The sequence below is a fragment of the Phodopus roborovskii genome, unplaced genomic scaffold (genome assembly GCF_943737965.1).
Source record: "Phodopus roborovskii unplaced genomic scaffold, PHOROB, whole genome shotgun sequence".
NCBI classification, from domain to species: domain Eukaryota; kingdom Metazoa; phylum Chordata; class Mammalia; order Rodentia; family Cricetidae; genus Phodopus; species Phodopus roborovskii.
This window is the reverse complement of record NW_026126515.1, coordinates 7,991,821-8,134,268: the sequence shown is the minus strand read 5'-3', so window position 1 is coordinate 8,134,268 and position 142,448 is coordinate 7,991,821. Positions and strand designations below refer to the sequence as shown.

Sequence of the window (142,448 nt, the reverse complement as noted above, 5' to 3'; positions counted from 1 at the left end):
GAGCAGCCAGTATTGAGAAGAAAAACATCTTCCCTCTCTGCACAGAGACAGGGTTGTCATGTGGAACATACTTTCAGCGAGCCCGCCCACCTCGCCTACCCCACTTCTGTGTCCCTGGGCTTTGATTAAGACTCATAGAGTCATTAAGCGCTGGAAAGACTGGGTTATTTCTCTATGGCCAGAAATAGATAGAATAAAATGAAGTCAATGCTAAGTCACCAGTAATTATGAGGAAGTCCTTCTGTCCAATGAATTATTTCTGGTGACCACTTTAAAGGCTTAAAAAAATACATATTTCTTTTATTTTATGTGCATGAATGTACACTTCATGCAAACCTGGTGTCTGAGAATTCAGTAGAAGGAGGCAAGGGATCCCCTAGAACTGGAGCTGCTGTTGGTTATGAGCCAAGATGTGGGTGCTGGGAGCTGAACCTGGGTCCTCTGCAAGAGCAACAGATGCTCTTAACCCCCAAGCCATCTCTCCCTTTTGTTTTTCCAAAGAGACAGTATGAAATTCTCAGATGAGTCCCTCCTTTGCTGGCTGCTCTTGCATGGATGGAATACTTCACAAGTACGTCTCTTCTGTTAGGAATTCTCATGCCTGGCTGGATTTCCTACCCTGTGCTGGAGTTGTAACAGGGTTGTTCCAGAGCTGGCCTCGAAGGTCTAATGGGCCTTTCTGTGAATGCAGGGTCACTCACAGAGTCCAGTTCCGTGTCTTTAAAGCTAAAGGGGCTTGCAGGGCAAACAGCTCAGCTTCACCAGAGATAAGTTAAGTCAGGGCAGGGAGGGTTAATGGAATCCTGCATGGTACTGAGGAGGGGCTCAGGGGACCCAGCTTGGAAAACCAAACTTGAATTGAACCAGTGACTGCTAGGTTTCATGGTTAGGCAACAAACCAAATTGATCTAGAGTGGGAGGTCAACACCGAATCCTCTGGTAGTTTAGGGCTCCTCTGATCTGGCTGTAACCCAGAGTGTAGAACACAATGGCCAAGCATTGTATCATCCATTGGTGTCCATTGGTGTTGGTCACCCTCTGCTTCCTATAGTGCTGGCCACCCACTACCTCTTATTAGTAGTGGAGAATCAGATCTACATTACACATAGCAGCCAAAGGGCTAGAGAGATGGCTCAGTGGTTAAGAGCACTGACTGCTCTTCCACAGGACCTGGGTTCAATCCCCAGCACTCACATGGCAGCTCAGAACTGTCTGTAACTTCAGTTCCTGGGGATCTGACACCTTCACACAGACATACATGCAGGCTGAACACCAATACTCATAACATAAATAAATTATTTTTTAAAAACCAACAAATAGCAAGCAAAGTCATAGATACAGCCATCTATTGCTGAATCTGCTAACTGGGTCAGTAATTGAAGGTGTGGCTCACATTGGGTCCCCAGGGGCTCTGCACTCCTGCGCTGTCATCATATGACACTCCCTGATGCTGAAGGAAAGGCGAGAAGCCTGCAGGCATTGATGCCCTGCCTGCACATTTCATCTTCCTTTGTGCAGTGTAGTGTTGATGAGCAATGAGGGTGAATGCATAAACTGGAGAGTGATTGATTGGTTCCTTTTAGTCCCAATCTTTACTCTTCCCCGGTTTTCACCTCCCTGGATCGCTGAGAGCTTAAAGCCAGAACCTTAGGCCTTCCTAGTGGAAAAGCCTCCCTGGGCAGAGCTGATGAGAATGCCCTGGGTGAGAGGTGAGCACAGAGCCAAGGTCCCCAGGCATCTGCCCACCCAGACACCCCTACCCTCTTCCTTGCCCAGCACAGTAACCACTCCTGGTAAACGTGTGTAGTGGCAGAAGATACACTGTAAAAACAAACCTATGAGCTCCACATACAGCAATTCAGAAGATCCTGCTGTGCCGGCTTCCTTCATCCCCAAGCTGTCCTGTTCCCATAGCAACTGGCCTCCCTCCAAACCAGAGCTTACTGAGGGCATCCCAATTAACTCCTTCTAATGTAGCAGGGCCTTTGTCCACATGGCCCAACTGCTCATAACACTGATGTCTAGTCTAAGACAGGGACAGGGTGACATTGTGAGCAGAAGTGTAGCCTGAGAGTATCGAAGCCCTGGGTTGAATCCTTGGGAGTCACCTGGGTAAAGTTGGATATTCCAGAAACTCAGCCTCTTGCAATATGGGTAGGAGAGTGTGCTTGTTCATATGGTGCCACACGGGAGGGAAGGGGGTGTTTAGTGATGTTTGGGGATACTCAGCCTGCAGGTAGTTCAGGTCACATGAGGCCAGGCAGTCCCCTGCTGCTGTGCTGTGCCTGCCAGGCAAGGGAGGGCCCGCCACAGACACACAGAGCTGAGATTCATCTGGAAAAGCGGAAACTCACAGGCACTGAGACAGCATCAAGCCTGCAGGTTGCCCAGGAGAGCCCCATCAAACGTTCCATCTTGAACCGACCCACAGCCAACCTGGCAAGATTCTGGACTTCCAAATAGAGGGATTGAATGAACCCACCAAGACAAGTCCTGGAAGTTGATGGAGAATCGGGGACCACGAGAGAAGGTCTGGGCAGGGAGAGGAAGGTGAGGTTGAGGCTGGGTTCGTTGGAATCACCTAGCAATGGGGCCACTGCTGTCACTGCCCAGTGCTATCTGCTCAAATCATGCAAAAGGCCCCTGGGGGGGGGGGTGGCAGCAGAGCCACTGCACAGGGCAGAATTCAAGGCCCCTGGTTTTGGAGGGCTAGCAATAGTGAACAGGGTTGGGAACCAATAGTCACAGCTCCTGTCCTGATTAGACAACCCTGATGGCTTCCTCTGCTGTGGACGCAGGATCGCAAACCCTATGATGCCTCACACACACACACACACACACACACACACACACACACACACACACACCCCTCTGTCTCAGCTCCATCCGTCTTTTCTCTTCACTGTCCTCTGTACTTCTCTGCCCCAGCCTCTCGGCTTTCTTCTGTTGTCTTCAAACGACTCTTCCTTCTCGTCACAGCTCTGCACTCAGGACAGAAGTCTCTTCTTGGACTCTTTCCACTTCCTTATTTTACCAGCTATGGAAAACACTTATAAAAATCCACGGCGGTGGCGCACATCTTTAATCCCAGCACTGGGGAGGCAGAGGCAGGCAGATCTCGTGAGTTTGAGGCCAGCCTGCTCTACAGAGGGAGTTCCAGGACAGCCAGGATTGTTACACAGAGAAACCCTGGATCAAACAAAACATAACAAAACAAAAGAAGGTGGGGTGGTGGTGGGGTGGTAGGGATCCAAACTCTTCATTTTGAAACAATTCCAACTTTATTTATTTTCATTTTGGTGGTACTAGAGATCAAACCAAGGACCTGGCATGTGCTAATATACTAGCTCTCTGAAGTAATCTCAGACAGAATTGGGGATGTAGTTAAATTAGTAGCATGCTTGTCAACCATGTAGGAGGCCCTGGATTCAATCCCCAGCACTAAATAAACCAAAGGAGAAGCCATAAAAATGACCCTTGCCTATACAATGAGTTCACAGTCAGCTTGAGTTACATGAGATCTGTGGAAGGATGGAGAGAGGGGGAGGAGGGGAACAGGGAGGGAGGGAGGACAGAAAATAAGAAGAAATGAAGGCGGGAGGGAGAGGAAAGAGAAAGAAAGAAGGAAAAAAGAAAGAAGGGGGGCTGGAGAGACAGCTTAGAGATTAAGAACACTTGCTGCTTTTGCAGAGAGGACCCAGCTTCTGTTCCCAGGACCCACGTGGTAACTCATCATCCCTAACTCCAACTCCAGGGGATTTAAGGACTTAAGACCTTGCTGATCAGGCGTGGTGGCACAGACCTTTGATGCCAGCACTTAGGAGGCAAAGGCAGGCAGATCTCTGTGAGTCTGAGGCCAGCCTGCTCTATGTAGAGAATTCCAGACTAGCTAGAGCTACATAGTGAGACCCTCTCTCAAAAGAATCTCAACCAGCCAAACAAACAAACAAAAAGCCTGTGGTCACCAGGCATGCAAAGGGTGCAAACGTGCATGTGCAGGTAAAACACTCACTTGTGTAAAATAAATCTTTAAAAAAAAAATAGAAAGGGAGAAAAAAGAGACTAGAAGAGACAAGAAGTTCTCCGTTTCTCCAAACATTAGCGTGTACTAGGGTTTGTGCAGATGCACTGAGTCCTAGAGCTGATGTTGGGGTGATCACTTCTCAGCTCTGTCTTTAGGAACTTCACCTGCTTGAGCATGGTAATGAATGGGAGTATTTACAGCTCAGATGTTAGCTTTAGGACTTTTGTCCCCCTAGAGGTTTGGGTGTTCAGTTTTCATCAATCTCTCTTTAAATAATTTCCTCTCTGTATATATAGGGGTATATATAATATATACATACATATTCTCTTTTAAAAAATCATTTATTTTAGCCAGGCAGTGGTGGTACATACCTTTAATTCCAGCACTAGGGAGGCAGAAGCAGGTGGATCCCTGTGACTTCTACAGCCTGATCTACAGAGCAAGTTCCAGGACAGGCTCCAAAGCTACAGAGAAACCCTGTCTTGAAAAATGTGTGTGTGTATTTTAAATTTTATGTGCATTGTTGTTTTGCCTGAGCGAGTATCTGTGTGGGTGTTGGGTTCCCTGGAACTAGACTTGCAGACAGTTGTTAGCCAATATGTGGGTTCTGGAATTGAACCTGGGTCTTGTATAAGAGCAGTCAGTATCCTTAAATGTTGAACCATCTCTCTAGTGCCTACACATATTATCTTCCTGATCTGTTTGAAAGTAGGTTCCCCCAAATCATTTTACCCTTAAATACCTCCATATGTATTTTTCAAAAATAAAGGCATCCCCTTTATAGTACCACAATTCATTTATTAAAACAGAAAATAAGTATGATGACAATCTGTCACCTGATGCATAGACCTCATCGGAATGTTGCCAACTCTCCTTCTAATGCCCTTATAGGGGAAGAAGAAAAATGCTCTAGTCTGGAATCCAGTCCAAGATCCCACATTTCATTAGTGTCTATGTCTCTCTAGTTTCCCTTAGTACCATTTAGTCTTTCTTTGTCTTCTGTGACCTTGACATTTCCTGCAGAGGACAGACCACTGATTCTCTGGAACACACTTCGGGTTTCCTTTGCCTGTGTTCCCTCACAGTCAGATTCAGGTTCTGCATCTTGGAGAGGCAACAACAGCATACAATTTCTGTCATGGCTGGCTCAGTGAATCCCACTCAGAGGCCACTGTGCTGATTTACCCTACTGCAGGTTTCAGAACTTGGATCGCTTGATAGTTGCTACTTTTCCCTGTTGGAGAGATTCATTCCCCCATCACTTTGTAGTTATCGTCTTCCTTTGGGGGTGGGGACACTTTGGGATGGAAACTATTTTGCTTCCTATCACTCATTACTGGTTGTGTATTCTTTATCCAAAATGCCTGGGACCCAAAGCATTTTAAATGTTGGAATTTTTAGGATTTGGGGACACTCTCAGAAACTCTACTGGCTGAGCACCTGTCGTATAACTTTCTTTGGAATGACCTGTACACATATCAGTGACTCATGAGTCACCAAAGAACCTGCCACTCAAGTGGAGCTTAGTGAGTCACTGGGTTTGTTGCAGTCACCTGCAGGAGCATGGGTGACTCAGGTGGCAACATCAGGAAAAAGCCCGATACAGCATGAGTGATCACAGGGAGGCACCTTTCCCTGAAGGGAAGGTTTACTGCTAACATCATGATGGAGGGGCATCATGAGTCTTGTAACTTTAAGCTCTCTCTCTCTCTCTCTCTGCACATTGGTGTTTTACTGAGGGTGTCAGGTCCCCTGGAACTGGAGTTAGGGACAGTTGTGACGGCATGTGGGTGGTGGGAATTGAACCCACGTCCTCTGGAAGACCAGTCAGTGCTCTTAGCCACTGAGCCATCTCTCATGTGAGTTCCATGAGCCTTCCCACCTCCCTCCTTTAGATCTAGTCTGTAATGTTCCAAGATCCAATAGTTGTTTTTTTGTTTTTTTTTTAACACTGTCATGACTTTTAAGACTTAAGATGCACTTCTGGTGATGCTCGCCTTTAAACTCTGTTCTCAGGAGGCAGAAGCAAGTAGATCTCCACAACTTGAAGGCCAGCCTGGCCTATAAAGTGAGTTCTAGGCTGGCTGCACAGTAAGAACCCTGTCTTACTCACTTCTCTTTTGTTTTGAAGACATCATGACCAAAGCAACTTATAGCAGAAAGAATTTCATAGAAGCTTAAAGTCTCAGGTGGTGAGACTGTGACCGCCGTGGTAAGGAACGTGAGGGCAGGCAGGCTGTAGCTGAAAGAGAGAGTGAGCATGGGAAGAGAGAGGGGAAAGGCAAGGGGGTGGGGGAGATTAACTGGGAATGGCCAGACACTTTAGAAACCCAATACCCCACTCCTAGATACCCACCTCCTCCAACAAGGCCACACCTCCTAATCCTTCCCAAAGAATTCCACCAAGTAGGGACTAAACTTTTAAACGTATGAGCCTATGGGCTATTCTCATCCAAAACCATTACAGATCCTGTTTCAAAAGAGAAACAAAAAAAGATGCATTTCCAGTCTTGGGTGGAGTATTTCAGGGTTTGGGTTTTCACAGAAACACACAAAAGTACGTGTAATAATTTTTCTTTTTTTCTTCTTTTCTTTTGCTTTTTCGAGACAGGGTTTCTCTGCATTGCTTTGGAGCCTGTTGTCCTGGAACTAGCTCTGTAGACCAGGCTGGCCTCGAACTCACAGAGATCTGCCTGCCTCTGCCTCCAGAGTGCTGGGACTAAAGGCATGGGCCATCAAGGCCCTGCATAACATTTGTTTTGGAGGAAGAGTGGAGTAGGGTATGGTGCCTCATGCCTAATTTAATCCCAGTGTTCAGGAGACAGAGGCAGACAGATCTCTTTGAGTTTGATGCCAACAACCTGGTCTACAGAGCAAGTTCCAGGACAGGCAGGGTTACCAAGAGAGAAGCCTGGCCTTGAGAAGCAAAGCAAAACAAAAACAAACAAACAAAAATAAACAAACAAACAAAAAACCACCCCAACCCTGCAAAATAAAACAGCTTCTGGGTAACTCCATGATAGAGTTCTTGTCTACCATGCACAAAGCATGAAAACCCAGATTTCAATCCCCAGCACTATAAACAAGAAAACAAATGAGCATTAGTTGTGTTCACAACACTACTTCACAAGTGCTTTTCCTTAACACCCACCAGAATTGATACGGAGGATTTGGGCACCCAGGGGCCCTTCCTTGTTCCTACTTGCTGAATGTCCGTCCCATGAGGCACACCCCTATCTATCTTGAATTCATACCTGCATCCTCTGCACTGCAGGTAGCATTCGGTAATGATTTATGGAAAAAGGATTGAATTAATTTAATCTTCAGGATGAGCCAATAAGGAGAGAATGGCTCTCCCAGCCTTACAGACAAGGAAACTCAACCCCCAAGAGCTGAGATTTGTTTGCCATTGCTCTACCAGTAAGCAATGGGATCCACCTAGTTAAAACTCAGACGGATCAGATGCCAGGAGCCTTGTGCAGGGCTTCAGCAGAGGAAACGATGTTAGTGGTCCCTGAAGGAGCATCTGCACTCTTAGAAATTAGGGCAGCACAAATGTGATGTGAGAAAGGGCACAGAACGGGGCTGGTGTTGCAAAAGTAGCTCCTAGGTGGGCGGGTCACTCAGTTCATCCTTTGTCACAGCCTCAGAACCAGCTGGCAGACTGGCCCTCTGCAGGGAGGTGGGGGGGGGGGAGGTGAGGATGAGGCTAAGACAGCAGCAGCCAGCAAAGTGGCTTGGCCCCACCCCATGTCTTTAGCAGGTGCCTCCTGTAGTGTATGGGACTGTCTGCTCTCTTTCTCTCCGACTTCCCCAGCCTACCTCAAATCCTCTGGAACATGCCCACCAGCTGGGCAAAGCAGTGGTTATTTTAGCTTCATAGATAGGGAAAGTGATCTTAGAGGGCTTAAATACTCACCAGAAGGTAAGACCCTCAGTTTGGCCATCTGGGAGGAATGGATTTGGTTTCTGCAGCATTTGGATGTTTTCCCCAATTTAGGCTTCTGCAGCCCTGCCAGGCACTTGTGTAGAGATCTGAGGACAACATTGGAATCATTTCTTCCCCTTCACCTTTATGTGGGTTTTGAGGATTAAACTCAGATTTTCAGGTTTGTTCAGCAAGCCATTTTTACCCACTGAATCATCCCACTATCCCAAAACTTGAACTTCTAGGCTTCGGGTTCATAGCCACTGTGCACCACGACCCAATCTCTGTCTCTCATGGTCTCAGACGTTCTCTGTCTGAGACATCTGGTTGTCATCTTTCCTTTTTCTCCACCCCCCCCCTTGTAGGAAAAAAATGTATTTTTTTTCTTTCAAAATTTATTATACCCCTGTTTTTGTTTTGTTTTTTGAGAAAGGGTTTCTCTGTGTAGCTTTGGTTATCCTAGAATTAGCATTGTAGACCCGTCTGGCCTTGAACTCACAGAGACCTACCTGCCTCTGCCTCCAGAGTGCTGGGATTAAAAGTGTGCGCCATCACTGCCTGGCCAAATATCAGACTCTTTTCCATGCAGTGCTTTGCAAGGAAAGCGTCTATGAGAAAAGCTTGAAAGAAGCCTCCATGTGCAGGAGGGTGGGGCTGGCCAGGCTGCACCTACTGAGCCTGCTTTTCTGTCGTGGTAGAAAGGGGAAGGGGTCAATAGGCCTTTGTGGGAGGAGTTGGTGGAGTGCTTGCCTAGCAATCATGAGTTGTGGGTTGGACCACCAGAACTACATAAAACTGGGTATGGTGGTACAGGCCTGTAATCCCAGCACTCCAGAGGTAAAGACAGAAGGATTAGACACTCAAGGTCATCTGTATAGCAAGTTTAAGGCCAGCCTGGGGCCCATAAAAGCAAAACAAAATAGTCGAGGAATAATCTTTTCCTACACTATGAAGATGTGTCTTTGCCAAAGCGTCTTCTGATTTGTTTAATAAAGAGCTAAATGACCAATAGCTGGGCAGGAGGTATAGGCGGGACTTTCAGACTCAGAGAAGACTCTGGGAAGAAGAGAGGCAGAGAAGCCAGCCAGACCCAGAACAGAATGGGATAGAGGTAAAATCCACATGGTAGACATAGATAAATGGGTTAATTTAAGTGGCACAAGTCTAAGCTATAGGCTGAACTTTCAAAATTAATAAGTCTCCATGTTGTTATTTGGGAACTGGCTGGCGGGAAAGAAAAAGACACATTATACAAAATCACTACAAAAAAGGGTCTTTCTCCTCACCCCCCCCCCCATCCCAATTTCTAAAGCTTGTTCGGAGGGGTTCTGTGAAACAGAGGCAACAACCATGTCTGTTCGGAGTTAGGGCTTATCCCTGGAGTATATCTGGGACCTGTTATCTGAGAGGGGCGATGAAGGTCTATTTGGCAAGCAAATGGTTGTAAAGACCTGAGAATAGGCAGGAAGCAACCTGCCCAGTGATGCCAGGCCTGCTCTATGGGGGCGGGCTGGGAGTGTGTGTGTGGTGGTGGGGAGAAGGTGTGGTATCTCACAGGGAGAGAGTAGGGAGTGGCAGGGCAGAAGGCAGCCCAGCAGGAAGAGGTTAACCCCCACCTGGTGGTCAATACCTCTGTCCTGCTCTCCCACTGCCTGTCCCAGTCCCAGCCTTGAGCAAGCAGACAAGATGGAGAGAGGCTGCAGATGATTCCAAAATACTTCCATGCACTCAGACACTCCTGGGTTTGCAGGAATGATGAACGCCAGGAGCACTGTTTAGCCTGCTGTCCCTGGAGCCAAAACCCCTGGGAAGGCCCTTACTACCCAGGACTGGACAGGCTAACACGTTTCTTAAAGGTGGCTTTAAACAGCTCTGCCTCCTGCTGAGGACACACAAACAGCTTCAGAGAGCTTAAATTCATGCCTACTTGCAACCTCAAGGACCTGCAGAGAAGCAAGCACAGATATGCATTCTCCCTCAGACCTGTGAGCATGCACAAGCCACAGCACATCTGGGGCAGCTGAATACCTTGTACACACACACACACACACACACACACACACACACACACACCACACACAGAAATGCAGAAAAATATTAAAAAAAATTTTTTTTTTCCTATGCACAAATGTTATGTGAAGTTTCGCTTGTTTGCATGGTGGGTGTGTGTTGCCATCCATGATGTGGAGGCTTCCTCTACTGCTCTCTGTCGTATTTGGGGGGACAGAATCTCTCACTGAACCTGGAGCTCATTGATTCAGCTGGCCAAGCAATCCTGTCTTCACCTCTCCAGTGCTGTGCTGGGATTTGATTGGCAGTTGTTTGCTGTCTGGCTTTGATGTGAATGCTAGGAGTAGAACCCTGGTCCTCAGACTCTGGGTAGTAATGCATTGCTGACTGAGCCACCTCTCCAGTTGACTTTTAAAGACAGGATCTCATTATTTACTCCTTGCTGTCCTTAGACTCTGGGCAATTCTGCTTCTGCTTCCCAGATGCTGGGTTACAGGCACCTGCTACCCTGCCCCCTTTTACCCCCACCCCGAGGTGGGGGCCTTAAAATGAGTGTGGTGGCTACTGTGGGTAATCTTGGTACTTTGGAGGTATAAGGGAGTTAGATCGGAAGTTCAAGGTCATCTCCTGAAGCTGATGAGTTCAAGGTCAGTCTGGACTCTGTGTGTGTGTGTGTGTGTGTGTGTGTGTGTGTGTGTGTGTAGTGATTAGTAATTTGGTCCTGCTGTTAGAATCTTAGTACACAGGAGGATGAGGCAGGAGTATTGCTACTTTGAAACCAACCTCAAACCATAGCAAAGCATAAACCTTGGACTATACACTATTATTTTGCTGCAAGCTTTCTGCCTTGGTGTCTTCTGCTTGGTAGACAGCAACTTCATTCCCGAAACTGTACCAAGGGTTTCTGAGTCCCATATCCATTTCTAGGAGTTCTGTGGTCTTCTGCCTGCTGCAGGGTTCAGGCAGGATCCCTTCCTAAGGTAGCTAAGGCAGAGCTCAGTCCTCTGAAGACTTGTTCTTTAGTGGGAAGGGTTCTATCCCACACTCCCCCCCCCCCCAGAAGCACTCTAGGCCCCAGAACTTCATAATGATAAGTCCTGCAACCCTTGATATTTTCCCCATTGTGAATGGGGAATGTAAACAGAGCTTAAAGAAAGTGTAAATAGTGCTTAAGCAAAATGTTATCCTCTGTGGAGGGATTGGCTTCCCGTTTCCTGTTTTCCCAGGTGAGATAAAGGGGGGGGGGGCGTGGATTATGGCCAACAAAGTGCAAACACTATCAAGAAAGAAGAAAGGAAGGAAAGAGGGAGGGAGGAAAGGAAAGCTAGATGGATGGAAGGAAAGATGGTAGGAAGGAGGGAGGAAAGGAAGGAAGGAAAAGAAATAGAAGGAAGGCCAGGAGACAGGCCCCCCTCTGGCGAGGCTTGCCGTTTAAGATGGTGGAAGGGTGGGCCGGTTAGAAGGAACAAGGGTAATGAAGGGTTATTCATTTCTCCTGTGCTGAGGATTGAGCAAGGAAAGTAGGAAGGTGCAGAGGCAACCACCAGGGCACCTAAAGCTGAGGCCTCTTATAAATCCAGTTCAGGGCTCACTCTCAAGGGAATTCTTTTTGTTCTGTGTCTGGAAGCTTCCCTGGCCTCCTGAAAGCATATCACACCTCAATCACACCCTTCTCCCTAGAAGCTGCCAGTCTCTACCCGGTTCTCCTCAACCACCACACCATCCCTGCTGTCCCTTCCATCTTGGCTGCCTCTGGATGATGTACTGAGCTTTCTCCAGCAATGTAGTGTCCTACAATCAGCTAGAATTCAGCTTGCCCTAGAGGAGTCATGGGATTCTCTCCTCCCTTCTCTATTTCCAACTCCTCTTGCGGGAACTCAGGGGTCTTACCTTTTGTGCAGAACTGGCGGAGGGGGCATTCTTGCCTTCTTTGTGACAACTTGTGACCACATTCGAAGCCCCTGTGTTTTAAATCACTCCTGTCCACCTCCTTCCCACTGTGGCTCCCAAGTTACCAGCACAGCTGTACCCTGTCAAGCTTCCAACTCCATACCGTGCAATTATGTCATTGCAGTTTGAGCCCCTCAGAGTCTTTTCATCGCCTACAGGATGAAATCCAAATACCTTAACAAGTCCCTTTGAATCTGGTTCCCTCTGGCCTTGGGTAGTCTCAAAGCTCCTGGCCTTACCTCTACCCTGCAGGCTCCAGCTGGCCTCCTCACAAAAATGGCCTTACTTACAGGCTGCTCCCTAGGCTTGGAGCAACTGTTCCTTTCTGTGCCTGCTAATGACTGACTCCAGTCACACATCAGGCCTGCATCCAGTGCAAGGGGTCTCTCCTATGAGAAAGCCTCCCTGTGGGCATTGAACTAGAGGACTTTGTCCTCTTGATGTGCAGGAACTCGGCCTCCAGCCGGAAACACAACCTGTTGGAGGAAACTAGAGAGTAGAGCACTTGTGGAAAGTACAGACAGAGAAGAATCAGAAGTTCAAGGTCAGCCTGGGCTACCTGAGATGCTGCTACCTTTAAAAATAAAGGGCTGAACACACAGATCGCTCAGTTGGTAGAATACTAGCATGTAGGTGCAGGAAACCCAGGGTTCCACGTAAACTTGATATGGTGGTCACACCTGTAATTTTAGCACTGGGGAGGTGGAGGTAGGACAAGCAGGAATTCAAGGTCATCCTTGACTACATCAGGAGTTTGAGGCCAGCAAGGACTACGAGAGATCCTGATTCAAAAATCAACAATAATAAAACGTTGGCTCTGTTTGACTTCTGTACACACTATGGCATGTATAAATACACACACACAGAGAATAAATGTAAAAACTACAAACATTTTTTTAAAGGAGGCTGGAGAGATGACTCAGTGGTTAAGAGCATGCGTTGCTCTTGCAGAGGATCAAGATTCAGTTCTCCAAACCCAAAAGGTGGCTTACAACCATTAGCCCCCCCCCCAGTTCCAGGGGCTCTGAGCCCCCCTCTTTCTGGCCTCCAAAGGCACCAAGCACACACTGTTGAATTTAGCGGGGGCCCAGGACTTGGCAACCGGCATCCATTGGTTGAGCGCCCTAGTGCTCTCTGCTCAGCGATGCTACCGAGAATCGAGAGTGACCAGAAAGTGAAAGTTACTTGAAGGTGAGAGAACTAGGCGAGGTCTACGGAGGAGGGGAGGGGGAAGCCTGAGTTCCACACAGCCCAGACTAGCGCTGCCCTTGGGTGGCTCACGTTGCGCTGGGATGGGCGTAGGCGAATGGGCGGGGGTGAGAGGCTGGCGGAAAAGAGAGAATGACTTCTGTAATTAGTCATCCCCCTCCACCCCACCCCCACCCTCAGGGTGAGAGGTGGGTTGAACAGATTTGCACAAAAGACAAACAGGGGCTAACCGCGGCTGAGGCCACCTCGGATCTTCAGGCCCGGTAGCGGTAGCAGAGCTTTCTAGTTTTTTCTATCCTGCCCCACTGCCTCCAAGGTCCCCACCAAATAGTGGAAAGTGGGAGGAGAAAACGACAAGGCTTGCTTTTCTGACGCCTCCCCGTGCCCTCTTCGTGGTCACCTGAGACCATGATTGCTGACAGGAAGTTCTTGGGAAGCGCTAAAATCTGAGACAAGATACCAGGTGAAAAGCTTGTGCCAGGCAGTTAGGTATGCCTGGAGACTGGGGTATGATCAGAGGCGTTCGAGACCCAAACACATAAGGATATTGGGCTAACCTGGGCTTCAAGAGACCCTGTCTGTAAGTAACTATATGATAAAACTGTCCTCTTAGATTTTAAAAAAGTCTTACCTCTTGTTAATGGAAGGAGAAGGAAGTAACGTACATCAGGTGTGAAGAGGAAGGTAATGATGGCCACCTGCTTGCCGTGGACCCAAAGTTAGGACAAAGTGGCGTTCTCTATCAAAGGCACACTTTGGCCTTCAATCTTTTTTCAAAACAGTAATTTTTTTAAAACTTTTTTTTGTTTTGTTTTGGTTTTTAGAGACAGGATTTCTCTCTGTAGCGTTGGCTGGCCTGGAACTCTCTCTGTAGACCAGCCTGGCCTCAGACAGAGATCGGCCTGCCTCTGCCCGCATCACCCTACCGCCCCATCCCTGGGTGCTAGGATTAAAGGTGTGCGCCACCATTGTCCCACATTTTTTAACTTTTAAAAACCATGATTCAGCGTTAAATGTGGTTGCCCACACCTTTACTCAATTTCAGTGCTTGGGGGGCAGAGGCAGGCTTATCTCTGTGAGCTTGCGGCTAGCCTGGGCCACAGAGTGAGACCCTGTCTCAAAAGGACAATCTGAAAAAAACATGATTGACACTTAAACAAATTTCACATTTCAGTCTGTTAGGTGTTCTAGATGAGGTTAGCCATTCGCACATATGTACAGTGTGTACCTTCAAAACAGCTCATCCCTTTTGAACCTGTGACTAGACTTGGGTTTTTCTGGGTTTTGTTTTCTCTTGTTGGGAAGGGAACCTAGGGCCTTGCGAATGTTAGAAGAGCATTCTTCTGCTAGGCAAATGCCCAGACCTGGTCAGCGCCTGTGAGATTGCAGGTGTGTGTCACTACACTCAGTGTACGTTCTTTAGTTATTTGTTTTTGTTTTCTTTTTGAGAGAGGTTTTCTCTGTGATCGTCCTAGCTGTCCTGGAGCTCTTTCTCTCTCTCCCTCTCTCTCTCTGTAGACCAGGCTGGCCTTGAACTCAGAGATTCACCTGTCTCTGCCTCCTGAGTGCTAGAACTAAAGGTGTATACCACCGTCACCCAGCCTCAGATGAGTCTTAATTTACTGGTGAATGAAACACCTTCAGGAGGCTACAGTGGCCACTTTCCCTGAAGAGTTCTACCCTTTTACTCATGTTATACACCAGACACAGGACCCACAGTCCCCCAATTGCCTCAGGTCAGCAAACCTGTTCCCAACACACACACACACACACACACACACACACACACACACACACACACCTCTCTCTCCTACCCAGGGAGTCTTTTAAAGCAACAGCCCTAGAAGGTGGTGAGGTTTGTGGCTGTTCATATATGATGGACTCACAGAGTTTAGGAACAGAATTCAACTATAACAACTTGATAAGGAATCAATAAACTGGACTTGGTGGTACATGCTTTTAATCCCTGTACTTGAGAGGCAGAGACAGGCAGATCGCTGTGAATTTGAGACCAGCCTGTTCTAAACAACAAGTTCCAGGACAGCAAGGGCCACACAGAGAGACCCTGTCTCAAACAAACAAACAAACAAACAAACCCCCCACCCCCAAGAAAGAGAAAAGTGTAACACGTAACTGTAAGTCCTGGAGTAGGTGATTCCAGGGTTGGCAAATGCTCACGTGGCCCTCAGGGTTTATTTCCTTGTCACTGCCAACTCTTGCAAATGTCTTTTTGCTTTAGTGGTAGTGTGACTAGAGTCAATGACACGGGCCTTCTGGGTAACAGGGGAAAGGAAGGGAGGGGCTGAGGTTTCAGCCGGCTGGTTGGCTGGGTGAGTCATTCACTGAGTGGCTGGCCCCTTTCACCCATGTAAGGACAGGCTGTAGCCGCCCACTGGCTGCCCAGCTGTGTCTGGACAGAAATGGGCATGTCTGCTCTGCAGCAGCCCCACCCGTGCAGGGATAACCCTGAGTCGGGGAGGCCAGAGATCTACACTCACTTCTTTTCACTAGTCTCAGGCCTCCGATTGGAAGTGACCGCTGGGCCCACCTGTGAATCCAAGCCCATGCAAAACAGACTATCCAGCAGCCTAACTAGCCTTGGGGAGGATTCTGGGAGCAGGAAGGGCTAAAAGGTCATGAAGCAAACTCTCTGGTGCTCCCTCTCATGTTGTGCTCCTTCTGGGCCTCTTTCCTGAGGACCAGAACTCCTTAAGTTGGTTCCCTTTTCTGATGTGGGTCTGTTATCCAGTAGTTTCCCCAGAGAGAGTTGGGATTTTGGGGGTGGTGGGAAGATTGCCCCTGGCGTCTAAGTCGAGGGAAACACCTAAGAGTACAGGCTGGGCCAGGATTCCGGCACAATGTGTGAGCTATCAAAAACCAGGTTCTTTGCTGGGTGGTGGTGATAAAAATCTGTAATCCCAGCACTCAGGAGGCAGAGGCAGGTGGATCTCTTGAGTTCCAGGCCACCCTGGTCTACAAAATGAGCTCCAGGACAGCCAGGGCTACACAGAGAAACCAGTCTTGAAAAACAAAACAAACAAAGAAGATGAAAGATTCCAGAGAGCCTGTTTTACTGAGCAAGCCAGCTGTCAGGGAGATTGCATTTATGCCTCCCTTCATCGGGCTGGGGGAACTGTGCTTCTGCAGCTCTTCTCCCCACCCTGCTGTCCTCCATCCCTAGCTCCGTCATTTTGGAAACCCTGGCTCAGAGAGGGGTGGTGTGACTTGTCCCAGGGTCACATCAATCCTCAGCAGTAGACTCATGAGCTGAGTACTCCTGGGTTTCAAGCTGTAGCTAGCTTCCCTTGCCTGGACCTCTGCTTTGCTTCCTATTGGTTCCACCCTGGAGAAGTCATTGTCAGTAGCCTAGATGGGAGTGGTGCCCAGGCTACCCAGCTCTTTGCCTTTGACCTACTCGTATTCCTGGCTGCCAGAGACAGTGCTAAATCAGGTCGCCTCTCCTCTCTCTTCCCAATGGCTGTCCTTCCCTGCCCTAAATGCAGGCCATCTCTCCCACCTGCTTGGGTTCCCAGCAGCCAAAGAAGGGTACTCCGTGCTTTTGTGCTTGGGTGCTAGTCCTTATCGCCTGGCTGCCAGCCTGACACACTCAACAGTTTGGGGTGACCAGGACTTTAAGAAATTACAGGCATCCTCTACTATGTAGGTTACACTAGACTCATGGGGTGATGCCATTACTGCAAAGCCTGTGAAGGTAGACTGATGACAGTCACTGCTGGCAAGTAGAGCTAGGAGTTAAAGGCACATGCCTTTAACCCCAGCACTTGGGAGGCAGAGGCAGACTGTGTGAGTTCGAGGCCAGCCTGGTCTACAGAGTGAGCTCTAGGACAAGCTGCAAAGCTACACAGAGAAACTCTGTCTCAAGAAACCTAAAAGAAAGAAACCTGGGTTTGGCTGCTTCCCAGAGCCCGTACATTTAGCCCCTGAGGACCTGTGTGTAGTGTTCTGAAGGCAAAGCAAGCTAGGGCCAACAGGGGAAGAAAATGTGCTACTGATGGCCTCGAGAAATCTCAGGGTCACTAGTGAGTCCAGGTGAAGTCTGAGGGGAGGTGTTAAGGAAGCACACACAAACACCAAGTCACCCAGGTGACACACACAGAGGCTGACAAAGGTACACAAACACTAACACCGCAAACACCGCATGCACATACTAATGGACACACATAGATGGGGCTGCAAATCAAACACACAAAAGTCAGACACAGACACCCACGCCTGCCTGAGACTAACACCAGACTACAGCCAGACCCAGACACCATGGAACACACACACACATCCTGGAGGGAAAGGAAGAGTCGCGCTGCCTCATTTCCTGGCCTGTCCCCCAAAGCAGAGGGAAAAGCCTTCCCCAGAAGTGCTGAGTCAGCAGCGGGTGACAAATGAGCCTTGGGCGGTGGAGCGCGGTCGCGCAAGCACTTAACATGCAGAGTGCGGGCTTGCCAGCGCCGGCCCTGACCAGCTCGAGGGAGCAAGGAGGCGCGGTGGTCCCCTGCCTGCCCCGGGGAAGGCCCAAGGAAGGAAGTGACAGCCTTTGACTTTGCAGCCCAAGGTCACTGGGCAGGCGATGCTAGACAGCTTCCTGCTGGGAGGTGGGATGGGCTCTGGCTAGATGGAGCTGGACTGTAGCCTGGGCTGAAGGGGAAAGCTAGAACAGGTGAGGAAGGAGAACTGGGAGTCTTCCTCTCCAGTGTGGGGCAGTTGTCAAGAATAGACCCTAACTAGGTACTTGAGGCAGGAGTGACCTGGAGGGCGTCCATCCAAGAATAGGCGGGGCTTGGGAAACCTTGAGATCCGTCCTGAAGCCACCACCCTGGAAACTAGGACTAAGGCACATGGCAGCATGCCTGGTCTGGCTCGTTGTCCTTTTTGCCCCCTAATTTATTCTTCCTGGAGCAGCCAGCAAGGCTTTTTCAGAACATCAATCATGTCATTTCCTCTACCCCTGCGCTTGGAATAAATTCAGCAGCTCATAGTGGGTACTGCATCAAGACCTGAAAGGGAGGCTTATAGAGTGGCAGGGCTAGGACACCGCATATGAACCATGCTTGTCGCAGCACCAAGCCTAACCCTGCCTGGTCCTGCCAGCGCTTTTGCCTTGGCTCATGGTCCCATTCTGTCCTGACCAGGATCAGTGGCACTTCCCAAGCAAGACATCCTGTGGCCATTTACCTAAAGAGGTCCTGTTTGTAAAGCCATAGTCTATGAAACGGTACACACACACACACACACACACACACACACACACACACACACACCTATCTGAGACTGTTCTTGAACCTCTCATCTGCCTGCCTCTGCCTCTATCTTCTAGGACTAAGGTCTCAGGCATGAACCACCACACCTGGCACATTGTTCGGTTTCCTTGATGTCACTCACCATTGTCTAAATTAATTTGAAAAGACACACAACTTTTTTTTTTTTTTTTTTAGATAGGTTTATGTAAGCCAGTTGGTGGTGGCACAGGCCTTTAACCCTAGCCTTTGGGAGGCAGAGGCAGGCAGATCTCTGAGTTTGAGGCCAGCCTGGTCTACATAGTGAGTTCCAGGACAGGTTCCAAAAGTTATTTAGAGAAACCCTGTCTCAAAAAAAAACATGAAAAAAAAAAAAAAGATAGATTTAACCTGTAAGGGAACACAGACCTTGAGACCACAGAGGCCAGAAGAAGTTGGCCTGTGTGTGTGTGTGTGTGTGTGTGTGTGTGTGTGTGTGTGTGTGTATGTATAGGACTGGTTGTGGCGTGAGACATAGCTCTAGGGTATCAACTGCACCAGGAAAACAGCGCCAGACCTGATGAGAATACGCCAAGTTGCTATTTGTGAAAAACACAAAACTAGGTGTGGTTAACTTGGGAAGCTGAGATAGGAGGATTGCCATATATTTGGGGCTAGCCTGGGCTACAGAGTAAGCCTTTCGTCTCAACAAACAAAGGGGAAAAAGGAGAACACAACCTTCTGGGCCTTCGTAGGGAACCCGGCAAAGGTCCTGGTAACTGCTGAGACAACGGTGTACCTCTGCGTCTGCTGTGCTTCCCTTCCAAGTTACACCAGGCGTGCCTCAGTTTTCCTCTTGGTGCACAGGATTGAGAGGGCTCTGCTACTCAGAAGTGGAGCTCCTAGGGAATCTGGGGAGACAGAAAACATGAAGTATTTTCATCTTGGCTCTCTGGCTTCCTTGGACTGGGAGCCCGGAAGCTTTTTTGGAACTCGTCGCTGGCTGGAGGGATAGGAAGGTGCCATCCTTTGTGTCTGTGCTGAAATTCACTCTTGTAGACAAGGTGCTCAGAGACTGCGTTCCCCTGTCTCCTAAAACCCAGGAGGTCACCAGGAAACAGTCTTTCTGATGCTCACTTCACTTCCTGTCTGTGAACTGAGGTAATAGATTCAGCGAGGCACAGTGAAGGAGGCCTGGGGAGGAAGCAGCCTGGGGGTGGGGCAAGGTGGAAGGAAACATGCCCTGCTAGAGGGAACACACCCTGCTAGAGAGGATGCAACCCACCCCTGGCCCTGGCTGTCTAGCTGCATTCCCAGCTCCCTAGGCTTGCTCTGTGGCTAGAACTCCTTCTTCCACAGCCGTGGGCAGGGCAGGAGGACTGGATAATGAAAGGGTGGCCTAAGGCCACTGCTCACAAGCTCTGTCCTGACTCAATCTCTCCATGTGGGTGACAGCAAGGGCAGAATGCCTGGCAGCTAGGGATATCCCCACATGGGTCACAATGCTGTCTCTACCAGGATATCTCTCTGAGGGACTAGAGCAGAGTTTCCCAGTGTCACCACAGGCTCACAAGTGGCAGCGGAGAGAGGGGAATGAAAAGAGAATGGTGGAAGTGGCCCCAGCCAACTTCTAGCTACACCCGCACCAGCCCAGCTGCCAGATGTTGAGCCAAGCTGGTAAGACTGGGGTAGTAGTGGTAGGGACTCAGAGTTATAAGGCAGAAGATAATGGTCAGACTTCCCTCAGCCTCTAGTGTTGGTGTTTAGTTTTACACCAGGGTCACTCGTGTAGCCTAAGCTGCCTCAGCCTCCTGAGTCCTAAAATTTGTGACCCACCATAATTAACATCATTCATCTTTAGTGAGCAACTTCTTCTTCTTCTTCTTCTTCTTCTTCTTCTTCTTCTTCTTCTTCTTCTTCTTCTTCTTCTTCTTCTTCTTCTTCTCGATGGTTTTGGGTTTTGTTTTGACACAGAGCGTCTCTGTGTAGCCCTGGAACTCACTCTGTAGACCAGGCTAGCCTCAGAGATCCACTTGCCTCTGCCTCCCAAGTGCTGGAATTAAAGACATGAGCCTTTAATTTATAACCACTGTGAAGCAGGCCCTGGTACAGACATAGTTTCAACAAAGACTTTAAAATTGGGGCTAGAGGGGCTAGAGAGACTATGAATCAATGGTAAAGAGTGGAAATTGTCGAGACCCCCAAGTTGGAGTCCTAGCACCTACATCAGACAGCTCACACTGCCTTTAACTCTAGCTTCAAGGTACCCCAAGTCATAAGCCACTGTGGGATATAATCATGCATACATACCCCCACATAGATGAGTATACACACATATATAATTAAAAATATTTTTTTTCCTGAGAGAGGGTTTTTCTGTGTAGCTTTGGAGTTTGCCCTGGAATTCCTTTTGTAGACCAAGCTGTTCTGGAACTCACAGAGATCTGCCTGCCTCTGCTTCCTGAGTGGTAGGATTAAAGATGTGTATCACCACCAACCCCTGGCAAAAAATAATAAACCTTTAAATAATTGGGGCTCAGCAGTTAAGGAACATGTACTGCTCTTGCAGAGAACCTGGGTTCAGGTTTCAGCACTTACAGGTCAGCTCATAATTGCCTGTAACCACACTTCTGGGGAATCCATTATGTTCTTCTGGCCTCCAACGGCTCCCGCAGGCATGTGGTATATATGAATTCAAGCAGGCAAATACATGTACACATAAAATAAATAAATAAATGGTTTAAAAATCTTTGTCCTTTTGGAGCTTCCAGTATAAGAAATAAAAGACAGTCAAAACCCAAAGTATGTGACATAGTGTATCAGATGGTGATAAGCCCTATGGAGAAAATAAACCAGGGAAGGAAGGTAGAGGTGCTCACAGCCAGAATGGCTGAGAGTGTTGACAGGGAAAGCATCTCACAGAATCATTGATCAGGGTTGACCAGATGGCTCAGTAGGTCGAGGAGCTTTCTGTGAACCTGCCAACCTGAGTTGGATTCCCTGGGAACCACATGTTGTCCTTTGACCTCCATGCATAGATATTGGTATACACACATACAAATGAATAAACTAATAAGTTTGATTGAAAAAAAAAAAAGGAATCATTGGTCTGCCCCAAGATCTGCTGGTGAATTACTGCCATCTCCATGAAGGATGTTGAAGCTGGATTGAGAGAGAGAGAGAGAGAGAGAGAGAGAGAGAGAGAGAGAGAGAGAGGAAAAAGGAAATAGGAGGGCGGATGACGAGCCTTGCAATGGTGGCCATCTGTTTTCCAAGCTGAAAATCAGGACACGCTCTGAAAGGATTTTCCTGTTGCTAGAATTGAGAGCTGCCGTCTGGGAGAGGCGGTTTGGATGTTTGCCTGAAGGGTGGTATTTTTGAGACATTCCAGTGGCTTGTGGGGCCCGTGAGACAGTCCAAGGGTAGGGCATTGCCATGGGAACCTCAGCCTGGCCACTGGGCCAGGATCCTGGTGCAGGGTCACATGGCCAAGACATTTCATTGGTTATGAATCTGAGACACTAAGGTCACAGAGATAAGCCTGAGCCACTGAACAACCTACACGGAGGTGCATGGAAGGAAAGAAGAGTGGGTATAGCCCACAACAGCCCATGTTCTGGGCCAATCAAGAAGAGTGGTCTGGTGGGCTCCAGGAAGTGCCTGGGGTGCGCTGTGAGGAGAAAGTCAGACTTTCTCATAAACTGAATATATACTTGAGCTCCCCCTCTGTAGCACTTTGATCCTAAGTCACGCAGAGGCCATCTGATTGCCTGTTCATCTATGTGGTGGTTGTAGATAGTGGCTCCCCTCTCCGGTTATGCCTCCAGCTGAGGCAGGAACTGGCTTGTGCATGGCAACTCCTTAAAGAATAAGGCTATTGGCTGTTTCTGTCTACGCAGTAGGAGACCGAGGGCATGCCAGGATGGAGGGCTGGGCAGAATGGAAAGAATCAGACGGCTTGGGAAACACATGACCCAGTCACCCAGGGCAGTTACAGGTTCCCAGCCAAACCCCGGGTTGTGGGTTGGGGCATTGTCAGCAACAAAAGAACAATACCCTTCGCTAAAGGCCTCTCGCTCTGCTCCAGTTGCCAACATTGTATCCAAATGTCCTGGTCCTTCCAGCCTCCCATACTGCTCTCTGTTTGCGAGCTGTCAGGTGCCTTCAGGGTGTCAAGCCCCTTGCTTGAAGATGCCTTCTGGTGAATTTAGCATTGCCCTGAAGTTCATTTTAAAAACATTGCTTTTAAAGACAGGAAAGAGGGGCTGGGCTGGGAAAGGTGGTAGAGTACTTACCTAGCATGCCAGAAGCCCTTCGGTTCTGTCCTCAGCATGGCATAAATGCGGTGTGGTAATGGTCTGCAGTGCCAGCATTCACCCTAAAACTACACACCAAATTCGAGGCCAGCCTGAGAAACATGAAACCCTGTCAGAAAAAAAATTAGAAATTCTTTAAAAGGGAAAAAGCCAGAAGGACCAAAGGCATCTTCTGTCTGTCTCCCCCAACTCTCTGACTTCCACGGCCTGAGTTTTCTCTCTGAGGCCTTGGCCATGGCAGAGCCAAGGAGAGCTGGAATCCAGCCCAGCTTTTAGCAATAATTCACTGTGTGACCTTAAACTTCCTCTTTGGGGCCTCCTTGCCTTCATTTGTAAATGGAGGGGTTCAGAACTTTCACAGGTCTGATCTTGACCTCTAAATGATCGTGTTCCTTGATCTTTTTTGCTGGCTCATTCATACTCAGCATTTCCACTTCCTGACATTTTTTTTTTTTTTTTTTTTTTTTTTTGGAAAAAGATGTGTTTGTTTACTGTCTGTCTTACTCCACTTTGGTTCCTTGCTCCCCAGGGCAGGAGATTTTGTTTGTTTTAGTCACTGTGAGATTCTTGCCATCTGCATTAAAAAAAAAAAAAAAAAAAAGACATGCGTTTGTGTCTGTGTTCTGGAAGGAAGTAGAGATTGCACACTTCAGAGTCCAGAAGAGGATGTCAATAAAAACACCTTTTCTAGTTGTGGAAAAGGTAAGAGCTCTCCCCCTGGAGAAGTTTCTGGGGTCTTACCCCTGAGTGTCAGAACAGTTACTTGACGAGAAAGCACCATGCCCACCTGACCCAGCTGGGAAGCAGGTGAGGACTCAGTGTACCCATTCAGACCTCCTTTGCCTTCAGTCCCTGCTTTCTTCTGGAAGGCCAAAAAGGAAGGGCTGGGATGGAGGGGTGTGTGTGGAGGGGGTGGGCAGACAATCACACACACACACACACTTCGCCTGGTAAACATGTCTGCCCCTGTGCCGGTGTGTACACTACTGGCCAGCAGGCTGCCTACATGACTGGAGAGGGTGTTGGGAACCCCTTCTCTCTAACTGGAGCGGCTCTAAAACTCTGTCTAAATCCAATTTGAGGCAGCAATTCTGGTTTGCGAAATTACTGTGAAGATGGAAATAGAGCTAGATTGAAGGGAGTTGGGGGGGTGAGGAATGTATGGGTGGGGTGGGGAGGGTCTAGAACTGGCTTTGTGGCGCTACCAGCCCTCGGAGAGACGGCTTTGAAGTTCAAGGTCTGAATTCCTACTCCACCATTCTTTGCTGGGCCATCTCAGGCCGGCTTCTCGACATCTCTGGTCCTCTGTTTCATCCTCTATAAAAATGGGGGTGGGGATCGAGAGGATGGAGAAGTTCTGTGAGGATTTAAAGAGCATCTGTGCACCAGGCTTAGCACAGAGCCTGGACACACCGGGAATGCTCTGTTATTATAATTAGAGACCAGAGGCCACCCCCTTCCCTATTCTCACTCCTCAGGGATCTCCACCCCCTCTCCAGTTCCATTTAATTCTGAGTGTTTTAGGTCATTCTATGGCTGGCCGTCTGCCAAGCCTCTGACAAAGACAGGAGTTCCTGCTCATTCATCCTAATGCAAGTTCCTGCGTTTATGATAATAGGGGAAATGCATGAAAGGGCTCACTGCCTGTGGAGGGGAAATCGGCTTAGAATTGAAAACCGAGCCCTTCCTAGGCTCTGCGCTCCCCTCCCAGCGCTTTGGCTGGGCCGACAGAAGGGAGGGTGGCTGGGAGGAGCCGCGAGGGGAAGAGGGAGGTGAGGCAGAACTCACTGAAGGGGACCGAAGGGCTGGGAGGGGTCGGGGGGAGAGGCCCTGGTTCGCCCGGTGAATGGGTTTCAGGGTGGCTGAGGAAGCCTGCCAAAAAGGCGGAGTGAAAAGGCCAGACCCTGTGAGGCGCTGCACTAGCGGTTTCCATGGAGACCCCGGCAGCCTCTGGGCCCCGGTTCTGGCTGGCTCCTTGATGGGGCCTCGTCTGCCACCACATGGTTACTCAGCTTGAAAAAGAGGCAAAGAAAATCCTAACGGTTGTCTAGGCCCAGTCAGTGCCACTGTGCTCGGGCCACAAGAACCGGCACCGGGGTGGGGATAGGGGTGGAATCCTGGAGCCGGTGGATATAAGGTGCATATCTGGTCTAGAGGGAGCTAGGGCTACTAGGCAAGGGGTCTGGCAGGCCAGGCCAGGGTCTGGGAGAGTTATTGGCCATGGGTGAGAAATACTAGGAGTGCGTGCGTGTGCGTGTGTGTGTGTGTGTGTGTGTGTGTGTGTGTGTCAGAGACTTCAGATCCCTTGGAGCTGGGGTTATGGTTGTTGTGAACTGCCTGATAAGGATGATAAGAACCAAGCTTGGGTCCTCAGGAAGACCAGTTACCTAGCTCACTGGCTTCAGCAGGTAACTATTTAACATAGAGAAAACATTAGTGAGGCTGAGAAGATGCCACAGGAGATAAACCCACCTACCCCGGGACTGAGGACCTGTGTTGCATCCTAAGGACCCATCTGGTTGGTGGAGGGAGGCAACTGACTCCTGAAGATTGCTGTATCTTTGGTGAACACACACAGTAAACAAACAAACAAACAAATGTGATTGGCGGGGGCAGGCTGGAGAGATTTCTCATCAGTGAAGAAGAGCATTGGTAGTTCTTCCAGAAGACTTGGGTTCTATTCCAATCACCCACAAACTGCAGTCCCAGGGGATGTGACACCCTTTTCTGACCTCTGCAGGCAGCAGGTGCATACATGGTACAGACATACATACCAGGAACAGACATACATGCTAGCAAAACATCTATACACATAAAAGTAAAAATAAAGGTTAAAACATTAAGAATAAAATGAAAGATTAAGAAGAGAAACTGTTAGTATTCATCTCATCTGTTGCTGAAGGAGTCCCTGCTCCTCCTTTATGCAGCGAGCCCCTCCCAAGGCTGCCTCACAGGGTAAGCACTTTCTGAACATGGGGGCCGTATGGGGATATGGCTACCTGGTTCATTTTTTAATGGGGAACTTTATTAGACTCCTCTGAACCATTCCTATCTTCCTCTCCATACATAGTGGTAAAATGGGGGTGGGGCAGGGTTTCCATAAGTGTCCAGGCCTGCCCTGTGTTCATAAGCCCCAGATGACCTTGGCTTCCTCTCCTAGTAAACCACTTATTCAAATTGTCTTCCAAAGACCAACACTTTGCACACACATGTCCATCCAGCTACTGGGAGGCAGAGGAAGGGAGTTGCCTGGGCTACATAGGGCATCCTATGTAGACTAGTCTGGGTAGTTTATGAAGACATTCTTCTTGGGAAGTAAGTGTGTGTGTGTGTGTGTGTGTGTGTGTGTGTGTGTGTAAGAGAGAGAGAGAGGGAGAGAGAGAGGAAGAGAGAGAAGAAGAGAGAGAAGGAGAGCACTGGAGATATGTAGCTCAGTGATCAAACACTCACGAAAGCCCGGGGATCAATAGCCACTACTGAATCTGGGGGGGGTACACTTAGTTCTGTAACACCCTTAATGCCACATGTGTACTGCTCACTTGCTTGTGGGTTAGCCCTGGAGGTGGGACTGGAGGCCATGGAAGCAGGGAAATGAGGGACCAGTGAACCATCTGAACTGGCCAGTTTTTCTTAAATGCGTATTCCCCCCTAATGGGGCTCAGGGAGCCCTAGGGCATTTTAATGTCTACTTCTCTGTGTTCAGTGAGATGTATTTGAAAGCCCCCTGGGGCCTAGGCAAGAGTGTTCTTTATCACCCATCAGATCCTTCCTGGTACCCAGAGGTGCCATACTCCATTAGGATGCTTCAGATCCAGCCAAAAGTAAGACAACAGGGTTCCTGTGTCCCTATGGGTGTTTTATAGTCAGGTATATGCAGACCACTGCATAAATGAATGAGTTCATGGAATGAGTGAGTGGCTGGAGTGTAGAAAAGTCCTGGCAGGTTGGGCATGGTGGCTCATGTCTGTCACTGCAGCCCTTGGGAGATGAAGACAAGTGGGCCAGTGTACACACACACACACACACACACACACACACACACACACACACAGAGGAATACAGTACAAAAAGAGTCTAGGAGTTAGAGGAGATCATCTTCCTAGAGGGCGACAATTGGGCTGGAGAGATGGCTCAGCCAAACCAAAACAAAAGAAGGTAGCATTATAGGGGAGATTTGAAAATTGACATGCAAATAACTGCTAGACAGTTTTCCAGGAAGCGGGGAGCCACCATACACAGAACATGACATGCTCTTGGAAGGCCGCTGGTCCGGGGGTGGGGCCAGGACAGATGTTAAAGGGCTTTCTGGCCCATGGGGTGGAGTTTGGTTTTTGAGGTAAATGCATTGTAAAACCCTTGTGAAGTTTGCCCAGGGGACTGACAGGATGTGGCAATGCTCTGGCTTCTAATGGAGAAAGGGTAGGGGTGAGGTTGGCTGCAAGCAGACCTCTGGAAGAAGAGAGCAGATGGGAGGAGGTGAGAGGTGGAATGTGTAGATGGTGAGGGAGTTGGAGAAGTAGAGGCCAGGACAGGATGGAACTGAGGGACAGGTTGTGGGCTGGTGTATGGAGGGAAGAGGTCCCTACTGAAGGGTCCCAGCACATGATAGACGAAACAGCGTCCACACTGTCAAAGCAAGCCTCCAGCTCACCACAGAGCCTACCAGGACACAGCAGTGGATGGGGTTGGGCACAGGTGTCTGACACAGTGTGACGGGAGTTAACATGTCAGCCGGTTAGGCATGTTTTCTGTGTGTTTGGTGCTTTTGCTCTTGTTTTTGTATAGATGATCTCATGTGGCCCGTGCTGGTCTTACGAAAGCACAGGCTGGCTTTGAACTCCCATTCCTCCTGTCTCTACCTGAGATTTTAGGCATATGTCGCCATATTTGGTTTTAGCATGGCTTTTGAAGGTGCTTCCTGGAAAGTAGTTCCTGGTCTTGTGTCCCTGCTTCGGCTGGGTCAGCCTCTGATGACTTTGGCTCTTTCCTTACAGTTTGAAGCCTCAGTTTCCACAGCTGGAGCATGTGCATTTGGTAAGAACGAAGGAAAGCCAGGCTGTAGTGGCATACACCTTTAAGCCCAGCACTTGGGAGGCAGAGGCCGGGATGGCTTTCTGCCTTCCTTGGTTGAGGGTGGAGTGGGAAGGGGATGCATGAGCTCAGCAGATGCAGTCCAGGCTTCCCAGATTGGGAGCCCAGCTGAGAGCCGGAGGGAGAGGAGGAGAAGATGAGACTGGCTGGGGCCCTGGGGGGGGGGGAGACTAGGAAGGCTGAGGCTGCCAGGCTGCCAGCTGACCCTGTTATTTTTAGCTCTGGAATGTGCCTCCGGAGCCCCCTGCTCTTCTGTTCATCTTGCTTTTAAATCCCGACTCCCACTGGCATGTAGGTGTGGGGGAGGGAGTCAGGACCTGAGGTTGTCATATGGGGAAAGATGGAGAGGCAAGAGACCAGTTGGGGTGGGGGTGGGCCCTCCCTTCCTTCCCCATCAGCACCCCAGAGCTGAGCTGCCTTTCTCTTCTTTCTCGTCTTTCCTTTTCCTCTGTTACCTTCCTTTGCCTTTTTGGAGACAGACTTTCAGGGTCCTCCTGCCTCAGCCCCTAGAATAGTAGAGTTGTGGGCAGGGGCTATACACAACACCAGGCTCTTCTCCCTGAGCTTTTTAGTTGATAGAATGAAGACAGCCCTGCTCTGGGAATGCTTGGCTCTCATTCAGTTGTACTGTGATCAGCCAGGCTCCCCATATCTCTTCCAGCACCTCCCTGGTCAGGACACACTGTGGGCTCCTAGAACAGAGGGACCACTAGGCTGGACACAGTTGGCTTGGAGCCTCCCCTCTCTGTGACGTTGAGACCAATACACGCACGAGATGCTGACTGGGAGCTCTCTTGACCCTGGAACACTGCTCACTGAGTACCAGGCAGTCCAGCTGCTAGGGTCAGTCACACAGCAATGGTGTTCATGGGAACAGAGGGCCCTGAGTATCCAGGGCTTTTCATTGGTTACTTGGATGAAGCCACACCTTTGTCAGAGGGCTGACTCAGTCAATGTCAGACCCGGGAAAACTCTTCTCGGGGGATAACAGACTATTATTCACTGCCTTTCTTCCTATCCCCTTCCAGAAAGTCTGCACTAATGCTAGAAGTGAGGGATTTCTTTGGGGACAGTTACCTCCTGTCCCCAGTTAGTAGACAGTAGATCTCAAGGGCACAGATGCCAACCTGGTGGAGGGTAGTACTACTCAGATGCTCTCTGAGGACTTTCTCAGGGAGCCATGCTGCCTCCTCCTGCCCTCTCCTTCAAGCTGGCTGAGCGCTGTGGAATAGGCAGTCAGCACAGACCTCAGTTGTCCTGCTGTGGAGGGAACAATAGGAAGATTCTCACTGCCCATGCAGCAGTGTGTCTAGAGCTGGACACACACTCCTGATCCAGAAATGACTCGGAGGGCTCTGTGAGCCATGTAGTGGGCATGCCCAGGCCAGCTGTGGTAGAGGAGGGGGTGGAGAAAGCCATCAGGACAACCTTGTGTCCCTGGCATGGGGCCAGAGTCACTTAGAGGGAAAAAAGGTGGCAGCTGCCACATCCCGGGAAAGGCATTGACCTTTAGAAGAAGAGACAGAAATAGCCCGGGGTGGGGGTGGGGGGATGGACATGCCCCTATGTGGGAGAGAGATCCAGCATGGCAGGGCAGACCCAGCACTTGGCAGGGAAGAGCCACCTCAGCAGCTCTTGTGTCAGATACCCCACGGGCTGGGCCACATGCCACTTCCTCAGTTTCCAGCCTCCATTCTGCAGGTGGGTTTTGTTTTACAGCAGAGGAAGTTGAGTCTGAGATGGAAGGCCACACTTAGAAGAACAGAGCTGGGCTGATTCAAACCCAGCCCTTTGCTCAATGGCCACTGCCTTCCTGGGATGCTCGGAATACAGGGACACAGTGACACAGTATGGAGTCAACAAATGACTCTGTACTCGAGCCTGGCCTGACCTTCCTTAAAGGCCAAGTTCAAATTCTGTGGTCTAAACTTTTTACCCAGAGATATGCTACCAATTTTCTTTCCTTCAGGAAAGAAGCAGAACCAGGAGTTCTACACACACACACACACACACACACACACACACACACACACACGCCAAGCTCCCGGTTGGGCTGAACCCTAGAAACCCTTCCCCTGAGGCTGTGGCAAGGACAAACCGGGGGAATGGCCCTAGCCCAGGCTGATGTCTGACTAGTGCGAGTAACAGGCTCAAAATAACCTGTGAGGATGGGCTGGCTGGTTCCTTCCCTCCCCTGCGGCTCCCAGCCTCAGCAGCTCCAGCTGTTTCTGCTTATCTGAAGCCAGGGAGGCTGGTTGCCTGGATACCAGTACTGCTGATTAGCAGTTGGGTCCTTCAGTGGCAGACAGAGTTGCAGCATCCCCAGCCAGCTAGGCATGGCATCCCTACCCCAGCAGCTCTGGCTCTAGGAAGAGTTGGGGACTGCCTTGGGGATGCTCTCTGCCAGTAGTCCATCTCTAAGGGGCACTTTGCATTAGAGGACCCGAGGCCCCTGCCTTTTGCTGCTGCTGTGACTGAGTCACATTAATCTCTTTTTAAATTCTGATGTTTTTGTTTATGTTTGTTTGTTTGTTTGTTTTTTGTTGCAGGATTTCATGTAGCCCAGCTGGTCTGGAACTGCCTATTTAGCTAAGGATCCTCTTGTCTCCCACTACCCAGGTACTATGATCACAGGTCCTTGCCACCATTTCTGGCTGGTCATTTTGACATCTCTGAGGAAATGAAGAGCTTCTAACTCAAAGAACTATTTACAGAGTAAATTCCATGATTGAATGACTGAATAAACATGAGGTATAACTACCTCCACCAGCATAGTTGGGCCCTGTCTGGAACCTCTTTGTCTGTGTTGCAGAAAAGCTAAGGGAGGCTGCTGGATAGGGAACTTTGGAGCCAGTTGAATGGCTCTCACTGCCTCCAGGGAAGGAGCTATATATAATAGAACTTATGCCTGGCTACTCAGGACTAAGCGGCAGGTGGGTACAATGGGGGATGCCATAGGAAAAATCAGCCAAGACAGCAGGCCACTCATCTCAGTAGGAGGTAACAGGAGAGCAAGGTGGGCATCCATCCTCATAAAAGTTCCAGCTTGGCATCCATTTCCTACCAAGGGAATGGGTCTGGCTGTGGGGCCACAAGCAGAAGACCAGGACATGGGGGAGAGGGGAGGAGAACAGGGCTCAGCACTGCCAGCTGTCACAGCCCTGGGGCAGGGACAGAAGACGAGATCAACGGAATAGAAACTTGACCCAGAGAGGCAGGCTCTTCTGATATGCTCAGGTCTAGTGGTTCTTTCCATGTTTGAAAATGAACTAGACCTCAGGGGTAGAGGAGGCTGGGCAGCTGGGGTTGGCGAGTAATGACTTTGCTTGGTGAAATGAACTTTTCCAAGTTTATCGCTCAGCTCTCTAGAGCCCCTGTCCAATGTGCCAGGCTGGTGGGGTAGGCAAGGGGACAGACAAGAAGCAACAGGGTAGTACGGGATATGTAGGGACTCAAAGGGCTGGGAATAGGACTGGATATCACTCACCAGAGCCTCTACCTTTTCACCCCTGAATGGGGTGGTGAGATTAGCCTGTGCCTGGTTGGTATCAGGAACCCATGAATAATGCAGGCAGGAGCAATGCTTCTAGAAAATGGTTGCCATTTCATCAAAGCAGTGAACGTGCCTCGAATACGAAGTGGGCCACAGCAGCAGAGAGAGCTTGTGCTGCCCTTGGGACACCAGGCTGAGGGAGCTGAGGGAGCTCCGCCTCTGTGTGACATCTACAGCAGCCCTGGGCGTTCAGCTGGGCAGAAATCACCAAATTGCCCTAGGCAGGACTTCTATAGGAAGGCAACAGCATCAGCAGGAGAGGAACTTCTTCAAGGAAATGGAAATGGAGGGGGCTTCCAGAGATGGGTGCTGCGGGGGAGGGGCCACACATGGATGAATAATACATCAATGGATGGATGGACTATACTTGGCAACATAACCAATTGAAGGCCAGCCTGGGCTATACAAGATATTGCCTTAAAAATAAAAATCTCAAAAGGAGGGATTCGATTACTCATGGATGGAAAAGCTCTCCCCATACTGATAGAGCTGCTTTGCCCCCAAGAGGCAGGAGAGGAGCTCTTGACAAAGCCCTCAAAATGGCATGCCTACACACTTCCCTTGAGTCACACGGGAATCCATGGGAGGACTTTTTTGTTTTGTTTTTTTGAGACAGGGTTTCTCTGTGTAGCCTTGGCTGTCTTGGAACTCTATAAACCAAGACATCATCCAAGTCAGAGGTCTGAATCTGCCTCTGCCTCCCAAGTGCTGGGATTAAAAGCTTGTGCCATCATTGCCCAGCTACGAAGATAGGTCTTAATAAGACAAGAGTGACTTTGAGTACAAGCTAACTGTGACATTGTTATCGCATTGCCACAGAACATCAAGAAGCCTGTGTAGAACTTGGTATCCAGACTCAGTGGTCCCATTGTAATTTGGGGATGGGGATGCAGAGCGTGTTCTATGCCATTGGAACTGTCTGGGTGCACAGGGCTGACAAGGCAGAGAGGCCCTAGAGAACTTCAGAAAACACAAGTGACATTCTTGATGATATGTTGGAGGGCAGGGAGAAAGGAGCATCAAAGGCAGTCCCCAAGTTTCTGATGTGGAGGGGGAGGATGAGTTTCATCTGGGAAAAAAAGCTAGCGCCTCCGAAGCTGGGTAGTAGTGTTGCCAAGCTGGACCCTGTGATTGTGGACAGACAGGTGATCCTGCCTTCAAGGCCACCAGAAAAAGGAGGGGCCAGATGAAGAATGGATTATGGCAAAATTACCCCAGCTGGGTCCTTGGCTGTGGGTAGTTCCATCACTTGGGCAGAAGAGTCTTTATTAGTTTTGATTCCTGAGTCTTCATGAATCCAGGCCATCTGGAATCTTTTCTGTTTGCCTGCAGGTGAACTTTTGGGCTGCTGCTGCTACTACTGTGTATACAATTTCCCAAAGGAATGCCCCTGGAGAGAGACTTCCTCCTCCTCCCATGTCCTCTGCTGCCAGCAATGAGCCCTGGGGGCATGCACATGTGGGTGCTCCCAGCAAACTCCCATGGGTGCCCTGGAGCGTTGCTTCAGGAGATGGAATGGTACAGGTTGAGTGTAAACTCTCAGGGGGCTTTCCTGTGGTACCTAGCTCGTGGCAACACCCCCAAACAGCACATGCACAAATTCAGTCCAACTGCAGAAGCTGAGAACAGCTCAGAAAGGCAGCTGGTGACTGGCCTAAGCTAAGGAAAAAGTGAGCAGAGATGGAGTGAAAGCAAGAAAAGGCTGTTTGAGGAAGCCAAGAGGACAGGAGAAGTTACAAAACAGTGGGAAGATCTGAGGGAGGTGGCTCTGGGATCTGTCAGGAGGCAGAGGGTCCCAGTGACTGGGGAAGATAGTCGGATGCCAAATCCAGTAGGAAGTAGAGGAATTCAGGCCAAAAGAGCGCCTGAGGGTCTAGCAGATAAATACCACTTACGTTTCGTTCTTGCTATACTGACGATGCTCTAAGGAGGCCCTGAGATGCTGAGAAGGAACGCAGTCCAGATGGTGCTCCCCAGAGTGGGTGGAAGGCAGAGGCAGGACAGGCCCCCCAGAAAATAGCCTCCTGGTTCAGTCTAGAAGGTTGTGAGTGTCGGGAGCAGTGTCCTGCACAGGGTGGGCCCTAGGGAGAAGTCACAGCTATGCATGCAAGGAAGGGACGGGAACAAGAAGAGCAGGTGTGCAAAGGCTGAGAGACAAAAGAGAGCTGGGCCCTGGCTGAGCGCTCTGGTGGCAGTTGTGTGCATGCACCCGTGTGAGCCTGCAACTGTGTGCATCTGCATAAGTGCCTGCGTCTGTGAGCACGCATCCATGTGCGTGCATCCATTCGTGTATGAACCTGTGTCTCCTTGCATGTGTGTGTAACCGTGTACCCAGCACAACACGGTGAGGAATGAGACAGTGCTGTATGTGGTCCTGCGTGCCCTGAAGACTTGCCTGCAGCAGGATGCACAGTATAGTGAGGTATATGTTTACGGTGGAGATCAGAGCTGGCAAGCAGCTGCCTCAGAAGCCAGTCTGGAGTCCTGCAATGACCTGAAGATACCCAAGCTCGTGGACCAGACATTGCTCATTGACTGCTTTGTCAAGTAATTAGCTTAGCACCTCGACCCTGTAATAAAGCCTGCCATCATCCCACTCTTCAGATTCAGACACCGAGGCCCCAGAGAAGGGAAATAGCATTGCCCAGCCCTTCTGTCCAAACAGGGAAGCAAACCCCATTGTCAGGATGGCGGGGAAAGACTGGAGGGTGTTAAAGGGGAATGGTGAAGAACATGTCTTAGGTGGCTGCAAAGCAAATATGAGGGACAGGTGGTTTCATGGGTCAAACAGTGCTGCTATCCACTTGGAACTCAGAATTGTGATCATGTTTGGAGACAAAGCCTTTGTGGGGGTGAAATTAGGCTAGGATGAGGTCACAGTGGACTGGGGTGGACCCTAGTATGGAGATGGGTGTTCTTCTACAAACAAGGTAATCTCAACACAGAAGCATAGCAGGAAGACTATGGGAGCAGGAAAGACAGGGGTTTGGAGTCAAGCAAAGGCCCAGGGTTGCTGGCAGGCAAGAGGGAGGAGGAGGGAAGGAGGATGAGGGAAGAGGAAGGCTTTTACATCCTGCAAGCTGAGGGTGGCCTGGCCAGCCCCTTGATGTCAGAGGAGCAGGTTCCAGAGCAGAAATGCCTGTTCAAGCCACCAGGTCTGTGACAGTCTGTTTTGGCAGCTTTAGGACTCCATTGCATCCTCCCCACCTCAAAGATCCCGAGGCTTGCAGAGTAGGGCGGGGACATGCCTAGCTCAGTCAGGTACTATCTAAATCCAACAGGGGAAAGGAGGGTGTGCTTCTACAGGAGGCAGGTGAGCTGATGTGGCAGGCCTGTGACAGCGTGCTGCCGGTGATCATGGACGGTCTTGACAGGAAGAGGGAAGAGTCTGAGACGGCAAGCAGAGCTGGCAGAGCAGAGCTCAGACAGGAAGGACATGTTCAAAGCTGATGGAAGGGCACAGAAGCAAGGGCAAGAATAAAGGAGCAACGGAGGCAGCCAGAATAGGAGTGGTGTGGTGTGCTGCATACCACACTGAGCTGTCGCACGGAGCGGAGCCTTGCAGCAGGGCATGAAAGCAAAGCAGTGTTTGGAAGGTGGGGTAGGAGGATGGGGGATCTGAGGGGTTTGTAAAGTCTCATTAGAAGCAGGCAGAACTGCTGTGGTGTCAAGGACTTATTTAGATCTCACAGGTGTCAGATATACCCCTGTGCTATTATTTATTGTTCTTTGTAGAGGTAATTAAAAAATAAATAAAAAATTATCGGTAGGAGTGCTTTGCCTGTATGCATGTGTGTTTGGTGCCTGCAGAAGCCAGAAGAGGGCACTGGATTCTCTGGAACTTGAGTTACAGATGGTTGTGAGCTACCTGGTGGGTGCTTGGAATCGAATCCAGTCATCTCTCTAGCGTGGACATTCATTCTCTCCTTTTTCTTTTCTCTCTTTCTTTTCTGTTTTGGTGCTTACTTACAGGGATTCTTCTGTTTTGTTTTTCGCGACAGCCCTGTCTGTTCTGCAACTTACTCTGTAGACCAGGCTGGCCTCAAACTCAGAGAGCCACCTGCCTCTGCCTCCAGGATGCTGGGATAAAAGGTGTGAGCCACCAGCACCCCGCCCTGAGTATGCACTCTTAAACCTTGGGCTCTATCTCTAGTCCCCTCCCTTTGAAACAAAGTCTCATGTAGTCCAGGCTAGCCTCAAAGTTGCTGTGCAGCCAAGGACGATGCTCTTGAACTCCTGATCTCCCTCAGTGCTGGGATTACAGGTGTGCATGGCCACACCTCGTTTGTGAGGTAGTGGGAATGCTGAACGCAGGCTTCATGTATGCTGAGCAACACAAGGAATCAAGCCACACCCCAGGCCTGTATTTGTTGCCAAGCACCAAATGCACTTCCCTTCACACATATCTTCCCTTCCTCTCCTGGGTCTTCCCCACCCTTGGCCTTCAGCCCATCTCTGTCTACTCTGGTGGTGTGAACCCCTAGAAAAAACCAGGCAGCCCTTATACCTGATGGCAGAGGGGAGGGGTTTTGTCCTAGCTTTTTGTCCCCTTTCTGGGCATTTCTTTGTTCTCTGTGTTTGTCTCTCTGCCACCAGAATTGGCAGGATCCACTAGCTAGGATGAGCCTGGCCTGTCCCTTGCTTGCTTTCTGCAGCCTGACTGTCCATCAACAGGGGAGGGCATAAGGAAGACCCCTCCATTCCTATAATCCAGGATAGTGACTGGCTCCTCCTACTTGCTAGGACCTTCTCTCTGCTCCATTTACCCTGTGTCTGGGTCACAACTTCTGTGTTGGCTGCAGGTGGAGGGAGGAAACCAAGAAGCTTGCCCTTGGCTGAGGACAAGGATCTGCATGACGTCTTCTTTGACCTTGAGAATGCTTTTGCCTGCCCTGCCTGGCAGGAGACAAGCTGGAACTTTCCCCTCTGGCACTGTCTGTCCCAAGGCAGCTTCCAGACATCTCTCAGGCACTCTGTATTCTCTTAATGAGTCAAATTCCCATCTGAGGCCTGGGGGACAGGGTGAATGGGACACAGGGATGAGGGTGCCAGCGCTTACCTTCAGGGGGCTGAGTTACTAAAAGGATGGATGCCTGTTTTGGCTACTGGCCTGTGTCTATGTACCCCTGGCACCACTGTCAAGTCCAATGCAGGGCATATTCTAGCATCTTTTACTCTTGTTTATCCCTTAACTGGGGACAGCATTTCTCTCTTGTTCAGGCTCAAAAGCTCTGGCTTCTCTGTCACTCCAAATGCTGCATGATCACTGGGGATTTACTTTATTTCTCTGGACCCCAGCGCATGACAATATGGGTTAATCAAATAGTTCTGCTGCCTGCTGTAGCATTTAATGAGAAAAATTGCTTGACTCTGAGCACTTCCAGATCTTGTTTCCCCTTTTCCTCTAAGAAAGAAGGAAAGAATATGCATCCTTTCCTTTTTGTTCTTGTTTGAGACAGGGTCTCGTACAGCCTAGGCTGGCCTCAAACTTGCCATGCACCTGAGGGATATCTTGAACTTTTGATTCTTCAGTCTCTACCTCTGCAATCTACTAGGATTACAAATATGGTCCTAGGGCATGGTACCTGACAGCCAAGGATTTGCAATTGAGCTACACCTCCAGGCACTCTCCCCAAAGAAATAAAAAGAATGTAATAAAAATTACTACCTAAAAACAACTGCTGTGGCTAGACATGGCTTTTAATCCTAGCACTTGGGAGGCAGAGGCAGGCAGATATCCAAGTTCAAGACCCATCTGGTCTACATAGGAGTGAATTTGGGGCCAGCTAGTGTGTGATGTAGTGAGACCTTGTCTCAAACAAGCCCACAAGAAAGCAAGTCTGTCAACTGTGAGTGTTTCAGGGTTGGCTCTTTTCCTCTCTCTGCCCGTTTGCTCTCCTGCAGACACTTAGGGTTCACAGATGACCGGAAAGCACAGCTTCCCCTTTCTGCTGATAGTGGGAAGCATGGGAAACATTCATACCACACAGTTAGTTGCCGGACCCTCTCTCCAGCTCTGTCACCACCCATTTCCTCCCAAGACAGAATGCTGCCTTTTCTGGCCTATGTCCTTGCATTGGCAAGAAGCGAAGCGCACGGTGTATCACTGGAGAGGTTCCAGGGCCCACACCTGGGCTGGCTTTATTCTGGAAATTGACTGCATGCCTAGCAGCAGAAGAGTAGTTATTACTGAGCCCTCTTCTGGGGGACTTGAGGCTGATTGTGTCCCCCTGCCTCCCTTTGTGGAGGCTAGGAAGCTTTTGGAGAAGCACCTCCTGGGCCCAGAGAAATAGTCAAGGATGCGACTGCCCAGCCGGGAGGAGGGGCCTCGCTGGCTCCCATGGTGCTCGGAGCATCTCAGGGTCGTTTCTTCGCACCCCAAGAGTTCCAAAGAAGGAGGGGGTGATGAGGGGGTTGAGGAAGCATGAGAACGTGAGAAGAGAGAACCATCCTAGTTTCTATAGCAACCACACATGTGAGCCAGCTGCTGTTGCCATGGAAACAAGGAGAGCCTGCTCAGAGCCAGAACTGTCTCAGGGGAGACACAATTTTTGAAAGGAAAAAAAAAAAAAACAAACAAACGAAACACAAAAAACAACTAATAGCAACAGAAACCCAAACCTTTGATAAAAAAAAATAAAGAAAAGATAATAAAAAGCCACCGTCTCTGGGCCGTGTTAGTACTGCTGCATGAGGTGACAAAGGAGAGGAGGGGAGGCTGGCTGAGGAGGGGGTGTGGGCGGGAGCATTTGCTGCAGTAGAGGGAGATTTGTTGAGTCAGTATTTCAGAGCTGGGGAGGGGAGCTCTCAGATCACCCCTGTTGATCGATGGGGGAGGCTGGAAGGGAGGAAGTGGCTCGTGCCAGGCCCCAGGGCAGAAAGAAATGCATGCAGGGAAACTGGTATCCTTGGAAGGAGAGAAGGGCCATTCAGTGTCTCCTGCTTGGGGTCATGTCAGGGAAAATCCAGAGTTTCTGAAAGACAGGGCTCTGTACACCATGGCAGGGCCCCATGGCACAGGTGAGCTGAGCACCCAAGGGTCATCCTGGGCAGCTCTGCGGCTGTCATCTTCATGTGTTTATTTTTGTTCACAAAAACCCTTGCCCAAACATCACGGCAGATGTGCCCATCCTTTCTGTAAAGATGAGGACTAAAGCCCAGGAAATTGCTCCCAGAGCCCCCAGCCTGTGTGGAAGAGCCTGCAGATAGACACCAAAGGGGAATTGGGTGAGGGGGGGGCAGAGGGGGACTAGGGCAGTGGCGTGGATAATGAAAGGTCAAGGACATGTTTGGGGGACCTGCTCTAGCTGCTTCTTTGTCCCTGCTCTTCTGTTTGCATTCGGGGTTTCGTGAGGTTCCCATTGGAGCCCCAGAGATGAGGGCGAGGAGCAGCAGGGACCACACGGGTGGACCGATGGCTTCACTCTGCCCTCAGCTTCCAGGAGCATTGTGTCTCCTGCCACAGCCCTTCACCTCCTCATTTCCTCTTCCCCCAGCTTCTAAGGTGCAACCACGTGGCTGAGTTGCCATGGAAACTGTGGAGTTCCATTTGAAAGCACTGCTCAGTGTAATCTGAGATGGCTGGAGGGGTGGGGGTGGATGGGTGGGGATGGCTGCAGGGGCAGGGAGGGGGGAGCATTTGCACCTTTTAAGTTCTCCCAGCTCCACTCTTCCTAATAGGAACTGTCTGGCCTCTCATCATCGCCCTTGGGTCCTTTAGTAAGCCATCTCCCGTGGTCCTGCCACAGAGCCCTTTGTAATCTCCAGACCTTAGCGAAGGAACAGTTACCTCCATTGCATAACTCAGGGTGTGTATAAGAGGTGGGAGAGAATCTTGGGATTTTTCGTGCAGAAAGGAAGTCACACCAGAGACCCAGGGCTCCAGAGATGGCAACCTGAAGCCTACGCCCACCTTCTGTATCTCCTCTGAACAAATTCTGGCCATTGGCCAGGAACTGAGGCAGGCTAGGAACTGAGGTCCACAGGAGACTAGAAAGCTGGGTGTGATTTTAAGGGGGGGAGGTTAAGTTTACCACGCAGCTCTCCCAACCCCTGCCCCTGGGGGACATGCATGTTTAGGATCTGTCTTTAGTCATGCCACAAGGCAGAGTGAAATCATTAGCCACCCTGTAGCCCCTCCCGCCCTTCACCCTTCACTGGGGCTTCTCCCAAGGCCACATAAACTCCCAAGTGAAGTCCCAGGGCAAAGAAACAGCTAGAGCTGGGTGCAAAGATCTGCCCTCGGCTTTCCACAATCTCTGTCACTGCCATGGCTACTCCAAGTGGCATCAGGTGTTAAGAATTTTGCTACCACCAAGCACTTGAGGTGAATGGTCTTTAATCCCAGCATTCAGGAGGCAGAGACAGGAGGATCCCTGGGAGTTTGAGGTCAGCCTGGTCTACAGAGTGCCAGGACAACCAGGCCTACACTAACCCAAACCAAACTAACCCAAACCAAAACAAACCAAAAAAGAATTCTTCACTTTGCTGTGTGACTAGGGTCAAATTGCCTAGCTTTTCTGTGCCTCAACTGCTTCTCTCCTCAGATAGGGATAAGAGGGAAAAAACTACCCCCTAGAGTGTCGGGGGAATTCAAAGACAGTGTATTCAAAGTGATGAGTATACCACCTGGTGTCAACTGAAAAGAACGTGTGATCACAGTTATTTCCAAGACTCCTAAGAAGCCTCCCTTTCCCAGGGAGGGGCGGGGCTAGGAGCTGCCTCCCACCCAGTGCCAAGAATGCTCCATACCTTTATTCACTCATCTTTACCATAACCCTGTAAAGGCTGGCCCTTTTAAGTCCCCATTTTACAGATGTGGATGCTGAGGAACAAAGGGTATTGGACCCAGCGTTAATTAAGAACATTCAGGATCAAGATTCAAACTCAGCCGGCTGAGTTTTGTTTTGTGCATGGCATTGTGCTTCACCCACAGAGACAACCCCTTTCCCGGCCATTTAAGAATTTCTTTTATTTTTTCTTTCTTTCTTTCTTTCTTTTTTTTTTTTTTTTTTTTTTTGTTCTCTTCGAACCTTAAAACCCCCACACTGGGAGGAGGAGGTTGCAGGTTGCAGGTAGTTTCTTCCCTAGTGGCAGGGAAGGCTAGGGACTCAGTTTTGACCTGGCTTAACCTGGAATTCACACAGCAGGCGTTGGGAGCCAGGCAGGTGTCTGTGGGAGGCAGGTGACCTGGCACAGGAATCTCTGGAGGTGAGAAGGGGGCATTCCAGGCGGTTGTTGGGGTTGGCTGACTTTCCATTCAGCATTGACCTTGGTACTGAGGCTCTAACAGACCAGGACTGGTGAGGGCTTGATGCATGGTCTTGACCTGGTTTTGTTTATCTGGAGATTTCAGGTGTCTTCTGTAGGTGAGGGGAGAGATGAGGGAGGAAAGGGGAGAGTAAAAGGTGGGTGGGTGGGTGAGGGGGAAAAACAGGAGGGGAAGAGGAGGAAGTGGAGAAGGGAGCGAGAGAGAGAGAGAGAGAGAGAGAGAGAGAGAGAGAGAGAGAAAGAGAGAGAGAGATGGGGGTGGAGGAGGACAGGGAGGGAGGGAGGGAGGCAGCCAAGTGTGATTGTGAGCTTTGAGAAGAAAGGATGAGAAAGCAAGAAATCCGCTTCACGGGAAGGATGGGCGGGTGCGGGGGGGGGGGTTTGACTGGAGAGTGAGAAAGAGGAGGGTGAAAGGAGAGAGTCAGGGAGCTGGAGACCAGGATGAGAAAGGATGAGGAGAGGCCTTGAGGGGAGCAGCGAGAAACAAAGGCTAGGCATGCACCTTCTTCACCAAGAGAAGTCAGCAGGGCCAGAGTCAGCATGACACAGCCCTGGTGACCTGGCCCACCGGCAGACAAGCCCCTCGTGGCTTAGCAGTTCCCATCCGGGTAGGGGGTGGGGTACCACCTTCCCGAAGGCCCCGCTTTCGGGTGATTGTCTCCCCTGCCCCGCCTCTCCGTTTTTCTTGGCTGGTACCTGCCTTCAGCGTTCTCCGTGACGGGTTTTTAAAAGCCTTCCAAACAGGGAGCAGCCAAGTCACTGTGGAGCAGAGGATGCCAGCCCGCCTGAGGGGTCTCCCTCTTCCCATCTCCAAGGCCTGGAACCTTTGGGAACCAGTTTCCCCTGAGTAGAATGTATTGAGAGCTTAGCAGGGGTGGGAGGCTTGGTTTTATCTCACTTAATCCTCACAGAGGCTCTAAGATGTCAGTGGGATTCCATTGTGCAGAGGGGAAATGAGAGCTAAGGAGGTTAGGTTATTTGCTCAAGCTTCCCTAACTAGGAGGAGAAACACCGGGGTTTCTGACTCCCTTTATCCAGGGAGAAAGGTTGCAGCCCTCCTAGCGTTCGAACCCAGGGCAAGGGTGAGGTAAGAGAATCTGAGAATCACTAACGATCTGGTCTGTCTGCTGTCTCAATTTCCCCTGTAGGAACATGCAGGATGAGGAGGGGCTGACCAAGGAAGCCAGGACACAGGTTAGCAAGGCCACAGTAGACGGTGGTTTCCTGGCAAACAAAGGAAGCCATTGGTTTTCTTCCCAGCACCCCACCAGAGACTTTGGGATGGAAATAGATGGTATTAAGACTTCTTTCACTGGGTTTTTGAGACCTTGATTTCAAAGTCTCTCTCTCTCTCTCTCTCTCTCTCTCTCTCTCTCTCACACACACACACACACACACACACCACGCCATTATCTCTAGAACCATCTTACACAGCACACAAAGCATGCCTGTCTTCGTTGTGTAGGGTTGGTGCTTTGCTGCTGGTGGAAGATGAAGGTCAGGTGCCACCTGGATACACAGACAAAGAGATGTCACTTTTGCCCTTGAGGCACCTTGTGTGCTCTCAGGAGAGTAGCAGTAGTTTGTCACCACCATGGCCAGGTTCTCAGGCCTCCCCCCTCGGACTCAGTGATACCTAGGGGTGTTTCTGAAGACCCTGCAGGTGCTATGGGCTGCCTTGGCCTTGCCTGGCAGCCAGTCCTGTGCCCTTCTGTACCCCACTTGTTTTCTGCACCACCCCCACCCCGGGCCCTGATGAAAGTGTGGGAAGAGGCTTTTCTTTGCTCCTTCCACCCCTTGCCCAGATGGCAGCTCCCCTTCCCTAGGGACCAGTGATGCAGCAGCTTGGTAGCCATGGTGATGGCCCTCCTTTGGGTTTCCTCTGGACGGGGAAGGTTGGGGAGAGTGTGGTGTGCGCGCACACTATGCCTACTTCCAGTTTCAGGTGAGGAGGGCTCATGGAGTGGAAGAGCACCCTCCTCCCGTGGCAGCTGCCTCCACCCTGGTCAGTCTGGGACAGCAGAGAAGGCCAGAAGACAGAGGGACGCTGAACAGAAGCTGTCCCAGAAGGAAAACTGGAGGTGGGGGGTGGAGATGGGGGCCAGTCCACTTGATACTGTTAGGATAAAGGCTGGGATGTGGTAGGGAACAGAGAAGGGAGCCAGGAGCCAGGACCAGTGCCTGAAGTCGAGGTTCCAGAGAATCTGAGGAGGAGGCAGGGAGGGGTGGGTTCCTTATTTCTGCTATCCCCAGGGGGTCTCCTGCTGCGCTTCCCCGGGCCCAGAGAAGGCCCCTCTGCTCCTCCAACATGATCAGTAATTTCCGGCAGACATTTGAGGTCCCTGACATCTGCATAATGTGGGCCAGTCTCTTAGCAACGGGGAACAGCTGTCTGGCATTTCCAAGATTAAACTGTAACTTTACACGGTCCTTGCCAAGGGGAGGGGGTGGGGGAAGGGGGTAAACACTGCCTCCTGGCATTTCCAAACTCATTTAGCTTTTATTCATTTCCTGCCTCCAGTAAAAAGGCCAGGGATTTGGGCTGGGCTGGGCTGTTACTGCCCCTGCTGACGACAGCCATCACCATGCAGAGAGGCTGGTGGCTGGCTCTTCCTTAAGATCTGTTTGAGGGATAAGGGATATCTCCAGCGCTTTGTTTTGTTTTTGTTCTGTTTATTTTTTTGTGGGTGCTATGGATCTGGCCCAGGGAGGGTAGGTGGAATCTGAGGAGAAAGCTTAATCCAAGTCGACTTTAGCCCGATTTCATTTCATCTAGCACCTAGTGTCTGTGCCGACCTTGGGCCCCCTGCCTCAGTGTCTGCCTCTTCATCTCCCATCCCTAAGAGACAGAGTCGGCTCTGCCACTCCCGAGCATGCTGTGAAGGTGAACTTGATGCTCTCGGGCAATGACGTCATGATGAATCTTTCTTTCTGTTCCTCCGGCCACTGTCCCCTGTCATGTTAGCAACCTCAGGCTCAGCTATGGCTCAGGTTGAGCCACACAGTCTACTCCCCTGGCAGCCATCACCTTGAACTCTGCTCCCAGGAGCCCTGGGCAATGACCCCTTTGCCCTGATAGATGATGGAAGCAGAGCCCAACATCCCCTCGCTGGGCCCTGGGCAGCTGGCAGGAGGTGTCCTCGTTCCCTGGCCTGCTTGGGCCTGGCAGCTCCTGTGTCCAACCCCTCTACGCTTGCCATTTGGCTCCAGCTCCAGAGCTAGTGAACACGGTGTTTTGGTTCTGCAGCAAGAAGGAAAAATAAAAGGGCGGGTGTGGGGCGGGGCTGGAGGGGGAAGGAGAAAGAGGAGGAGGGAAAGCCCTCTGGCCGCCTGTGCCGGCCAGTTCCAGGAATGTGTTCTCGGCCACCAGTGCCAAAGCTGTGACCCAGGCGCAGCAGCCAGGCCAGGCTAGGCCTGGAGACCTTCCCGGGAGAAGGGAGAGGCCAGGCCAGTGGCTGGGTGGCTCCTCCCCCACAGGCCCTCTGCTGACTCATCCCTGCTCCAGCTGGCAGAGCCTTTTCTGGGGATGGCTGTTGCTAAGAGTCCTGGGAGATGAATGATTGCTTCTCCCTCGAGCTTTGTGAAAACATGTTTGTAGACTGCACGCAAACACACACATCACTCCCATGGGCTTGCACGCCAGGCCCGGCCTTCTGCACGCACACATGTGTCTGTGCGGTTGAATTTTGTGTGTACACAGAGTGCCCAGACGTATTTACCATACTCACTGCCTTCCCAGGGTTGGTTTGTTGACTTGTGAGTGTGCTCATTGTGTGTGGACCCGATTATCCCCGCCCCGCCCCAATAGCTGAGTGAGGCCAGGCCTTCCTGGCAGTGGCCTCAGCTGCTGGTTCATGAGCCTGCTTTAATCTGAAGGCGTTTGGGGCTGTCTTGAGACATTCTTGGCCTCAGTCCCTCCACCCCTCCCTAGGTTCCTCGTTTCCTTCATCCTGCTGCAATGATCTAATCCCGTCTCTAGAATACTGCCAGGTTTTTTTTTTTTTTTTTTTAAATGTCTGGTCTGGTGTTTCAAGGCCTCCCTGGGAGTTGAGTTGTTGGAGAGCTTTGCCTGGTCCGGACTTAATTTGCCAAGTGGGGTCCAGGGGAGCCCCAAGGGCATCTGTTTCCTCAGGAGAGAGGGCACCGCTTCAAGGACTCGGGTGTGGAAAGTGCTGGGCTCTCAAGCTGACACCAGCTGGAAAACGTTTGTTCTTTCCCTGGGCTGGGCTGGGCCTGGTTCTGGGTCTGTCTGAAGCTCATGTTTAGGGCTGCGTCCTAAGTCACTGCAGCCCAATTGTAAGCGTGTGAGACCTGAGTCACACTGGGCTCTGACATCTTGACTGCCTCACCTGTTGAGACTGGGCAGTTTATTGAATCCTCCAAGGTTTGAACCGGACTTTGTGTGTTTTGGGGCACCAGACCGTAAATTCTAATTTATTTATTTTTGTTTTGTTTTGGAATCAGGGGTAGCTCTGGCTGTCCTGGAACTCACGATGTAAACCAGCCTGGACTAGAACTCACAGAGCTCTGCTGACCTCTGCTTCCTGGATTAAAGGTGTGAGTCAGCACAGCTGGCTCCAGTTCTTTACACATATATTTTTTGTTTCTTAAAAAATTGGATCAAGCGAGATGAGATGGCTCAGCAGTTAGGAGCACTTGCTGCTGCTCTTGTGGAGAGGCAGAGCTTCGTTCTCGGTACCCACATGTCGGCTCACCACCCAGTTCCAGGGAATCTGAGGCCCTCTGCATCTGCGGCACGAGGCACACATGTGGTGCACATATATACACACAGCCAAAACAATCATACACATAAAGTAAAAATGTGTGCTTTTAAAAATATCATTATATATATACATATATATACATACATATATAATGTGTATGTGTTACTGTGCACATGTGGAAATCACAGGACAACTTTTGGGAGCTGGTTCTCTCTACCCTGTAGGTTCTGGAGGTTGAACTCAGGTCCTCAGGCTTGGCAACCAGCATATTTTACCTGCTGAACTATCTTGTAGGCCCTGCCACAGTTCTTGAAGGAGTGGATCGAAAGCCTTTGGCGTACTAGCAAGAGCATAGCCCACACTTACTCTGTCTTCCTCCCTCCTTCTCTCCAGATCAGCCAGACTGATGGGGAGCATTTTTAAATGGATTCACTCCAAGGCCAGACACCCCCTCCCCCCAATGCTCTATCATGGTGCCACAAGTGTCTGTAGGGAAAGCTTGGTCCATACCGGTCCTCAGGAGATGAGCTGGGGCTAGCCTGGAATCAGCAGGCATTTTAAAGCTTCCATCAGCCACAAGAGAAGTATCTGTGTGGAGGGTTCTTATCCCAAAAGGAAAACAAGGCTGGCTCCACAATTTCTGCTTGTTTGAACATGCGATGACAGGGACAGCTGAGGCGGGGGTGGGGACTTTGGAAAGTAAGAGTGAAGCAGATGAGAAAAACAGCAGTAAGTGTCATAAACAGAGCTGCTCGCGCCTATCAACACTAAGCATCTCGTGGCCGGAGTTGTCTACTAGATGCAGAGTTACCAGAGTACTAGCAGTCAGGAAAGTGGCAGAGGACTCTACAGTACGGTGTCCCGAGGACACCACGGTCCTCAGTCAGGGTCATCAGCCTGCTGCCCAAAGGGATCTTTGCCAGAGCCCTAGGACAAAGCAGAGCACAAAGCAACCTGCCTGCAGTTCTTGCTTCTGCCTGCAGGTGGCGAGAGCTAAGAGTTAGCATTCTGTTGAGCTTGGGAATCAAGCCTAGGGCTTCAGGGGGCCAGGTGTGGGCCCTAGTAGTAGTCTCTGGATGAAGAGGGTTTACCAGGGTCTGCTACTGAGGATGCAAACAGAGAAAGATCAAAACAATACATATTAAAAGGAGCTTTAATAAGATGAATTCTCACCAGCCTCCACTACGGAGGCAGAGGAAGTCAGATCTCTGAGTTCGAGGCCAGCCTAGTTTACAGTTTCAGGACAGCCAGGGATATAAAGGGAAGCGCATCTCGGAAAACAAAAACAAAAACAAAAAAAAAAACAATTGGAGAAGGTAGAAGCCAGCACCTGCACCTTAAGTATGTCCCTCATGGCCTGTGCTGGTCATCCATAATGGGGGTCACCCCTTCCCCACAATTATCCCAGGAAGGAAAAAAAAGACGATCTCCACCTCTTTCCTTTCCTTGTGTGGGTTGCTTTTAATTCAATTTATTTATTTTGGAACAGGATCCATGTAGTCTGGACTGGCCTTGAACTCCTGACCCTCCCCACTGGACCTCCCAAGAGCTGGGGTGGCAGGTCTGAGTCGTTTTGGCAGGCTGATATCCCACTGCCTGTGGTGCTTCTGCCCCTGACCTTTGGAGGTTTTACCTACCAGGCGAAGGCAAGCCTCACGGCCAATTTCATTAAATTGTCTGTGCACCTGGCTCTTGCAGCTTACAGGGTCAATCCCTTGAGCCTGTCTCCTCCCCTTCTGTAGAATACAAGCATCACAAGCCGAAGTTCCTTGGCTTTTCTGACATGCATCAATTCTGAAATATTGCTTTCTTCCAGGTTTCCCAAACACAAGGTTGCAGGTGTTATAGATCTGTCTGGCCAGTCATGCACATGCAGACACATATACACGCACACACATGTACCTACATTGTACAAAAATTTGAAGAGTCACAGATATACCTGTAACTTGGGCAGGACTTTGGAAGCCATACTGTGTGTGTGTGTGTGTGTGTGTGTGTGTGTGTTTACAAGTGTGTGTATGTCTGCCAGAGAAAAACCACCTTGGGTGTCACTATGAATAGCTGTTCACATTACCTGTTTTGAAATAGGGCCTCTCACTGTCTTAGAGTTCCCCACATTAGCTGGCTAGCAAGCCCCAGGACCCACAGGTCTCCCTTTGCCTCAGCTCTGAATTACAAATGTCAACTATTGCACAAGGCCTTTTGTTCGCCATGGGTTCTAGAAACTGAACTTCAGGATCTCCTCAGCCCATCTCAGATTTTTGTTGCAATTTTAATGGTAGAAAGTAACTGGTTCTGATGTCAAAATGCTGTTTCCTGTGCGTATTTTAAAAGCCTTATGTGAGATGCTGTATGTGTGTTTTCTCGTTCTCAAATCCTTTTCGTTGTCATTGTTTTGTTTTCCGAGGTAGGGTTCCTCTGTCCTCTGTGTAGCCCTTGCTGCTCTGGAACTTGCTCAGGCTGGCCTGGAACTCCATGTGGAGATCTGCCTGCCTCTGCCTCCCAAGTGCTGGGATTAAAGGCTTGTGCCACTACTACCCGGTGACAGTGTGGTTTTTGATAGACGATCAGTTTGAATCATCGAGTTAACAATTTATTTCAGTAGGGTTTTTTGGTAAAACGCATCTAGCATTCTGTGGATACCTTGCAATCTGGACCCATGATCAGTCTCCTGTGGTCTTACAATTATCCTACTTATAAGTGGTCCCTCCCTGCAGGGTAAGGCACACTGTGTTCCTTTTTCTGTGTCTCCCTCACCACACCAGCAGGAGGCAAGGAAGACAGACTTGGGGCCTACTGCTTTCTGGGTGACATGCCTTCACAGGTTAGCAATGGCCTCTGACCTAGCCTGGCTTTGAGCCTGCTCTGTTTGGTTATAAAGGGCCAGGCTAAGCAGGCTGAGTGGTATTTTGGGCTGCACGGCCCTCTCATAGCTTTTGTGGGGTAGGTTGGGGAATTATTACCCAGTCCAGAGCTCTCACTGAGAGTGGGAGGGAGACTCTAGATCCACAAGGAGCGTTTGGAGCTGAGAAGGTGTGCTCAAATTATCCTTCAGACACCCTTGTCTCACTTGAGTAGGAGATTGAGGCTCCCATTGTCTTCAGGCCCATACATCAAAGCATGCCTTTTCTCAGGATGTATCTGCTGGCCCTGAAGCTGGGGCCAGGACCACTACTCTGCACAACCAAGTCTCCAACATCCTGGTTCCAGTCCTCAGAGTGGATGCTGGGGGTAAAAAATATATATAGAGAGATATCTACACACTCACACACACACACACTCACTAGCGCCTATCCCCTGCATCTTGCCATCCCACAGTGCCACCCAGTGGACAGGGAGCGCTATAACAAGAAGGTCTCAGAAGCCCTATAGGCCATTGGCTGAGTCTCTCCCAGAACCCTGGTGGCTGCTAGCTCAGTCCACACCCCTGGGTTCTAAAATCTACCATCGACCTCTGATTCTCTATCTCTTACTCTAGCAAAGATTCTGGATTTGGAGCCAGATGAGTCTTGCAAACATTCAAGGCTTTGTTACAAGGACTTTGGCAGGGAGGAATGGGAGGCTGTTTGTTGTTGTCTGGGCCCTGAAGGCCCAGTTCTCGGGCACTGGAGTTATGGGAGTTCTCTAGAATGTCTCTGCAGGGCCCTGGGTATTGAGCCCCAGTTTCAGCACCCGGAGATGTGTGAAAACAAAGCAGTTTCTCCTGCCTTCCTGGGGTCACATGGGCACCCCTGCAGCCCTGAGCCTTGATTCACACCCTTCCCCTGGGACCAGTCAGCTGACTCCTTGCAGCATTCTCTACAGCAGTACTGAGGTGCTGTGTCAGCATGCTTTCAGAGCACAGGGCCAGAGGGGGAGCACCTGAGCAGGCCTGTCACCTACTTTCTGTTTTCATGACATGCCGGGGACAAGCCCACACAGCTACGAATATAAACACAATCTCCCCAGAGAGGACACAGTGACAAGTGACAGTCCTGGTAGTCTGGGACAATCTGGGAGTACTGGCATGTGTCTAAGCTGGGTAGTTCCTTTGGGTGTCCAGGTGAGGGTAGACAGTATATCTATGACGTCTTTGCTTGATTTCTCATAGCAAAGGATGCTGGATTATTTGTTTGTTTGTTTGTTTGTTTGAGACAGGGTTTCTCTGTGTAACAGCCCTGGCTGTCCTAGAACTCCCTTTGTAGACCAGGCTGGCTTCAAACTCACAGAGATCCACCAGCCTCTGCCTCCCGAGTGCTGGGATTAAAGGCGTGCGCCGCCGCCGCCGCCGCCGCCGCCGCCGCCGCCGCCGCCGCCGCCGCCGCCGCCACCACCCGGCAACCTTACCCACTTCTACCGCCAGGGTAGCTCACTCCTATTGTGTGACTTTGGCTGCTTAATCTCTCTGTGCCTCAGTTTCCCATCCGTATGAAGGCTATGTCACAGGATTGTACAAGGATTCAATGTGCTGAGACAAGAAAAGTGTTAGAACATTCCCTTTCCGTAGTCATTGCTGGTAGCTGGAGCCTGAGAATTGCTTCTCCACCCCCACAGAAGGGAGTGCATGGAGCGGTTCCTTCCCTGTGGCATCCATGTATGTGTCAAGTCGGGCTGCCATAACCAAATATTTTGAACTGGGTGGTTGAAAGGAGGCAGGGAGTCTGAGGTTCAGGGCAACTTCCTGACTCACAGATGGTCCTCTTCTGTCACGTGCCTAACTGGCTTTTCCTCCTGCGTGCATGGGTTGAGGAGGGGCTAATGTGCTCTCTTCTTAATGATGCCATTGGCTTGCCTATGACTTCATCCAACCTTAACTCCCTCCCAGAGGCCTTGCCTTCAAGCACAGTCACATTGTGGGTTGAGGCTTCAACATATGAAGTCTGGGCTGGGGCTGTAGCTCAGATGGTAGAGTGCTTGCCCAGCATGCAAGCAGCCCCAGGTTTGATGCTCATCAGTACAATCCCAGCACCACACCACATAAACTAGGCATGGCTGTGCACACCTGTAATCCCAGCCCCGGGGAGGTGGAGCTGAGGGGATTAGAAACTCAAGGCCACCCTCAGTTATATGAGGAGTTGGAGGCTAGCCTGGGGTACGTGAGACTATCTTAAAAACAAAACAAGATAATTCCGGGGGTAAAAGCGTTGGCAGTCAAGCCTGACAGCTTTTGTGGGCTCCAGGATCCTTGAAGCCCACGTGGTATGAGAGAAGTGGCTTCTGTAGGTTGTCATCTGACACATACACACTAATTAATCAAGTAAGTAAATTAAAAAATGTAAATGAGAAAACAAAAGAACCCAAACAGAACTGTAGACAAAACCCCCAGACATTAATGAACAGAGTAATGCCATTTAATCACCCCACAGGAAGAAGAGAAGAACCCTGAGGCCAGCCATGGCATGAATACCCATGTCCTTCCTGGCCTTAATGGCTTGAGGCAGTGAATGATGCCAACTAGATGGATGGGTATCCACAGGGCCTGATGGGCTAGGCATAAGCGCACTCAGTGCAGGCCCACTGGATGCAGATTTCCCCTGATAGGGTAGCCCGAGTGCCAAGCCCATGGTGGTATGCACCTGAGGTCTTCCACCCCTTCTCCAAGCTGGGGGCACTTGCCATGTGTTCTGTTTTTCACAGTCCATCTTGGGGCTAATAAACTCTCCCAATTATAACTTTAGTATTTTTGCAGTTCAGTGTGGTGACTTGTGTCTCCCAAAGGCACATGATTCTTTTATTTTTTATTTTGTTTTTTCAAGACAGAGTTTCTCTGTGTAGTCCTGGGTGTTCTGGAACTTGCACTGTAGACCAGGTTGTTCTTGAATTCATAGAGATCTGCCTGCCTCTACCTCCTGAATGCTGGCATTAGAGCCGTGAGCCATCACAGCCCGGCTTCAAAGGTATATGGACTATATAATGTTGGTCCTTCCAGTCACTGGAGATGTGACTTTGAAAAGGATACTAGGATCCAGGGTCAGTCCTCTCCCTCTTTTTTATGTCCTAGCCGTGAGGCAAATGATTTTATACCCAGGGCCTCCATGATGTGGTGTCATGGGCCCAAAAGCAATGGGGTCAACTGATCCTGAACTAAAATCATTTTTAAAAGATTATATTCATTTTTATTTTCTATGTATGCACGTTTTCCTGCATGTATGTTAGACTATCATGTGCGTGCAGTGCTTGAAGAATCCAAAAGGGATCACTAACAACTGGAGTTATAGGTGGCTGGGAGCCACCATGTTGGTGCTGGACCCTGAACCCTGGTTCTCTGCAAATGTAGCAAGCACTCTTAACTGCAGAGCCATGTCTCCAGCCTGGACTGAATCCTTTATGTAAGTTGATTTCCTGAGGTATTTTGTTACAATAATGGGAAGTTGACTAACATGCCAGGGAACACTTAACTGTTAACTGTCTCTATTCAAAACAATGTCACTTAGTGACTCACTTAACAGAAGGAGAAGGAGGTCCTTTGACTGGGCAGTCTGGACCCTTGCCCATCCTGCACTTTTGGAAAGGGGTGGGATGCCATGGCTGAGTAGTACAGGAAGGGGGACTGGAGAAAGGAGAGGGACAGGGAGCTGGGTGTGTACAGCCAGGGCCACCACACTCCTGTCGTGGAAGCTTGCCTGGAAGGTCCTGCCTTAAAGTCAGAACTCCACGCAGGAATGCAGTCCATCCCACTGGATTGACAAGCAAGAGGACTCGGGCCAAGGCCACACTCAAAGTCATCCTCCATCCTCCTGAAGAGGCATGACATCATTCCTGGCTCCATCTCTAATTATTCGACTCAAGAGCCAAGTGCAGTGGTCAAAGGGTTGTCTGAGAACTCCCTTCCCCAGAGCATTGCTGCAGCCAGCCAGGGGGGTGAGGGGCAGGGGCAAGGATTGCAGCAGGCTCCTTACAGATCCTCAGTCTTGGTTAGTTCTCCTTCGTAGGGTTCTGTGTTAGGAGCCACCCCATCCTTCCAGCCCCACCCCCTCTGCCCAGTGAGGCCAAGGAGACTCCAAAATGGCTGGCTGGCTGTGGAGCCAGGAGACCACCAAGCAGGTGGTGGGTCTCCAGATGAAGTCTGTGTGATCTCTGCGGGGATCCGAAAGGTCTGCTCATCTCCTGGGGCTTGCAGTGGGCTTTGAGAGCCTGGAGCATCTGATGCATATGGATGCCTCAACCCAGACTGGCATGCCTTCCTAGGAAGGGTGTTGAATCCTACCTGCCTGATCAGCTCTCATCACTAAGTCCCATCCTCAACTAAGTCCCTCTCCCAAGACATCATGTTACATCCTAGCATGAGGTCCTAGCACACTTTCCGGAACTTGACCTGATTGGGGGTGGTGAGGGAATAAAGAAAAGACAGGCAAACGGACACAGACAGAAAAGCTGAGATTGGATGGTCTGGGACCTCTAATGGGGATGTTCCCAGAAGTTCAGCCTGTATTATATAGAGTTGAATGGGGAGGTGGGGCTATTGCATACAGATAAACCAGGAGGCGGGGCTTACGGCATAAAGACTAACAAGGAGACAGAGTTAGCTAATCTCAGTAGGAGTAATCTCTGTGGGGAGCCACCTTCAGGCTGTGCGTTTCCCAGGGGAGAAAGCTGCCCTCAGTTTCCCCAGGAAGGCTTTTCCATTTTCCTCAGAGCCTCACCCTAGAGGGTTGGGCGTGGGGTGGTTTTGCCATTTTCTCATGGTCTGAAGCCATGGAGTCCTTGACATGGCCATGGCCATGTGAGGAGCTCACATTCACTCAGGGTTCCCTCTGCTCCCTTCAATACCAGGTTTGACCAGAGAAAGCCGGGTGTGGTGGCACACGCCTTTAATCCCAGTACTCAGGATGCAGAGGCAGGTGGATCTCTGCCAGTTTAAGGCCAGCCTGGTCTACAAAGAGAATTCTAGGACAGCCAGGCTGCTACACAGAGAAACTCTGTTCTGGAAAACAAAACAAAACAGTAAAAAAGAAACAAAACAAAACAAAACAAAACACTCCTTGCTGATAACCTGAGGCCCTCATTTACATTTGGGAATCAGACTGTGTGCCGTGTGTGTGTGTGTGTGTGTGTGTGTGTGTGTGTGTGTGTGTGTGTGTGTGTGGGTGGTTAGAAGGAAAATGGGAGAGGTACTATCAGGAGGTGTGGCCTTGTTGGAGTAGGTGTGGTCTTGTTGGAGGAAGTGAGTCACTGTGGAGTCGGGCTTTGAGGTTTCATATACTCAAGATACTGTCCCAGTGTCTCAGAACACTTTCTGTTGCCTGCATATTAAGAATATCAAGATGTAAAATTCTCAGCTCCTCCAGCACCTGTCTGTGTGCCACCATGTCCCACCATGATGATAAAGGACTAAACCTCTGAAACTGTAGGCCAGCCTATTAAATGTTTTCCTTTGTAAGAGTTGCCTTGGTCATGGTGTCTCTTCCCAGCATTAGAAACCATAACTAAAGTCAGGTGTGGTGGTGCACATCTTTAATCCCAGCACTCAGGAGGCAGAGGCAGGTGGATCTCTGTGAGTTCAAGGCCAGCCTGGCCTACAGAGTGCATTCTCTTAACCACTGAACCATCTCTTCAGTCCTTTATGTAGATATTTGTAAGACAGGATCTTGATATGGAGTCCAGGATGGCTTCAAACTCACGACAACCCTCTTGTCTTAGCCTGCCAGTGTTAGAATTACCACCGTGTGCCATTGCACCCAGCTATTGCACTGTATTGTATTGTACTGTACATGTTGTATTTAGTGTGTGTGTGTGTGTGTGTGTGCACATGTGTGTATACATTTATGTTGTATGTGTGTGCATGGCATACATATGTGCAGGCTTTCATGCCTTTCTACACACATGTGGAAGCCAGAACAAAACACTGGACATCTTCTCCTACCACTTAGGCCAGGCTGGCGAGAGAGCTCTCAGGATCGGCCAATCTATGGCCACAAATGCTGGGGTTACAGGTTGGCACAGCGATGCCTGATGTTTTATGTGGGTGCTGGAGTTTTGAACTCAGGTTCTCATGTTTGTAGAACAAAAAGCCCTTACCACCTGAGCCAACTCCCCAGTGCCTGCATTTAATTTTTTTTTTTTTTTTTTACAATCCATCTCTCCATGCTGTTTTGCAATCTGCACCTAATTCCACATCTTGACCATCTTTGTAAGCCTTTTAAAACTTTTTTTTCCTATGAAGAAATGTCAGCAGCTGCCCAAGAATCCATAAATAAACTTCTGTTTATCTAGCCCATCCACTGATGTTTTGTACCTCATTCCTGACCTTGTTTGGATCCTGGCTCTGTTGACAGATAGCTGTGTGATAGCAAGAAAACTCTGTCTACTATCTGAGCCCTTCTTGGCTGGGCAGTCTGGTGCCCCTGTGCCCTTGGGCATTGCTTTGAAGATTGTTCTGCTGGTGAATGATGTAGCCCTTGGCACAGTGCCTGGGCTAGGTTTTCTCAGTGTGACCCCTCAATACCTTCCCTACCGCGTTCTTCTGCTGGCTTGGGAGTTCATCGTAGCTACTCCAATGGCCCCAAGGCATGACCATCAATTTTATTATACAAGTCTGTTGCCCAGTTCCCAACAGCATATTAGCCTTAAGAGCATCTGGTGGGGATTGGAGAGATGTGCAAGCCAACTTCTGTGACTGAGTTTGGATGTGACTCAGCCCTCTGAGGGCAGAGCTTCCCTGATGTGAATTTACTAGGCCAACAGGAGCGCCACCCTTTCCAGTTTGTTTGTTTGTTTGTTTTTTGAGACAGGGTTGCTCTGTGAAACAGCCCTGGCTGTCCTGGAACTCACTCTGTAGACCAGGCTGGCCTCAACTCATAGAGATCCACCTGCCTCATCCTCCCGAGTGCTAGGACTAAAGGTATGTGCCACCACCATCCGGCAACCCTACCTACTTCTAACAAGGTTATCTACTCAGGTCCCTAGCACATGCAGAGCCATGAGCTACCCCTTGGCATTTAGAGATGTGGCCTTTCAGGATAGCAGACATATTCAAGGAGTTTCTTACACTGCCACAGGCCAACTTTCTGGAGCTAATCCTGTGAAGATCCCACCCTGACTGTTGAGACCAGCAATAGGGCCCTTGCTCCCCAGCCAGGCCTCCTGTCTGTCCAGCCATTGGTGTGGGACACAGCCTCCACCTCCGCTAGTCCCAAACTGATGCCTTTGGTGACTAAGGCTGCTCTCCGTTTGGCATCTGCTTCCAGCAGCTGGGCTGCAGACCCTGAATGACTCCAAACAGGAAACACATGTAAAGGGCTCAAATGCACATGTGTGTTTTCTTACACATACCCCCACAACCACTTACTCTCAAACGCCCCCACACCCCCGCCCTCACTCACACGCTCAGAGGCCTAGGGCTGTGCCAAATAGCAGCTCATCTCCCTGAACTCGGATAGCTGGTTAAGATGCTCTGAGAAAAAAAGGGGAATGCACTTGGAGACTCCAGGCTGTGCCATTTTTTCATGTCTATAAAAGACTCCTCTGCTCTTGAAGGGAGGCAGAGAATGTCACTAGCCTGTGACACACCATGTATTTGATTGTCTGTCTCATGCATAGGGCTCTGAGAAGGATAAGAAAGACATTATCAATTTTTTTTTTTTTTTTTTAAAGACAGAGTTTTCCTGTGTAGCCCTGGCTGTCTTGGAACTCTCTCTGTAGATCAGGCTGACCTCAAGATCTCACAGAGATCTGCCTGCCTCTGCCTCCAAAGTGCTGAGATTAAAGGTAGGCATCGTCATGGCCCAGATGAAATTCTCAGTCCTTATCCTATAGAGAGATGGGGACAGATAAAAGGGAGAATTAGGATTAGAGACAGGCCTTGACGTATGGCGGCGGCTTTCACAGGAAAAGGGAAACACCCATTACTCCCTGTTTGGTTTAAATATGTCCCCCAGAGTTATATTAAATTAAATTTAAAAATTTAAAGTCTCCAGTCTGTAGCTCAGGCTAGCCTCTAAGTCACTATATAGCCTTGAACTTGAGATCTCTCTTCCTCAGCCTCTGGAGACCTGAGATTACAGGTATATACTGCCAAACTTATGTGCTGGTAATTTTTTTTTTTTTTTTTTTTTTTTTTTTTTGTTCATTTGTTTGTTTGGTGGGTTTTTTTTTTTTTTTTTTTTTTTGGGACAGGATTTCTCTGTGTATCCTTGGCTGTCCTGGAACTCACTTTGTAGACCAGTCTGTCCTCCAACTCAGAGATCCACTTGCCTCTGCCTCCTAAGAGCTGGAATTAAAGGCAAGTGCCACCACTGCCCGGCTATGTGTTGGTAATTTAAACTGCAAAGCAACAGTGTTGATAAGTGGGGTCTAAGGAGTTGATGGTGATGAGGGATCCAGGTTGTGACACCTGGAATGGATTAGTTATAAAAGCAAACTCTGTCCCCTTTGTCCCCGAGGCCATATTATGTCCCACTGTCTTAGACTTCCTGGTCTCCAGAACTGTAAGAAATAAATCTCTGTTCTTTATAAACAACATAGTTCCAGGTATCTGGTTATAGTGCACTGAAATGCCCTTCAAATCCAAGTCCTGTGAAGACTCAGTAGGGGAACATTTAAAATTCAACCACGGGGCTGGAGAGATCCAGAGGATCTGAGTTCTGTTCTTAACACCCATGTCACATGGCTCATAACCCTCAAAACTTCCAGGTCCAAGGAACCTGATGTCTCTGCCCTTCTCTGATATCTCCACTCATGTGCACATACCTACATGCAGGCATGCACATACCAATACATAACAGTAAAAAAAATAAAGCATTAACATGGAATTGAATCAGTTTATGTTATGAGCAGTTTTCCTGCCATCCTGGTCCACAGCTGCGTCACCCCAAATAACACACAGAGACGCTGTATTAGATATAATGCTGTTGGCCTGTTATTAACGTTTCTTATTGGCTAGCTCTTTCTTAAATATTAACCCATTTCTATTAATCTAAGTATTTCTACATGGTCTTATGTTACCCGAGAGAGGGTGCGGTGTGCTGCTCTCTTGGTCCTACATGTCGAATCTCTTCCTACCTCCTCTTTGAATCTTCCTTGTCTCCTAGTCCCGCCTATCTTGCTTTCCTATTGGCCAACAGTGCTTTATTCATTAACCAATAAGAGAAACATATTTACAGAATGATATTTCCCATCAAGCTTATTTATATTTTGATTAGATTGTATAAATCTCATTTAATTAGAATTACTTAGGAATGTGTGCCAGACACTGTTAAGTGATATTTAAGAAAAAAAGTACTGGGTGGTGGTGGCACACTCGTTTAATGCCAGCACTGGGGAACCAGAGGCAGGTAGATGAATCTCTGTGAGTTCGAAGACAGCCTGGTCTACAGAGCGAGTTTCAGGACAGCCTGGGGCACATAGTGAGACCCTGTCTCAAAAACAAACAAAACAAAATGAAAAAAACAACAAAAACCAAGGGGCGGTAGAGATGGCAGAGCAGTTACAAGCACTGGCTGCTCTTCCAGAGGTCCTGAGTTCAATTCACAAATCATCTATAATGGGATCTGATGACCTCTACTGACATGAATGTGTCCATACAAATTTTAGGGGGAAAAAAAAAAACAAACAAAAAACCCCAAAGCCCTCAACAAAAAAAGTCTGTATAAAGCAATAGTGCTTGATGTAGTGCCCAAGGACTTCCATGGAAACTAGCCACGGACGCGCTGGCCTTGCTTCTCAGAGCACCCATCTGTACCAGGCCCACCTGGCTGTCTCACAGCCATCTGCAAGAGTCTTTGTTTCATACTCTGAGTGCTCCTGGCATCACTGTTTTAACCTCTGTCCCCTTTCACTCTGACATCCGTTCCCACTATTACATCTGTAGTTTCCCTCAGGGCCCCCTTTATTTTTTCTATACTGTCAGCTAGCTCCTGTCTCCCCGTTTTTTCAGGGTCTCATATAACCCAGGCCAGCCTCCAACTTGTTACGTAGCCTAGGCTGGCCATAGACTCCTAGACCTCTGTCTTCCTTTCTGAGAGCTAGGATCAGAGGAGTGTATTACTGTGCCTGGGTCCGATTTCTCTCTAACCCAGAAGGTAGGCTTGCCAGCACCACACTGCTGCCGCCTGGTAGCCATCCTTCACCGGGAGAGAGGGCAAGAGAGCCGGCCAAGGTGGAAGACCTTAGTGTCACATCTGGCTCAGCCACAGACTGGCTAGTAACCATGCCTGACTCACTCAGCAAACACTGAGTCTTGTCACTCATCAATTTGCTCATTTGCTAAGAAACAAAGAGGAGCCGGGTGATGGTGGCACACACCTTTAATCCTGGCACTTGGGAGGCAGAGGCAGGCGGGTCTCTGGGAGTTTGAGGCCAGTCTGGTCTACACAGCGAGTTCCAGGACAGCCTGGACTTTTACAGAGAGAAACCCTGTTTTGAAAAAAACACCCCCCAAAAAAGGAAAAAGAAACAAAGGACTCAAGGCTTTGCTATGCCGCTACTGCCTCCATCTCTTATTGCTGTGGTGCTGAGTCCCCTAGGAACCTGGTTCTGCCATACTCAGCTTGCCTGTTACTGACTGATCTTCACCATTGTCCTTTTGGAGACAGGGTCCTGTGTGCTTGTGTGTCCCAGGATGGCTGGCCTTGAACTAGCCTCTGCCTCCTGATCTTTCTGCTTTCACTTCCCAGGGACACAGGGATGTGCCATCATGCCTGGCCTGAGCTACACATCTTTGACAAGCTTTCTTTCGTGGTCCTCTCTTAGTCACCATGACTATGTCATGCTTTGTTGCACAGTCTTTGCTCGGGAAGGGAATGTAGATTCAGGACCAAGGCCATCAAACCCTGGTGGCCATGCCTGTGAATGCAAAGTGTGGGTGCGTGCTCTGCCTCTGTTGTTTCCACTCCACGCTTTGTACCCCAATCCCTACACACCCTAGGGAGTGGGGCAGGAGCGGAGGGAGAGCAAAGAGAAAGGAGAAGTATCTTGCTTAGCCCATCCCGAGGGCCCAGCAGACCATCTGTGAAAATTCTGGGGTCTTTCCAACAGATTTCCTGTTTTGCTCAGTCGGTCCAGGGTTGATTTCTATCTCACCACCAAAGTTCCAAAGAATTTGGAATGAGCAAGTCGAAGCCAAGAACAAAGTGTTGGCACATGGTATATAGTATATGGTGCATTCCAGAGCCAAATATGGTAAAACCTCAATTGCCCAGAGGTCAGTCACCAGTGTGACCTGCTTGTCCAGACAGAGCACTGCGGAAACCCCAGAAGGGGGAGGGGGCTTATTATTTCTATGCCTCCCCGAGGGAGGGGGCCAGGAGATGTAGAGACAAGTTGGGATATCAAAGACAAGCACAGAATGAAGTATGGGGTATGGCAAGGAACCAGAACACAGAGAAGCAGAAGCCAAAGAGGCTAGGCAGGCCCCAATGGATACAGAACTCGTGCTTAAAAGGACAGTATCACCAGGGTCTGACCAGGCATCAAGAGACCTGTTGGGCATCAGAGCGTTGGAAAGGGACTGGATAGGGAGCTGCCTCCTTCTGAATTCCATCAGACCTCATCCACAGCAGTGGTTTGTAGTGAGATATCCACCCACCAGCACTTGTTAAACTGACCATGCCCATTGGGGCTTGGGGACAGGTGGGGGAGTGACTTGTAGGGAATAAGTGTGGGGTCTTGGACCCCGGCTCCATCTCTTACTTCCTGGTCAGAGGCAGAGAGCATCCGGAGGCATCCTTGAGACTGGAACCTGCAAACGGTCATCTGTTTCTGGTGTAAATGATTTCTCCCGGAATCCATCAGCCTGTTGTTTCTGAGATTCTTATTTCCCGAGTGATAGTGGTTTCTGTTTTTATGATCCCGAGGGAGAAGAATTCACACAGGTGAAGCAAGCAAGGTGTCAGTGTTTGTTTTTATCAGGTAAGAAGTAAAAGCACAGGGTACCCTCCAGGGTGGGGCACACCACTGCCTCTAACATCCCAACAGGCAATCTTGGTTTAATCTTCTTTCTGGAACGTGGGAAATCTGCTGTTTTCTCCTTTCACTATGTGGATTCCTGGGGTTGAATTTAGACAGTCAGGCTTGGCAGCAAGTGCCCTTAACTGCAGAGCCATCTCTCCAGCTCCTCCTTGACATTTCTTTGTCAGGTGGGGTAGCATATGCCTTTAATCCAGTTTCTATAGCTCCACCCCCAAGCAGATTCCCAGTTAAGAGAGATGGAGACAGACAAGTCAAAAAACTAGAGTGTCAGTTGGGGCTTTCTGGAATCAAGAGATACAGGCAGATGAAGTCTTATGGGTGCCAAGCAAGTGGAGAGTGATCCCTGATAGGCCAGGTTAGCTCACTAAAGCTACCCCAGGAAGTGCCCCCCCCCCCCCCGGGAGCTGGGAGAAGGGTAGCCGGTGTGGGGGTGGGGAAGCCTGTGCTGGGAGCTCAGGGAAAGTCTTCAGGGTCTTGGGTGGGACGAGAAGCTCAGTAGCCTTGTGTGAACATCTTTCCCCCTTTGCCCAGCACCTCCTTGTCTTGGCAGCCTCTGCTTAGTGGTCACTGACGCCAGAAATTCAACGGGGTCTCGGCTTTGTAGTTCAGGCTCACCTCAAATTCAATACCCTTTTGCTTCAAGCCTCCCAAGCATGGGGACTACAGGTGTGCCTGACTCAAAATAAAGCCTGTATACTGCAGAGGTCAAGAGCCAGAGTCATGCAGCCCAGAGAGTCCATTCCCTCCCCCGTCGAGCTTCTAGGAGTTGCCAGCACTCCTTAGTTTATAACCCTTCTCTCCTTTTTAGAGAGATCAGTTTAATCTCGGTGTCCTTGTCCCATCTCCTTCCACCTTCGTCCTTGTCTAGTCTAAAAGCCCTTCTGATTAGGGTCCATGTGGATTACTGGACAGTCTTCTCATGGAAAAATCTTTAACTTCATCATACCAGGAAGCCCTGCTAGCCACCAATAGTGTGTAACACATCCAATATTCAAGGGGTTGGGATATACTCATCTTTGGGGACCACTGTTTGGTCTTGCCATCCTCCCTTTCCTTTGTGCTGGGAATGAAGTTATCAATCTGTATGGATAACTCCGGGATGGCAATCCTCTCCTGAAGCATAGGTGTATGATGGGGTAGGGATGGGGTGTACTGGAGTTGTACTTCGGGCTATCCTAGGCTAAGCAGATGCAGCAGACTTCTCCCATAGGGTTAGGATAGCAGAGCTGAGTCCATGTCTCCAGTGTTCCTTTGTGACCTGGGCTCTTTGTGGCAAATACCCCTCCCCCACCCTGTTTTCAGCTGTAGAAAGATCAAGAGCCCTGCCTCCCTGGATTTCATTTTCTTCAGCCAAGCTTTGGGGATTCAGGAGGGCTGTTCAGGATCTGGAGCTTGAGGCAGGAAGCTGGGGGCCCCTGAGGGTCACCACTGAGCACTTGAAGCCTGACTCTAAGCAAGGCTTTGCTTAGTTCCCTTCGTGTTCTCCTGAGGGGGTGAGAGGGGAGTGGGGGAGGGGTCCCCACTTCTGCTACAATTACAGACAGGCCAGAGCCCTGGGAGAAGGGAGTTCAGGGCCCAGAGGAAAAGGACTCATTGTCCACCATGTGGCTGTGACACAATGGGATTCTGTGCTTGGTCCTGGGACTGAGCCATTCTCAGCCCATCCTAGGCGTTTGCCCTGGAGGAAAGGACTGGAACTGAGAAGTCTCCGGAAGCAAGAGAAAAATCAGCATTTGTTGAGTGTGAAGGGTTGCTAATTTCCTCAGAAATGTGGAGAAACAATCCTTTATAAGACACAGGAGCTCAGTTTAGGAATGTCTTGAGATCCCACTTGGAGTTGGGGGTCTGCCTGACATTCTTGGGAAGTGGCTTCAGACTTGCCCCAAAGCCGACCTCTCTAAAAATACATGCAGACATGGCTGTCTGGGGCTTGCCCAATGCCATTCTGTTCCTTCTTTCTTAGTAATGCTGTGGGTTTGCTTGACTGCAGTCTGCCCCTATTTAAACAGCACACCATGAGTGTAAAGATTGTCCCATTCCTGGGAAGGCCACCGTAACACAGCCTAACTTATGTGGCAAAAGCAGAAGTCAGCTGGGTAGTTCAGGGAAAGTTTTCTTGCTGCCTTCCTTTGTATGTATGAGAATGTGTATGAGTTTGAGCATGTGTGTGCATGCAGCGGTCTGTATAGACAGCTGGGACAGAAAAGCTCAACAACATCAGGTCCTTAATCATTATCGATTCTTTTCATTCTTTAAAATAGTGTGTGTGTGTGTGTGTGTGTGAGAGAGAGAGAGAGAGAGAGAGACAGACACACACACACACACACACAGAGAGAGAGAGAGAGAGAGAGAGAGACAGACACACACACACACAGAGAGAGAGAGAGGCAGGATCTCCCTTGTTTCTGCCATACTGTGTACTGTGGCTGGCTGGTCTAGGGGCTTCTGGGTAATTCTCTCATCTTGTCACAGGAAAGCAGAAATTACAGATTTGGAATACTGCATCTGACTTTTTTTTTTTTAATGTGGTTCTGAGGATTGAACTTGGGTCATCAATATTGTGTAGCTAGCACCTTTAATAGCTGAGCCATCTCCCTGAGCGTCTACTTTTTTTTTTTTTTTTTTTAATTTTGAAATAAGTAGCTCTCGCTACCATGGAACTCACAGAGATCCACCTGCCTCTGCCTCCAGAGTGCTAGGATTAAAAGCATGAGCCAGCACAGTTTGATGGATTTATTCATTTATTTATTTATGTGTTTGTAACTGCACATGTCTCACAGAGCTTGTGTGATGATCAGAATACGAACTCTGGTTAGATATGAGGGGTGGCACTTACGATTCCAGGAGTTGGGCAATGGAATCCTCCTTGGTTACACGGACCTCAGAGCCAGCCTGGGAAACATAAATATTTTTAAAAAACAACAGGCGTGTGTGTGTGTGTGTGTGTGTGTGTGTGTGTGTGTTAAAATCTGAAGGTGCACTGTGACCCCTGCATGAGTGAGGAGAAACCCTCTCTGAGAAGCACATCCAGGTCAATACTGGAACCTTCAGGAACCACATTCCAAGGAGGATTGCCTGGTCTCCAGAGGGCCTCAGCAGGTTGGGACAGAGACAGCGTGCTGAGAGGAGAAACTGAGGCAGCTCCCAGACTCCTCCTCTAAGCTCCCATACAAGGCTCAGCATCTCTTCCTGAAGGGACCAGACCCTCACCCAGCCCCCTGCTTTGGCAGCCATGATAGGCTGCAGAAAAGACCCAGCAAGATGTAGGTCTCTGACCCAGTACATGTTGCCTAGTTTCCTGCCTTCTGACCTTGCCAGACCTGCCCCACTCACTAGGAAGCCAGATGCCCTCCATGTGGCAAAGAACCAATGAGAAGTTAGCTGTCAGGCTCTGAATGTGTTTTATGATGTTGTACAGAGCATAGCAACCACTCTGGGAGGGCCTACAGACCATAGCAACCAGTTGACCAATCAGCACAGGACAGGTTGTCCAAGCCCAGAAGTGCACCAATCCCAAGACTGTTGTGGACACCTAGACACTCCCCTTGATCTACCCCTAATAAATTCTCTGCCCCCTCCCACCCCCCCTGTCCCTCTGGGACCTTGTCTCTCCATTCACTGTGTTGGACAGAGGAACTGAGTTAATAGTTAACTCGTTAAAATGAAAGACTTTTTGCTTTTGAATGGGATCAGGTCTCTTGGTGATTTGGGGGTTCAGAATTTGGGCACAATACTCCAAAGGAGTGTTGGCCAAGCCCATGTGTGGGGTGCATAACACTACTGGGAAACATCAGAATTACAGGCCACAGGGCAACCCCATCTCAGCCAGGCCCTAGAACTCTTAAAAATGCACCACAGCACCCTGAACCTTGAGGGCAATTGACTGGGCTTAGGCTCACCCAGGGGACACACTTCTGGCTGTGTCTATGAGGATGTTCCTAGAGAGGGGTAGCTGAGGCCAAAGAGACACCATGGACACAGTAGTGTCATCCCTTGGCTGAGGAGCTGTACTGCATAAACAGGAAAAGTGGACGACACGGTGAGCATCTGCGACCAGCTGCTGTGAGATTCTGCCATCGTGCCTTACCCACCGCAATGGGCTACATCGTCACACTGTGAGCCAACCCAAACCCTTCTTTTACTAAGTTATCATTGTTGGGTGCCTTGTCACAAGGGGAAAGGTAACTAACACAGCGGGGACTCCACATGCAGAAAGGGGAGACTGGGGACATGGCACAGAACAGACCTCAGGAAGTGTATGCTGGATTCCCCAGGACAAAGAGAACCTTGGAGGAGATAGTGTTGAGAGCTGGAAGACAAGCTAGAAGTCTAGAGGAAGACTGTCCCCACCTGAACTGCTAAGATAGGAGAGCTGGCCCCAACCAGGCACATTGCTAGAGTCAGAGGGCAACTGCCAGCCTGCCCCTCTAAGTGGTGCATTTCCGGGTAATGTGTGGAGGTCGCTTAGACCAAGATGAGAAGACACTTGGGGCAGTGTCTCCCTGCACGTGTGGAGGAGACTCAATGCGCTGACAGGCTCCTTCTTTCATAAGAAATACTAGGCAATTGACAGAAAGATGACAGGAAAAGCATCATGCAAAGTCGGAGTCCTGTCGTTTTATTTAAATTGTTAAAATGACATAAAACCACTCTGCTCCACTGCTGGAGAAGTTTCTAAATGTTCCTGCCCCCCCCCCAGTGTATCAACTTCTGGGTTCTGGGAAAATTTGCATTTGAAAAGGGAGGCGTGTGAGGCTAGGTTCCCAGTCTTCTGGACAGGAGGTAGGAGTTGGAGAGAGGGTGGTGCTGCTTGCATCCTGGCTGCTGTCTGGCTAGCCCTTGCCAGAGAGGGCGGGCTTTCTACTGTCTGGCTTCCCAGACTCTGCCAGGATCCAGGCTGGACTGAAGACAGGTCTAGAGGCTGCGTCCTCTGTCCTCACCCGAGCGCACACAGGGTGGGACCCCCTCTTTCTCTCTTCGGAGGAGCCTGGATCCTTCCCAGGCCCAAGCCCCTCCCACCAGCTCAATTTCCCGGTACCAACTGACCCTGGATCAGCTGTGACTACAGGGGACACATCTGGAAGGTGGATCCGAGGTGGCTGCATGCCTTGGCAGCTGGCTTGAGTTAGGAAGAGCAAGGCGAGCAGGCTCCAGCAGCAATCTGGAGGAGTTTGTGAATTACCCACTGGCTAGAGACCAGAGGCCAGAGCGCGCCTGGGCCGGCCCTGCTGGCTGGGACTCTAAAGAACCTCCTGGCTCCAGGCCTCACCACCACTTCCTCCCTCCTCCCTGGGCGTCTTCACCAGCCTCTCTGCTCTGCAGGCTTCTCCAGAGGCACTGTCAGATCATGGGGATTGTCAGCTGTACACTCATTCTACCCACGCAGTAGATAGAGGAGACCACCCAGGATCCCAGGGCGAGCCGCTGGTCCTCTGCTCTCTCCCTGATTGTACCTGCCACCTGTTGAGGTCAGTCCTGGACTTCGCCTCTTTTCTCTTAGAGAAGCCAATTCCGCCTGCCAAGCTCAGGAGGAGACCTGGCCACATTCTTCACCATTCCCAGAAATGTGGGATTGAGATCGTAGGACGAGGTTGGCTATCACTATACCCTCTAATGCTGATCTCAAGACAGAATGGCCTTTTATGTTTCAAGTCCTCCCATGAGGGCTAGGAATTTGGCTCAGTTGGTAGAGTTTCTGGTACGCACAGAAGCCCTGGGTTAGCTCTCCAGCACCGTGTAAACCAGTTGTGGTAGTATACTATTTTAATCCCTGCATTCTGCAGTCCCAGCACTTGGGGGTGGAGGCAGGAAGAGTCATCTCAGTCTGGGCTACATGAGATCATATCTTAAAAAAAAGAAAAAGGAGCTGGGTGTTGGTGGCACACACCTTTAATCCCAGCACTCGGGAGGCAGAAGCAGGCGGATCTACAGAGGCCAGCCTGTTCTACAGAGTGAGTTCCAGGACAACCAGGGCTACATAGGAAAACCCTGTCTCAAAAAAAAAAAAAAAAAAAAAAAAAAAAAAAGAAAAAGAAAAACAAAATTAGATATTTAAGATAGTAACCACAGAGCATGAAACTCACTGTGGGGTCAGAAGAGAACACTGGATGGATCCCCTGGAACTGGAGGTATGCTACAGATAGTTGTGAGCTGCCATGTGGGTGCTGGGAATCGAACTTGGGTCCTCTGGAAGAGCAGCTAGTGCACTTAACCACCGAACCATCTTCCCAGGCTCTGCTCTTACAGTTATGTTGGAGCTTCGGCCTCTGAGATATCCCCTGTCTTCCTGAGCATCTGAAGGTATTCACCCAAGGGGTGCTTATGCACAGACATTGCCAGGCAGCCACTCTCAGGGAAAGCCCACAGTGAGGTGGCCGAGAGTATGGTTCACTTGCCCTTCTGCCTGTCCTGTATGCATGACATTTCCCAAACACTCTCAGGCACGGTCCTGGGCATGGAGATCACTAAGGAAGCATGGCAAGAACTCAAGGGGCTCCAAGTCCATTAGGATCAGGTGTCACCGGACTCTGAACACAGAGTATTCATGTGCCAGGAGAGCATGGTGTGTGTGTGTGTGTGTGTGTGTGTGTGTGTGTGTTTCATTTCCTGGCATGCTTTTGGCTATAAGTAACCATAGCTGTACTTTCTCATCGGGACCACTGGCTGCAAATAATGACATGGACAATTATTAATTATGAAAGCTTGGCCTTAGCTTAGGCTTTTCCTCAGCTAGCTTTGATAACTCAAATCAACCTGCTTCTATTAATCTACATTCTGCCACGTGGCTTGGTTACGAGCAGTTTTCCTGCCAGTCTGGTCCCACAGCTGCATCAGCCCCAAATAACACACAGAGACGCTGTATTAGATATAAAGCTGTTGGCCTGTTACTAGCATTACTTATTGGCTAGCTCTGTCTTAAATAACTAACCCATTTCTATTAATCCAAGTGTTTTCACGTGGTCTTATCTTACCGGAGAGAGGGTCTGGACTTCTCTCCCCAGTCTCTACATCTTGACTGTCCTACTACTTCTCCAAGAATCCTCCTTGTCTCCTAGTCCAGCCTATCTTGCCTTTCTATTTGCCAACAGTGCTTTATTCATTAACCAATAAGAGAAACATACTTACAGATTGACATCTCCCATCAGTATGCCCCACTTGTTACTTGTCTCAATGGAGTCTTCACCTCTCTTCTTCCCAGAGTTCGTTCTCTCTGGAAATCCCTATTCTCTCCTGACTAGCTATTGACCATTCAGCTCTTTATTAAACCAATCACAGTGACACGTCTCCACACAGTGTAAACAAATATTTTTCAACAAGTAACAGAGAAGTGGACTGAAAGTAGCCTAGAAATATTTATTTGCTCGCTTCACAAGCGATGGTAGTGGTACCATCAAATACTCTGCAGAGATACTTGTCTTCCTTTTCTGCCATCCTATTTCTGCTCTGCGATCCCTAGTCTGATTGGTGACACTACAGTTCCAAAAATCACATCCTCACATAATCATGGCAGCTTGGAGTGGAAGGCAGGCAATCCTCGTCCCTGGTGCACTTCCTTTACATCTCATTGAGTTAATTGGGCCATCTAAGGATGTGTAGCTGCAAGGGAAGCTGGGTATTCTGGTTAGTTTTTGTCAATTTGGCACCAGCTAGATTCACTAGGGAGAACCTCAGCTGAGGAACTGGCTCCATCAGATTGGCCAGTGGGCAAGTCCGTGTGGGCGGTTTTCTTGATTAGTGATTGATATGGGAGGGGCCTGGATCACAGTGGGCGGTGCCACCCCTAGGCAGGGGGTCCTGGGTTCTATAAGAAAGCAGGCTGAGCAGGGCATGCCCTGAGTTCCTGCCCTGACTCCCTTTCATTATACTGTGATGGGGACAAGCAACCTAAAACAAATCCTTTCATTCCCAGATTGATTTTGACCAGTGTTTTTATCACATCAACAGAGAAGCAAACTCGGACACTGGAGAACCGAGTACCAGGAATTCTCTGACAGAAGAAGGGCAGTGGCCACTGAGTGTGAAGAAGTCACCTGCCTCCACCCCGTCTTGTGAAGGTTCTCAACTGTGGCATGATCAACACTGCTGATAATTATTGTGACCATCTGCATTTTATGCATGTGTGTTTCTCTGCCTATCGTTTGTGGTGAGATGCATTTGTTGGAGGCAACAGATAGATGGCTTTGGTCTTTGCCTGAAGCCACTGGCCTGTGTCTTTTGATTAGGGAATTGAGGCCATTTGATACTAATATTCAGAGTTATTTGGGAAAGTTAGGTTTTGATTTCTGCCATTTTGTTGATTTTATAGTGTTCTTCCCTCCCTCTCTTCTCTTGCCTAGCATTGTTTAGCATGGTTTTATCGTGGTAAGTAAGGATCAGGATAAACATGTTACATGGTTTATTTATTTACTGTTTTCCTTTCTTTTTCCTTGAGATAGGGTTTCTCTGTGTAGCCCTAACTGTCCTGGAACTCCCTCTGTAGACCAGGCTGGCCTTGAACTCACGGAGATCCACCTGTATCTGCCTTCTGAGTGCTGGGAATAAACGGCCGGGGCTGGTTTATTCTTTTCTGTAGGTGAGCGCTCTTCTCTGAATCCCAGACTGCATCCTAGGCCTTTGCTTTAGGCCCTTCCAAGTAGCTTATGGCGGGGGAAGCGTAGGGAGGAAAATCTCTGCTCCCTTGATAACCACTAATTAAATTTCTCCTGAGTCATTACAAGGAGCAAGGAAGCTGATCTTGGTTTATTTTCTGTTGGTATAACCAAGTGTCTGGGGCTGGTAATGCATGCAGAAAAGAGGGTTGCTCGGTATGGTGGCCCACACCTATAATCTTAGAACAAGGGAGGCTGGTCTTAGATGCTGGCACACTCCTGTTCAGGGCCTTTGCAGCTCTCCCAGCCTAAATGGGAGGTATCCCTGAGGTATCCACAGGACCCCCTCATTGCCTCAAGCCTTTGATCAAATTCCATTCCTCATCTGCTTAATTATAGTTCTCCCCACCCCCATCCCCAGCTCTTTTCACCCTACTTTCTGGGTTCTAATTTTCCCCTAAAACACATCTAATTTACTATGATTTATTGTATTGTTTGTTATCAGTTTACTCTTGTAAAGAATTCAGACTCCATCTAAGAGAGTCTTCTCTTTTTAAAATATTTATCTTAAGCAAGACACGATGGCACATGCCTTTGATCCAGCACTGGGGAGACAGAAGCAGACAGATTGTGGGTTCGAGGGCAGCCTGGTCTACAGAGTGAGTTCTGGGACAGCCAGGGCTACACAGGGAGACTTTGTCTCAGACAAACAGAAAAAAATTTATCTTTGTATGTGTATATGCACACATGCTTGTGGGTGCTGGCAGAGGCCGGAAGAGGTGTTGGACCCCTTGGAGCCGCAAATTACAGGCACTTGTGAGATGCCCAGTGCTGAGCTCTTGTCCTATAAAATTATAAAATGACCTTTATCTTTCAATCTTCCTATTGTCACCCTAGAAGCTGGGATTGCTACTATGTTCCACCACATACCACAATTTTTTTGTGATGCCGGGGATCAAACCTAGGGCCTCAGGCACACTAAGTAGGCACTCTACCAACTGAACCACACCCCCCAGATTCCTCCTCTGGTTTCAAAAGGAATTTTTTTTATGTACATGAAAGTTTTGCCTGCATATGTGTATGTGTACACTGCATGCCTGCCTGTTGCAGAAGCTGGGAGACGACTCCGTGAAAGTGAGCCACCATGTGAGTGCTGGAAGCCAAGCCTGGGTCTTCTTCAAGAGCAGCCAGTGCTCTTAACTGCTGAGCTATCTCTTCCTCTCCCTCCCCTTCTTTTAAAGGATTTGCATTCTGGATTTCCCCCAATAATTTCAAAAAGGAGTTACTGCTGCATCACCGCGTACTGGGGAAAGGCATTTTGAGCTTATTATCCTGAGTTTGGAATTACAGGCAAGTGGAGGGCCAACTGTGGGTCCAGGAAGCAAGGGGTACAGAAGGCCCGGAACCAACTGTCAGCAGGAAGGGACAAGTCCCACACATGTGTGTGCCTTGCCTATAACTGGCTGCCCCACAGACCACGAGAGGCAGTGTTGGCACAATGTAGAGAGAAACTCTGGAGGCCAAAAGGCCTTCTAGCCCCTATCTGGGCACTGCAGGTACAGGAGGCAGGCTGGCTTTGCCTTAGGAAGGATGGGATACTGCCCCAGACTCCCTTGCCCACAGCTGGGCACTCCTTGCAGGGAAACAAAAAGGAGCTGCTGGGATTGGGGGGCCTTCACTATAGCAGGGGATGCATTGTGGGGTCGCAAAGAAGCCCCTTTCACAGCCCAGGATCTGGTGGTCATCCTATCTATTGTTAGCCTTAGCAGTTTCTCGCTGGCTATGACCTCCACCCCCAACTCTAAATAAACATCCACTCCATCACCTAATGTTGCCTGCATTTTAAAAATACCCCCCTCCCAAGTTGTTCAAGCTTGGTTCCCACAGGACCTCCCCAGGCAGGCTGAGGTTCTGACCTTAGCTGTCAATATGACCTTGGCTGTTGATGCCAGACGTGGCTGCTTTCCTTTCCTTTCCTTCCCTTTCCTTCCTTTCTTCCTTCCTTCCTTCCTTCCCTCCCTCTTTCCCTTTCCCCTCCCTCCCTCCCTCCTCCCTTCCCCTGCTCCGTTCTCGATTTCTTTCTTTTTTTTTTTTTTTGATAGCCAGTAGGATTCTGATTTTCTTGAGCCAGCGGGGTTCTGTTTTCCCCCCTTATTCCCATTACCAGCTTTGAGAGAACTGGGAAAACACTAGCCCAAATGGAGGACATGTAAGGTCAGAGCGCCGCCTGCTGGGCAAAGTAGAACCTGGCGAGACACCATCTCAGCAGGACTCTCAGGGACGAGGCCGGTTCCTGTGGGCTTCAGTCTCTGATAGGCGCCTGTTTGAGTATGGAACACACAACAGATTCAGTCATGAGCACACTTTTGTGTGCACTTGTTTCTCACTTGGGCTAACTCCGACGGATCTAAGTGCAATTCTCACCTTGGACCCTCCCACACCAGGACTGCTCCGCAGGACTGCTACTTAAGACAGGAGCTGCAAAAAGTTATCTCCAAGATGTCTGCATTTCTGACTGGCCATGTAAAAATTCTGAGGGTCCTGTTTCCCCCTTCCCTGGATGTGCCACACTAGCAATTACAATTTCCACCAAGAAGGCTCCAGGCTGGGGCAGGTGGTTTGTAGGGTAAATGTGCATGCCACTCAAGCCTGGAACCCGTGTTTGAATCCTGGACGCCCATGTAAAAGTCAGATAGGGTAGTCTGTGTCTGTCATTGTATCCCTCCCACTGTAAGATGGGAGGAAATAGATGGATGGGTGTGGTGGCACACGCCTTTAATCCCAGCAGAGTCAGGCAGGTCTCTGTGAGTTCGAGGCCAGCCTGGTCTACAAATTGAGTTCCAAGACAGCCTGAGCTGTTACATAGAGAAACCCTGACTAGCAGGGGAGGGGCGGGGAGGAAGATGGGAGGAAATAGGATGCTTGTCGACCAGCTATCCAGAAGTATTCAGCCAAAACAGCAAACAGGAAGGGTTTTGTACCAAACAAGGTGTAGGTGAAGACCCACACCTGAGGTCCTCTGACCTCTACATGTACACTGTGACATGCACATACTTTGAAACACACACACACACACACACACACACACACACAAAATCAGGCTAAATAGCCCAGTGAAGGTGGACCTAGAGCAGCATCTGAGGGCTGGCACTTGGGAACCCCTCTTTGTGGGGTTTGGACCCATCACCTCATCCTCAATGACTTGTTCACCACAAAGTACCCCAAGAGCCAGGGTTTTAGGGAGTTTCATGAGAGGGGCATGATTGACAGGAGGCCAAGGGTTAAACTCCACCTCCAGGCCACCTCCCTGGGAGGGGGATATTTGAGGCAGGACTGACTGGAAGGCCCAGCTATAGTCTTGGTCCTTCTGGCGATCAACTCCCATCCCAAAGCCATCTGAGGGTTGTATAAATCTCCATTAGCATGACAAAGACGTTTCTCCTCAAGAAATTCCAAGGGTTTTGACACTCTTTCTTAAGAACTACAGAAAAGACCAACCTATTATTTTCAAGCTGGGGATGAGGTGGCTTTTCCTATAGCCTAGCATGGCTCCAATATGGCAAATACTGCTTCCTTTCTTTCTTGTTTTTCTTTCTTTATCTGCACACATTCCAACAAGGAGGAATGTGGCATCCCAGGCATCTTGAACTCATAGCAGCCAGACAGCTATCCTGGCATCTTCAAGCACTCTCCAAAGTAGTGGTAAGACAAAATCAACAACAACAAAATCAAACACACAAAACAAAACAATGTCCCTGAGTCTAGATCTCAGAAGGCAAAGACTGGAGGACTGCAGATCACTCGCTCGAGGCCAATCTGGGATATAGTGAGGATGGGGGTGGAGAGGGGGAGGTCCCCCTGAGGTTCATGCTGCTATTCTCCCCTACCAGGCACACTGGGCTCACTGGGCTGGGAGCCAGCTCCCACAGCTGCCCAGCCTTCCTCTCCCCCTGGAATGTGATGCCGGCTTCCTGAGAACCTTTCCTTCATTTTGGTTCAAGGCTGCTGGTCAGAAGCCAGGGTCTTAGGACACAGGCTAGCTTTGCCAGCCATTGTTTTCTTTTGTTTAAAACCAAACAGATCCCAAGCCCCCACTTGGCAGGGCAGGCTTGGTTTCCTAAGGACACTGTAGCTGCCACCAGGATCGACTTCGGAGGCGGTGGCTTGTGAGAACACTCTCACCCAGGTGATTCCTAACTAGCTTCGCGGCCACACCTGCTCTGAGAAACACGTGGGCTATATGGTTCTTGCTTGGTAGAGTGAAAGCTCCTGAATCCGGAGCCGGTGCCTTCCCCAGGACTTCGGGTGGAGCTTCCCTAGGAGAAGATGAGCTAGCATCTTCTATAAACCAGTCCGGGCCCACCATGTGAGCTAGCACTGCCACCTCTGTCTCCCCGCCACCCCAAACAGGTTGTCTCTTTGTAAAAGCTCTGGCTGTCCTGGAACTCACTTTGTAGACCAGTCTGGTCTTGAACTCACAGAGACCCACCTGCCTCCTCCTCCTGATTGCTGGGATTAAAGGCGTGTGCCACCACTTCCTGGCTTCCCTGTCATTCTCCAGACTCTGGGCTGTTTGCACACCAGCCTTAGCTGGACCCCAGGATCGAAACTCCTCTACAGCATTTTAAAGTACGTGGATGTACTGAGATGTCCCTACCTGTGCTCTTTGAGTCCTATAGTTCCGGGTATCCTCTCTCGGGAGTGGAATACCACTGTAATGAGGTTGAGACAGGAGTTAGCTCTCTGTGGACAATAAGGGTGCATTTGGTAAATTATAAGCTACTCACAAGGCCTGAAAACAAGAAAAGGTTTCAAGGGCATTATTCCATTTATTCTTCACAGGGCTCTAGAGAAGAAAGGGGCACTGTGTTATCAACACCTGTACAGATGAGGACATTGAAGCCAGAAACATGGAAACCACTGCTCAAGGTCTCAGAGGCAAACTGGCAAAGCTAGGTAGATTTTAACCTCAGAATTGCAAAATGCCAGAATTTCCATGGGTTGGGCCACATTATGGCTCTAACACAGAGAAGCATCCATCCTGTGTCCTGGATTCATAAAATTTCCTCGAAAGAACTTGGCCACACCAGAGTATGGGGTGCTGAGCAATCAGTATTTGTCACGACTGCCTTTGTCTCCCTCTCACAAGCCATTCCAGCCCTCACAATGCTATTTCCTTGCTTTGAAGTCTGCAGAGCGAGCCCTTTTAAACTGCCCCCTGGTGGCGAAAAGGTGCAAGACAGCCTCAGAGGAACAGGGAAGGGTCAAGGTTGAGACACATTGCAGGGCCCTGAATCTCAGTGACATTGCTCTTCGCTGCCTGGGAGATCGTGGACAGGATGCTGAACTCCTCCTAAATAGAAAATGAATTTAACAGTGCTCACTTTAAAGTCCTGGGAGGACACAGAGCTAGCTCTCAAAGCCCAGTTGGAGTATGGAAGGAGGGTAAACCCAGGCTGCTGTTTCCTAGGGTGTAGCAGCCTCTAGGCTGCTCTCTCCTGGATAGGCTCTGGCTACTCCTGCAGGGGAGTTGCTGCAGGCCCCGCCACCTCCAGGCTCCTGCTGACTGGCTTGTTGGACTGGGTTTGCAGATACTCCTGCAGTCCTGCCCAGAGGTGCTTCCTGCTGCTGCGCAGACTGCCTAGATGGGGGACTGACTGAAAATCTGCCTTGGGACCAATTTTTCTTCCTTACTATGGAAGTGCACGGTAGTTCTTAGAAACCTGGATCGACTGTGAGGACACAGAGCCGAGGAGGGGTCTGCGCAGGTATGGGCTCTTGCATCCCTGTGGCTGATCAAGCTGTTCCAGGGGGCAGATGTTCAAGATACTGGAAGAAGTTCACTCAAGATTCCAAGTTTAGGGAACGTTTAGAGCTCAGTGGAACGTTCTCATGAGGACTTTTGGAGCTGACCTGACACCTAGTGGGCACAAACGGGAATGACACCACCTTTGGGAGCGGCAAAACTCTATCCATTTAGGGAAGGCCTCTTGGGATACTGGGGAAAGGTTTGGGTTTGGCCATCTGTCTCTCACTTACTTAGGGTGGAGTGTCAAGGTCAAGGGTGACCTGGAGGACTGGAACTGGTGATAGGGGTAGATTTTAGCTCTCTAGAATCTCCCACTATTCCCAAAAATCAGCTTGATGAAAAATCAAATTTGTGATGATCATCTCTCCCTTTTCAATTTTATACAAAGATAAACAGAAAGAAACAGAAGCTTACTGATGTATAGCCATCCTAAGTTTGAAGTTTTTTTTTTTTTTTTTGTTACACATTTGGATGTTCCTCTCAGCCATATGCAATCCCTAGGCCCTATCAGTTATGGATGCTCCAGAATAAGTTAGTAGATTACAAAAGATAAGTGACTCCAAAAGCCTCACCTTTCTTTGAGAAGACAGTGCCAACAGCCACAGAACACTCTGCTATGTCTGCTGCTGGCTTTGCTGGGACCCTGAGCTGTGTGCCATCTGTGGTACTGACCCGCCCGTCAGCTGCTTGTCCGATTACCATGGGCATAAGATATTCACTGCCAAAAAAAAAAAAAAAAAAAAAAAAAAAAGATATGCACTGTCTTCCCAAATTGCTCCACAGTGGTAACTGGTGACATTATACTGGACACCCTTCAGCATCCCGTCCCCCCCCACCTGGAGTGGCACTACTAAGAGGTGTGACCTTGTTGGAGTAGGTGTGGTCTTGCTGGAGGAAGTGTGTCACTGTGGATGGAGGCAGGCTTTGAGATCTCATATATGTTCTAGATACAACTCAGTGTGTCAGACTACCTCCTGTCGCCTGACAGATGTGGGACTCTAAGCTCCTTCTCCAGCACCACATCTGCCTGCACACCTCCATGTCCCACCATCGTGATAATAATCAACCTCTGAGCTGTAAAATCACCACGATCAAATGTTTTCCTTTATAAGAGTTGCTGTGGCCATGGTGTCTCTTCAAAGAGAAACCCTACTTCTTTTTTTTTGTTAAATTCTTGCATCTTGCCTTTCTTTTCTCTTCTCCCCCCCACTTTTCCTCATTTTTTTGTGTTCATGTATGCAAGTATAGGCACATGTGTGCCACAATACTCTTTACTTCTGAGCCATCTCTCTGGCCTTTTTTCTTTTTTCTTTTTGAGACTGGCCTTGGACTCTATGTAGGCTAAGGTAACCTCAAATTTATGGCAATAATGCCTCCAGAGCGCTTTTCTCAAGACAATTTTACATTGTGTGTGTGCACGTATGCAACACAGCATGCACACGCAGCTCAGAGGACAACATTCAAAAGTTTTCTCCTTCCATCATGGAGGCCAGGATTGAATTCAGACAAACTGGCTTGTGCAGCAAGCACCTTTGCCACCTGAGCCATCTTGTTGGCCCTCTCAAGGAATTTTAAAATGCAACTCAGAATGACAGGCTCCGGAACAGGCTGAGAAGTTTCATCTTCCCTGTTCCATTAGTCAGGCAAGACCACTGAGGCTCCAAGGTTGTGCTGTGATCAGACTGGACTAGCTGCCAAGTCTATTGGTCTCTACCCATAGGGTCCTTCCATGTTTCCCGCAAAGTTTCCTTCTAAAGGATCCTTGGTTCTTTAGCATCTCTTTCTCCTACCACTACCTCCCGTTTACACAGTCTTTTCAAACTGGAACTCAGTTTGCACTGACCACGATCACTGCTTTTGTGCCTTATCCTGTTCCCTCTAGGCCCTCTTCCTTCTGTCTGTATATGTTTCTCATACTGGTTAATAATAAAGCACTGTTGGCCAATAGGAAAGGAAGATAGGAGGGACTAGGAGACAAGGAGGAAATAGGAAGTAGTAAGGAGGAGCCAAGATGGAGAGTCTGGAGAAAGCAGTATGCGGCCGGCTCCCCGGTAAGAGAAATACATAGATCAGCAGAAATGGGTTAATAATTAAGGCAGAGCTAGCCGATAAGAAACAAGTAACCGGGCCAACAGTATAATATCAAATACAGAGTCTCTGTGTATTATTTGGGGCTGGCGCAGCAGCAGGACTAGACCTGGCGGCGGGAGGAAAAACCCCTTCTCGTTACAACCTCCTGTTTACACAGTCTTTTCAAACTGGAACTCAGTTTGCACTGACCACGATCACTGCTTTTGTGCCTTATCCTGTTCCCTCTAGGCCCTCTTCCTTCTGTCTAGCAAGCGTACATTCCAAGTTAGTCTTTGTGTCTATAAACAAGACCACCCAGACCTGTCCCCTTGATGTCACTAAACCCTGAGTGTTCCCCCACTCCAATGAAAGACACAGCATCAGCAACACAGAGAGATTCCCAGAACCAACATCAGCAGCACAGAGATGCCCAGAACCAAGTCAGATTATATTTGCTCACACTTAGCTCTGGTCATGTCATCTATCCATTTGACCTTTGGCTGAATCTCCTCACAGCCACCACAACTTGCCAGGACTTCTCTTGTTGGAGCGTCTCTCCAGATCTAACTGTGACTGTTGTGAGTTCTAAGGAACTGGTTTGAAAGGTAAGGGAATAAGGGGAAATACTGGGCTGGGGAGGTGATAAGGTGCCCGCTGTGCAAGCATAAGGACCTGAGTTCAGATCCCCGATACCCACATAAAAGCCTGTGTGATGGTGTCCTAGTGCTAGGGCTGGGGTAGGAAGCTCACTGGCCAATCCCTCTAGCCAATCAGTGAACTCCATGTTCACTGAGAGAGATACTGTTTCAAAAATTAAAGTGGAGAGCAGTAGACGGAGTTGCCAACCCTCTGGCCTACACACACACACACACACACACACACACACACACACACACACACACACAGAGAGAGACATACACAGACACACACACACAGATACAGACACAGACACACACACAGACACAGACAGACAGACAGACACACACACACACACCAAACAGCCAGCGAGATGGTTCAGCAGCTAATGGCCCTTGCCAGAAGCCCAACAACCTGACTTTGGTTCCCAGAACCTATGTCATGGAAGTGGTGAACTTACTCTCACAAGCTGTGCTCGACCTCTAAATGGAAACATGGCATGTATTTACCCATCTTGCCAGGCCTAGCTGAAGTCCTGCTCACACGGTGCCTCCCTTTGTCCCCTGCACGTCCCCTAGTCGCTCCCGTCCTCACCTGAACATTGTCCCTCTGCCGCATGGGCTGCAGGTCCTCAGGCACAGGCCCCAGCATCTTGCTCAATCAAGTCTTGCTATATAAGTGAGCTGAGGGTGAGAAAGAAGGTGGACCTTGTTCCTGGCTGTGGGATCTGGGGCGAGGTCTCTGGTATACTATGATACAGTCTCCTCTATATCATAACACAGATGGCGGGATCCCAGGGCTGATGCCCCTCCCACTATGGCCCTTTGGCAAGCCGGGGGAAGGCCTGAGGGCCACACTCACCTGAAGTCCACCATACCCTTCTTCTCATCCAGCTTCTTTATGATCTCCCTGACCTGGTACCGGTTGATGGGGACCTTGTTTTGCTGAGGAGGTGGATGTAACAATTATGGACCCCTCTGTTCCTTCACACCCAGTGACCCCCCCAATATCCCACTCTTGGGCCCCCTGGTGGCTGCACTACCACAGGGAGGTACTGTGGAGGCAGTTGCTTTTCACAGCATTGCCTTCCTTCCAGACGTCCTCCCGCTTCGAGGCAGTGACAAGGACTCAGGACCCAGGAGCAATGAGTGGTTTGCTGAGGTGGACAGGAGGGCACCATGCGAAGGCCATTCTTACTCCCAGATCCCTAGTCCTGACCAGCCTTCTTGCCTTACGGGCCTGGGTACTAAGCATTTGTGCCTGCCCAAGGCCTAGAACCCAAGGCCTTCACAAGATGCTATGTGAATCGATCCCTTCGTGCATACATTTCAGGGGACCTCCATCCCACTCAACATATTGGTAAGAGGGACTGTGGAGGGTTCAGGTTAGCTGGGAAGGTTGAAGGTAGGGTGTGGGAACTATGGGGAAAGGGCATTTCTCCTCCTCTTACTTTTCATCTTCCTAGGAGCCAAACACAACAGAGGAAAAATCCCAGAGATGAACGTATGCATCTGGGGTGAGGAGTGGCATTGGGCTACGTGACAGATTTTTGGGGGGGTTGAGTTTCCCTCTGAGTCTAGATGGATGAGGGCAGTGCCCTCAGCCAGTCTTATAGGGCAGTATGAAATGTAAGCATATGCCTGCCTGGCCACCCCACACTCCATGCCCCACACTACCCAGACTCTCCAGGAATCAGCACACCTGTAACATGGCTTTCCGGAAATCCCCCACAGACATTGTCATTGATCTCGATGGAGTCAAGTTCTTGAAGAACTCCAAGGTTGAGATCTTCTGTTGGTCTGTATAGTTCTGAGAGGAGCAGAAGTTGCCAGCCGCAAACACTTGGCTTTATTATGACTATCACACCTCCCTCCTCATCCCCCAAAGAGTGGTCCACACTCCTGGATCCAGAAATTCCCGGGGAATGGGGGGAAGGCATCTGTACCGTATAACCACACTTTAGAGCAAGTAGCAGGTGCAGGCAGAGGCATGGTGGCACCCGTCTGTCTAGTTTGTGGCAGCCTCATTCCAACCCAGGAGGTTGGAATCTGTGGTCCCATCACTCCCTGACTTCACAGAGGGCCACCAGAGCTGCTAGCAGCCCCTAGTCACAGGAGCACAGATGGTGAGCAGATCTAAGTCAGTAATTTGGCTTTAAGATGGCCTCCATTAACAGTCTAGAAGTTGGTGCTCTACGGATGGAGGGTGGGGCTTCTCTTGGCTGAGAGCTCACACAGCTGTTGCATGAAGGGTGGACGGGCTCCAGGCATTCCTAGGGTCCTCACCATTCCCCACAAATGTACACACGGAGACGCGCCTTGCTAGAAAACCTTCAAAGTAGCATTTCTATCTGTAACCTCTCATGTCACTCCCCATTGTTAGAAAGATCCCCCATCAGTCCTGGGAGATTCATACCACTCCCTAAGCCAGATGGAGTCAAACCCCAACTCAAGGTCTGAAATCTGAGGATACCCACCCATATCTAGCCCAGCCTTTCTGGCCAGCTTTGCCTTCCAGGCTTCTTGCTGAGTCTGGAGACCCAGGATCCCTGAGCTGGACTGATGCCCTCTGGTGTCCCCAAAGCCTGCCTGCATCCATTGTGTGCAACTCCTCCCTGTGCCGCTGGCAGAGGCCCTCTTGCTAGAACCATCTTCCGTGCTCCACGCTCACTCCGATCCTATCTTTCCAGGGCCTTCCCAGCCCCACCTCTGCCGGGAAGCCCTCCTCCTCTCTTGGCTCATCCTGGGGTGTCCTTACTTTGGATTCTGATGAGGTTTGTGGCCACTGTCATGTTTTTAATATTTCTCCTGTGACATATTCTTTTGGTCATTACTGAATGCATCCCATCTTTCCAGTCACACGGTCCCCTCTTTGCAACTACAGTGTACACAGATGTCTTATTTGGTCTCCACTCTCGTTTTCCTTTGTGGTGCTGGGGATTAAACCTGGGATGTCACATGCATTAAACAAATGCACTACCCCTGAGCTATACAGCTAGCCCTCTTTTTCACTTAGTACTTTGAGATTCATTAAGTTGCCCAGGCTGGCCTTGATCCCACGCAGGTGCCCTGAGTGCTGTGGCTGCAGATCTACACCAACACTTGAGGGTCACACTCAAATTTAAATTAAGTTTAATTTGTCTCTGCTCCTGAGATTCAGTGGCATCTGGTTAGGAGTCTTGAGCGCCCATTGGTTCATACCACTCTCCATTTTCTTTTCCTTCCTCCTTTCCTTCCTTCCTTCCTTCCTTCCTTCCTTCCTTCCTTCCTTCCTTCATCCCTTCCTCCCTCCCTCCCTTCCTTCTCCTTCCTTTCTCCCTTTCTTTCTTCTTCCTTTCTCGAGACAGGGTTTCTCTGTGTAGCCCTGGCTGGAACTCACTCTGTAAACCAGACTGGACTTGAACTCAGAGATCCACCAGCCTCTGCCTCCACAGTGCTGGGATTAAAGGTGTGCAACATCACCATCCAGCTTGTCACTCTCCATTTCTATATTCTCTTAAAACGGGGGTTGGGGTGGGGGGGTTGGGCGGTGGTGGCCCACGCCTTTAGTCCCAGCACTCAGGAGGCAGAGGCGGGCGGATCTTTATGTAGCCTGCTCTACAAAGCTACAAAGAAAACTAATAAAACAAGGGGGTGGAACCCTCGATCTGCATCCAACTTCCCTCGTAAAATCCATCTTCCCCTGGTTCCTCTGGAGTCATTTTCTTCCAAAACAAACCTGGTATCTTTTGCCCTCTAGAACTTTTAACATAATTTTCATGTAAGGTCTTTTTAGATTTAGTTCTGGAAAGCGAGGCGCAGAGCCGATCAGAGGCCAGAAGCAACCTGAGGGGGGACATACCCATAGAGACTGCATTTGCACAGCACCCCCAGTGGCAGCTAGCAGAGGTGCAGCCACACCTGAGAGACACCAGACTGGTCAGCGTCAAGGCACAGCGTCAATTTCACGATTCTACCTACTTGTTGTGATTTTCTGGAGACAAACTAAGAGAGGACTTGCCCGGTGTGAGTTCAGAAATAGAGGACTCTGCTAAGTGTGGGATGGCTCACTCGGCATCCAGTCTCAGAAAGAAGCTGCAAGCCCTGGGCGCTTATTGCATCCAGGCTTTGTTCTGAGCACCTCGCATCTGGTAAGTTATTCAGTCTTTACAGCCACCATTCTCGTCTGTCCCCAATTTACAGGTGAAAAGACTGAGGCACTGTAGGCCTCAGTGGCTTGCCTTTGGTGGCACATGAGTAAAAGACAGGTTTCAGGCAGCAGACTCCAGCTGGTGCCTTTACCACGCCCCCGCCCCCAACTCTACCAGATCTCAGCTCTTCTCTCCTTTGGGGTGAGAAGCAGTATCCAGTGACCCAGTATCCAAGGAGAATATTCCAGGTCACCAACGCAAGGAGCCTTGTTAGAAAGGGTCACATAGACACTCAGACAGAACCAGCGCTGGGTGGGTGATTTGGGGCCACGAGGCAGCTTCCTCCAGGGTTCTTTGAGACTCTAAGGGGGGGGGGTGCTCACCTGGATCAGTTTCATGGGGTTGGTGCACAGAGACATGGTTTTCTTGCTGGAGAGACCCTGCATTCCCTTGTATATCACATCCAGCTGGGGGTGAATGGCACAGACCCCATCCAGGACTTTTACAAACTGCTCTGTTACCAGAATGTTCTGCAGCAGGGAGAGGGGGGCCACGGCAAAGGAGCTGTCACTGTGCCACGTGCCAGCTGACAGGAGCACCCTTCCCTCCCACCCAAGCCAAGTTCTGGTTTGTTCTGCTTCTGGACTGGTGTGGGTTCTTGTGTTTTCTAGCTTGCGAGTGACTTGTGTCATGGGTTCCTTTTTGAGGCAGGGTCTCATTCTGTAATGCAGCACAGCCTTGCATGTTACCCATCCTTGCGGTGATTCTCCTGTCTCCATCTCCCAAGTGCTGGGATTACAGGCATGTGCCACCACGGCCAGTTTTATGGGGTGCTAGGCATGGAATCAGAGATTCTGTGCATGCTAAGCAAGCAGTCTACCAAACTTAGCTGTATCCTCAGGGCCTTTCTGGTGTTATGGAGCTTGTGACTTGATTTGTAAGCTTCCCAGGTTTAAATACATATATGGTCTTACTCTGTAGCCTGGACTAGCCTTGAACTCACTATGGAGCATGGTCTGGCTTTGAACTCGTGATGATCCTTCTGCCTTAGCCTCCTGAGCACTAGGATTATAGGTATGTGTCATTATGCCCAGAGGAGACTTTTTAAAAAAATGATTTATTTATTTGTGTTTGTCTACATGTGTATCTGTATAAGGATGTTGGATCCCCTAGAACTGGAATTACAGTTGTGAGTTGCCATGTGGGTGCTGGGAGTTGAACCCAGGTCCTCAGGAAGATCAGCTAGTACTCTTAACCACTAAACCATATCTCCAGCTGCCAGATCTAGGAGATTTTGATTAGATGTTTTCGTTGTGTTCTGATGGCTTGTTTGTCACACACTATTGACTCAGCTCTTCTCTGAGGTGGTAACTTAAGTGTCTGTATTTGATGGACAGATATCAGAGACTGGTCTATACACAGATTTCCTGACCTGTCCACATCTACGTGAATGTTGTTCTTCAGAACAGGTACCCAGGATCCCTGATGCCAGCCCTCCTGCTATGGCTCATAGTGAACTAGAAACTCCTCTTTTGAAAGAATTCAGAGCTGGCTTCCAGCACAGGTAAGTGTATGTCGTTTGGAAGAGAGATCTAGCCTATTCTCCATCAGCTTGACAACCCTCATCTTCCTGCGGGTGTGGTCCTGAGTACCTTTTGCCTTTTCAAAGGACCGAACTGGTCTTAAGGGCTCAGGTTTTGCACATACTCTGCCTGGTCCTAGGAACATTTACAAAGTAGGAATTCCAGTACATTTTAAGTCATGGCGTCATCACTGACAAGAGGGTAGGACTGTTGGTCCCAGGGTGGCAGTGTGAGTGTAGCAATGAAGCCTTTCTGACGTGAAGCTTAGTGGGAGGAGATTGGGCCATTGGGGACACTGCCCTCAAAGGAAATGTCATGCTCAGGGGACCTGTTAGTTCAAGAAGAAAATGGTACTGAGTCTGCAGCTTCTGGTCTCTGCATGCAGTGTTTTTTCTTTCCCCTATGCAAGACCACTGTGATGCCATCTGCTGTAAAGCGAGGTGATAAAGAGAGCCATCACCAGAGATGGTGCCATGCCACAGGGTCATTCGGCCTCTAGAGTTATGAGCTAAATAGCATTTCTTTCTTTATAACATCCCAGCTTCAATCAAAATTTCATCACAGTATCAGAAAAAGACTGGCTGTCTGACTCAGTCTATTGGCTCCAGCAGGCATGTTTAATGGCAATTAAATCATGGCTCACGGACCCTTGTGCCATTTAAGCCCTAAGCAGTGCATTTCTATGGTTCCATCAAGAGTACCAAGCTTGCGGTCCACGCCCCCTGCCTGCAGGAGTTGGGTGGACAAATGGCTATGAAATCTGAATGTGGCTGAGACTCTGAGGCAGTGTAGGTTGGGGCTGAGGGGCTTTGTATCCTGGTGCAGTCAAAGCTATAAGAGATTCGTTTGGCTTTGTGGGCATGCCTGTGTCTGACTGTCTTAATTGCTTCAACTGATGTGGAAATCCATTCCCTGGATTGGGGTCATGGGCTATATAAGAGTAGGGAGGACTAGCCAAGGGATAAGTGTGCGAGCAGTCATTTTGCTCTGCTCCTGACTATGATTGTGATGTGGCCCGCTGCGAGCTCCTGCCGCTGTGACTTGTCTGCTGTGATGGACCAAAACCCAGAATAGATTTCTCTTTCCTCATTGGCTCTTTGTCAGGGCAGTGTACCATAGCAACAGAAATCAAACTAGACCACACCCTCACCTCTCTTGAAGTCCTTTTTGTTTTTTGGTGTGTGTGTGTGTGTGTGTGTGTGTGTGTGTGTGTGTGTTTGAGACATGGCCTCACTGTGTAGCTCTAGCTGTTCTGGAACTCACTCTGTAGACCAGCCTGGCCTTGAATTCACAGAGATCCACCTGCTTTTGCCTCCAAAGTGCTAGGATTAAAGGCGTGCACCATCATACCAAGTGGGTTTGAGGTCTTAACTCTGTAGAGGTGACCTCATTTGGAAATAGGGTCTTTGCAAGAGATAAACAAGTTGAAATGAAGTCATTAGGGTGGGTCCTGGCATACTATAGTGAAATCCTTATGAAAAAGAAAAAGGGATTTTGTTTAGAGATGGACATACTCTCAAGGAAAATGCCATGAGAAGCTGAAGGTGGGGCCTGGGGGCAAGTCTGCATGCCAAGGGATGTCAACGACTGCCAGCAACAGCAGAAGCTGAGAGAGAAGTCAGGGGCAGATTCCTCCCCAAGTCCTGAGAAGGAACCTAGCCACTGCACACCCGACCTCGAATTTCTGGTCTCCAGAGCCGAGAGGCAATGCATTTTTGCTGTTTAAGCCACTTGGCTTGTGGTACTTTGGTACAGCCATCTGGAAAGGAACACAGTACTCTACCAACCTCTTAAGAGTAGCATTTGAGGAGCTAGCACCTAAAATCACTTTGGGACAAAAAGTACCAGTGGTCAAAAGTATAGGATGTTGTTTGTACCAACTGCCGTCCCTGTGATGATTTGGGCAATGGTGTGGGATGATGCTCTTGTTCACTGTAAAGATTTGTCACTTGTATTTGGTTTAATAAAAAGCTGATTGGCTAGTAGCCAGGCAGGGAAGTATAGGTGGGACAACCAGACCAGGAGAATTCTGGGAAGACGAAAAGCAGAGATGCGGTCACCAGATAGACACAGACGAACCAAGATGAGAATGCCTTACGGAGAAAAGGTATCAAGCCATGTGGCTAAACATAGATAAGAATTATGGGTTAGTTTTAGGTGTAAGAGCTTGTTAGTAATAAGCCTGAGCCATTGGCCAAACGGTTTATAATTATTATAAGCCTCTGTGCGTTTATTTGGGACTGCAGGACAGGGCAGGACAAAAGCCTCCATCTACAGGGAAACTTCTTGGCAGAAGGCCAGTCAGTCCACTTCCTCCTTCACAAAAGGGTCACCTTTAATTGCAGCTCTGAGCAGCACAGGCCACAAGTTGTGAAACAGAAATGCATTTGTGAGGTGGAACTCAAATGTCCTGGGATTCTGACTGGGTATGTGGCTCACACCTTTAATCCCAGCATTCTGGGAGGCAGAGGCAGGCAGATCTCTGTGAGTTTGAGGCCAGCCTGGTGTATATAATAGCAAGTTTCAGGCCAGCCAGGGCTGAAAAATTATCCTGGGATTCTGGAACATTCTGAGACCCAGCCCATTTAATCACTGAACTTTGTAGTGCACAAATTCTCTCCTGGAGTCCCCCACCCCCACCTCCCCTTTTGGTTTTTCCTCATTAAAACTCCTAGGCGCTCATACCCTGGCTTCCCAGGATTGAGTAAATTGTCTTGCATGGTGGTGATATTGACTGAAGGGCTACTTCCGTCGCTTAGCCCCTTGCCTCTTGTGTGTGAGGTAACTGGCTTGTGCCAGGAGCAAATGACTGGTATTTGATCACTTACAGAGATATCAAGCTCTTCCATCCTGGATTTGGTGTTCCTCTTGATGGACATGATAAGAAAAAATGCCCCCTCTATACTCATAGGGTTCAGGAAAAGCTGCGGGAGGAGAGGGCACAGCAGGAGGAGGCTGAGACGGGAGCAGCAAGGCTGTGTTAGAGTGCAACTTTACTTTCCCCATGGAATCACAGCCTCTATGCTCCTCCTACACTTCTCCAGCTATTCCTAGCCACCTGCCCGGCCACCCATCCTTCCAGCTTTCCACCCATTACTCAACACTTCTTTATGTATTCATTTACTCTACCCATAACCCATAAGTCCATCCCTCTGTCCATCTACCACCCACACATCCATCTACTCACCAATTCACCTTACTTTCTATCATCTATGAATACCTTCACTAATTAACCTATCTCACTATCCATCCATTCATCTACCTACCCACTCATCAGTCTCTTCTATCATCCATCCATCCATCCATCCATCCATCCATCCATCCATCCATCCAATCTTGCTACCTATCCATCCACCAACCTACTTGTCAATCCATATCATCCTCCACCCACCCAACACATCTTCCAACAAATATTTATCAAGGCCTGCTGTGTATTATCCAGGGAGCTAAGCCCAGACAGACATAACATGGGCTCAGTCTTCAAAGGGGGCAGGTAAATAAGAAAGTGGCATCAGATACGTGATAGTGACAGAGGGACATGTACATACTGTAGGAGTAAAGAAAATAGGGTCCATCATGGGGACCCTTGAGTAAAACCTTGCTGGGATATACAGAATTAATTATATCTGGAAGGGAACAGTAGCAGAGTAGGGAAAAGATTTTCCAAAGAAGAAAAGGACAGACAAGGGTTAAGGTATACTGGAGGGAACAACATGGTGGCAGCGGGGGGGGGGTGGTGGTGGTGGTGGGGGGGTGGGGTTGGGGTAAGAGATGGGGGTGGTAGGGTGGGGGTGGTTAGACAATAGCACATGTTCTGTAAGCAGGAGCAGAGAGGAGGAGGCAACAAATCCAGGAAAGGCAACAAAGCCATGGCATGGTAGACCTTATGGGCTTAGGTTATTATTATTATTGCAAGGGTGACGACAGCCACTGAATCATGGATGGAGATTAGGAAGAGGGAGTATGTAGGCAGCTGGCCTGACTCCCTGGACTCTTTGTATCTGTCACCACGGAAGGTCTGTCCCAAGAGTCCCAACCTAATAATCCAGCCAAAACATCCAAAAGATGCCCAGTGCAGAGCACAGAGTGTATGAACGGTGGCTGTTGCTATGGAAGGTTCTTCAGGTGGTTGTATTATGAGGGAGGCCATAGGTTTTATTGAGCATTTACTGTGTGCCAATTTCCCAGGCTCTGATGTTCTCTGGTGAGAATAATAATAATAATAATAACAATAAAAGGTGCTTGTGCATCTTGGCACCTGAACTTTGTAGAACTCATTTCCCAAAGAGATTTCTTAGTTTCTCAAGACTGGGGTTGGGGTGTGTGTGTGAGTGTGGAGAACAGTAGATATTTTCCTCAGGAATTTCATTTTCTACTGTTTTCTTTTATTTAACAAATTTAAAAACATGATTTTTTTTGTGTGTGTAAATGTGTGCCATAGTGTGCATGTGCAGGTCAGAGGACAATTTGCAGGAGTCTTTTCCCTGTTTTTCGTCTAACACATGGTTCTGGGGATTGAACTCAGGTCGTTAGGTTTGGCAGCCAGTGCCTTTCCCCACTGAGCCATCTGCCAGCCTGACGTCTTAGTCAATAGAAGCTTTAGACAGGATCAGGTTCTTATGACAATCCTTGGTTCCACCCGACCTCCAGGCTGAGCCACTTGCAGCCTGGGCCACCTCTCTGCATTGAGTGGCCCTATCCTACCCTGCCTAGGATTCCAGTTCTCCTCCGAGGTGTCCAGTCTGGTTCTATCAGCCATTAGCACACTTCCTGTGCCAGGACCTGGCTTCTTGTGCCCTAATGGCACCTCAGATGGCAGGCTCATCCTCAGTTTTCTCACAGCCATTCCTGCTCCATCAGTGAGGGTCCTAACACCTGCCGTGTCTCCATACCCTTCATGGGGAAGTTAGAACAGCTTTAGAAAGCCAAATACAAGTGGCCACCCCCTTCACAGTTATGTGGTCTGAATGAGTCACTTAGCCTGTTTCCCCATCTGGAAAGTAGAGCTGGCAGAGATACCTGGCCACACTGGACAATGACTGATGAGTTATTGCGTCATCAGATTCAGGGCGTGGCTTGAAAGAGCCCAGAGAGAGGACCTTGGAACAGATGTTCTCTTGAGTCTGTCTTCAAACTATCCAATAGCTTGTGTCATAATTAGTCTCCCCAAGTAAACTAATTTACAATGAAATGTCAATTCATTTATCCATTTACTTACTACAGATTCACTGTGTGTCCAGTACCATAGGGTAACAGGGGTATGATCATGGCCAAACTTGTCCTTAGGAAGATTTCACATTCAAGTGAGAGCATAGCTAGGAATCATAGTATAGAGCTCTGCAGGGAGGAGAGAACAGAGTGCTGGGAGCGACCCCCTAATTCAGGAGGTCACAGATGTCATGGATCTTTGCGTGCCATGCTCTGCAGCAGCGCAGACATAAAAGCAGGCATTGGCACAGACAGCGCTAAGAATGAGAAGAGGAACCAGGAACCAGGAAAGCCACAGAGAGCAGGGGTGAGCTGAGGCTGCAGAGGCTCATGGGGATCAGAGGATGAACTGGAATGCGAGAAACCACTGAGATCTAGGAATAGTATCCCCAAAACATATATGGCCTTTGTGTGAAGAAAATCCCAAGGCACAGATGGCATGAGGGAAAACCAGTGTAGTAGCACACATGTCACCAGAGAGCTGAAGCAGCTCTGGGTCTATAGCAAGGGCACCATACATGTGCACTGTGTGTGTGTGTGTGTGTGTGTGAGCGCGTGAGCTTGTGCATGTGTGTGATGACTCTCCGACATTATCCAGTCCAGTTCTATTACCCTACTTCCTTATAACACAGACAGATGGATCACATACATACAAATATATGTGTACACACACACACAGACACACGGACACATAGGCAGACACACATGGTACATGGACACAGATGTACATACAAAGGCGCCAGCTCAGCGAGTCTACCTTCAGTACTTGGAGGGTCTCATTGTATTCTAATCCTTTGCTGATTCTGGAGGCTCCCTCGTTGGTGATGCCATTGCTACTGACATCTATGTAGACCAGACAGCTGTTGACTCTGAGGACATCCCCCAGAGCCAGAGCTCCTTCATTCCCAAAGCCATTCATGGAGACATCCAGTTTCTTCAGGGTCACATTAGACTCCAGGGGAGGGGAACAGCACTAGCATCAAGGTGAGGTGAGACTTACCCAGGAAAATGCCTTGACTGCAGCCCAGCCCCAACCCCCACCACCGCCCTCATCCTAACTGATCTACCCCCATAACACACTTCACCCTTACCATCACCCCCCCCCACAATTCTTAACCCATCCCATCCCAGCCTAACCCTCACTCTCCCCTTCCCCTCTCCATCCCCTCAGAGCTCAGTGGTTTTTCTGTAGAGACAGATCTACACAATTATTCTTGTTCCCTCCAGAGGGGGTTCATTCTCAAGTTCTCTTGAGATTCCTTCCTTTTGGGATCTCATCTCTCTGCTCTTTAGCTAAACCATCCTCCGAAAGCATCCCTTAAGGAGGTACTCAGGCCTTAGCAGGGAGGATTTATAAAATAGAAGTGCACATCCAGGAATCATGAAAGGAGACCCAACAACTCCAAAGACTTGGTGAAAGCTCTGTACACCTGAATCCATGGTGACATCGAGGAAGCAGTTCAACTCACCTCTTGGAGTGTGACTTACCCGGAGACCGTTACACAGGGCCACAGCTGCCCGAATGTGGAAGTGATTCCAGCTCAGGTTCAGCGACTGGAGCCCTACATTGAGGGCTGAGAGGGACAGAGACTCAGCTCAGCATCTCCCAAGACCTGGCCTCAGACCCACAGCACTGGAGATGGGTATGCAAGCTAGAACACTTAGGTGACAATTTTGGGGCTTCCATGTGGGTGCTGGGAATTGAACTCAGGTCCTCTGGAAGAGCAGTCAGTGCTCTTAATCACTGAGCCATCTTTCCAGCCACCACCATCCCCCCTTTTTAATTTTTAAGCAGAGTCTCACTATACCACCCTTCTTTTAATTTTTAAGACAGGGTCTCACTATGTAGCCCTGGCTGGCCTGGAACTCACAGAGATCCATCTATGCCTCCCAAGTGCTAGGATTAAAGCTGTGTGCCAACATGCCTGGTCAGGTGATAATTTTCAGCTAGTTATTTAAATACAAGAGTAAAGGATGACCCTTAACTCTGGGAAAGATGACTTAAAACAGTCCCACTCTTCTGTTAAAGAGGTCAAATGGCTTTTATTCAGTTTTGTTTATGTGTGAATGTTATGCCTGCATGTATGTGTGTATATTATATGCATACTTGGGGCCCATGGAGGTCAGAAGAAGGCATAGGATCCCTCAGAAGTGGAGTTATACATAGCTGTTAATCACCATGTGGGTGCTGGGAATCCAACTTGGGAGCAGCAAGTGCTGTTAACTGCTGAGCTATCTTTCCATCCCTGAGCTCTATTTTATTTTAATTCACACACGTGTGTGTGTGTGTGTGTGTGTGTGTGTGTGTGTGTGTGTGTGTGAAGGTATGTCATGTGTGTGGGGCTGCTCAAAGAGGCCAGGAGAGGGTGTTGGTCTTCAGGAGTTGGGGTTCTATGGGGTTGTGAACTGCCTGACTTGGGTGCTGGGAACAGAACTCAGGCCCTCTGCCAGAGCAGCAAGCAGTTGTAATGGCTGAGCCGTCTCTGCAGCATTCATGCAATCTGCTTCTCTGCACCATCTAATCACCGGCAAGGTTTGCTTCTCATATCCAGATGTTGACTTTGCTCTGTTATTCTATGCATGATACACACCACTTTTGTAATGGGAACGCTCAGGACACAGATCTATGATCCAAACACTTGAGAGGCAGAAGCAAAAGGACCTCAAGTTCAAGGCCAACTCTGGGATTTAGAAGCAATGCAACACAGTTTCAAAAAAACAAAACCCAACACAACAAACCAAACCAAACCAACCAACCAAGCAACCAACCAACCAAACAAAAACAAAACAATACAATCAATAAACTACAGAACAAAAACACAGCAAAAACCACATCAAAAGAGGAACCAACAAAGCAAACACCCCAGAGGAAACATTTAAGGTTAAGTTAATAAAAAAGGGAAGGGGTTGGAGAGATGGCTCAGTGGTTAAGAATACTGGGTGCTTGTGCAGAGGACTTGGGTTCAATTCCTAGTGGAACTGTCTGTAACTCTAGTTCCAGGGAATCCAGTGCCCCATCTGGCCTGCACAGGCATCAGACACATTCATGTTACATGTACATACATGCAGGCAAAGCACCCATACATATAAATGGAGAGCTGGAAGTGGTCTCCTCCTCAATCCCGCTTCCCAGTTCCTTCCCGCTTCCCTCCATGGGGACATACCGAGCATCTGTCCCAGGTACTCCCCTCCTACATCAGAGAATTGGTTGTGGCTGAGGTTCAGTGACCTAATTCTGTAATTGGACTAAAGAAACAGATTGTAGAGAGGTTAATTTTCTTTGACATATTTGAGACAGAATATCACTACATAGTTAGAACAGGCTGGCCTTGAACTCTCTATCCTTCTCCCTCAGCCTCCTGAGTTCTGGGATTACAAACACGGGCCATCATGCCCAAACACGAGGTTATTTTTGTCTTTTGATTGAGTATCTTTCAGTTAACCTTGAGGCAGAATGATAAAGGGCTCCTAGGTACCTGAGACTGGGTGGGCTGGTGTTCATAAGCAAATGGTTTCCTATACATTAAAAACAAAAACCAAAAAACAAAAACTTAACTGTTAATGGTTTCTTGGAGAATTATTGCCACCCAGAGAGTTCTACAACTTGCTGAAGTTTTTGCAGGGAACAAACATACATTAGTTCCCCAAAGCAGGCAAGTGGCTTTCTTTGCCCAGAGTGTCACCGAGGTCACCCAGAATTCCCAAGGGACATTCTTACATGTTCCTTACCGACAGGGCTTGGCATAAAAGTGCAGCAGATTCCTCCTTGAAGTTGTTTCCTGCAGTGAAAGTGCCTCATTAGCAATGCACTCCAGACAATCTATGCTCCCTTATTGGTCAGGTCCTTTCTTTCCCTTTGATAAAAGTGTGCCCTCCCTGTTCCCCCGGCACACACACATACAAGATGAAGCACTTAGTGTGCTAAGAATGACTAAGACTTGGACTAGAGAGATAGCTCAGCAGTTAAGAGCACTGACTGTTCTCCCAGAGGACCCAGGTTCAGTTCCTAGTATGGCAGCTCGCAGCTATTTGTAGCTCGAGTTCCAGGGGATCCAAAGCCTGTTCCTGGCTTCCATGGGCACCAGGAACACATGTGGTATACAGGTATACATGCATGCAAAACACCCCCACACAAATAAAAGTTTAAAAAGAAGGCCTAACAATCACATAGACCTCCCCTGGCACCAGAGGAAATAAATGAAGAGACAAGCATCTGAAAAGATGTCGTATCTCAATGTAAATTGTTGGTGACTAGTGCCTTTGAATGCCCCAGCTTGGTACTTTAGCCTGTAATCCATGTTGTCTTCAGGATCACTGTCTGAGCTGTATCATGTAGTGGTTCTTGGTTTATACAGGAGAAGCATGAAGTTCACTGAGTGAAGGGGTGGGCAGGTGTCAAAGCTGGGATTCAGGTCCACCCACCGTGACCTCAACAGCTACACATTTAATCACTGGTTCACAGGAATCTTGGTTAATACCCTTCTGTAGTAGAATAGGGTGACAATTCGTTGATAGAATCATAACCTGCTCTAGGCTTTTTAAGGGGTAATGCCGAAGTTAAACTTGAATTTCACTAAGGTGGATGTATCTACACATTATACCCTAGGGTGTCCATCTAAATATAGAAGACGTGCCCAAAAGATGTGCATGCAAGAAAGTCCTTTGAAGCATTAATGGACAGGACCGACCTGTCACCGTACACGGGTGTTAATAGCATACGCTGTCCCCCTACAACATGGAGGACTATTCAGAGAGTGAGATAAGTCTGCTTGTCCGTCCCAGGGGTGAACAAGTGAAAGAGAGATACCGGGCGTACGGTAGAGATTATATTCAAAATAAGCATTTTTTTCTAGAGATTTTCTTTTGACATATGGATATTTTTATCTTTGTTTTTAGATTTTTGCTTTTGTGGTTGTTTTTTTTTACTGTTTGAGATAGGGTTTCTCTGTGTAACAGTCCTAGCTGCCCTGGGACTCGAGTTGTAGACCAGGCTGGCTTCAAACTCACAGAGATCCTTCTGCTTCTACCTCCTGAGTGCTGGGATTAAAGGTGTGAGCCACCACTGCCCGGCAAGATATGAATGTTTTAAGACACTGCTTGTACCTAGCTTTCCCACGGGGTGTTGGGGATCTGAACTCAGACCCTCATGCTTTCTCCGCAGGCACTTTACCCACTGAGGCATCTCCCGATCTTTGGATTTTCCTTCCATAAGGTCACAGAAACAGAAAACGAATGAATGCATTGTCTATGTCTGAGAATTCTAATTTTCTGAAACTGCAACTGTCCACTTTTTAAGTTTTTTTTTCCCTAGTCAGTTTTGCAGTTTTGAACCACCTGGGCTGGGGCTTATGTATGGGAATACCAAAACCAGTGGGTAAAGACTGGTTCAGCATAGGATCACTCTTCATATTCATTTCTTGGCAAATACGTTGCACCCTGTAGATAGCATAAATCTGCAAATCCAAGTGAGGGTGTATCTGGGTACTAGAATTTCCAAGTGAGCCTGTCCCCCCAATAATAGATAGGGCATCACTCAGTTCAAAGTAGACATGTAATAATCAAGTGGTTAACACGCATTAAGGCAACTGGAGAGACAGGACAGAGAGTAATGATGACAGAGCATTGCTGTCATGATAGGGGTCAGAGAAGTCCCTTTAAAAGGTGACATAAAGGTGAAGGCATGAAGGCAGAGAGGGAGCCAGGCAGATGCCAGAAGGTGGAGATGTCCACAACAAGGGAAGAGAGTGCTGAATGGAGAGAGAGAGCTTGTTAAGAGAGCAGGAAGCTGGCATGGCCCTGGAGGTGTGGCCCTGGAGGGGCAAGGCTGCCTGGTCCAGAGGGGAAGATGCAATGTGCTGTTCTGAGACCAAACACAGTCGGACCCTAGATGGTCTGTATTCCTCTCCTTTTGTCCTTTCCTCCCCTCCCATGGGCTCACCTGAAAGTTTCAGTTTCCAGAGTGAAGAGTTGTTTTCCTGGAGGAAGTCTGAGATGATCCTGGCACCCTCCAACCCAAGGTCATTGTTAGACAAGTTCTGAGAGGTAAGAGCACACACTCAGGAAAGAATCACACAAAAAGGCCCTCAAAGACGAGAGAGGCAGGGAGGCTGTTGAGGGCTGACTGAGAGAAAAAGATGGAGTAACAGGTTTAGGATTAAGGTAATGCAAAAGACAGAGATGGAGTCTAGGAAGCTTGTCCCCAGTCTGGCTTTTCTAATATCTCTCACTGATCTCCCCCCCCCCCAGTATTGTCTTTAATAACACCCGACTCCCTCAATTTAGCCCTGGGACTTCAGATAAGCATATTGGTTGTTTGTTTTGAAACTTAAGGCAGATTCATTTAGAGAATTCAAAAATGAGCCACCTCACCAGGTCCCTGCTTTGCAAGGAAGAAAACAACCATCGCATTTGGGGACTTGTATGGTGCAGCTAGAGTTGACTCTTCAGGGTTTCCCACAGCCACAAGGTACATTGCCTGAGCCAGCCTTTGAGAAGGTGTGTCTAGAGAGGAGGATCTCACAGACTGGCTTGAGATGGATAGCCCAAAGCTGACTTGGGCCTGGGTAGGGGCTCTGGCTTGGCCTGAGTGATTCTGAGCCCCCAAGTGTGTCGGGAGAAGCGGGAGGAGGAGGGGCTGGAGGAGGAGGGGCTGGAGGAGGGGGGGCCGAAGGAGGGGGGTGCCCTACCAGCTCCTGCAGGTAGTAGTTCTCATGCAGCATCTCCGTCAGACTCAAGACCCCTTCCTCTTTGATGTAGTTATCTTCCAGCTCCAGTATGAGGATCGTCGTGTTGGACTTTGACCATCGCAATGGGAGAGGAAGGGAGACAAGGAAGTGGTTAGTGACTAAGGTGGTTCTCTGTCCACTCTGGTCCAGAGCTTGGCTTTTCTCTAGAACACCCCAGGCATGTGAGAGGGTGCTGTGTTGGATCCCAGTGTGGTGATGTCTAAGAGTTAGGGAGACCATGGCTCTGTCAGTAATGGGCTAGCCAGGCAAGCATGAAGACCATAGTTCAGCTAGCTACTCATGGTGCATGCCTGTAATCCTAGCACCGGGAAGATGGACGCTGGAGGACCCTGAGCCAGCCAGCCAGTCAAGCTGAACCCGTGAATTCCATGTTCAGTGAAGGATCCTTAATATGACAGAGAGCAGTGTAAGAAGTCACTTGACATCAACCTCTCTCTCTCTCTCTTCTTTCTCTCTCTCTCTCTGTCTCCCTCCCTCCCTCCCTCCCTCTCTCTCTCTCTCTCTCTCTCTCTCTCTCTCTCTCTCTCTCACACACACACACCATGTTAGTGAGAACTTTAAGAAGTGGGGCCCAGGGGATAAAGAAATGACTTAGTGTTACAAGAGCATACTGCTTTTGCAGAGGACTTGAGTTTGATTCTCAGTACCCACAGCTGCAGCTGCCTGTGGCTGCAGCTCCAAGGGGATCTGACTCCTCTGCAGGCACGTGCACTCACACCATCCATATATACATGATTAAAAACAAAAATAAAGCTCAGAAAAGGGAAGTGTGGCCTAGTGGGAGGTGGTGACTGACTCTCCCTGTGCATGCTTCTGCTGGCCTTCCTATCTTATCATTCCCTCCACTGTTAAGCCATGAGGTCCTCACCAGAGCAGAGCTGATGAGCCCTTGAACCCAATTAGCTAGACAGAGCTCTTTTCTTCCTGAAGTCACTAAGCCTCAGGTATTGTGGCAATGGGTAAGAACTGATGTAAAGGGCATGGAGATGTAGACTAGGAGTCTAAGGTGTGTGGCGTTGAGGAGGGCAGTACAGAGGATGTGCTATCCCTTTAAGCCTCTCTAGAGCGATGTTTTCTGCAGGTCCCAGCAGCTTTTGACAGTGGTGCTGTTCTCCTAATGGGCAAGGATGGAACGTTGCAAGGCTTTGGAAATTGCCATGAGTTTTGTAGCTTGATAGACATCCAAGCCCAGAGTCAGCTTCCTTGTCTGTCATCCTCTTAGGCTGTATCACTCACTGAATCAGCATGCTCCACCCTCTTGACACCTGTCTCATAGGTCCAACTAGCTGTCCCCACACCTCACAGTCTGTTCCTTATGAACGTGTGTCTTCCACTTTTCAGACCCTTTATAAACAGACTGTGTTAAGGGTTCCTTCTCAGACCCTTTTGGATTTTTGTTCCTTCTGTGGACAACTGAAATATTACTGATTTTTATTTTGATGCAGGGTCTCATATAGTCCCAGGCTTGCCTGGAACTCGCCGTGAGGCCAAATTTACTTTTAAGTCCTAGTCTCAACCCCCCTGCCTCAGCCTCCTAAGTACTTGGATTACTGATATGTGCCAACATATCCAGTGTGATGATGCCATATCCAGCATTATTACTAATTAAAAAGATGTGTGTGTGTGTGTGTGTGTGTGTGTGTGTGTGTGTGTGTGTGTGTTAGGGTATGTCCTTCTGTATATATGTTTCTCTTATTGGTAATGAATAAAACACTGATTGACCAGTAGCCAGATAGGAAGTATAGGCGGAGCTACCAGATGAGGAGAATTCTGGGGAGAGGAGACAGAGAGAAGCCGCAAGAGAGGACACCATGTAGCCGAGCATTCTCAGGTTAGCCAAAACCACGTGGAAATACATAGCTTAATAGAAATGGGTTAATGGTCAAGAGAGAGCTAGCCAACAAGAAGCCTGAGCCAAACAGTTTGTAATTAATATAAGCCTCTGTGTGTTTAAGTGGAACTCACAGACTACAGGTCCAGGCAGAACAAAAACTGTCTACAAAATGTGTGCATTTGTGTGAATGTGCATGTTGTGCAGGTGGTTGTGCACAAGGAAGCCAAACACTGATATCAAGATGTCTTCCTCTATTGCTCTCCACATTTTTTTTTTCTTTTGAGACAGGGTCTCACTGTATAACCCTGACTGGGTTGGAACTTACTATGTAAACTAGGCTGGTCTTAAACTCGTGGAGGTCTGCCTGGCTCTGCCTTCCAAGCACTGAAATTAAAGGCATTCAGGACTACAAAAAAACCTAATTATTATTATTATTATTATTACTACTACTATACTACTACTACTACTACTACTACTACTACTGTTTTTTTGACAGAGTTTCTCTGTGTAACAATCCTGACTGTCCTGAAACTCCATCTGTAGATCAGGCTGGCCTCAAACTCATGGAAATTCACCTGCCTCTGCCTCCCAAATGCTAGGATTAAAGGCATGTGCCATCACCTCCCAATCCTCTCCACCTTATTCTTGAGAGATTATCTCACAGAATCCAGAGCCCACTGATTGGCTAGGTCTGGGGGGCCATGCAGTGAGATCCAGGGAGCCTCAGGTCTCTGTCTCTCCTGGGCCACGGTTACAGATGTACACTACCAAGACTGGCTTTTACATGTGTGCTGGGGACCTGAACTGAGCTCCTCTTGTCTAAGTGACACACACTTCACCAACCTAAGAACACCTGCCCAATTACTTTGCTGAACTTTTTTGAAATCAAACTTTCTCTTCACCTTCCTAAGTGACAGTCAGGGAGGTATTGACGTACAGTTGTCAAATTCTCTGTGATGTAGTTAGTTTCATATGTAATCAATTATATAAATCATATATATGTATAATATAATTGGCTTATATATATGTATAATATAATTGGCATATATATATATATATATATATATATATATATATATATAAATAAATTCAAGGTCAAGTCCTTGTTTGGTCATGGCAAGCCAAGAGATAATGTTATTCATTGGAAAAATGTGATTTACTCTGTGATATGATTTCTAAAATTGATAACGTGAAAGGCAGGCATCGAATGGAAAGGCTCAGTAGTGGCTCCCATGTATGGCCAAGGTCAGCTTTGGAATGGAGACCCAGGCCTACATTTTGTAATTGCAGTAACTCTTGGGCCTGGTTTTAGCCCACACGGGCTGATGCCTTGCTTCCCAACGAGGAAGGGCCACAGTCTTCAAAGTACAGCCTCTTCCAAGAACTAACAGAGAAAACAATGGCCAAGGACTGAGAAAGGGACCAGGGTAAGTTGCTCTTTAGACACCAAAGGGGTGCTCTCTGGATGTCAAACCAGTTGCCCTGTTAATCCTCTTCAGCAGGTTTGATGTGTTCCGATGGCCAGCATGCTCACCACCAGAGTTATAGCAATGGCCTTGGTACCCTTGGGGCCCAGCCCATGATGGTTGAGGTTCATGTAGGGCTCCTCCATGTTCCGGATAAAGTAGGAGACGGGCACTACACCCAACAGCTTGCAGGCCTCCAGGTACAGCTCCTTCTGTCCAATGGTGAAGAATTTCTCTGTGTCTGTATAGAAAGTCAGAATGAAACAAGGTTTCTTTTCCAGGCTGCCTTATCTCCAGTCACCCCAGGGGACGTGCTCTTCTGCCTGGACTTTCCTGGGTATGTGCTCTAGAACCTAGCTTCTCCAGCTGTGGGTAATGATGGGTATACAGGAAAGTGTAATCAAATGTGGGTGTGTGGGGGGGGGCACAAGGAAATGGCCACAGGAAAAGGTTTCTGAAGGTGCCATGAGCACAAGTTAATTTACAATCACACATATGACAATTGTGTTTCTGGCTGTGCTCGCCCATGTGGCATCTGGCATCTTCACCACAAGCTCCATTCTGAACACAGCTTGCACACTTAGCACTTTATATGCTGTTGCACTACACAACACCACAGCTGCCAAAACATCTGGGCTGTGGCTCCAGATTCTTCTGTATTATGAACTACAGTGTTTTTTTTTTTTTTTTCTGCACATACAAAGTTTCCCTCCTATTTTAAAAACTTGTCTTAGTTAGGCAATGGTGGCACACAACTTTAGTTCCAGTACTGGGGTGGCAGAGGCAGGTGGATCTCTGAGTTCCAGGCCAGTGTGGCAAGTTCCAGAACAGTCAGGGAGTGAAGAAACCCTGTCTTGAAAAACCAAAAACCCAAATGGAACCAAACAAAACAAAGCAAAAGCAAAGAACCAAGCAACTCATGTGGTTTGACTATGGAAGACAGAGACTTTCAATATTTCCCTACCATTGTTCCTCAGAATGTACATATCAACTCAGTACATTTTTGCATTGGATTGGATTATAACACAATTGTGTTACATTATAATACAAAAATATTTGAATTTTTATTTAATTTTTGTGATTTTTTTTTTTTTTGCAGCTGCCCTGTCTGTCCTAGAACTTACTATATAGACTAGACTGGCCTTGAACGCCCAGAGATCTATCTAACTTTGCCACATAAGTACTGGGATTAAAGGCATGTGACAACACACTTGGCTACAATATTTGATTTTAAAAATTTCTGTTTGAGGTGTTAACTTGTTGCAGAATATTTGATCACACTGTGAACCCTGAGTTTGCATTTGCATTAATTAAATAAAATCAACCTTGGGTCAAGAGGCCTAGTTAGCATCTAGTTGACAGAAGGTAATCATAGAAAGTCAGGTGGTGTCTGGAAGACTACAGACACACAGGAAGTAGTAGGGAGGGACTTAGTGTAGCATGTTTTTTGGGAGAATGGGGGAGTAGAAGGATATTCTCTCTCGGAGATGCCAGGTAAAAGAGAAGGCCAGCTAGTAGGTCTTCATTCCAGCCTCTGACTCCCAAGTCTTATTGATAAGTAGGATAGAGATTTAATTACAAACTATTTTTGGTGGTAGCAACAGAGCCAGTGCCCGAGGGAACGGGATTCCCAGGGTTGTATTAAAATTTCTCTGATGAGAAGACATTGTGAGTGGAAAGTTTAAGAAGCCCTGCCCTACATGCAGACTCCAAGCCCAGAGCCAGGAGTTTGGGAAGAGAGGGGACACTAACTTCAGATGTCCAGATGGACATATCCCTTTGGTTAAGAGGAGAGGCCAGTGGCTTTATGTCCTAGGCCTTCTTAGGAAACAGGAAGGTGCCTTTGGTCACCTTCCTAGGCTGGCCACATGCAAAGACTGGTCATTACAGGCCCCGGCCTTTTGTCTGCTTTTGGACCACACTGGGGCCAAGCAGTAGCCCAGAGTTGTTGACTTTTGACAACTGAAGGAATCTCTAATTCAATCTTAGTTTCACTAGCACTGCTTTTTATTATTATTATCTGTGTACAGGTATTTGGCCTGCATGTATGTCTGTCCACCATGTGTTTGCTGGTGCCCATAGAGACCAGAAGAAGGTGTTGGATTTCCTTGTATTAGAGATGGTTATAAGCCAGCATGTGGGTGCTAGGAACTGAACCTGGGTCCTCTAGAAGAGCAACCAATACTCTTCACCACTGAGCCATCTCTCCAGCCCCAGCTAGTCTTCTTAAAACATAAGCTGTGGCCAGTGGTACAGCATGGCAGTAGAGTGAGGAGGTCGTGGCTACATGAGTCCTTGGCTTGATTCCCTAGCACCACAAAAAATGCGAGCCACAAATAAAGCTTTGTCAAAGATTTGGAGAAGGGCCAGTTTTGTTTTGTTTTGTTTAAAAGAAACACTTGTATACATCATTTTGGCTATCAGATTATTTAAACAATGAACCCTAAGAAATTAGAATTCACCAGGGGTCTCATGCAGGGAGAAGGAAAGGTTGAAACCTGGTGCTAGCTGGGGTAGGAGCGTTTCTCCTGGAAAGAGAGTTCACCTGGCCCTGACAGATAGTCAGATCATCTTGAAGGGGAGAGAAGCAGAGATGTTGATGGTGACCTGTACCACACCTGGCCTTGGATTGCCCAGCTATGCATACCTCTTGCCCTCTATTTAAACCCAAACTTATGACAGGGTCCTGACAAAGGACTTGGCAGCGTTGGGCTACTGGATTTCTTTGTTTCTCTTCATGACATGGTTATAGGAAGTAAGTCTCCCTTTTCTGCTTTTCACTATTAATTGTGTCTTTAGTTGACCTATTGTGGAGGAGAGGCTGAACCAGTTAAGGCTGTCAGGGTTTGGGCAATCAACAACTGGGGCCCTGACATGAACAACTCTGGTAACAGTCTCAAGGCAAGAAATTAGCCCAAATCAGTCAAAAACAAGCAAGCTTGCACCTTTGTGGGCTTTTCTATCCTGATGGAATTCCTCACTTAGGCTCTACGTCCCCAGTGACAAATATAGACATAGATTCCACACAGCTGATCAGTACTAACAGAACAAGAAACCCCATCTCTCTATTGCAAGCCCTTGGGCTCCTTTAGACTTCAGACCAGCCTGGTCCATGGACAGTGGGCATCAAGCCTTTCTGGATAAAGGGGAAATGAGATGGAACAAGGAGCCTCAGGCAAAACGTTCAGTGTTGCTCTTTGTCATGTCTTCCAACTAGGCAAAATTGAAGGCAGAATTAACAGCTGGGCAGTGGTGGCACACGCCTTTAATCCCAGCATTCGGGAGGCAGAGGCAGGAGGATTTCTGTGAGTTTGAGGTCAGCCTGGTCTACAGAGTGAGTTCCAGGACAACCTAGCCTACTCAGAGAAACCCTGTCTCAAAAGAAAGAGAGAGAGAGAGAGAAAGAAAGAGAAAGAAAGAGAAAGCAGAATTAACAACAGCCGAGACACAGGGTGGCTGGGGAGCAGTGAGGAGGAGGTCTGAGGAGAAGAGGGGATTTCCATGCTGACTGGTAGGTTGGTCTTAGAATCTGACATTAGGGGAAAGGTTCATTTTGCTCGCCTCTATTGATGTGGCCTGAGAGCCACTGACTGCCACACGTGTTCAAGAATACACGAGAGGGTGGGATAATGGTAAATAGAAGTAATCTCAGCACTGGGGTGAGGTCAAGATCATTCTTGGCTATATAGCGAGTGAATTCAAGGGCTGCCTGGACTACATGAAACCCTTTCTCAATAGGACAAAAGCAACAAGAGAAGATGGTGATTTGGGCTGGACTAAGCCTGTAAAGCTGAATTGGGCTGGACTAAGCCTGTAAAGCTGAAGGCTGCCCCCATCCAATGGGACCTGCATCCTTCTCCCCTTGCTTCATAGATTTCACAGATGCTCTCAAATGATCCTCTTTTCCCTCGGCACCTCTCCCCTTGCGGCTAATGAGGAAAAAGGGATGCCGGTGGTACTGTTCGTGAGAACCGAGTGTCTGCATCAACCCCATCAGCTGGGGTAACCAGGCATGCTTGATTTGTTGCGATAAAGCTTGGGACTCTGAAGCAGGAGAAACAAGAACTCTTAGGTGACCAGGAAGTCATGGCGTTAGGGCAGCAGGGACACACCAGGGTACTGCATGGGATACTGACTGCCAAAGACAGGTCAAACGTGGCGTCAGCTTATGGAGCCCTGGCAGCTCTTGGTGGTTTCAGGAGACCCTCACAGTTTTTAAGCCTGTTTACATTCTAGAAAAGATGCAATCAAGTCTGCTTTCTGGGGTTATGAAAACAAAATCGCAAGAGAGTCACATGGGTCGGGGTAGAGTGGGGTGAGGTGGGGTGGGGCTGGAGAGGTAGTTCATAGGCTGACAGCACACACTTAGAAAACCTGAATTCAGCCAGTGGCTGAAACCCATGTCAAGAGGTCTGCAAGTACTTTGGCTCCAGGGGTATCTGATGCCTCTGGTCTCTGAGAAAGCAGCTGGACTCTTGTACACACACACACACACACACACACACACACACACACACACAATCACACACACCACATTTTTCAAAAAAAATCACCTGGGAGGGATGTAAAAGACCAGAAACTTTTGTGTGTTGGTTTAGGTCCTAACAACAACCTGATGTGGGTCCTGCTCAGAAGGTCCTGTGTTGTATCCCGCCAACCAGGAGCAACAGGTGGCCTAGAACTGAGCCTTCCTGTCCCCATCTTCCAGCCTGCCAGAGAGGAACATTCTGGCGGAACCAAATCTCTCCAGTTCCTGAGGAAGCTGGTTGGCCACCCACCTTTTGTCAGATGTTACCTCACCTTCAATTTCCAAGTCGGTTTCTGAATCCTCCCGGGTGGGTTTCTCTTTCTCGACACTCTGAGGGGCCTCAGCTTCGCAGTAAAGGACGTCATCACTGTTCTGAAGTGCTAAAGCAGTTTCCGCATCATCTGGAAGGAAATCCCATCCCGTTCTGGGTGACACTTTCGACAGACTCCCCTTAGTCTCTGCCTCCCAGGTTCTGCCTGTGGCCTTTGTCCCATAGATTCACATAGCACCCCTGCCAGGGAAACCCCCTTCTTAAGGCCTCCGCATGGAATTGGTGGAGGCCGGTGTCCTTTGTCAATGGACATCTGCAGTCCCCTTCCCCGGTCAGCCTGCTTTTGGTGGGGCCCTGGATCACACTCCTCCCTCATCATTTGCATGGAAGGATTTTGGGGTCTGCTGTTGAGTCTGTCTTTTTTTTTTTTTTTTTTTTTTTTTTTTGTGGTGAAAAAAGTGTGTCCCAAAGGTACTTCCAGGTCACACCCTGTGCTTCCGGGAGGTAAGTGAAAGGCAGGACAGGTGGGAAGTGGGATTGGATGCAAAAAAAAAGAGAGAGAGAGAGAGAGAGAGAGAGAGAGAGAGAGAGAGAGAGAGAGAGAGAGACCGAGTTCTTTTCCAGGGAGGAGACAGTTGGATTTCTAGAAGTTGGCCTAGCTTCCCTTCCCTCAAGTCCCACCATTCCTGGGCCTATGAAGGAGGGGCTTGCCAATGTCTCCTGAGCTTCTGAAGTTCACTGCTATGATTAAGCATGCTTGTCTTCACTGGCTGAAGCTCTGGAGAGAGCAACAGGGTCTCCTTCACACTGGCTCTTGGACTTGTTGGATATGGTTTGTGCACTGGGCCACTGAGCGGTGGATTCCTGAAACCTCTGGCAGCATCAGGCCTCAGTGGTTCAGGAAGCTACAACTACGCTTCCCAAAGGCCTAGCAGATAGGGCCAGCCTACTCTCCCAACCCTCCTCTCTCCCCCTCCTATTGGTTTTATTCATTTTTATTCTCTGGTAATTTTATCCATCTCCTCTTTTAGTGGGTTGAGCATTATGTATCCCTCTCCTCCCACCCTGGGTTTTCACAATTCAGATGCTAGGATGGTAGACTTCTTAATGATCCCAAGTAGGCGTGTGTCTTCAGTTACGTTCACAGAGCCAGGTCCCAATATTCATCCCCAAGTCTCTGTGACAAGTTTCCATGTGACGTGTAATTTGAGTAGCCCAGTGGTCCGGAAGCATTCAGCCACTGAGCTGCCCAGACTGCTGCCCTGTCTGGGTGCATTTCTGAGTTTCAGTTCCTTTATAAGTCAAATAATAAAAGAAAGGAAGGCAAGAAGAAAGGGAGGGAGGCAGGAAAGAAAGGAAAGGGAGAAAGAAAGGAGAGAAAGAAGGAAATGTCTGCTGGGAGGAGTACAGCTTGTGTGTGTGTGTGTGTGTGTGTGTGTGTGTGTGTGTGTGTGTGTGTGTGCTTGCAGTGCCTGTGGAGGCCAGAAGAGGGCATCAAGTCCCCGGGAGTTGGCATTACAGGTTACTGTAAGTCCCTGGGAACTAAAGTTCTCCTGAAGAACGAAGAGCAGAAAGCTTCAAGTGCTGATCCATCTCTTCAGGCCCTCAGCTTTAGAATTCCTAGAATTCCACTCCACGAAGGGGATGCTAGCAAATTAACAACTGTCAGCCAATTCATGCCGTATAAACATTCCAAATATGGCTGATTTCTAACTATCAATGTGATGTCAACCAATCTACAAAATGGAAGTTGACATTGGCTAGAGCTCGTAAGAGCCAAGTCCAACATCACAACTTGCTATATTTGAGTGGTTTCTAAACCCTGCCGATAATGTAATACATCATCTCCATTGCAGAGACTCAGCAGAGGGAGAAGGGTTGTTGGGTTGGGGGTGGGGAGAGCTACCTGATCACTGGACACTACTCTGGCTCTGGGAAGGGAGAGAGATGGGGACCTTTTCACCTTTGGTATCAGACTCAAGAGGCTCTTCATCATCATCGTCCATGCTGGCAGGACTCTCTTGGGGGCTGGTGACAGCTTCTTGTCCCCTGGTGGCTGCTTCCCTAAGATGCACACCTGTCCATTCAGCTCTCTTTCAAACTATGTGCACTGCCCTATCCAGGGCGAATCCAAAAGGAACCTGTAGCTATTTTTTCATCCCAGCAAGCTTGGAGGAGAGCCGGCTTTGGTGGGAATCTGGCAAGCATGGATTTGCCTCCAATTTTGTCTGGGGGAGGTAGCTAGACTTGGGGCTCATTGGGGGCAATGGTAGAGCTCTATTTCCCTGGACCCTGGTCAAAAAGGATGCCCACCCATTTATGACTTTGTGACATAAGAGCTACTTCCCTTTTAACTCCAACATTCCATGATCTCATGTAGTCATTGTGATCCTTGAGGGTGGACCCGGCAACGGCAGGCCTCCCGCCCTCTTGGTGGCTCTGGTGGTCACCTTTTCTCATATGTTCGCTGGGTCCAAGCCCAGGCTTGGCTGTGAGTGCTTGGGTGCTGTGGGGGGCCCTCTTAGCGACAGCCTATTTCCTTCTGAGTCAGCACCAAACCCAAGGCTCTTAATCAGGTGACTGTGGAGCGCCGCCACCATGTTTTTCTCTCAAGGTGGCTGCGCTTCAGGTACAAAGTATTTCAGTGATGGGTGAAGTCAGATTTCTTCTACCCAGTTCTTTTTTTTGCTTGCACCCTTGGGAGAGCGTCCTCAACCTTGGAGCAGAAGGACAAAAGCAAAGCACCACAAAGCATATGTTCTATCAATACGGTTTATTGCTGCCACAGCACTGTTCAAGCCAAACTGCTAGGCTGTTTAACTTGAGGCCAGCATTCCCACGCTCAGCCGGGATTCCCACACTCGGCCAGGATTCCCACGCTCAGCTGTGTTCACATGAGGAGCTGACGTTCACTTGCAGTGTGGTGTCGGGAGGACCTGAGGGCCTGTCTGCTGCTCCTTGATTAAGACTTCAGGGCATCAACAGGTCAGTGGCTGGAAGATGGGGGAGGGTGGGTGGGCGAAAGTCCCCTTTTTTGTTATTTACAAGATGAAGATCCAACAATCTGGCTTGGTAAAATACGGTTACAGGTGTGTAAGTGTAGGACGCCGCTAGTCAGTTCTCTTCTTCCATCTTGTGTGTGAGGCCTGCTTCTTGTCTCTGTGTTGTGTTGTATGTTGTGTACTCCAGGATGGCTGGTCCACGAGACAGGCCAATTCTCCCACAGGAGTGCCAGAGTTACAGATGCACACCACCACAGCTGCACTTTTACGTAGGTTCTGGGGATTGAACTCAGGTCATCAGGCTTTTGAGTTGATCTTTGTGCAGGAGGTAGAGAGTCATTTGCACACGTGCATGCTTGATTGTCTCAGCACAGCCACTGAAAGGACTCCTCTCTTCTCATGTGAGTGTTTTCATCATTTTCATTCACTGTTGAAATTGTGTTCCTTTTGTTTTGTGTCATAACCAACCAGGGCTGGTGGCACTTGCCTGTCATCCCAATACCCAGGAGGCAGAGTTGGGAGGATCACAAGTTCAAGGTCAGCTTGAACTACTGGTTTCAAACAAAAACAAAACCTCAGGAGGCTGCATTGTACAATCTAGTTAAACCACTGGGCTTTAAATGACTAGTTTGTGAGTCAGTGCCCTACAACGCTTGGAGGTAGGCCTGAGGGCACCTGGAGATGAATTGATGCTGCAGGCAATTCAAAGAGGAGGGCGCTATGATTTCAGAATAAGTCAGAGAGGATCACCTTCTAGGGCAAGATGTCAAATACAAAGAGAATGATAATTGGGCCATGAAGATGACTCAGTGGTTAGTAGCTCTTGCCACCAAACCTGATGGAGCTAAGTTAGATCCTTGGGCCCCACATGGTGGAAGGGGAGGATGGAATCCTGAAAGCTATCCTTGATTTCTAAGTGTGTGCTGTGGCACTATCCTTAACCCAAATGCACCAACAAAAAGAAGATAATCTTCACTTGTCCCTTCCTCCTTCCCTCCCTCCCTTCCTCCCTCCCTCCCTCCCTTCTTTCTTCCTCTCTCTCTGTCTCTGTCTCTGTCTCTCTCTCTCTGTGCCCTCACATAAGCATGCAGAGGACAGAGTGGGTAACTTCAGGAGTCTTCCTCTATTGCCTTCCATTTTATTTTATTTTATTTATGTGTTAAGGGTGTTTTATCTGCATGGGTGTCTATGCATGCACTGCTTGCATGCCTGGGTAGGGCAGGCATGAAAAGGCCAGAAGAGGGCACTGTGTCTTTTGGAACTGGAGTTACAGATCGATGCCTTATTGAGGCTGGAAATGGAATCTGGGTCTTCTGAAAGAGCAGTCTATGCTCTTAACTACTGAGTAATCTTTCCAGCCCCCACTGTTGTTTGTTTTGCCAGGGTCTTTCACTGAATCTGAATCTTGATGGTTTGTTTTGTTTGGGGCTAGATTGGCTGGCCAGCAAGCTCCCAGGACCAGCCTCCCAACACTGGGGTTACAGGCATGCATGACCATGCCTGGTTTTCATGTAAATGCTTGGGGTTAGAGCTCAGGTCCTCTTGCTTTTACAGTGAGTACTTGTGATGGATATTCTTGGCTCTCAGCTTGATTACATCTGGAATAGCCATCACAAGTACTAAAAACACAAGTCACTGGGTAGACCGTTGAGGGATTTACAGTGATAGTCAAGTTGACAACCAAGAATGGCCATCTCAGTACTCTTAATGGAGACATCCCTCAATCCCGATTTTCTTCTTCATTACTGGAGTTTCTGCTCACCAGTGAGGGAGTCCTTTGTGTCCCATGTGTTAGCATTTATATAGCTCGGTAAGCGCCACACTCTGCTCCATGAACTTTTAGATGACTTCATGCATTTCAGCTGCTCAACACCTCCATTATTCCCATTTTGCAGATGAGACTGACAGAAGGGTTGAGTAACTGGTCCAAGGTCACAATGCTAGTAGGTGACCAAGTGGGGATGTAAGTGGACTCTGTCTGGCTTTAGACCCCATGCTGCCTGTGCAGGGATTTCTGTGTTTCAATAAAACAAGGTTGTTTCTCTCTGGGGCAACTGTAGTTCTTAGCTAAGAAAGGTTGAGCTCAAGTGGTGTATTGCAGGACTGGGAAACAGTGTAGTGTACTGGTTAAATCTGGACCCTGCTTGTTTTTATAAAGTTTTGTTGACACACTTATTTCAGACCACTTTAGGCATGGTTATGACTTCTTTCAGAACTCTAGAAAGCCCGAACTACATCCTATCTGGTTCTTTAAGAAAGAGCATTAGATAGGGTGATCCAGAAAGGGAAGTTCAGTTTCTTAGAGGGAAAAGAATAGAGACAAAGGGATTAAAGTAGTGATTCTCAACCTTCCTAATGCTGTGATTCTTTAATACAGTCCTCACATTGTAGTGACCCCAAACATAAAATTAGTTTTGTTGCTACTTTATAAGTTTGCTACTGTTATTAATCATAATGCAAATGTTTAACATGCAGGGTATCTGATATGCAACCACTAGAGGTCTTGAACCACAGGTTGAGAACCATTGGATTAAAGGGAGGATTAGCAGAAACCACATTAAAAGGAAACACAACCTAAGAAAGGAATAAAAGTGTTGGTTGTAATGATGTCAGATTTTATGCAAATCAAAATTTTTGATACAGGTTTTGCTATGTAACTCAGGTTGACTTTGAACTCATAGTGTTTACCGTGACTCTGCCTCCTAAGCACTGGTATAACAAGTGTGTGCAATCATGTCTGGCTTGGGATTTATTGATGTTGTTGATGTTGTAATGCGTGTGTATGTGACCAGAGGTTAATGCTCTATTGCTTTCCATCTTTTCAAAACGTGTGTGTGTGTGTGTGTGTGTGTGTGTGTGTGTGTGTGTGTGTGTAGATTTGTACATGTGAGTGCAGTGTCCTTGAAGGACAAAAGAGGGCATCAGATCTTCTGGAGCCAGAATTATAGGTGGTTTTGAGGTTCCTGATGTGGGTACTGGAAACCAAGTCCTCTGTAAGAGCACTGTATGCTCTCAACACTGAACCATCTCCCCAGCCCCATTCCCACCAGTTTTGTTTTGTTTTTGGATACAGGACTCTCACTGAAATTGGAGCTCACTGATTGGCTAGTGACCCCCAGAATCCTAACAGCGTTGGGATTACAGGAGTGCACTGATACATTGGGATTTTTATGTGGGTGCTGGGGATCCAAACTCAAGCCATTATTCTTGCCCACTAAGCTATCTCCCTAGCCCTAGAATTTTTCAAATGATAGTTTTAAATGGCAAGATTTCAAATATGGGGGTATGTGTGGAATTAATTACTTGTCTCCTTGCTGTGACAAAAATACCTGGTAGGAACAGATTAAGGATGGAAGGGTTTATTTGGCTCACAGTTCAAGAATAGATATAGTACATTATGGCAGGGAAGGCATTTGGCAGGAGTGTGAAGAGCCTGATCACATTGTGCCTGCAGTCAGGGAGCAGAGAGTGGACAGGAAAAGGGGGCTAGCCATAAAAATCTCAAGGCCAACCTCCGGTGATACACTTCCTATAGTTAGGTCCCACCTCCTAAAGGCACTACAGCCTTCCAGACTGGCAACACCAGTTGGGAACAAAGTTCAAACTAAGGAGCATAAGGGAATGGACATTCCATATCCAAACCACATTCAGTGATGGCACTGGGCAGGGTGAAGGGGGTAAGAGAGTGGACTTCAGGGTGTATGCTGTCTACTGAAGGGCGCAGATGAATGGATAATTGAGCCCAGAGTGGAAGAATGCTAAGGGACTTCAGGTCTGTACCGGGGGCAGTACTGTGTGCTATGTGAGTGGTGGAGATCTGAGACTCTCGAAGAAAAGATGCCTAGGCCGGAAATGTCCACTAGACAGCAGCCAGGCAATGAGGGTGGGGAGGAGTGTTTATGGCTGACAAAGAAAAGCATGTACAAAGCCATCGCAGCATGTTAAGGCCAGTGTATGAGTCCCATTGGAAAAGGACATGCTGAGAAAGGAGCTGGGACAGCTTTGCATCTTGACACATAGACAGCTTTGCAGAAAAGCCTTTAAGCAATAGAATGACCTAGTGGGTCTTGCACAGTGGAAAGCATGCTCTGGCTGCACTATGCACCATGGATTAAAGCTAGGAAGGGGATCAGTACCAGTTAAGAGGGGATGAAGGATGAGGTGGGTTGATTAGACTCAAAAGAAATCAGACCACTTGGACCCCAGTGAGCTCAGAAATACAAGAAAAAGAGAAAAGATAGAAGAGCAGGGTAACTCAGGAAGTGCTTGTTTTTTTTAAAGATAAGGAAACTGGAACAGTGAGGTTTGTGGGGTTTGTTGGAGGTAATGAGTGCACTTTAAGCATGTTGAGTATGTGAGTTATCCCTGGGACATCCATTGAAGAGGATTGTAGGCAGAAGGATTGTCTATGCGTCAGGAAACAAACTTGGGGAAAACTAGACATGAGGGCCATGGATGCTCAATTGGTAGAGTGCTTTGCTAGAATGTATGTTGCCAGTCTCTGGGTTTGAATCCCAGCAATGCATAAACCTGGATGTGGTGACTCGCTCCAGTAATCTCAGCACTTAGGAGGCAGAGGTAGGAGATCTTGAAGTTGAAGGTCATCCTAGGTTACATAGTGAGTTTGAGGCCAGCCTTGGATACATGAGACCTTGTCACAAAAATAAATGAATGAACAAATAAATGAGAAACTGAATCCTTTGCTCCACAAAAACCCTCATGTGTGAGAGCCTTCTTACACAAATAGAATTTGAAGCTATTAAAGTGGTAGAAATTTCTCGAAGGAGAGACTGTGGGGTAGGAGAAAAGAGGCTGAAAGTGAAGTCCTAGGCACAGCACCAGTGACAGAAGGGTGCTCAGAGGGACAGAGTGAAGGCAGAGGGACAGACTGACCGCAGAGATAGAAGAACAAACATCAGAAAAACCAAGGTGGGAAAGCATGTGAAATCACTTCGTAGCTAGGAACCAATAAGGCCTGGATGTATGCTTTCACAGCTCTTCAATGTCCTCAAGGGAAGGCAGAGGGAACTTTAGAGTGGTGGGCTCAGTGGAGGGATGGAAGCTGTGTTTATGAGACATGCATGCAAATGAGAGGTAAAGATACAGACAGCAGAGCTGGCCCCGGAGGAGAGATGGGAAGGCAGAGGGATTGCCAGAGGGGGCCATAAGTGCCACAGTGTAAGGGTGACTGAACATGCCTAAGAGCTGACGTGAGAACTCAGTGGGAAAGGGGTGGGGGATGTCGTCTCTGGGAGGAGGGGTTAGCGAGTCCTGAGTTTGGCAGAAGGGCCAGCCACTGTGTTGGAGGAAAGGGGAAGGTTGGCTCAGGATCTTGTTTCACACACTGTTGTGATAGCATGGAGGAGTTTATTCCTGGTGGTTCCACTTCTCAAAGGTTGATGGGGAGCTGGTCTCCTGAGGTAGAAAGAAAGAGGACAGACATGAGAAGCTGCCGAACACATTGAACTTGAGACATGTCTAATGGAAGCCCGGTTCTCATGACTCAGTGACTGAAAGAGTGAATGCATACACTAACCCTAATTTGGATCATTTGGGAATATCTAGTCAGTAATTGTGAGAGGTTTTTGTTTTGTTGAGACAGGATTTTTCTGTGTAGCTCTGGCTGTCCTGCAACTTGCTTTGTAGACTAGGTTGGCCACAAACTCACAGAGATCCACCTGTCTTTGCCTTCCAAGTAAAGGGATTAAAGGTGTGTGCCATCACCACCTGGATAAGAAGCAAAATTTTTATCAAGAAAGTCAAAGAGGCAATGCTTTTTAGCCTATCCTATCAGAGACGCTGAGCTAGCTCGCTAGACCTGTGCAGATTCAATGGGGAAGCCACGAACTAACTCATTGTATCTCTTCAAGTCTCATTGTGGCTACTTCAAATTGAAAAATGATATCTGGCTAACATACATGCTAGATTTCAAAGACTCAGTACAAAAATAAATATTAAAAAACCCTCATTTAAAATATATACTGTAGGTTAATATTTTTAATTTATAGGGTTGAATTAAAGATTATTAAAACTAATTTCACTTGCTTTATTTACTTATTTACTTACGTTTTCATTTCTTTTGTGTAATGCTTGGTACTAAATACAGCATCTTTTTTGTTTGTTTGTTTTGAGACAGGATTTCTCTGTGTAGCCTTGGCTGTCTTGGAACTCTCTCTGTAAATGAGGCTGGTCTTGAACTCAAAGATCCACCTGCCTCTACCTCCCAGGTGCTGGGATTAAAGGTGTGCATCACTACCACCCAGATAAATATAGGTCTTATTCATACTAGACAACTGATCTATTACTGAGCTATATCCAAGCCCACATGTTTACTTTTGATATTACTTTTGTTTTCTGTACTGAGGATTGAATCTAAAGCCTCATACATGCTAGGCAAACACTTTACCACCAAGTTACACCCTCAAGTCTCTAGGATACATTTTTTTTCTTTTTCTTTTATTTTATGTGTATGGGTGCCATAGCTGTGTACCATATGCCTGATGCCTTCAGAGGCCAGAAGAGGGATATTATAAATTACTGTGAGCTGGGAATTGAACCCTTATCCTCTGGAAGAGCAGTCAACGCTCTTAACTGCTGACTCATCTCTCTGGTTCCCTCTAATATAAGTTAAAAAATTACTATTATTGCTATTTTATGTTCATGGATGTTTTATTTCCATGTATGTATGTGCATTTTATGTGTCAGGTGACCACAGAGGCTGGAAGAGGGCATTTGATCCCCTGGAACTGGAGTTATAGTCAGTTGTGAGCTGCCATATAGATGGCATGTCCTCTGGATGAGCAGGCAATGCTCTTAACTACTGCCCTGTCTCTTCAGATCCCTACAAAAACATTTAAACCACACACGTGATTCACATTATTTGTTGGATTGGGCAGCACTCTCCAGGCTTTAGTCAGTAACTTCTGCACTCCTGAAGGTAACTGGAAGAAGTATAGCAAAAAAGTTATAGGCAATTGACTTCCACATGTACCAAGTTGAATTCTTCAAAGTATAGCAAAACCTATTTCTTCCCCTTTTAGACAGTATATGCACCTTGAAGCTATGCTAATGAAGAAGGCATGTGCTCCTCTAACTGCCATTGTTGTTATCATAGCTGAGACAAATTGCAAGGCTCATCCCTCAGATTAGTTCTGAGAAGTTGAAGCTGAACACAGACAATGCTGCTTGTAGTTTTCCTTTGGGTGAGGAATTGTGGTTCATAGGTGTCATTAACTGTGTAGGACTATTGGTTGCCTTCCTCCTTGGACGCTTGCATGGTGCCTTGTGGTACCATGGAAACTAGTCTTTGGAGAGGAGGCTTTCAGGTCAGATCCAGCTCAGGTCCTCCAGGTTCTGTGTCTGAAGTGCATGGTGTCATCAGCAATAGAGATTTATTTTCCATGTCTGGGGAAAACAGACAGCAACAGGGCAACAGCAACAGCCCGTAACATTTTGGGAGTCTCTTGAATAAAACTGACCAATTGTAATTATAAACCAGGAAACAAAGAGGGAAACTTAGCTTCCCTGACTCCAAGGAAAGCTTCTGAAAGTGTGTGTTGGCAATTAGCTGGCCATACCTGTGTCCTCAGTTGTGTCCTGAGCAGCCCTGGTGAGGCTGGCTCTTTCAACAGAAGGTTTCTATGTCAAATTTTTGTTTGTTTGTTTAGATTTGTTATGTACACAGTGTTCTAACTGCATGTGTCCCTGCACAGCAGAAGAGGGCACCAGATTTCATTACGGATAGTTATGAGCTACCATGTGGTTGCTGGGAATGGAACTCAGGACCTCTGGAAGAACAACCAGTACTTTTAACCTCTCAGCCATCTCTCCAGCTCCCAAAGCTTCCTATCTCAAAACAACTTGATGAGTGTCTAACAGCTTTGCCTCAGCCCTGTGAAGCAGACTTCTGGAAGAAAGGTCTGGACGTCTGAACTTTTAAGACATTTTCAAAGTAGATGGGAGAACCATTGCTTTGCAAAGAGCATTGTCATTGATTTATGGTCTTATTTGGAACTTGGACATGCAGATAGATCTTGGAGAAGGTGGAGAGTTTACTTAAGCCATGTTGAAGGAGTCGGCTTGACCTTGGGGTTCCTTAGGTAATACTAGTGGTTGCATGCTGACTTGGGCTTCCTAGCCTTCAGATTGCCAGAGTTGTATCTCAGGTAAAGGGGTGAGTGTTGCTGCTGCTGCTGCTGCTGCAAGCAGATAATGAGGGGGAAATCTCAGGAAGGTCACATCACTGACTCTTTCTTTCTTCCTCTTAGCCCTTCAGTGTTATGATGTATCCAGCTGGTCCAGGATCTGGTGACTCCCCGGAAGGCTTCCCTGAACAGCCAAGGATCCAGCCACAAATTGGAAATGGCACAGCTCAGACATTGGGTACTGAAACTGGGTGTGCAGTGTGGTCCTTCCTTCCTTAGATCACGGCTGAGGCAGAAGACTGAGGATAATGGATGGGGGAAGAGAAATTCAAAGAGGTCTTTGGTTAGCACGGACTTGACGGAAGCACTGGCATTCATTTAAGTGACAAACTCTTCATCCAATCATTAGTCCCTTCTATGTGACTGCTGCTTTATAATTTACTTTGAGACAAGGTCTTTGTAGCTCTGGCTAAGCTGGAACTCAAGAGAGCCACCTGCCTCTGTCTCCAGAGCGGCCTACCATGCCCAGCTTTAGTTTCCTATTGCTGTGATAAACATCATGACCAAGTCAATTTCCAGAAGGAAGGGTTCATTTGAAGCTTACAGTTCCAGACAGACAGAGCCCACGAGGTCAGAGCAGAGGCCTCAGGCAGCAGGCATGTGGTAGAATGGGAGCTGAGGGCTCACATCTCAAGCTGCAAAAGCAGCAAAGAGAACAAACTGTCAGTCTTTAAAGACCCCAGAGGCCAGCCTCCAGTGACGCCATACTTCCTCCAGCAAGGCCATACATCCTAATCCTCCCCCAAATAGCCACCAACTAGAGACCAAGTATTCAAATGCTGGAGGCCGATAGGGACCATCTTATTCAAACTAGTTGGTAACACTGACCAAGTATTAGGCCCAATAAGATACAGGATGAACACACCGCCAGCCAGACTTGGTCCCTGGTATTGAGGAGCACCTCCTTCCATTCCAATGGGCCACATCATCTTTACCTCATGATAAACACACTAGCCAGCATTCAGTTTTGGTGCCTGATCTTGTAGAGCCCTCCCTCCCCCGCTTTCTTCTTTCCCAATGGGACACACTTTTCCTCCATAACCCTTTTGGAACTGGTGGAGGAAGTAAAAATCTTACGTGTTCAAAGCATGGGAAGACTCCATTTGTGACCTAGAATCTGAGCTGGGGAACAGTGAAGGCAGGGAGAGGTGTGGGAATGAAGAACTTGCTCCCTGTCCTCTTGGCATAGAAGGGCTAGTTACAGAAGTTATGGTCAGAAGTCTTGGTGAAAAGTGCAGGCCTTCCTATTACAGATGAGGGAAGGGTCAAAAAGGGCATATGCTGTTCCCCGCCTAGTTAGTGGCAGAAGTGAGACTAAAACAGTGGGCTCTTAAAGAAATTTTAGAGCCTCCAACGAGCCCCTTAGTTTTATTATTCATATTTATTTAAATGAACTTTTAAAGTTAGCATACAGACTGAGGGGTTTCACTCTTGGCTGCTCCGTTGCCAAGGAAGCCGGGGCCTTCTAAGGCAGCCCCTCCCTTCGCAACATCCTTCCCTTTACTTCCAATAAAGTTGTTGTTGAAGCGCTGACCTGGGGCGGGGCCTGGGCGGTGTGGAGGAGGAGCCTGGGCGGCTCGAGGCGGAGCCTGGGCAGCGTGGGGGCGGAGCCAGGGCGGCGCGGGGCGGGGCCGAACAGAGGGAGACCGGTGTGCGGCGGTGTGGAGGGGCGGCGGCGCGGGCAGGCGGCCGGCCATGATCGCGTCGTGCCTCTGCTACCTGCTGCTGTCGGCCGCGCGCCTCTTCCGCTCTCTCTCAGGTACCGGCCTCACGTCCTGATGGACGGGAGCCGGGGCTGCGCCCTGTGGGGGCCCACCGGTCCTGGGGTGGAGCGCCGGGCCTCACGACCGCGGGCCTCCGCTGGTGGCAAGGCGTGGGTGAGGTGGCTCCCGACCCCGGGCCGCGGGCCATCCTGGCCCCACGAGGCTCGGGCTGGCCGGCCACTCTCGTGGGCAGCCCCTCCTCACGCCGTGGTCTGGTGACGTCGGGCCACGGTTAACGTGGACCCAGGCCTGGGGAAGGGGCGCCCTCCTTGGCTGTGGCGGTGGTCCTGGGGCAGGCTGAGACACTCCCGGAGGTCGGGAGCGGTGGCAACCCCGGACTTCTCGGCGGGTAGAATCGGGGAGAGGTGTGCCCTTTGGCGGGTGGGCTTCTCTCTCCGGCCTGTCATCTGCTGTCCTCTCTCAGTTCAAGTGTAGTTGGAAAAACAAAACAAAACAACATATGTTCAGAAGCCAGACGCGTTTAAACCTCGCCTTTGGAGCGAGGGTTTAGAGAGAGAGATGTGATAGGTTGAATGGATGCCTTGGTGAGGGGGTGGTTGTTACTTGTGCATAATCTGCCTTCTCTCTGCTTTTGAAATCCAGGCTTTCATGCAACCCCAGTTTTTCTTTGAGGTCCTTAAGAACTCCCAGGCTTTTCTCCTGTAGCTTAGGGGGGCAGTATCAAGATGGGTTTTCTTAGAAATAAGAGGCCCAACTGCATTCTGTGTTTTTGCTTTGTGGAACTGTGCTATGTGGGCAATGGATAGTATATTTTTCTATCAAATATTAAATTGTTTTTTAAAAAAACATTGTCTCCACTAGACTGCCAGCTTCAACAGAGCAGGGCCTTGTCCATTTGTTCACTATATCTCATGGGTTTCCAGAGGAATCAGGAAGGCCTCGGATGTCCATACTGTCAGGAATGGGAAGGCCTATGGAAGTCACTCACTGTTTGTGGAGAACCCAGGAAATTCTTTTAATTATATGGCTATCTAGTGTCTACATATGAGATACAATAGTCTTGATATTAGCCCACAAGTTGGCCAGTCAGTACAATTCTAGGGATTTTAGAGGAGCCTTCCATCCACACATTATAAAGTGACAGGTATATTAATTTTGTAGTATTTTTATAAGATTTAAGAAACATTCTCCTCTTGAAAAACAATCACCAGCCAGGCAGTGGTGGCACATGCCTTTAATTCCAGCACTTGGGAGGCAGAGGCAGGGAGAGCTCTGTGAGTTAGAGGTCAGTCTGGTCTACAGAGTCAGTTTCAGGACTGTTTCACAGAGAAACCCTGCCTCAAAAAGCAAAAATAAAACAAACAAAACAAAAAAGAAAAGGAAAACAATCACCACCAATACTGTCTCTAAATTAAAGTGGGGTGTTATGCCCATCAACCAAAGCTGCTCTGGCATGTGAAATGTATGTATGTATGTATGTATGTATGTATGTATGTATGTATGTTTCAAGGGACAGATATTTAGCAAGTTCCTAACTGAATCCCAGCAGCAACCAGCCAGTGGCTCAAGAAGTGTTTTTGACATTTATTGTGTTGTAGGATGCTTGGTGGCACTACTGACCCCTGACCAAAAGCACTGTCACAGTTGTGGCTCTGGAGGTTGCTGTTCCCCATGGGCAAAATCTGCCTCTTTAACCTAGTTTAAAAATACTGATTTAGGTATTTATTTATTGATTGGTGTTTTTGAGACAGGGTTTGTTTTTTTTTCCTGTGAAATAGCCTTGGCTGTCCAGGAACTCACTACAGAACTACAGAACTTACTCTGTAGACCAAAATTCCGTGTGTGCTCACAAAATGTGGGTGTGTGTGGGTGGGTGTGGTGGGGTTTGCCATGGCATTTGTAGAAGTCAGAGCTTTGTGGCCTTTCCTTGCTGAGCCCAGATTGAACACTTATTTAGAAAGACATATATTCATATAGTTCACATGGACATTTGAATTTTCATTGAGTTTTTTTTTTCATCCCCTGTCAATAAAATGAATGTCTAATGATCATGGGCATCATCGTGTGCCCAGATTTGTTCTGAGATGTAAATAAGTGCTCTGGTGTGTACTTTGAAGCTCCAACTTTAGAGTTCCCTGTCTGTTCTATTGCCTGCTGGCTGTCATTCATGGCTGCTACAGCAGAGATGACAGCAGGTTTTAACCGTCAGTTGCTGGTGCCCCTAATTTACAGTCTCTGGTGTGTTATGAAGTGAGAAAACAGATGATGAGGTTTGTGAAAATGTTATGGGTGGGTTAAATATCACTGGAAAGAAGCCCGGGGTTCTGTTAAAAAGTAAGTTGATTTTTAAGGTTGTTCACATTATTATTATTATCATTATTATTGTGCTTTCATAGATTAGGGAGTCTCTAGAGCTTGAAAACTCTCGGGGGGGGGGGTTACCTGGTTTGAACAATGCTGGTTCTCATCAGGTTGAGTAAGCCCTTCTGAAGGAGCACTGTTTAGGGTCAGTTTTGTTAATTTTGTTAGAAGGCAATGATTCAGTATTATTTCCTGGTCATGTATTAGTTCTAATGTAATGTGGTTTTCAGGACCCAAAAGTTAAAAGTAATGTTTACAGGAGAATGGCTCAGTGGTTAAGAGTACTGGCTATTTTTCTAAGGAACCTATGTTTGACTGATTCCAGCTCCCACATGGTGGCTTACCACAATCTAACTTCAGTCCCAGGGGATCCTACACCCTTATCTGACCCCTGTAGGTACCAGGACTCAACGTGATACACAGACATACATGTAGTCAGAACACCACACACATAATGAAATTAAAAATTGAACAGTAGTGTTTATTTACCTCCAGGAAAAGAGGCGAGGTTATGTGTGCCTATCTGTGTTCTAGGTTACCCCCTAGGATTTAGCCATTCTTTCATTCTTGCATTGAAATTTACTGGGTCCCTGGCATGCAAATTGCTTAATTCTTGTAAGCAGTTAAAACAGTATCTGGCACATAGAAAGCACTGCTAAGGTGATGTTCCAGGTATTAAGTTGGGAAACCTGTGACGGTACAGTATGAGCACGGTGGATGTGATCATCGCTCATGTGGGGCTTCTATTCTAGCTGGGGAAATCTGTGGAGTGAGTGGTGCTGTCTTCTAACAAGTTGGTATTTTGGCTTCCTTTCTAGATGCTTTCTTTACATGTCGAAAAAATGCCCTTTTGGCGAAGAGCTCGTCCCCCCAGGTAGAGGGTAACTTTGCCATGGCCCCTCGGGGGCCTGAGCAAGAGGAGTGTGAGGGCCTGCTGCAGCAGTGGCGAGAAGAAGGGTGGAACCAGGCACTCTCAACTGCAAGTGAGGGTCCTCTTGCCGATAAGGGACTAGCTGAGAGCAGCCTGGCACTCCTGATGGATAATTCTGGAGAACAGGATGCTGCCTCAGAGGACAAGTGGTCCAGCAGGCAGCTGAGTGACCTGCGGGCAGCAGAGAACCTGGACCAGCCTTTTCCTGAGGTGCTAGGGGAGGATCCACTGGCTGAGGTGGAGGGCCCTTTGTGGGCAGCTGTCCCTGTGCACACAGGGCCCCAGTATGCAGACTGTGCTGTCCTCCCAATGGGTGCAATGGCTGCAGAGCAATGGGAAGAGGACCCTGCAATGGTGGCCTGGAGCATAGCACCAGAGCCTATGTCCCAGGAAGAGACTTCTATGTGGCCCTTTGAAGGCTTGGAGCAGCTGCAGCCTCCCCCGATGGAAATACCTTATCATGGTGAGTCTGGTAGCTAGCATAGTGAGCCATGGTGTAGGTTGTTTGGAAAAGATCTTGTAGTGGGGAGTTCTGCTGCTACATTTAGTTTTTCTGAGACTCTTGCAGGGTCAGATATCAGGGATACAGTGATAGACAGGACGAGATTAACTCGGACTCTGAGGAACTTACTATCAGCTCTGAAAAATGCCCTTAGAGGCATGGGTGGTGGGTGACTTTGGGTAGTAGTGGCTTGGCCTCTGGATAACCTGCATGTGTTCTGGAACTCTTCTCTTGACCCCCTTGCAGAAATCCTGTGGCGAGAATGGGAGGATTTCTCCACACAGCCAGATGCGCAGGGTCTGGAGGCAGGGGATGGCCCTCAGTTCCAGTTCACTCTGATGTCGTATAACATCTTGGCCCAGGACCTGATGCAGCAGAGCTCAGAGCTCTATCTGCATTGCCATCCAGATATCCTCAACTGGAATTATCGCTTTGCCAACCTCATGCAGGAATTCCAGCACTGGGACCCTGATGTGAGTGAAGAGGGAGACGCTCCATCTTGAATAGGTGCAGGACCCGGACCAGTCTGTTTTCTGACTCTCAGGGAGAAATGAGTTCCTACTTCATAGCTATTCAGATGATGACAGTTGTGCTACACAAGCTAAGATTATCTTTGGCTGTATGGATGACAGACAGGTTTGAGCCTGCTTGCCCTAGAGAGTCAAGCATTTTGGGCAGATGCTACGATGATTCTCTGGTGTATACTTTATAGCACCCCTATACAGGGATTCACAGGGTGGGGAAGTCTACACACCTCTTCATGCTGGTGGTGGCTCTCTGTCTGGGATGTCAGCCCTGTGGGAAGTTCCACTACGGACCTCAATCTGGTCTGGGGGCCTGCTCCTAGGGAGTAGGAGTCATATCACTTCTGATTCTCTGGAGTGATTGATTCCCTTGTCAATTTCCCAGATCCTGTGTCTTCAGGAAGTCCAGGAAGACCATTACTGGGAGCAGCTGGAGCCCTCTCTGCGGATGATGGGTACTGCCGCTCCCCAGCTTGTGTGCCAGCCTTTCCTCCTCCAGCCCTGCAGACTCTCTCCTGAAGAGTCCTCCTCTCTGTGGCTTAGTAAACCGGCAGCCTTTCCCGTGGGCTAGTTCTTTTCATATGTGGGTGAGAAAGTGGAGCTCTAGTTTTTTAAAATCTGTGGAGTAAACAACTCTACGAACTCCATGAGGCTATATGCTACTAATTCCATTTTACAAATGAGAAGCAGGTTCCAAAAATTGGTGTGACTTGCTTACAATCCCCAAACTACAAAGCTAGTAGGTTGTAGGGCCAGGACTCCCACTTGTCTAACTCTAGATTCAAGGCACTAGGGACTGGTGAAGCCACATTGCTGGTAACCCACTGGGTCACAGGACCTTCATTTGGAGCCAGTTTTGCCTCTGATGACAAGCCTCTGGTCTTTCTGTCATGTATTGCTTGTACCCTTCTCTCCCTTTCTAGTCCCTCAGGCTTCTGGTTACAGCTGTAAGGGAATGTCTGCAGCACCTCAGAGGTGGCAAGGGCTCAGTGTTATGGGGCTCCAGGATCAGTGCCTTAGGCCCGGACCTGTTGTGCTTCTGCAGTGATTGGAAGGGATTCAGGATCCAGTGAGTCTGACCCATTTCTGTGGTGGTGTTTCCTTACAGGCTTCACCTGTTTTTACAAGAGGAGGACTGGGTGTAAAACGGATGGCTGTGCTGTGTGCTACAAGCCCACCAGGTTCCGCCTGCTCTGTGCCAGCCCCGTGGAGTACTTCCGGCCTGGGTTGGAGCTCCTCAATCGGGACAATGTAGGCTTAGTGTTGCTGTTGCAGCCGCTAGTCCCAGAAGGTCTGGGGCAAGTCTCAGTGGCTCCCCTATGTGTGGCAAATACCCATGTTCTCTACAACCCACGTCGGGGTGATGTCAAGCTAGCCCAGATGGCCATACTTCTGGCTGAAGTGGACAAGGTGGCCAGGTTGTCAGATGGCAGCCACTGCCCTATCATCTTGTGTGGGGACCTGAATTCTGTCCCTGATTCACCTCTCTACAACTTTATCAGGGATGGAGAGCTCCAGTACAATGGGATGCCAGCCTGGAAGGTGAAATGGGGCAACCGCTGGGGGTGGGGACATGGGTGAGGGAGAGAGCTGGGTGTTGGCATCAACTATGGCAATGGACTGTTTGGCTCCTGCCTCCTGTTGCTGCTAATGTTGAATAACTGTGTCTGCTCTTGGAGACTAGCAGCACATAATTGCCCCTGGCACATTGAACATCCTCCCATTTTTTTATCATTTAATTTGCAAGTGATTCTTATAAATTATTTAAGAATTAAAACATAAAACAAGAGAAAATACCCCTTTATTGCTCAAACTCCCTGCCACACATGTGGAGGGAAGTCATGGCTCTTCTAAGTGTAGCAGCATGCTCTCCTTTTCTGAGCAATCACTATAGTAATGCTCCTAAAATAGTATCACAGTTTACATTTGCTAAGCTCTTAACTGTGCATCACGTACGATTTTGAGCACTTTACATGTATTGACTCTTTAATTTTCACTGTTTCTATCATTGTTTCCATTTTAATAAATGCAGAAACTAAGGCATAGAGATGGTAAATAATTTTGTTTAGGTCATGCAGTTAGTGGAAGGCTCAAGAATTATGACCAGGTGGTCTGGCCTTTGCTATTATGCTGTGATGACCATAACAGGTGATATATAAGTCTACCATTTTTGTTTTATAACCACTGCACAGTGCTGTTTTTTGTTTTGTTTTTTTTTTCTTTTGGTCAATAATTTGCATTTGAATCTAATTTCCTGTAGCCATAGCTGCCAAATATTGGTAGCATAGATAGCTTATAGTTTTATCAGCTCTATCTGACTTTATTATACATTACTTAATCTCTTTTCTCCTGTTTTGTCTCTTCTTGTTCAGCTTATTGCTTAGTTTTTGGCAAAGCCTAATGGAGAAGGGACACAAAATGACTGAACTATTATTGCGTCTTGGGCTTTTATTTGAATGAGGTTACTTGAGTGCTGACAATGTCCTGGTTGCCTAGAGCAGGGCATTAGCTTGCTCTAAAGGAGCCCTCTTCAAGGAGTTCAGGGGCAGGAGAATTTGCTGAGTGCCTTCCAAATGGCAGGCACTGTTATGCATGGGCTGTGAGAGCACTTGTTTTGAAACCAGACAGCCTTGAATTCAAATCCCTGTTCTCCCACCCTGGGCAAGTTAGGGAACTTTTTCAAGCCCCCTTTGCTGCTTCTGCACACTGAGGATCTAATGGGACCGACAGGAGGTATACTTTATGAGAAGATGAAATGATGCATGTAAAGTTTTCAGTGCCTCATTCAGAGAGAGCAGTCAGTAATTAGTAGTGGTTATTATTAGTGTAAGATTATTATATTATGGTAGTAGTGTCCCATTTCCTAGTAAGGGATATTAACTTAAAGATATCAAGTAACTTGTCTAAAGTCACAGCCATTAAGTGGTCATTCAGTTCCAAGTCTCTTTTTTTCTCCAGATTATAGATCATGTTTATGCCCTTTCAGGGCAGAGGGATTGTGTCTGTTACTAGTCTGTCATTCAAATATAAGTAGTTAAATGAAATAAAGGGAATTTTGCTGTCCACATTGGATGCGGATGACTGATATTGCTGAATGTTTCCCCTATACGCTCTGTCCGTTCCCAGGCTGCTCATGACTTTGACTGAGGATGGTGACATAGATACGGTAAAGTCCTTGGTGCATTTCCCATTTGCTTTTACCCTGTGGTTTCCCAGTGATAGACTCAAGGAATTGACTTTGATCTAGTAAATGCAAAGTTGAAGAGGACAGGATAAACCTGTATCCATTACACATTAAAATCTGTCGAGAGAGTTGGTCTCCTTGGTGGAGGATGGCGTAGATTTTTCCGAGGTGAACCTTAGGACCACATGCTCATACAGTTCTGTTTTCCTTACTTATTCTTCACTCTCTTCCCATTCTTTCCTAGCTCATGGACATCTAAGTGTTTTTAGTGAGGATGTAATGTTATAATTAGTTCCTTATTGTTGCCTTCTCCTGAGATTTACATGGCTTGCTCATTTCATGTGTTCACCATCTTGATTGTGTGTGTTTGTATTTGTTCAGATGCCCCCAGACATGAATCATTTCCTTTTACTGTCCTGGCCTCCTCATAGCCACCTTGCTCTTTGTTGTAGGTTTCTGGACAGGAAGACTTCTCTCATCAGCTTTACCAGAGAAAGCTACAGGCCCCACTGTGGCCCAGTTCCCTGGGCATCACTGATTGCTGTCAGTATGTCACCTCCTGTCACCCCAAAAGAGCAGGTAAATATGTGTTCTTTTGTTTGCTTGTTTGAAGTGTTGTTTGTTTGTTTGCCCATGATTTCTATATCCACCTTATGTGTGCCTGGTGCCTCAGATCCCTTGGTACTAGAGCTAACAGATGATTACGAGCTGTCAAGTGGGTGCAAGGAACAAAACATGTGCTTTTAATGACCATGTCATCTCTTCAGCCCCCACACATCACATTCTTCTTTTTGTTTTTGTTTTTGTTTTTGTTTTTTTCAAGACAGGGTCTCTCTATATAGACCTGCCTGTCCACTTTGTACACCAGGCTGGCTTCCAACTCAGAGATGCACCTGCCTCTGCCTCCCCAGTGCTGGGTTTCAAGGCATGGCACATATATTACATTTGTGATTTTCTGTGTCTCCATGTTCATATGGTGTGAGAGCTTTCGCTCAATAACAAGAGATGGTGTAATCCCCTGAAGTTTATTAGCAAGTTTCCCTGGTTTCCTCATTGTCCTTCATATGCCACTAAATGAAATGAACAAATTTCAGTTGCAGCTGTTGGAAGAAATCTCCCTGTCCTCAGAGTCAGATTTCCTTTGTGTTGTTATGCCAGAAGGTTCCTGATGCTTAGGAGGTCTCAGTATGTGACTCGTAGCCCTTCTTTTACCATATGGCATTTCCTGGTTTGTAGAGAGACGAAAGTATGGCCGAGACTTCTTACTACGATTCCGCTTCTGCAACATCGCCTGTCAGCGGCCAGTAGGACTGGTTCTCATGGAAGGAGTGACAGACACTAAGCCAGGTAACAGGAAGCCTGCTTTCTTGACTCTCACCTTTCTTCGCCCCTGACATTTATAAGTTCTTGTTTTCTAGTCTTCTCTCTTTCTCTAAATCTTTCTTTATTCTCTTTGTATGTGTATATATGTATACCATGTGCATGCAGATGCCTGCAGAGGACAGAATAGAGCATCAGCTCTCTTGGAGCTGGAGTTACAGCTGTGAGCTTTCTAATGTGGGTGCTGGGAACTGAACCTGTGTCCTCTTTAAGAGCAGCAAGTGCTTTTAACTGCTGAGCTATCTTTCTAGTCCATTCCTCATCTCTCCTAAATCTAATTCCTGATCAGCTTCTGATAATGAGTTTAGGAGCTGGAAGGTGAGTTGAGTGTATGCATTGGATGTATATTTTGATAAGAGCCCTGAGTTCTTGCCAGCTCTGAGACTGAGTAAAGCCAAGTAACCTTTTTAGGCTTAGTTGCTGATTATATAGCATGTGTTTAGTATTTATAGGGGAGAAAATGCATAGATTACAGGGCTTTGAGTATTGAGAGGTGACAGTGGGCCTGATCACAAGAAAAAAACGTGCTCCGATGGAGAACTTCCAGTTTGGATATGACAGTTTTTTTTGATAGCTTCACTTTCTTGTCTCTGAAACCACTTTAAAGTAATAAAAAAAAAAAAAAGAAGCTAAAGGCAAACTCCATCCTCAGGGACTCTGTAATGGCTACAAGGAGAAATAGGCTGGGGTGCCCGAGGCAATATGGAGTCTTACTGGGACCCTATAGAACTCAGATGGAACCACACTGCATTTCCCCAAGGTGAGGCATGCCTTTGGAGGACAAACCCAAATCTTGCTTTTTCAACAAGAATATCATGCGTACAGCATGCTAGAAAAGTCTGTAGGCTGTTTGCTCCCTAATTGCACTGTGAGGAGGATTATCCAGGGAACCAGGCCACATTCAGGAAGCAGTCTGGGTGCCTAAGGGGAGATGCTGATTCTTCCAGAGCTGCATAGCCTTCTGGCTCCAGAGAAGAGGAGAAGGTTCTGCACACAATCCAGTGTTAAAAGTAGATTTCTTCTTACTTAGACCACATGGTCAGTGTCTCCTTTATGTAAGCCTCATATAAAGAGCTGGTATAGAATAACATAGATAACTCAAAGTAGTACTATGGAATCTCTACTAAGATATATGAAGAAAGGAATAACAGAAAACTTAAGGCTGGTATTAGATGCTGTAGAAAAAAAAGATAAATAGAACAGTGCTTCAAAGATAAACATTGGAACATATGGAAATTATGATTATCTCTCCATAAATGAAAAGATGAGATGATCTGTAGCTGAGGAGCTATTGGCAGTTGATGGCTTCTGGGAGAGTTTGTTTTCTTTAGGGATGTGACCCCTGTGAGATTGCCTGTGATCCAGTAACTGGCCCTACACTCATGCTCAATGCACATAGTGGTAGCACTAAGTGGACTCTAAAACACACACACACACACACACACACACACACACACCTGGGAGGGACTAGTGATGGGGATATAAGGGGTGTTGGAAGAGAGGGGAAGCTGGAAGGGTTTGATCAAGACACATACATCTTCATGAAAGAATGCAAAAAAAAAAAAAAAAAACCCAAACCAAAACACATAATGACATCAGAAGATGAAAACTAAATTGTAGAATTCAAGAGTAGAAGTAGAAAGCTGGGGTAGAGCATTTCCTTAGCATATGGCCTTGGAATAGATGATATAGATGTCTCACTTAGGGCCAGCAGCTTAGCTCAGAATTTTAAGATTACAAAATCTCAAAGTAAAACAACAGTCTCACATGGATAACTTTATATTAAGGATAGATTATTCTGTCAGGTAGTGGTGGCACACACCTTTAATCCCTGCACTCAGGATGCAGAGGCAGGTGGATCTCTATGAATTTGAGGCCATTCTGGTCTTCAGAGTGAGTTCTAGGACATCCAGGGCTGTTACACAGAGCCACCCTGTCTTGAAAAGTCATTAAAAAAGAATAGATTATTTTTAAAAATGAATGTGCACTCGAATGAAACATAAAATAGCACTGAAATGTAATAGCAAACAAAATTAGGCCAAGACCGTTAACCTACACACTGATAATAACTTTATAAGTAGAAAAGAATTGTTTTACTGGGCATGGTGGTGCTGAGGAGACTGAGGGGGAAGAGATGAAGGCCATTCAGCCTAAGCTGCATAACAAGATCTTGTATCAAAAAAAAGTTTTATAATGGGAATGATCGAATAATAATACAAAATAATGGTAGTGTTTTCACCTTTGAGGGTGAATCTGGGTAAGCACACATGCTTACTACATCCTTGATTGCTCCTTATCCAGGGCTGACCAGACTGCTGTTGAAAAGCTTGCATCACTGTAGACCAGAAATGAAGATTATGCTAAGTGCAAATGGTTTTCTAGAGGGTCTATTTAAATATATGAACAGATACAACTTTGATTTAATACCAGAGTTACCCAGTTAACTATATATCAAAATATGTCTGTGACACTAACTTTAATGGTGACCACCTAGTGCAAAGGGCGATGCAGTACTAGACAGCGGTGGTCCGATTCCCAGAACTATCGTAGTTTTATGTCACCCACACGGTGTGGTGTGAAACAGAGATTCCTTCCTATCTTCCCTACTTCCTTTATGAATGAATGATCATTTTTCTAGACTGATTTTTTTTTATGTGTGTGTGTGTTTTGCCTGCTATATGTCTGTGCACCAATTGCATTCAGGGCCTTTAGAGGCCAGAAGAGGGTGCCAGATCCCCTGGAAAGGGAGTTACAGAGCTGCCTGCCATATGGATACAAGGAACCAAACCTGGGTCCTCTGCAAGACCAACAAGTGCTCTTGACTGCTGAGCCATCTCTCCAGCCTCCATAATGATTTTTTGTTTGTTTGCTTGGTTTTTATTTTATTTTTTGAGACAGAGCTTCTCTATGTAGTCCTGGCTGCCCTGGAACTCACTCTGTAGACCAGGCTGACCTCAAACTCAGAGATCCTCTTGCCTCTGCCTCCCAAGTACTGAGACTAAAGGCATGCATTACCATTATCTGGCCCATAATGATTGATTTTTTAAAAAGAAATTTAATTCAATTAAGTTTATTTTGTTTGTTTTATATATGAGTGTATTATCTACATGTATGTCTGCAGACCAGAAGAGAGTATTAGATCCCACTATAGATAGATGGTTGTGAGCCACTATGTGGTTGCTGGAAATTGAACTCAGGACCTTTGGAGGAGCAGCTAGTGCTCTTAACCACTGTTCTTTGATTCATGGGAAGAATCTTAAACTGCTATTAGTCGCTGGCATGGTTCAGTTTAATGCATTCGTTGGTGCATGGCATTGGCGGCTGACCCCTTGGCTCCCTGAGAGCCTGCCTTTATGGCAGGGGACTGCTCCAGCTCTGGTTTCACACTGCCACCTAGTAGTGTGCCACAGGCGCTGCTCATTAACCCCATTTGGTTTATGTTTGGTATTAGGGGCTATTAAAAGAGCCATGCTCATGTTTGTTGCTAGTACAGAGCCAGGAAGCCACCTCTTAAAGGAGCCATGCCTCTGTTTGCCACTAGCATTGAGCCTACCTGAGAAAAGGCAGTTATCAGAAAGCCACATCTGGCTCAGTTTTTGTATGCTTACAATCTTTTTTTTTTTTTTTTTTTCCCAGCCCTATGTTGGGTATCATTTGTAGTTGAACTTTTCTGTTCCGCAGGCCAGTTCCCAAATAAGTACACTGAGACTTATTATTAATTATAAATGCTTGGCTGATAGCTCAGTTTGTCACTAATTGGCTCTTACAACTTAAATTAACCCATAATTCTTATTTACTTTTTGCCACATGGCTAGGTACATTTTGTTAGTATGGCAGGTTCATCTCTTGCTTCCTCTGCATCCTCTCGAGACTCTTAAGACTTCTCCCCTTCTTTTTCACCCTCTCTTTGTCTTTAAGTCCTGCCTCACCTTTACCTGTCCAGCTATTGGCAGTCAGCTTCTTTATTAAAGCAATCACAGTGACATATATTTATATAGTGTAAGGGAATATTCCTTTAATCCCAGCACTGTGGAGGCAGAGGCAGAGGGATCTGTGTAAATTCAAAGCCGCCTGATCTACACAGCAAGTTCCAGAATAGCCAGGGCTAATATAGAGAAACCCTGTCTCAACAAAGCAAAACAACAACCAAAGGACAGTGGTCATAGCTCAATAGCAAAGTGCTTATTTTACATATTGAAGGCTCTGGGTTCAATACCCAGCACCACCAAAAGATAAAAATAGATAGTTGAACAAATAGCCTGCTGGTTACTGAGGTTTGTCTTGTATATTGTAGCAATGGAGGATGCAAGTAAAAGTAAAGATTTAACATTAGAATGTTGATGTTCCAGGTAATATCTCCTTAGTAACCATGCTGTGCTTCATGAGGCAGAGTGGTCAGGAAATTAATAAAAATAGACAGTTTTAATCCACAATCCACAACTTAACAGTCTGCAACACAAGGTGTTTTGTTCAAAATAGAAGAAAAGTGTTCAATCTCCAGCAATAAAGAACAAAAACCAAAGTCACCACAACTCTCCAAACAGCATTTTGCTTAAAGAAGCTTCAGTGGCATTCCTGTTAGCGTGAGGGACAAGGCAGGGACATTTACTATCAGAAATAGAAGTAGAAAACAGAAGCATAAGAATGCCGAAGTGTTTAGATTGGTACTATGTAATTGGTCAAGAGGAACAACCAAGGCCAGTAGCATTAGAATTAAGATAATCCCAGAAAGTAACTAATTACAAATTAGTATGTAGCAATCAATAATAGTCACATATTATGTTTTTGCTTTGTTAAAAGATATAATGAAAGCAAAAATATATTTGTAGGAGGAACAACAACAAAATAAATGATAGGAAAAATATCAGAAACTTAAAGTGGGATTTCCTTCCATCTGAATTATCAATGTTTTTGGCCAAAGTTGTCCAGAATAGTCCTTTATTCTTTTAATTAAAAAACAACTCTTATTTAGGTAAAATTTATATATTACAAAATCCACTTATCTAAAGTTCATTGGATCTTAGTATGTTTCAGAATTGGCATATCAATCACAACAATATAATTTTAGAACATTTTGTTCTTGTCCCCTGACACGGTTCATATTGGGAACTAAACCCAGAGCCATGTGTTTTCTAAGCAAGCACTCTGTCCCTGAGCTAAATTTTTGAGTCTTAATTTTGTCACCACCCCAAGAACTTAAACACACACGGTGTTCACTTCCCATTCATCTTCCCCATGTCAGAAATTAAAGGGCCATAGATGTGTGAATTTCTGCATTCACAAATTTTTAAAACTTTTTCTTTGATACAATATAGTGTAATTATACCCTTTCTACTCCCCTAATTCCAACTTCTTGCAAATCATCCTCACCTCCCAACCCACCAACTCCATGTTTTCTCTCTCAAGAAAAAAAAAAAAAGAGAAGCAAAACACAAAAATCAAAACAGACAAGAAAAGAAAGATGATCAATAAGACAAATTATCAAGATGAAACAAAAGTGCACAAAGAAACATGGAGCCTGTTGTGTGTTGGCTAGCTACTCCTGGGCATGGGGCCTGCCCTGGAGTGTGTTTAACATACCCAGTGATACTCCACTGAAGAAAATTGATTTTCCTTTCCCAGAATGCTTCATTTGCAAATAGCTTGGCTAGGGGTGGCACTTTGTGTCCATTCCATTTCTTGGTGCTGGGAATTTGAACCTGTGCAGGTCTTGTGCATGCTGTCATAGCAACTGTGAGTTCACAAATCAATTCTGTTGAGTCTGGAAGACTCTGTTTTCTTGGAGTCATCCACCCACTCTGGCTCTTAAAATCTGCCTGTGTCGTCGCCCTCATAGATCTTGGATCCTTGATAAAGACATCTTATTTAGGTCCAAGTGCTCCAAAGTCAGTTACTCTGCACACTGTTGTCCTTGTGGGTCTCTGTGTTAATTCCCACCTACAGCAAGAAGAAGGTTTTCTGATGAGGGCTGTGCGATGCTCCTATATCATTGTTTCTAGGGCTATCCGTTTACTTGAAAACTTTGTTAACTTCATTTTTCTTACAGCTGAATCATACTCCATTGTGTAAATACCACATTTCTATTAACCATTCATGAATTGATGGACATCTGGGATGTTTTCTTCTGACTTGTTTTTGGTTTTGTTTTTTTGAGATGGGGTTTCTCTGTATTGCTTTGGAGCCTGTCCTGAACCTAGCTCTCTAGACCAGGCTGGACTCGAACTCACAGAGATTCATCTGCCTCCGCCTCCCCAGTGCTGGGATTAAAGTCATGCGCCACTAACACCTGGCCTAGTTTCTGACTTTTATAAATAGAGCAGCAATGAACATGGATGGGCAAGTATCTCTGTAGTAAGATGGAGTCCTTTGACTAGATGCGGATTTCCATAGGGGCTGCAGCAGTCTGCACTTCCAACAACAGGTGGTGAGTGCCTCCTTTCCCCATCTGTGACAGCATGAGCTGCTGTTTGCTTTATTGATCTTGGCCATTCTGACTGGGATAAGCAGTTTAATTTGGATTTCCCTGATGGCTAAAGATGGTGAATGTTTCAAAAGTGTTTCTCAGGCGTTTGTATTTCATCTTTTGAGAACTCTATTTAGCTCTATACCCCATTTTAAAATTGTTATTTTAGTTCTTTATTTCTAGATACTTTCTCCCTCCCTCCTTCCCTTTCTCTTCCTCTTTATCTTTGTCTCTCTCTCCCTCTTACTCTCACTTACATAAATACACATAAAATTGGCAATTCCCCCCCCCCCCATTCTATAGGCTCCATTGATGGTGTCCTTTGCTGTTTAAAAGCTTTTTAGCATCATGAAGTCCCCTGGTGAATTTTTGATCTTAGTGCCTGTGCTGTCAGTGTCCTGTTCAGTAAGTCTTTTCTGGTGCCAGTGAGTTCAAGTTTATTCCCTACTCTGTCTCCTATCAGATTTAGGGTATGTGCTCTTTTTTGAGGATTTTAACTCATTTGGAGTTGAGTTTTGTTTAGGGTGATAGATATGGATCTATTTTCATTCTTCTACACATACCTATCCAATTTGACCAGCACCATTTGTTGAAGATGGTCTCTTTTCTCCAGTGTGTATTTTTAGCTTCTTTGTTTAAAAAAAAACCAAGATGTCTGTAGGTATATAGACTTATGTCTGGGTCTATCTGTTTTCATTGCACTACCATGCTAGTTTTATTATTACAGCTCTCTAATACCACTTGAAATCTGAGATGGTGATACCTCCAGCACTACTTTTATTATTCATGATTGTTTTAGTTATCCTGGTGTGTGTGTGTGTGTGTGTGTGTGTGTGTGTGTGTGTGTCTGTCTGTCTGTCTGTCTGTCTGTCTATCTGTCTCCATATGAAGTTGAAGTGTTTTTTTTTTTGTTTTGTTTTTTTTTTTTTTGTTTGTTTTCAAAATTCTGTGAATTATGTTGAAATTTTGATGGGGTTGCTTTGAATTGGTAAATTGTTTTTGGTAGCATGGCCATTTTCAGAATATTAATCCAACCAATCTTTGAGAATAGGAGATTTTATCATCTCTTGGTGTCTTCTTCAGTTTCTATTCAATGTCTTTCACTTGCTTGGTAGAGTTACCCCAAAGTATTTTATTTGTATTTTTTGATGTTATTGTGAAAGGTACTGTTGATTTGGTGTCTTTCTCAGTATGCTTGTCATTTATATGTATGGAAGGCTACTTATTTTTGTGTGTTAATTTTGTATAAAAAATTGGATAGCATTGGTTGCCCCTGTACAAGAAAGATGAATGGTAAGGGTTGAGTGTGAGGAACTCTTGACGATTTTCTTTTTCATTCTGTACCATGTGACTGCATGCCCTATTTAAAAAATCTAGGTTTTTAGCCTGAATTCACTGTCTTCCCTGCGTCACTGTTTCTCTTTTCCTTCCCCTCCCTGACCTCCTGGAGCAGTGCAGCCATGGTCTGAGAGGGAACTATCTGAAGGTTAAAGGCTCTGACTCTGCTGCCCAGTCTGTGGATAACAAAACCTTTTCTCTCTTGCATCCCACAGATCGACCTGCTGGTTGGGCCGAGAGTATCTTTGAGGAAGAGATATCAGAACTTGAGCCTGTCTTCACCAGGTAAACGTCTTTCCAGTTTGCAGTCCAGACAGATGCGGGAGGGGAGGAGGACATTGATTCTCACTGGCTATGCTGAGGTGGGGGGGGACGGGACACACTACTTTTTGCTGAGCCTCCCCACTCTTCCCTAATACGCTTGTAGAGGGCGTGCATATATGCAAAAGCCAAGGTAAAATTCTTACAGGTGAGAAGCTCATGGAGTCTTTCCTGAGCGAGAAAGCCTCCCAGCAGACATGCTGGCTTACATGAGGAGTGTAAGGGGGGGTCTCAGTTTTCATTTCTGTTTCTCATTGATTTTAGCTGTGATCTCCAGCCTCTTATTAGTATGGGAAGGAATTCTGAGATCCAGTAATGTATTAGTTTTCCTTGCTATGATAAAGCACCTTAAAACTGCGACATAAGGGAGGAAGGGCTTATCAGGTGGCAAAGCCATGGCTGGTCATGTGCAATTAGGGAACAGGAACTGAACGACAGTGTTTTCTCCTTTGTTAACTCCAAGACCTCTGCCCATGGAATGGTGCCACCCGCTGTTAAGGTGGGCTTCTGGTCTCAACCTAATCTAGATAATTCCTCACAGGCATGCCCAGAAGTGATTCTAAGATCCTGTCAAGTTGACATTAACCATCATAACTCTACCCCTTGTCACCTGGACAACTAACCACATCACTTTAAAGCCATATCTTTCTTCCCCATGTCCCGTGGGTTCATGGCAATCTCATAATGCAAAATGCATTCAGCCCAACTTCAAAAGTCTCCATTGTCTTTAACAGTTCCAACATGATTTAAAAGTGTAAGTGATGAGCCTCTTCTGAGATCAGGAACTCTCTTGACTGCGAGTCCCTAGGTAGGAAGGAAGCTGCACATGAACACACACATCTTTTACCCCAGCACTTGATCTGTGACTCTGGTTCTAGGCGGCCAAGGCTACATAGTGAAGCTGTTTCAAAAAAAAAATTAAAACAAAACAAAACCCAAACAACAAAAAAGAAGTCACATACTTCAACACACAATGGCACAGATTAAACTTTCCCTTCCAAAAGACCAGGACCCAGCAGGGAAAGCCACTAAACCTTGTAGCTCCAGGTTGGGAATCAGGGGCTCTGCTGCCAATAGCACATATGTTTCTCTCAGGCTAGCCCTGCTCCACACCTCCAGCTTTCCTTAGTGGATATACCATGGTTGTGGCTGCTCCAGTGTCCTGGTGTCTTAGTTACTGTTTTGTTGCTGTAATGAAACACCATGACTAGGGCGGATTTTAAAAGAAAACATTTAATTGGGGGTTGCTTACAGTTTCAGAGCAGTAGTTCATGACCATGGTAGGGAACATAGAGGTAGGCAGGCAGGCATGGTGCTGGAGCAGTAGCTGAGAGCTTACATTCTGATCCACAGGCAGCAGGCAGAGAGGATGGAGAGGGGAGGAGAGGAGAGGAGAGACAGAGAGAGAGAGACAGAGAGACAGAGAGAGAGAGAGAGAGAGAGAGAGAGAGAGAGAGAGAGGAGGGGAGAGAGAGGAGAGAGAGAGACTGGGCCTAATGTGGGCTTTTGAAACTTCAAAGCTGAAACCTCCCTGTGGGTAGTGAGACACCTTCTCCACCAAGGCCACCCCTTCTTATCCTTCCTGAACAGTTCTATTAATGGAAGACTGAGTATTCAAATATGAGCCAATTCTCATTCAAACCACAACACCTGGGGCCCACTGAAACCTAAACGTTATCTTCACAACCTTACAAAGCCTCTCAGAACATCCTAACAGACTCACACATCAGCAACATTTGAAATCAACATTAGGTTTTATTTAAAATACTTATAACCCCCATTGGGGTTATAAGTGACCTGAGGGAAAATGTAATGTTTTTGTTAGCTGACATCTTACCTTCTGTCCCTGTAGGTCTATAGGCAGCATCCAGCACTGCCTCCACCTGACCTCAGTATATACCCATTTCCTGCCCCAGCATGGCCGCCCGGAGGTCACAACAATGCCCTTAGGTCTCGGGATGACAGTGGATTACATTTTTTTCTCCGCCGAATCCTGTGAGAATGAGAATAGAACTGGTAAGCCTGGTGAATCGGGTTTCTAGAAGCCACCCCAGGGTGTCTGGGGATAGTTGACAGTAGGTTTGGTATTTGGTGGCTTGGCATTGGCTACAGGAGCCTGAGCATCACAGAAGCTGACCGGGTCAGCGTTGTGCACAGTCTCTCTGCAGGCCACCTACCTGCTTTCTCCTTTTCTTGAAGTGTCAGGGTTGGGACAGAGGGACAGTCATTCCTATTCTCATCATAGAGATAAAGTAGAGCACTAGAAATAATTAGACTTGTCTAGGGCAGAAGTCAGGGAGGGACTTAGGGTCAGATGCTGTTTCTTCTTGCCATTAGTTATGGTGCGCAGTGGGCCAGCCCTGTGCCTAGTTTGCTTGTTACTTTTATTATATTTGAATTAATTGCCTACACTTTGAGGCCCACTTCTACCATAAAGCATGGCAGGTGGCTGTTGTACCTACTGGCTTCTGCTTTGTGCCCCAGATCACAGGCTGGATCGAGACGGAACTCTCAAGCTCCTGGGCCGCCTCTCCCTCCTCTCTGAAGAGATTCTCTGGGCTGCCAATGGCTTACCCAACCCCTTCTACTCTTCAGACCATCTCTGCCTGCTCGCCAGCTTCGGCATGGAAGTCACTGCCCCATGAGGGCTCCCAGGGAAAGAGCTCACTGGATCGATGACTGCAAATGCCCCGTGCTGTGGAAACTTATGTCTCTCCCCTCATTCCCTCCTGCCCGTGGTTAGACTTTCTCCAGGCCTGCCCACGTTCTGTGCCTGTGGTCCCTGTCCTGCCCCAGCCTCTTTCTAATCCTGTGCCACATGCTAGGTGGCCCTGGGAGAGGTGGAAAGCGCTCTCCTTCCTTCCGTGTACCTGGAGCCCCCTCCCCCATTGATTTTTAATGACCAGGGTTGCGGGAGTTATTGATCTCATTGGTTATTTGCTTTCAGGCCATTTCTTGGTGGCACCCACCCTCTGACCTAACTTCTCCCTCCCTTTATTGCCTCTGGGCTCTGGCATGCACATGCAAGGTGTGTGTAAAATGTGAGTTCTCTAGGTGGGGGTAGGGGGCACTGCCTGGTACAGCCAGACCTCCTTCTGCCCAGTCCACATGCCATCATGAGGTGCTGAGGTAGGGGCAGGCTTTGAGCATGACACAATAGCAGTGTGCCGCTAGAAGGCAGAAGGTGTGGGCCCTTTACCCTCTGAGTTTCATTAGTTAGTCATGTAGGCAGCCTGGGCACACTTGTTATTTCTGGAGACAGATTGGCTCACAGCCTGGAGCAGCAGCTCAGGGACACACCACAACTCCTCAGACCCCGGTGACTTTGCTAGGACTTCTCTGAGGAAGGCAGTTTGGTCTTGTGTTGGGTTCAGTGGGCTGGCACTGTGGTGTGAAGTTTAAAGCATCTTAGGGATAAGGAGACTGAACCTTTATGGAACTTGGTCTCACTGGACTCTTCACAGCTGGACAAGAGTTCGAGTCCTGGTAGAAGAGCAAGAGGCTCTACAGCTGCCTTCACCAGGCCTGGAGCCCAGAGCCTTGTTCTCTGACCTCTGCACACCTCAGAGTTCCTTTTCTCCATCTCAGTCCCCTCCCCAACCCTGCCTCCTCTTGCCTTCCGTGTTCCCTTCTGTTCTCTCTCTAGAGGAGCATGCTGTGTAGCTCAGTCCAAACCATCTCAACAGAAGCCTGGCTTTGGGCAAAGTAGCTCTAAGGACTCAGGGTGGCAGCACTTGGAGATGTGCACTGCCTTTCCTACCCAGGCATGGGACCCATGGGACCCTGCTCAAGACCCCTGCAGCCCATACCATATCACCTGCATGCCTTACTCATTGCTGGGGTGTAGTCAAGGTGTCCTTGGGAAGATCCTCCACATAGCTTTAACCCACTACCTGCTGGCCCTCGGTTGTCTGCTCCATTTCCCCTGGGGACTGGAGGGGATGACTGAGAGGCTGTGGCTAGGGATGCTGGGCCAGAACCTTATGTTCTTTCCTTTATTTGAAAGCCAAAGACCCAGCCACAATGCTGCTACATTGCTGACTCCCACCTTCTCTCGCTCGGGTTCTGGGGGAACTTCTTTTCCTGTGTGTGCGTCTGTTTTTAAGTTTTGTTTTCTGGGTATTGGACAGAAGCCTGTCTGAGCCCCAGGCCCGACTGTCCACATCCCACTTTTCGCCATCTCTCTCTGGGCACCTCCTGAGATGGTTTCACGACTGTGTCCTGTTGGTTCTCAGGACAAGGGCCCATGACGAATCCCTCTGCCAGGGTATGCAGGTTCAACTGCTAAAGAGGTGGAGGGCCAGAGTTTGATGGTTTATCTTTTCCTTGTTTATTTGTTTCTGTTTTAGAAATGAAGTGTGGGGTTTAAATGGCATTTAAGCTACACTCTGTAGCCGGCAGAACCAGGCAACGTTTATCCAAATAAAGGCTTATCATGCCCCTTCTATTGTTGGTCTTTTCATTAGGACTCTGAGAGGCATGGGGTTTGAGAGAGTTGGAGGATGTGGTGGCCAGAGGGTCTAAGGAGCTTTGATCCTGGGGGAGGTAGGGCCATAGGTCAGGGGTGGGGCCTTTGGATCTAAATGGAGAACAGAGAACTTTGCCATCTGTCTATTATCTTCCCTGTGCTCTGGGACTTTGGAGGACCAGGGTTTGAGTAAAGTCCCCTGCCTGCCCTTTGCAGAGTGCAGCTGCCTTCTCTGTCGCCCGGTGAGAAGAGAAGGGCTCTAATTTAGCTGCTTTTTGCCCTTACTCCATCTGCTGCCTTGTGTCTCTCTGTAGACTGTCGACTTTTGCAGATGGGTGGGTGTGGAAAACGGGATGTTCCTGGTCAAAGCAGTGGCAGCTGCGTGAGGCATGATGTGTGTAGCAGATGCCTCTTGCTGGGTATCTATTTCTGATCTTCTCTTGTAGTCTGGAGCCAGGGCTGAGCTGTGGGCCATCTGTCGTTAGAAACACTTATCTTCCTTGCCGTCCTTAACTGCCAGTAATTATGTCCTTCTCTGGTCTCCTTATGTGGTACAGCAAGCCAAGGCCTCATGAGATGAGCCACGGTTTTCTGTCTTACCTCAACAGATTGCCAGCCCCCATACTCAATCTCCAGTCAATGTCTTCCCAGGGACTGGTATTATTTAAAGCCACCTGGAGCTGCTGGTGCACCCTGGGTCAGAATTCACTGATTTAGGGGAAACCAAATCTAGCCAGGGATTAGGATTAGGGTGCGGTGCCTTGGCCAGGCTGGCTGGTGACTGGGTAAGTCACTTAATAACTCTGCCTTTGGGTTTGCATCCCTTAGTGAAAGAAAGTTGAAGGGGTTTTAGGTCAGTGTTGCTTGTGCTATGGCAAGAAAGGAATGCTAAGAATGCTGAAAAATTCTGGTAGGTTGAATAACTGGCCCCCATGGACTGGGAAGTATTTGACAGCTCAGGGCTTTGAGTGATAGTTTTTTCATTGCAATGGAGGGTCCCCCAGTACCTCACTCCCTAAACACACACTCAGAATTTGGTTAAGATTTTATGCTGATCTTCCACTTATTGTGTGAGTGTATGTGTGGGTGCATGTTCAGGTGGGTGCACATGTGTGTGGATGCTTGTGATCTGTATGTGCATGCATGTGGAGGCCAGAGATCAATGGTGGGCATCATCCTCCAGGATCCATCTGCCCTGTTTTTTGAGACAGGGTCGCTCATTGGCTTAGGACATACTAAGTAGTCTAGACTGACTGGCAGGTAAACTCCGGGGATCCTTTCTGCTTTCCCAGTGCTGGAATTACAAGACTGTGCCACCATGCCCAGTTTTATGTTGGTTTTAAGGATCTAACTTAGGTCCTCACGCTTGCACAACAAACACTTTACTGAGTGATTTCCCCCTCCCACTAGGAGGCAGTAGGGGGGTTGTCTTGAAAGCTCTTCCACCCCTGGGGAAGTAGAGACCCAGTGACAAGCCCAGAGTCTTGAATCATGGTTTAGTTTCTTGCTGGCTTATGCTTCTCAGACATAGCCTTCCCAGAGGAACAGGGGAGCCAGACTTTCTTGCAGGGCAGGAGTCAGGAAGAGTTCAGAAACAGCTTTCAGGTGGAGGCTGGGAAGGGATCTGATCAACCGGCTTCATTTGCTTTTTCTTTCCAGTCCTATGCTGGAATGTAGTGACTCATTGGAGAGCCAGGTTGTGGTGTGTTAAGTAATTTGCAATGCAGTTTCTCTTTTCCCAGGACATGAAAGCCCATCTCTAATAGTTTCTACCAGGAGGGAACTGTTTGGGACCCAGGACTCCCAACAGCGTGGTGCATCCTTGCCTGTGATTTAACTGTTGAAGATGAGGGACATCTAGAAAGCCTGACAAGGTGCAGATCAAACCGGGGCAGAAGATTGTGAATTCCATGTGTTTGGCAGGGAAGTTGGCCCTTCTGGATTACACCCTGTCCTTATGAGTGGGACTTCAGCTAGCTCTGGAAAGAATGACATCTTATATTTTATCACACTTGCAGTCTTGGAAATTTTGTTTTCTATTAGCAATTTCTCTCTGGCTAGGGATTGCAAAGAGTTGTCATGTATGGGCTGGCTCACTAGATGGTCTGTCTCTTCCACCTGTTGGTCTCCACCGCCTTGGCAAACACTTAAGTGTGGCCAGGTAACCTGCATCTGGGGCAATCTCAGTCCTTGGTATGATAATTGCTTCCCATTGCCACTGCCCTCCACAGTAGCAGTCAAAATGCTTGGTCCTGGCAGATGGGGAGGATGAGTCAGTCCATCAGTCTCCTCTTTTGGGAAGTGTCAATTTAGACGTGATCCTGAGTGAGGTACGGGCAGCAGAAAACAAATGCTTCCTCCAGGAACTGGGGTCCTGAACAGCCCAGAGGTCAGCAGCAACACTACACCTGCATTCTATGAAAGTGATTTAGCAGTGACCATAATGACTCTGGCTCACCCAGCCCAGTCTATGAAAGCGATTTAGCAGTGGCCACAATGAGCTTGGCTCACTGATGACCTAGGCTTACCCTAGGCTATCCCTATCCCTCTTCAGGAGCATTTCCAGGCCCACTGTGGGCCTGTACCACTGGGGCTTCCTACCAAATTTTCTGCTGTGTTTAATTGTAGCTAGATTTACATGTGTAAATAGTATATCCCCAAGGAACACCTTGCATTCACCATATCCACAAATTCTGGCTGCCTTTCTGTAATTGTTTTAAATTTGGGGGGGGGGCGATAACAAAACTGTCTCAATTTAAATGGCCAGTGTAAATTAAGGGGTCAAGCTACCCCTAGATATTAGCATATCGTTTCTCCTCAGCTGCCATGCTGACCCCAAGCCTGGCCATCACAGCACTCTTAAGCTTGATGAGAGACGTGAGGAATGACAGGAGCTGTGTCCTTTAAGAGATCATTTCTATGTGGGTTTGGTTTCCAGTGTTTGCACTTGTCTTGGTGCTTAGTGTGGGTGGGTAAGAGGTCCAGAGCCAAAGGACAATGGAGAGGACAGTGGTGGCTCCAGAGGTTTTCCCAAAGCTATGGCTGAGCTACTGATGAGAAGAAACCAGATCCCTGCTGCTGCAGCTTCCTGAAATGAACTGGCTTTCTCCTTTCTCCTGATTGACTGTGGAGGGCAAGGGCACAGCTATATCCTGGGAGTTGTGTGAGGAAGAGGTGCCTCCTGGCAGGGTGGGAAACCTAATCCCAGATTAGGGCTAGCAAGAACTGAATAGCTTTGACAGGCTGAGAGTCGGAATCCAGAAAGGCCACCGTGGTTTGCCAGGGCTAGGAGGCTTCCTGCTCCCCACTCTTCGGTTCTCCTCCCATCTGCTTAGGGTCTAGGCTTCTTCCTGCAGCCAGTGGGGCCGACGGTGTGGGAATGGGCTTGGGCTCCAGCTCCCAAAGTGAAGCAGACAACGGTTCGTGTGGTTTCTGCCAGCCCACACAACAGGAGCCGGGGAGACTTTATTCATTTCAGGGGAAGTGAGAAAGGAATGAGACAAAGTGTGCGCCGAAAGGCGGGGGTAATACTGATATGAAGACAGGGATAATGACATCTAGGACAACACATCAATCGAACAAAGCACAGGGGGTGGACGGTCCATCGTCATCACTGGCCCAGGGGTCGACTGTATCCTGACTTCTTTTTAGACTTAAATTAACAAGGAGGCTCGGGGACCCCAAAGCACCAAGCTGGACTGAGAGGGTCCTAGAAGAGGACTTGCAGCTAGCACTGGCAGCCCCACCTGCCTGGAGATGCTGGTGGGAGGCTGTGGTACCTGGCAGGGTTAATCCTTAGCTCCCGTCTACTCCCTCTAGAATATCCTTGCCTTTTACACCTCTAGCTATGGGTCCCCACCTGCATATCCTTGCACTCAACACCACCGGCAGCATGTCAGGGTGGAGCAGTGATGTGTTAAGCCAGAATCCATTCCAGGCAGGAAAGCCAGGTGTTCATGCACACAGACCTCGGGGCACAACACAGTTACCATTAGACCTATTTCCCTGAGCCAGGAAGTCACCCCAGCTGGAAGGGGATGGGGCATGATACGACAGGAAGGACTAGACATCAGCCGGGGTCAGTTTTATGAGTCGGCTCCTCAGTACCGGGTCCCTAGGCTTCATCATCTTGTCTGGGGCCAGGGGGCTGCTGCTCTGCCCACTTGGCCATGCCCACTATGGATGGATGGCTGGCATGAGGGATGGGGGTGGGGAATTGTGAGGCTATGGAGGGAAAGGACTGGCAGGGGTCTGGGTGGAGAAGAAGGTTCTTTGAAGCCAACTTCCCAGTGTTCTGACTCAACACCAAGCACAGGGAACCTCTGCTCTCCCCCCCCCCCACCAAGGAACTTCCTCTGACCTCACCTTGACCCTCCTCAGTAAGCAGCCCCCAAGGGTGGGGCAGAGAAGCTGAAAGGCAGGCCTGAGTCAGGAAGTCTGGGGTCACATCCCTGTCCCCCATAGGAAGTGAGATGAAGTGTGATGCCATGGATGGTGACTAAGGCCCCAAAGTCCCCGCCTCTGCCTCCCCAGAAACCACAGCCAGGCCAGCCCCAGAAAGCACAGCCTGTGTAGATGGCCCCAGAGGGGAGGATGGCTTGCTACATATGAAGAAAGAGTAAAAACTAAAAAGCACCACTGTGGCCTATGGCAGTCTCCACAGGCCGGAGGTCCTTAGCTCAGGAGAGCTGAACAGCAGGGGGCAGACCACAGCTGGCCCGCTGTCAGATGCTTCCTCACAGCCCCCATCCATCCCCACAGCCTCCATCGGATCCCTTCTCTCCTGAGCCTCAGAGGAAGGAACAGGCTGAGCCGCTGTCCCCAGGCTCTGGGACCTGCAGGTCTTCTCTAAATACACCTGACCCCAGCTCCCTCACACCCCTTTCTCCCGTATTCTGTCACATCTTGAAGTTCCCACATTCATAGCCAGAAAAGCTCTTGTCCAGCCTCGTACCTCTCAAGTGGGCATGGGAACGTGGGGACCACTGT

The 142,448-nt window shown here is 48.1% G+C and overlaps 2 protein-coding genes across 6 annotated transcripts; one reads left to right on the top strand and one right to left on the bottom strand.

Moving 5' to 3' along the window:
• Window positions 1-41,114: 41,114 nt before the first annotated feature.
• Window positions 41,115-105,357, bottom strand: Lrrc74a (leucine rich repeat containing 74A). Its single transcript, XM_051196162.1, has 16 exons — window positions 105,175-105,357; window positions 103,059-103,187; window positions 98,327-98,499; window positions 94,899-95,006; window positions 94,151-94,247; window positions 91,942-91,991; window positions 91,377-91,458; window positions 89,701-89,786; window positions 88,970-89,164; window positions 85,833-85,928; window positions 81,805-81,951; window positions 78,994-79,101; window positions 78,154-78,236; window positions 43,608-43,820; window positions 42,010-42,088; window positions 41,115-41,312 (listed from the first exon to the last, which is right to left on the bottom strand). The coding sequence occupies exons 1-16, from the start codon at window positions 105,263-105,265 to the stop codon at window positions 41,115-41,117; spliced, it is 1,935 nt and encodes a 644-aa protein (XP_051052119.1). The 5' UTR covers window positions 105,266-105,357.
• Window positions 105,358-105,510: 153 nt separating this feature from the next.
• Angel1 (angel homolog 1) lies at window positions 105,511-137,436 on the top strand. Of its 5 annotated transcripts, none has more exons than XM_051196093.1 (11): window positions 105,511-106,042; window positions 114,327-114,441; window positions 119,167-119,742; window positions 120,028-120,254; window positions 120,691-120,760; window positions 121,414-121,556; window positions 123,942-124,068; window positions 124,726-124,836; window positions 132,886-132,955; window positions 134,844-135,007; window positions 135,476-137,436. In XM_051196093.1, exons 2-11 carry the CDS (start codon window positions 114,339-114,341, stop codon window positions 135,634-135,636), a joined length of 1,752 nt encoding a protein of 583 aa, XP_051052050.1. In that variant the 5' UTR covers window positions 105,511-106,042; window positions 114,327-114,338; the 3' UTR covers window positions 135,637-137,436. The 5 variants fall into 5 exon arrangements, with proteins under 5 accessions (XP_051052050.1, XP_051052046.1, XP_051052047.1 ...); XM_051196089.1 differs by having other exon boundaries at window positions 105,512-106,042; window positions 121,414-121,847; XM_051196090.1 differs by lacking the exons at window positions 105,511-106,042; window positions 114,327-114,441 and adding an exon at window positions 115,885-116,022 and having other exon boundaries at window positions 121,414-121,847.
• Window positions 137,437-142,448: the final 5,012 nt, after the last annotated feature.

Excerpts from the sequence above, each read along its gene's own strand:
- Lrrc74a (XM_051196162.1), bottom strand. The coding sequence starts at position 105,265 with ATGCTTGCCAGATTCCCACCAAAGCCGGCTCTCCTCCAAGCTTGCTGG. Across the intron at positions 95,007-98,326 it reads CCATTGCTATAACTCTGGTG|TCCAACACGACGATCCTCAT; the intron begins GTGAGCATGCTG and ends CGATGGTCAAAG. Across the intron at positions 85,929-88,969 it reads AGACCCTCCAAGTACTGAAG|CTTTTCCTGAACCCTATGAG; the intron begins GTAGACTCGCTG and ends CTCCTCCCGCAG.
- Angel1 (XM_051196089.1), top strand. The coding sequence starts at position 114,339 with ATGATGTATCCAGCTGGTCCAGGATCTGGTGACTCCCCGGAAGGCTTC. Across the intron at positions 114,442-119,166 it reads TGGCACAGCTCAGACATTGG|ATGCTTTCTTTACATGTCGA; the intron begins GTACTGAAACTG and ends CTTCCTTTCTAG. Across the intron at positions 120,761-121,413 it reads GCCCTCTCTGCGGATGATGG|GCTTCACCTGTTTTTACAAG; the intron begins GTACTGCCGCTC and ends GTTTCCTTACAG.